We start from the raw sequence: 144,179 nt of genomic DNA on the forward strand, positions 1-144,179 counted from the left end.
CCATTTGAGCTATATGATTTTAAGCTTTTTCTGCCCCCATAACAGTTATTTCCTTTGATTAGGAACAAAATCAATTAGTCATTTTGGATGTCCTGATGTTAAAAAAAAATCCATATTTCTGATTTTTAGGAATCAAAAAAATCATAGCTTCTATATTTATTTAAACTGTTATCTAATAATTAGTTTCTGAAATAGCTCAGAAATATTTTTTAGTTACTGTTATAATTTGCTATCTCATTTAATTCGCTTAAAATATTTAAAAGTATATTAACCTTTTAAATTAGTTGTATTATTTTGTGGCACTTTCAAAACTAGCATTGTTTTTGGATATTAGCTTTTGAATTTCCTGATTTGTGGGTTTAATTTTAACTCTAATTGCTCATAATTATACATATTCCCATTGAATTCATGAAGGTATTTTATTAAATGCTTACTTAAATTGAAAAAATGAACCATACAAAATTGTCTTCTTTTAAGTAAGTACTTTCAAAAATCATTTCATTAGCATATTATAAATGGCACTAGCAAATACAGACTGCATATAGGAACAATAATTTGCTTCCCCATGGATATTTTATGTTGTGACAGAATAGCATAAGAGCTTTACCGAATTTTTTAATTATAGAGATCAAGTTAGATACTATTCTAAATGTTGTGAAATTATTTTGTTTTAATATTGTGAAATTTAGTATCATGTTCCAGGAACAAATAAAGAGAATAATAATTTGAAAGAAAATATTATTTGCTAATTTTAGAAGGGGGTGAATGGTTGATATCGGGGCAGCTCTGAACTGTCATTGGTGGCTATTAAGCATTTACAAAACGTTGGTGACTGCAAAGGTTTTTACATGGATAAACATACGACTCACAAAACCTTACAAAGCATGTATTAGAAATAACTTCAAGTAAAGAGAACTTAGCTAATTTGTCCAGGGTTGAATAGAAGGAAATAGGAATAGGACTTGAACCTCTCCTTGTTTGACTTGTCAAACTGAGCTCAAAACACTAAGCTGTACTCACTGGGGCTGTCAAATTGAAAATATGGTATATATACTACAAATACATATATTTTTAAACTCATCTAATAAACATTTGCTAAAGTCAACTATGTACCATGCATTTATGAAAGATAAATGCTGCATTTTTGTGCATGATGTTTGAAACTAGATTTATTGTTCTAGTGTGCTCTTGCAAATATTTGGATCTATTTGCAAGAAGTTTGTAGTTTTCTCTCACAGCCTTTTTTCCAGAAGCTAGTGGTGAGTGAGTACGGCTTTCCCTGCTTTTCACGTACCCAGGAAACTTGACCTCAGTCATCATTGAAAGCAGGGGTCCTCAACCAGTGAGCTGCAGACTAGTATTGGTCCGTGGCCAGTTAGGAACCAGGCTGCACAGTGGGAGGTGAGCAGCATCCAGTGGTGGAGGGATCATTACCACCTGAGCTCCGCCTCCTGTCACATCAGCAGCATCATTAGATTCTCACAGGAGCGCAAGCTATTGTGAACTGCGCATACAAGGGATCTAGGTTGCACGCTCCTCATTGGAATCTAACTAATGCTTGATGCTTGATGATCTGATGATCTGAGGTGGAACAGTTTCATGCCCAAACCACCTCCCTCACCCCAAACCCCACCCCTGCGGTGAAAATATTGTCTTCCACGAAACGGGTCCTTGGTGCCAAAAAGTTTGGGAACCACTGAGCTAAAGTACTTTCTCCATTGTCCTTAGTTTTAATGTTGTACTTACCCCTGTTTGCTGTTCTCTTACTTTTTAAAACAATTTCATTCTGTTCTTTCTCACAAATTATTACTTTGTTGATGGCGAGCCCCAAATCTCTTCTATCTTGGTACACCAAGTGCTTAGAAAAGCACCTGTGCATACTAAGTACTCAAAATGGTGATTAAATGGGCATTTGTTATATACAATATAGCAGTTGTTTAACAATATTTTTGTGAATGCAAAAGTAATACAACTTTATTGTCATAGAAAGCCATAATGATTTGGTTCATCAATATTTGAACTATCCTATTACACATTTAGAAAATTTGTTACAAACTGAATCTAACTTGTTACTTAACATTTTCCCTGGAATAAACACATGGCTATATTTTTGTGAAACACTGTGGGTTTTGTAAATGAAAAGAATGAGACATGTTGTTTTCTAAAGTTAGTGAATTTAGATATCTTTGATCTTTAAGGGTCTGAAACATGGAGTTCATACTTCAGGTCCACTCTCCCTAAGCTGCCACCTTAGCTCCTCTGAACCTGTTTTCCCATCTTTAATATGAGTATAATAAATGTATTTGCCTAATATGTGCATGCAAGCAAGAAGAGGATATGACACCCAAGAAAATGTAATTGTTTGTGACTATTTTAAGGTTGTCAGGAAGGACTGGAGCTATATGATCTACTTAAACACCTCTACGTCCCTTTGCCCCATTTTGACAATAAAAGGACACATGTAGCAACTCCAGCCAAATACAGACACAGTGGCCTAGGGAAAAGGTGATAATGGAAGGAAACAGATATTTTAATGGATAGTGGAAGTGGGCAGTGCTGAGAATCAGTTGTGGCCCTGCACAAGCTGTTAGTGGGGCTGTAGTTTGTCCCACAGCTCTTCCTTATTTATGTTTTCTCCAGGAAGATTTGTGGAAGAGTTGTTTTCAGAAAGTATATAGACAACTGAATCCAAGCGGTGGCATGGATGGACTGTGGTGGACTCCCAGATGTTCCTTTAATGAAAGTCTTCTTTCCACTGCTGCTGGGCATGCATCAGAGCTCACATTCTCTCTCTGTCCAGCCTTATTTCCATTCTTTCCCTTCCACAGGTGTTGACACCAGAGGTAATCCTTAGTACACATCCTATGCTCTAAGCTCCACCTGAATCTCTGCTTTCTGGGGAACCCAAACTGTGACACCTCCCCATTCTCTGTCATATGTCTGGCTGAAACTCTAGAGGTCTTGCTTCGTGAGTATTCTCTCACCTTTACCATCAACTCATCACTATTTGCTCACTCTTTCCATCAGCATCTGAACGTACATTTCCTGATCTAAAACAAACAAACAAACAAAACAAAACAAAAAAATCTTCACCTCAAACCCATAGAATCTTTAAGCTCAATCCCATTTTAGGAGTAAAATCTTTATAGAACTGTTATTGCTGGTTATAGACTGAACTCTGTCCCCTGCCAAACTTCCTACATTGAAGCCTAAACCTCTGCCCGATAAGACTATGTTTAGAGGTCATAATGGTGGGACTCTAATACAATAAAACTGACGTCCTTATGAGATGAGGAAAAGACAGAAGAATGTAAAGTAAGCCAGAAGCTTATACCTGAATAATACATATATATATAATAAATAACAAATATTTTATTGATGCTAAAAAGAGTACTTAATTCCTGAAAAAAATTGTTTAGAAAATATCGCATAGATACCAGAGGAAAGGCAACTTATCTCTGTTGGAAAATAAGGCTATTACATTTACTTTCCAGTATCCTAGTAAACAAAATTCAAGGTTACAACTTACAATGTATTTTTACAGTAACAATATTTCCCATTAAGCACAATACATCTTTTTAAGGATTTTTTGGATGGATTTTTCTCTGAGCTGTATTTAGCCTTGAACAGTGCATCCTGATGAAAAAATTTCCTAGAAACGGATGTTAAAAAACAAGAGCTTATGAAATTCCATTTTATCTACAAAGAGACGGCAGTGAAAAGGAAAAAAAAACTTACAACCAATGAAAAATTGTAAGTCTTTTGCTACTAAAAAGTTCTTTTATTGTATTAACACACTGTCAGAACATATAAGCCTATTTCACATAGCAATCAATTCTAAAACAATTACAAATCTTGCAACACAGCTCTAGAAGAGATCTTTGAGCTGTCCTGGGTGAAAACATTCTCTAAAAATAATAGAACTGTATTTTTGAAGGGAGGGGCATAAGAATTGTACTTCTCTATGGAAAAGTATTAAAAATAAGTATTTAGATTTTTGTTTTATATTTTAGAAAACTAGAAAATATATACATGCAAGACTAGAATTTAGATGTAATATTTGCTACCCAGTGGTAATTTCTTTTTATCTTTTTCTTTTTTTGTCTTTTTGAGACAGGGTCTCACTCTGTCACCTAAGCTGAAGTGCAGTGGTGTGATCATGGTTCACTGTAGTCTCGATCTTCTGGGCTCAAGCTATCCTCCTGCTCAGCCTCCTGAATAGCTGGGAGTACAGGAGTACCTCACCATGCCTAGCTAGTTTTTTATTTTTTGTAGAAACGGTGCCTCACTATGCTGCTCATATTAGTCTTGAACTTTTGGGTGTAAGTGATCTTCTTGCCTCGGCCTCCTAAAGTGCTGGAATTACAGGTGTGAGCCACTGCGCCCAACCTCCAGTGGTAATTTCTGTGTGCATTTGATCAGATAACTATCTGTTATTTCTTTCTCTTTATATATATATTTTTCATTCTAAACGGAATGCTGCTAATTATCATGGAATTGAATTTTGTTTTCCTCCACTTCCTCTCCGCTTCATGTAATCCTCACAGAGAAACTCCTTTGCCAATGCGATTCCTGAGCAGTAGAGCAACAATGGCTGAAAAATGGCTGGCAAGAGCCCCTTACGTTTCTCTGTTCTTTGTTGTTGTTGTTGTTGTTTTGTTTTGTTTTTGAGACGGAGTCTTGCTCTGTTGCCCAGGCTGGAGTGCAGTGGCGCCATCTTGGCTCACTGCAACCTCCACCTCCCAGGTTTAAGCAATTCTCCTGCCTCAGCCTCGTGAGTAGCTGGGATTGCAGGCGTCCACCACCATGCCCGGCTAATTTTTTTGTATTTTTAGTAGAGACAGATTTCACCATCTTGGTCAGGCTGATCATGAACTTCTGACCTTGTGATCCGCCTGCCTCAGCCTCCCAAAGTGCTGGGATTACAGGTGTGAGCCACCGCGCCCAGCCCACATGTCTCTTTTCTGTAATTAACTTGGAAGAATGTGTAAACAGTTACCCTGGACTTCTCTAGAGAAGCACAGGAGTTCCTGAGGTTGAGGGTGTATACCAAGGTAAGCTAGAAATTGGGAACAGAAATATGTTCCATAGAACTAGAAGCCCTGGTGTATTCAGCACAGAATAAGAACTAAAAAAACAGAAGGGAGCAGAAGAAATGAGTTACAACCAGAGAAGGCCACTAGCATGGAGAACAACACTCAGACCTGATGACCATCCCTAGGGTGACCAGATGCTTATGCACTTCCGGGATCACTTAGGGAGAGAATGGGAGGTGATGACTCTCAGGATAACTGAATACCTATCCCAAAGAAACTCAAGTTTCAGTCAGATGGAACTAAGTTTCTATAAATGAGAAAACGTATCTGTTTGCCAACAGTGGATAGGGGCATTGTGAGGTGTTTTAATGTACATTTGAATAAATAGATTTACCTCACTGCACATCCAAGATGGCAGAACTGTAACTACATATTTTAACCCGCTAGATATACATTCATTAATGTAATTTGTTTTTATTTCCAAATGTCAATATGTTATGAACATTCTTCTACACCAGTAAGTATATATCTACTAAATAATTTTTAGTATTACAGAATTTTTTATTGCATGAATTTACATGTTTGCCCAGTTTCTTTTGCTTCTTACTTTTTTGTTTTATGTAGACTTTTTTTGTTTTATAGAGGTATATAAGTATTTAGACTTCACCAGATTTCACATAAATGTTCTTTTTATGTTTCAGAGTCCAACTCAGAATATTATGTTTTATTTAGTTACTATATCTCTTTGGCCTCCTTCAGTTTGTCCTACTTTCTCTTTTAAAAGAATTTTCATGACTGAAACTTTTGAAGACAACTGGTCAGGTATTTTGTAGGATGCTTTTCAACTGGAGTTTGCATGATGTTTCCTCATGATTAGATTGGAGTTAATATAGGTGTGAAAGAAAAATACAAAAAGGTGGGGTGTACTTCTAGTCTCATGTGTCAAGTTGGATGACCTGTAAGACACTCCTCAACTTATGATGGGGTTTGTTGAAAATATTCTAAGTCGAAAATACATGTAATGCACCTAACCTATAAAGGAACATCACAGCTTAGCCTAGGCTGCCTTAAACATGCTCAGAACATTTACATTAGCTTACAGCTGGGCAAAGTTATCTGGCAATACAGTTCTCTAGAGTCTGATTTGTATACCCTTGTGATTTTGTGGCTGACTAGGAACTGCCACTTGCAGCCACTCACCAGCATTGCGATAGCATATTAATAGCCCAGGACAAAGATGAAAATTCAAAATTTAAAGTATAGTTGCTACTGGATGAATACTGCTTTTGCATCATTGTAAATCCAAAAAATCCTAAGTCAAACAATTTTAAGTTGGAGGCTGTCTGTATTACCCAGCGATTTAATCAAACACTAATTTATATGTTGTAGTGAAGGTATTTTTGTAGACATGATTAACATCCACAGTCAATTGACTTTAAGTGAAAGAGATTGTCCTACACAATGTGGCTGGGCCTCATCCCAGTCAGTTGAAAGCCTTAAGAGCAAAAACTGAGGTTTCTTTGGGAAAAAGAAATTCTGTTTAAGGCTGCATTGTCAAATCCTGCCTGAGTTTCCAACCTGCTGGCCTCCCCTATAAATTTCACACTTGCCAGCCCCAATAATCACATGAGCCAATTCCTTAAGATAAATGTATCTATCTATCTATCTATCTATCATCTATCTATCTATCTCTATCTATCATCTATGATCTATTATTTCTGTTGCTTTGGAAAATCCTAACTGAAACAATTTCTCATTGCGTGATATTAGTAGTTACATAATATCCACACGACTCGACTGGCGATATTAACATTGATCATTTGGTTTACTTGGTGTCTGTCAGGTTCCTTCTCTGTAAAGTTTCTATTTTTCTCTTATGTTACTCTACATTTTACAAATAAGTTGTGAATTCCAGTCCACACTCAATGGGAGGAGAATTAAGTTCTACTTCTTGGAAGAGGGAGTGTCTACACATATTACTTGGAATTCTTTCATAAAGATTAGTTCTGTCTCCCTTGTTTATTTATTGAATATTTATATTAATATTGATTCATCTATACTCATTTTGTATTTTGGGTTATAATTCAATAATATCTGTATTTATTTTTCTGTTTAATTTTTTCCATTTGTGGACATTGAGAATTCTTTTAGTTAGCTCCTGTATCTGATGAACCTCTACCTTTTCTTTCCTTTTACTTTCTGCTCCCCTCCCCTCCCCTCCCCTTCCCTTCCCTTCGTTTAACATTTGTTCCTAACACTACAGGGTCTCCCAGCTCATCTTGTATTTTTTCTACCCTAGGTTAGAGTCAGCCATTTTCTAAAATACCCTGGTTACACTTGTTGGAGAATGGTCTCTGGAAACCAAGAGCTGAGTGCTGAATGTGCACATTGCTTCTGCGGTGTCATTATTTCTAGGATCTCTCAGTGGACAGAGCTAGGGAGTGTATGTGTATGTGTAAGAAGCCATGGAAATGCACACCTCTAAAATTAGTCATTATCAATATACACACACATACACACACACATAGAACCATGAGTATGCATGTGTCTAAGTGTGTGTGTGTGTGTGTGCATATTGATAAAGTGCATACTGATGGCTCTGATGCTAATCTAGTATATCAGGGCTCATTCTAGGTCTCCTCCCTTGCTTATTTTAACATTTTTATCTGACAGTGAGAAACCTGGCTCTCATCTATAATTTATTACTTACATGTTTAAGCCCATAATACATATTAAATTGTTTCAGAGCTACTCAACCCATATAGTTGTGAGAAACCAATTTACTGACTAGAGTACAATGTTCATGTATAGTTCTTTTTGTCTGTAGTCTTACAGTATTCAGTAAAAACATTGTTTTCCAGTTACTTTGGTCAGTTCCCTTTTATCCTCCAGTCCCTTCACTGATGGCCTGTCATACATTTGTAATACATTAAGAGTTATGTGTCACTGTCTGTACTCCATCCTGGAATCCCTTTAAATTTTGGGTGATTTTCAAAAATTTTGCATGTAATGAAGTTCATTCTCTATAGATTTTGACAAATGAAGAGAGTCAGGTACCCACTACTTCAGTAGCATACAGAACAGTTCTATAACCTAAAAATACTTCTGTGTAGTTCCTTTCTAATCAATCAATTCCCTCCTCACCAACCCCTCTGATGGTTTAAGGAAAGATGTTAATTTGTAGTTTATTCTATTAAGGATGAGAATAATATTCTTTGTTATTCTGCACATTTTTAAAGTGAGTCCAGAAGTCTAGTCAATTGATTGTTGATAAAGGGTCAAGATTCTTCAATGAAAAAGGATATTATTTTCAATAAGTTGTGCTGGATCAACTGGATGTTAATTTTTTTAATGACCATTAATTCACACAATACATAAAATATCAACTCAAAGTGGATTATAGATCTAAATGTATTATTAACTCATAAAATTCTTAGAATAAAATCTTTAAAAATTTGGGGTAGGCAATGTTTTCTCATATAGAAAAGAAATAACACAAACCATTTAAGTGACATATAAAATTTTTATATGTGTATATGACATATTTCATTCTATACATAATTTGACTTCATCAAAATAAAATGTTTTGCTCTTTGAAAGACACTATTATGAAAATGAAAAGGCAACCCATAGACTGAGAGAAAATATTCATAAGACATTCATCATACCAAGAACATACATTCAGAATATATAAAGATCACTTACAGTTCAATAATAAGACCCCAAACCATGATTTTAAAAAAGGAAAAATGTGCTTCACAAAAAAGATATACAAATTACCAATAACTACATGAAAAATTGTAATATGATTGATTACTTATGAGAAAATTACAAATTAAAACTGAATGACATAGCACTACATACCTACATGGAGTGACTAAAGCACTACATAGAGTGACTAAAATTAATTTTAAAAATCCCTCCCATAACTTTCATGGTCAAGTATGTGCACCAACTTGAACTCCCATACAATGCTTGTGGGAATATAAGTGGTACAGGCATGTTGGCAAACACTTGCCATTTTCTTACAAAGTTAAACAAACATATATCAAGACTGTTTGGCATTTTACCCAAGAGAAATGAAAAGAAGCATACAAAGATGTGTACATCCAAATTCAGACATTTTTTGTTTCTAATAGCTTCAAACTGGAAACAGAAGTGTCTATCAGATGCATGGATAAACAAATTGTAGCATATCTATAGCAAAAAAGAAACATATTGTCTATAAACATGTATGTGCCTTAATATGGTTAGGCTGATTGAAATAACCCAGGAAAAACAATCTGACTACATAGCATGAGATTCTGCTTGCGCATAATTCCGGAAAGTGCAAATGAATCTGTAGTGACACAAAGTATATTAGTGATCATCTGGGGATATTAATGGAAGAAGTGATAAAAGGAAGCTTTGGATGGTGATAGAAACGCTGGCTCTCTTGATTTTGGTGATGGCTTTTTATAGGATACCATACATACTCAGAAAATTTTACCATTGATTGTATTTAAATTATACTTTATGAAAACTAAAAATTGTACCAGGTGCAAATTACTGAACTACAAAGTCTGCGTGATGTGATTAATAGCAACTTGTATATAACAGATTAAAGGAGTCAAGAACTTAAAGGAAAATTGATAATAAGTTTTTCAAATTGAGAAAAACAGTAGTCTTGGTGAGCTGTGGTGTAGTATCAAGCTAGCTAATGTATATGTACTTGGAGTTTCAAAAGGAGGGCAGAAAAAGCAGCTAACAATTCAGGGATCAGAGGAAAACAAAAAAAAAAAGCATATTTCAGTTATTAAGCATTGTAATCAAAGACCTTTTTAGTGTGGTTAATGTTACATGAACTAATATATTCCCTTCCTGGAGTGCTTACTTCTGCCTCCATGATCTAACTTGTCTCTCAATGTGCACCTCCAGGGTAATTACCCCTGATGATTTTCTGACCTCCACTCCTCCCACTGGCAGCAATGCCTAGGCATTCCTTTGCATCCTTTAATTTTACCACTTTTATCATAGCACCTTTAACAATATATGAAATGTTGTATTTACATGTTAATCTTTTTCTGCCACTGCTAAAACCAATTGCGGCAGGGACTGTCTTATTTTAGTTGATGTATCTAGTATTTAGTACTAGGATAGCACACTATTACTGTTTCATGATTATTCATTTAAAGAGTAAAAGAAAGAAGAGTCAAAAAGATAAAACATAAAGAAAATACCTAGAACCTGAAACTATAAAACTAAATAGATATGAAAACTAATCTTTGAAAGATAATCAGGGCAAATTATTATGCACTTTTATAAATAACTTCTATAGTTCCTTAAGATTGATTTAGAATATCATGGAAAACAACTTAGATTTCAATCTGGTAGAGAGCATTGCTTAAGGATCAAGATAAATAGGTTGCTTAGTGTTCGTGTCTACAATATGTCTTTCATTGGGGTGTTTATCTCTTTTTTCCTATCTGATGAGAAGTTAAGTTGGTGAGTATGGGTCTTTCATCTATTCTGTTAACTTTAATCTAGTTCAGGGATAAACTGTTTCTTCTCATTTTAAAATCATTTAAAAGCAATTGGCTTTAGCATGCAATGGTATAGCTGGCTCCTCACTAACCTGTAGAGGATGTAATAATCTCCTTCAGAGAGATGTCCACTGGGAGATGGAAGTTTCATGAATGTGAAATGATCTGAAGATTTCCTTTTTGGGAAAGGTGCCTGGGTTAAATACCTTTTTTTTTTTTTTTTTCATCTGTTAGGGAATTTCCCTATTGCATGCTCAAAAAAGTCCCATTACAAACATGAGACTGGAAATTTTAGGCAAGATCCAATCTCTTTATCTTGAACATTGCTTCTTATGTTAAGTAAGTCACTACTTACCACTTCTAATATCCATGACTCTCATGCATGACCTCACAATTAAAAAGGGGAGCATAAAATAGCCTGATCTCTTGGTAGGGATGCTAAGTAGCAGGTGGTGTGGACTACATGCCATCTAATATCCAATATTTAGGACTATTTGATTCTCGGGAATACACAGAATCTCAGTAAAACAAAGGACAATGTCATCAAATAATAAGGCTAAAGGAATCATCATTTTTAGAGAGCAGTATTAGGTAGCATATAGAAACTAGCATCTTTAAAATTCTTTTAAATTCTAGCAAGGCATATGCTGATAATATATTTTTTTCTCAGCATGATGTTTATGGCATACATGCTTACTCTCCTAGAGTTTCCATGGAGACTTGGCACTATGGTTTATTTTTATTTAGTTTATCCACTTACGTGTTTCCTTCTTGTAATTTTAGTTCTCTCAGTGAACACATTTATAATGTTCTTCAAAGCTATACTTGGCTTCGGGAGCTCATCTCATTTCTCACCATTATATATTTGCACAAGTTGTTCAAATACATCAATAACCTTATTTATTATATGGACATAAGATGAAGGGGTATCATTTCTCAGATATTAAAAATTCTGATATTTATTCATGTTATATTGCTTAGAATCATAAAATCTAAACTAAAATTATTTATCTCATGCTTTAATTTTATACAATAGGCAGCTGAGAGGCAGAAAATTGAAATGACTTGAGCGAAGTCTTACACCAGTTTGTAGTAGTCCAGGGATTAGCTAATCCCACAATCCTGGCTTCTCAGATTTTTATTTTTCCTGAAGCCCTTTGGATTGGAGAAGGTACTGTCTCTATGGTCCTAGTCATAGAATCATTCAAATTAAGTAGAATGCTTACTTGGCCACGGCTGAACTCAGACCTTTGGTAGCTGAGAAATTTGCTTTTGTAAACTGTGAGTACCTTTGCAGCAACTGCTTGCAAAAGAGAACACCTGGCTTCGTGTTTGTGATTGATACCTTCTCCTCACCTCCGCTTGCACTTCTAGCTAGACCCCAAGTGTTTGATTTTTAGAGGGCATAATGTTTCCATGCAGTAGCTTATTTTTCTCTTGGAGAAAAGTTTCTTCGTGGATTTCCCATAGGTGCTCACATGTTCACTGTGCTTTAAGAACACGTGAGCACCAATTTTTATGTTCTCTCTTTTCAAGTCTTGGCTGGAATCTAAACATTACTTACTCTTTCCTATCACTGTGGAAAAGACAGACACATTTTTAAAAAAAATTATCCCATTTTTAAAAAAAAAAAGTATACACTAGCAGAAAGACAGCTATTATAATCTCACTACTGTGAGTTTCCAAACAACCTCAGTATGAAATATGCCCTTTTGCATTTGGACACAGCATCATCTTCATAATCACTGGTTTTATAAAAAAAAATTAAGTATAATACAGCCCAAATAGAGGACAAAGATTCTACCTTCTGGGAGCTTGTATTTTAATAATTGTTTTTATTGAATTGAAAAAAAACTAGTATGCCACAAGGACTTCCAACTTGCTGTGAAATAGTTGATGAAAATGTTACTTTTCATAAAATGTTGAGGAAAATGAACATGAAGAAGGTCTGAGCAAATTTCATTAGAAGGTATACAGTGTCTCATTCAAGGTTTAGTTCATAGGTTCCTTTCATGTTTCCTTAAAGCAGAGATTAATATAATGTTACGATTACTCTAAATGAAGTTGAAAATATATATATTCCTTTGTTCATAATTGCTTATTCTAAACCTACTTATATTCATCATTAACTAACATAGTGGCAGATGCTCATTCAGCGCATCAATGCATATGTACATTTAGAGGTTTTTCTAAGCAAAGTTGGTGTTTGAATATGTTATGATATATTTGATGGAACTTGCTTACATAATGAATGGGTCCTGCCTGCTAGTCACCTCTCTTCTAGTGAGAACCTCAAGGGAGCTGTATAAAAGGAACAGCAGTGAGTGAAAATCAGCATGACATTCTATTGTCAGCTGGGTAGGTACCTGGTCCTTTTTTTCTTTTTTTTTTTTTTTTTTTTTTTTTTTGAGACGGAGTCTCGGTCGGTCGCCAGACTGGAGTGCAGTGGCACATCTCGGCTCACTGCAACCTCTGCCTCCTGGGTTCAAGTGATTCTCCTGCCTCAGCCTCCTGAGTTGCTGGGACTACAGGCATGCGCCACCATGCCCAGCTAATTTTTGTATTTTTAGTAGAGACAGGGTTTCACCATGTTGGCCAGGATGGTCTCCATCTCTTGACCTCGTGATCCCCCGACCTCGGCCTCCCAAGGTACCTGGTACATTTTAATGCCAAATTCTGGTGAACAGCTTGGACTACATGCTTTAGGCTGGAACCAGTATTTTTCTGAAAGTTTCAATTTCAGACTTGAGAAAGAATGATCCTCTGGTTATTTGTATGATCTTGGGACCTGAAGAGATTGGCATGAAATTTAAGTGTTTAAGTGGAGAAAACTATGGCCAGAAATATCTCTTAAGACGGTAGGCCTGGGTCAGTTTATCTTTCTATCCCCTGTCGAAGAGGAGAGGAAAGAAAACATGGATTCCTGTGTTCAGGTCTTCTTGTGTCTTTTCACCACATAAAGGTAGATTGTAGGTCATATCTTGGTGGAAGGCTGATAAATTCATACAGTTTTTACACCTAGTTATATGTGCCCTCAAGTAATATTTTATATTCCAAACATTAGGTTAATGCTTTTGACATTTGGAGAAAATTAGAAAAGGAGGCCACAGTCACAGAGGCAGTTGGAGATACCTTTCTGGAGTGGGGACACTCCCTTTTCTTTCTGCAGAAATAAACTCTGACAACTGGATGAAACTGGATGAAGGAAGTACTTTTTTCTTTGTTCTTTAGCACTGTGGATGTATAGTGATGTCCTCATTTTGTATAGTGTACTTTGCTCATTAATGGGAAATAGCCTCTGGAGATTTCTAAAGTTGTATAAATACTAAGGTTTTGTATTTCTAATGGATTTTCTAAAAACTTGGAAAATATTTTTCAGTTATTCTTTTGCCAATTATAGTAGTCCTCTACTTGTACCTATTTTCACTTTCCATGGTTTTTGTTACCCACAGTCAACCACAGTCTGAAACTAAGATATTTTGGGAGAGAGAGAGAGAGCACATTCAGCTAACTTTTATTACAGTGTAGTGTTATAATTGTTCTATTTTACTATTATTGTTGTTGATGTCTCCTGTGCCTTTTTATAAAATAAACTTTATCATACGTATGTATGTATAGGACAAACATAGTATATACAGGATTTGGTACTAGCCGTGACCTCATGTATTCACTGGGGGTCCTGAAAGTATTTCCCCATGGATAAAGGAGGAGCTACTATACTTTCCTTTCGTATCACCTTCCCACCTCACTAACCAACTCAAATAACCAGACAAGCAAAAATTGAAGTCTCCAAGTCAATAACTCTATCTCTCACTCATTTAACTAATAGAAGAGCCTCTCAGATCTTTATACATATATTGTTTTAGCTTACAACAAGGCTTTTATATATATATATGTGCCCTCAAATATTGTATAATATATAGTATTTTATATATAATATATTATAAAATATTTTATATATTTTATATATTATATATTTTATATATATTTATTTATATATAATATACAATATTTTATATATAATACAATATTTTATATATAATATACAATATTTTATATATAATATACAATATTTTATATATAATATACAATATTTTATATATAATATATTATACAATATTTTATATATAATATATTATACAATATTTTATATATAATATACAATATTTAATATATATTATACAATATTTTATATATTATACAGTATTTTATATATAATATACAATATTTTTTATATAATATACATTTTATATATTATACAATATTTTATATATATTATATAATTTTTATATATATTATACAATATTTTATATATATAAAATATATAAATTTATATTTATATATAAATATTATATATTATATATTTTATATATTTATATGTAATATATTATATATAATATATTATATAACATATAATATATATTATAAAATATATAAAATGATATTTTATATTATATTTTATATATAATATATGGTATTTTATATATAATATTTATAATATAATTAATTCCATTATGTATAATTATACAATATTAATATATCATATTATAGATATGATTATATATAAAATATTAATGTATGTTATAGAATTATATGTCTTATATAAAATATATAATAGAATTAATTATATAATATTAATATTGTATTACATATTATATATGTTATATTGTACATAAAATTGTATATATTATGTATATATGAAATTTTACAATAAGGATTACACAAGATCTCAGACTGTAGTCAATTAGAAAGAACAAAGTAGAAAGGGGAGATAGACAAGGTGCTCATTGAGAATTTCAATGAGTAGCTTAGCCAAAAGATAAAGCTTATAAAATGTAAACAAAATAATCTTACAAAGCATAGGAATCAGAGAAAATTTCTGTAGGAATAAACCAACCTGAGGAGCAATTGACACTTGATCATCAGGGAGAGTTAGATGAACTCAGGATTTTTTTTAGGAAAATCTATAAATCTATAAAAATCTATAAAATACGAAAATACTTAATTTCATCCTAGACTAATTAAACATAAAACATGCTATCAGTACATAACTTGCATATGCAAATATCAAAACTGAAAATTATTAACACATTAAAATATTTGTTTCAAGATGCAAGTTTTAGTTATTTGGAACATGTGTGAACATCTCTTTATTCATCATCATAGATATATGAAAGGTTGTACATGAGGATAGAAAAGGTGACTTCGAAAGAATGATAAATAACTTTATATTCATTTATGATTGTCTCAAATTATTTTGGCAATTTGTACAGCTCTTGGACTTGTTGGAAATTAGTGATATAGTGAAGTGTGGGCCCAACATTTAATAAATCTATGTTCAAATATAATAACAATAATAAACTATTTAAACATAATAAAATTTATGTTCAAATCTATGTTCCAATACTAGTTCAAATACTATGAATTTCAGTTTCTTCAGCTAATGTCACCATTGTAAAAATTTAAATTTAATTTCATTTGCAGTAGTTTTGATCATTGTCTATAGGAGTATCTATATGAGGTTTCCACTGAGTAATCTAGAGAGAGGAATAATAGATAATAGATTTAGCTTATTCAATTTATCTATAACTCAATAACATAGGCCACGAGAAGTAAGCACTCAAAACAAGTCTCCAAAATTAAGCTAATTTATTAAAGTATTGTGAATAAATGCAGGAAAAGCACTGATCTCTCATCCTCCTGTGCCCTCGACTCTTGAACCCATAGCAGGAAGCGTAATTTCATGGCCCCAGCACTGTTCTTCAAGACGCATATGACTGAGGACAAATGCAAATTAGGTGATGCTTCTTGGAAAAATGGCTTGGAAAAAAACTCCAATCTCTCAAATGTAGTTATTTATCTCAGGAAAGAAAGTTGTTGAACCACATCACCCAAGCAAGGAATATGTGTACTAGGGCAGCCTCATGTCATGACCAAGGTCCAGTTCTCTTAGTGCTTTTTCACTAATTGAATTAGGACAAGTAAGGGCAGCTTCACCTAAGGTTGTTATATCACAAGGAATGTATCTAATACTCGGTCACTAGTAACCAGAGCATCTTCCCTCCATTCAACTGCTTTACTTTGCTTAATGAAACAAATATAAGGAACATAGGAATTAAAACATGATTGTTATCAGTCAATTTGTACCAGTGTAAGATTGCCAATTTCTTTTGTTTTTTTTTAATTCTGACTTCTTGCCTTTCATAAATATGGGTTCTTATTCTTGTTCTATTATTTATGTATGTTAAGGGTTAAAATGACAGAAAGTATTTTCCAGTTTACCAAGGTTCATAGGTAAGTGTTGGATCTCTTTCATTTGAATATTACTCGTTTAATGTCCTCATTTCTTTCTACATCATTAAGATCAGCTACAAAGTTTACAACGTATATAATTAGACCCATTATGGAATGATGCTTTTCACTTTTAATATTCATTTTTTTAAATAGAATGAAGATTCAGAGAGATTTGGTCATGTATTAATGCATTGTCTTAAAATCCTGGGTATGTTTGCAGAAGAGTTAATATCCCCAAATTACTGTCAATGTGTGTTTTTAACATTCTGTTGAACACCATTACCAAAGAGACATACTTTTTCATCTACAAAGTTCTGATGTTACACTATGAAACAAACACCTGGTGGGATATCAAGAGCTGAGCTGGTAAGTTCAATTACGCAATATCCTGGATTCTGAATATTGAGGTCAAAAGTGATTTAAATTTACGAAGATGCATATGTGAAAGTATGGGGAAGCAGAGTTTGGGCTAAACACATTTCAAATTCCAGAAAACTTCCAGCTTCACAGAATTGTTATGCACATTACAGTAAGTTCTGTTGAAATATTAAGCAAAAATTTATACTGGTACTACTTATGGGATTTGAAAACTTAATGCTTCTTAAATCTTTAGGGGCACCGTGGTGAAGCAAGGGCATGTATGAACTTCAGTAACAAGAAATTGTATTACTTCTTTCACAGACAATTTTTACAATGCATGTCACTGTAGATTATTTAGAATTCTATAAAGAAAAGACTATATCCTTTACTTCTACAATCCAGGAATATCATTTGTTAATATTTTGGCAGAGTTCTCTTTCAGTGCTTTCTCTCATGTATCATTTGTATAATTTGATATAATCTTTAGGAATATGTAAATACATCATAAATTTTCACTATATAGTTTTTATAAAATCACTGAATTTTTAAAAATCTTGAAAATGATAATTCTATGTTCGGATATATTAAGTCATTCCCATTGGTTTTCTATTATAAACATTATACTGATGAGCATTCCTGGAAATATATTTATATATGTGATATTTCTGGAATTGGGATTAGTGGGCCAAGTAACATTAATATTGCCAGATTTCTTGGCATATGTTAAAATTTTTCCTCTAGATTTCTTATGTATATATTTATGTTCCTGATGGACAGAAATGCTTTACCACATACTTATTTTCATAAGGTATTATTAGCATTTTTCTTAGATTAAAAAATTTGGAGTTGCTTTCTAAATTAAGTAAGTTAGATAAAATCATTCTGTCTTAAAATATTGTGGAGTGATGTGGCAACTGGGCTTATAATTCCGGTATGGATTCTGATAAGATTCTACCACTAGCAGAGAATTGTTGACAAATCATAATCACTTCTACATCCATGCCTAGAGAGAGAAACAGCTGTAAGTTATCACCTACCTAAGAAAAGAGGAGAATAACAAGAAATTCTCCCTCCTCCTTATGCCTGGCTTAAGAAAAACTTTTCATGGAAAAACTTTCTTAAGTCATTAAATAGAAATAACTGAATAAGATAATAAATGACTCCTAAATTTCTTGCACCATTCATATCATAACCTTAGGTCGTTAAAAAGAATCAACCTTTGTTAGAAAATTCTCATTCCTTGTGGTGAAAAAAGCTTGGACTTTCTAAACATTAAAATATACGGATGAGTAAACAATAGGTAAACAGGCAATTTCAAATGTACAATAACATGTATTCACCATTGAAGATAGTATAATATAATACAGAATAGCTTCACTGTTGTAAAAATCTTCTGTGTTGCACCTATTTATCTCTTTATCTTCACTAGCTCCTGGCAGCCACTGATCTTTTTACTGTCTCTATAGCTTTGCCTTTTCAGAACATCATCTGGTTGGACTCATACATTATACAACTTATTCAGATTGACTTCTTTCAGTTAATAATGTGCATTTAAGCTTCCTCCAACCCCCTCCAACCGCTTTTTAAAATTTGTTTGGAGACAGTCTTGCTTTGTCACCCAGGCTGGAGTACAGTGGTGCAGTCTCTGCTCACTGCAACCTCTGCCTCCCAGACTCAAGTGATTCTTGTGCCTCAACCTCCCAATTAGCTGGCATTACAGGCATGCACCAACATGCCCTACTAATTTTTGTATTTTTATCACAGACAGTGTCTCACCATATTGTCCAGACTGGTCTCAAACTCCAGACCTCAAGTTATCCACCCACTTCAGTCACCCAAAGTACAGGGACTAAAGTTGTGAGTCACAATGAGTGGCTGTAGCTCCTTTCGTTTTAGTACTGAATAATAGTCCATTGCCTAGATGTATAATAGTTTTTTTATTCACTTACTAAAGGACAACTTTTTGTTAACACTGGATTTTAACAATTGTGAATAAAACTGTCATATGTGTGCAGATTTCAGGCCGGACATAAATTTTCAGATTCTTTGTGCAAACACCAAAGAGTGTGATTACCGGAGGGGATGTTCAGGCTACGTCCGTAAGAAACTGCAAAACTGGCTTCCAAACTGGCTGACCACTTACTATTCTCATCAGAAATAAATCAGAGTTACTGTTGTTATACATCTTCCTCAGCATTTGTTGTTGTCAGTGTTTTGGATCTTGGTCATTCTAATAGATGTGTAGTGGTGTTTCACTGTTGTTTTAAATTGCAATGCTCTAATGACATATAATACTGAACATCTTTTGGCATGCTTAATTTCTATGTGTATATCTTCTTTAGTGAAGTGTCTGTTCAGGTCTTTGGCCCATTTTTAAATGGAATTGTTTTCTTATTGAGTTGTGAGAGTTATTTTTTATATTTTGAATACCCATCCTTCATCAGATGTGTCCTTCGCAAATATATTTTTTTCCCAGTCTGTGGCTTATATGTGAATTCTCTTAACATTGTCTTTGGTAGAGCAGACATTTTTAATTTTACAAAGTCCAGCTTATTGATTCTTTTATTTATGGATTGTGCCTTAATTGCTGTATCTAAAAACTCATTACCAAACTGATCTAGATTTTCTCCTGTATTATCTTCTGGGAATTCTATAGTCTCTGCTTTTATATTTAAGTCTATGGTCTATTTTGAATTAATATTTGTTAAAGATATAAGATGTGTCTAGATTAATATTTTTGCATATGGATATCCGGTGTTTTTAGCAACAATTATTGACAAGACTCTTTTTCGTCAATTGCATTGCCTTTGCTTTTTTGTCAAAGATAAGTTGACTATATTTACACAAGTGTTTTTCTGGGCTCTCCCTTATGTACCAACCATCTATTTGTCTATTTCAACAATACCACACTGTGTTAATTACTGTTGTTTTATAGTAAATCTTGAAGTTGTGTAAAATTCATCTTTCAACTTTGTTCTCCTCCTTCAATAATGTGTTGACTATTATGGTCCTTTGCCTCTTTGTATAGACTTTAGAATCAGTTTGTCTGTATAGACAAAATAACTTCCCAGGATTTTAATTGAGATTCCATTGAATCTATAGATCAAGTTGAGAAGAACTGACATCTTGACAATAATGAGTATTTTCTATGAAGACCCATGATCATGGAAAAACTCTCCATTTATTTCTTGTTTGAATTCTTTTACCAGTTTTATAGTTTTTCTCATATAGCTCTTGTATATATTTTGTTAGATTTATGCTTAATTATCTCATTTTGGGGGGTGTCAATGTAATTTCTTTTGGTTTTTAATTTCAAGTTTTACTTGTTCTTCACTTGGGGCTAGGAAAGTGACTGACTGACTTTTATATAATCTTGTGTTCTGCTACCTTGCTGTAATCATTTATTAGTTTTAGAAATTTCTTTGTCCATTATTTGAATTTTTCTACATACACAATCCTGTCATCTGCAAAGAAAGATAACACAGTTCGATTATCTTTTGAAATTTTTATCTCTTTGGTTATGTTACCCATCTGTTCTCTCATGTGCTCCACTTTATCCATTAGAGTTTTTATCATATGAATTATAATTGTTTCAAAAGTCGACTCTGATAATTCCAGCATCCTGGCTTGTCTGAGTCTAGTTCTAAAGCCTTTCTGTTTCTTTAATTTTTTTTTTTTGTCTTTTACTATGCCTGGTAATTTTTTCTTGGTAGTTGGTCATCATGTACTGGGTAAAATGAACACTGTTAAATAGTGATGTTGTGGTAAGGTGCTGGGGGAGGGGAAGTGTTCTATAGTCCTACAATTAAGTCTTAGCCTTTTAGTAAGCCTATGCGTCTAGGCTGTGAAATGCACAAGTGCCTCTCATAACCCCCACTCCCCTTATTTGAGACAGGATGGCTAGAATCTACTGAAGTTGAATATTTCTTTTCTCTCACATGGAATTCTAGAAGGAGCTAGCTTGAGACAGGATGGCTAGAATCTACTGAAGTTGAATATTTCTTTTCTCTCACATGGAATTCTAGAAGGAGCTAGAGCTGAGTCTTCCTCTTCCCCCAGGTCATTTAGGCTCTGATAAAACCCTGGCAGGTTAAACTGTCTTTATTTCATTTCTCCTGAGGGCGTGCCTTATTAAGAACAAAGTACTCTGGTGTATTTCAAAAATGGTTATTTTTTTCCACCCCTTTCTGAAATCATGAGGGTGTTTTCTTCAATAGTCACTGTGAGGATATGATCAAGCTGTGGAAGGTAAAACTCACAAAGGGGTGGGGACTCCCCCATGACTGGGTTCCCCTAAAGATTTTGCCTCTCAGACTTGTCCACACTGAGCCTCCAGAAATTCATCAATTGCATTTCAGACTTTTCTACTCTAATACTGATTCCCAGAAGTTTTCACCTCCTGGGTTTCTGCTGTGTATCTGCCTGTCTATCATTCAATTTTTGGAATCAGTGTTTTGCTTTGTGACCTCACTTCCCTTAAGGATCTAAGAAAAAAGTTGTTCATTTTTCAGTTTGTTTAGCATTGTACTTACTTATTAAGATGGAATAATGATTTCCAAGCTCCTTATATGATGGACTGAAAACCAAAAGTTGACCCATGCTTGTCTTCATATTTCACCATATAAACATAATTATTCAGTTTTACCTGTTTTAAAATTTTATCTACTTTGAATTATAAAATTGTTATTCTAGGCCAGACACAGTGGTTCACGCCTGTAATCCCAGCACTTTGGGAGGCCGAGGCGGGTGGATCATGAGGTCAGGAGATCGAGACTATCCTGGCTAACACGGTGAAACCCTGTCTCTACTAAAAACAAAAAACTAGCTGGGTGCAGTGGCAGGTGCCTGTAGTCCCAGCTACTGGGGAGGCTGAGGCGGGATAATGGCATGAACCCGGGAGACAGAGCTTGCAGTGAGCAGAGACTGTGCCACTGCACTCTAGCCTGGGTGATAGAGTGAAACTCTGTCTCAAAAAAAAAAAAAATTGTTATTCTATTATGTCTGACATATTTTGTTGAACATGTCTATTAGAGTTATACATACATTTTTCATGTAACTATAGTGCATTTATATTCAGTCATATTTCAATGTATGGATATATCAAACTTTTTCATTACATGGTTGAGACATTTTTGGATTAGTTTACTGTGTTTTGTTATCATGAAAAACATCACTATGAACATTCCTCCACATGCCATTTAGAATATATGCCCAGAAATTTTGTTGGGAAAAAAAAATATGCTTATCTTTGTAATAGTTAATATTAAACTCTTTTATAAAATGCAAATATTAATGTGCATTCTCATCAGCATTGTATCAGACTTTTGTCTCATATTCTTACCGACTCTAGGTTTTAGCTGAACTCTTTGTGACACGTGCTTAGAGGAATATTACTATGGCCTTAATTTATATGTCTTGTCTTAGCTTCAGTTTCTTCATGAAAGCAGAGCCTAAGAAAAGGACTTATGTGCAGAAGGCATTCCAAGGATGCAGGAGTGAAGGACCTTGGGGAATGATAGAAAAAGGAAAACTTAACATAAATGTATGTTATAGAGGTCAGCACTGTGGGCAACTAGAGATTGCTCCTGTCCAGGACCTTCTGAAGTGTATACAGAATGCCATTTCCCAAAGATGGATCAACAAAGTGGTTGGTTATTTTTCATTGACTCTAGTTCTCTCTTGGTAGAGGATTATCCAAGATTTCTCCTGCTTCCAGGCATGCATACTTGCCCAGTTGGCTTTTACTGGCATTCTTGGTGCTGGAGAAGCGTTGGAGCAAATATAAATGCATGACACACTCTTAAAGCAGGATGCTGTCCAAGCAAGGCTAAAAAGAAAAAAGCTGAAATTAGAGATAAAACACAGGAAATACAAAAAGAGTACAATAGCCTACAATAAAATTCCACTGAGAACTAATAGAGCAAAGCACATATTTTATTTATTGCTGATTTGGATATTCTTTCTTTTTTTTGAAATAGTTATTTTAACTTCTTGCATATTATTTCCTAGGATCACTTTTGCATGTTTTAATTTGTAGAAATGCCTTATATGTTGCAGTTGCAAGCACTTTATCACTTACATAGATTGCAAATATCATTATTTCATGGTTTCACCTTTACTTTTCAGACTTTTCCCCATGCCATTTTTGAAAAAGTTCCTATTTTAAGACAGTCTGATTTATCAGATCCCCTTTTTATAATTAGTTATATTAGTTATTTTCATGTCCTGCTTAAGAAAACGTTTCCTATCATGAACTCATGAGATATTGTATATTATTAATAGAAGTCTGTTGCCTATCTTTCATAGTTAGCTCTTACAGTATACTTGTATTGATGTTTACATATATTATAGAAATCAAGTTTAACAATTTTTTCTTCTATATTTCTTCTAAAAAATAAAACCCCAAAATGGTATACATGTGCAGAACGTATAGGTTTGTTACATAGGTATGTGTGAGCCATGGTGGTTTGCTGCACCTATTGAACCCTCCTCTACGTTCCCTCCCCTCACCTCCCACAACCCAACAGGCCGTGGTGTGTCACTCTCCTGTCTGTGTCCATGTGTTCTCAATGTTCGGCTCCTACTTATGAGTGAGAACACGTGGTGTTTGATTTTCTGATCCTGTGTTAGTTTGCTGAGGATGATGACTTCCAACTTTATCCATGTCCCTACAAAGGACATGATCTCATTTCTTTTTATGGCTGCATAGTATTCCATGGTGTGTATGTACCACATTTTCTTAATCCAGTCTATCACTGATGGGCATTTGGGTTGGTTCCACATCTTTGCTATTGTAAATAGTGCTGCAATAAAAATATGTGTTCATGTGTCTTTATAGTAGAATGATTTATATTCCTTTGGGTATATACCCAGTAATGGGATTACTGGGTCAAATGGTATATTTGGTTCTAGATCCTTGGGTAATCGCCATACTGTCTTCCACAATTGTTGAACTGATTTACATTCCCACCAACCAGGTAAAAGTGTTCCTATTTCTCCACAGCCTTGCTAGCATCTTTTGTTTCCTGGCTTTTTAATAATCTCCATTCTGACTGGTGTGAGATGGTAGCTCATTGTAGTTTTGATTTGCATTTCTTTGATCATCAGTGATGGTGAGCTTTATTTCATATGTTTGTTGGCTGCATAAATGTCTTCTTTTGAGAAGGGTCTGTTCATATCCTCCGCCCACTTTTTTTTTTTTTTTTTTTTTGAGACAGTTTTGCTCTTTCACCCAGGCTGGAATGAAGTAGCAGAATGTCTGCTCACTGCAACCTCCACCCCCCCAGGTTCAAGCAATTCTCCTGCCCCAGCCTCCTGAGTAGCTGGGATTATAGGCACCTGCCACCACACCCAGCTAATTTTTGTATTTCTAGTAGAGATGGGGTTTTGTCATGTTGGCCAGGCTGGTCTTGAACTCCTGATCTCAGGTGATCCACCCATCTCGGCCTCCCAAAGTGCTAGGATTACAAGGCGTGAGCCACTGGGCCCGGCTCCTTCGCTCACTTTTTGATGGGGTTATTTGTTTTTTTTTTCTTGTAAATATGTTTACGTTCCTTCTAAATTCTGGATACTAGAACTTTGTCTGATGGGTAGATTGCAAAAATTTCTCCCATTCTGTAGGTTGCCTGTTCACTCTGATGATAGTTTCTTTTGCTGTGCAGAAGCTCTTTTGTTTAATTAGATCCCATTTGTCAATTTTGCCTTTTGTTGCAATTGCTTTTGGCATTTTTGTCGTGAAATCTTTCCCCATATCTATGTCCTAAATGGTATTGCCTAGGTTTTCTTCTAGGGTTTTTATGGTTTGGAGTTTTACATTTAAGTCTTTAATCCATCTTGAGTTAATTTTTATAAGGTGTGAGGCCGAGCCAAGATGGTGGAATAGGAACAGCTCCGGTCTACAGCTCCCAGCGTCAGTGACGCAGAAGACGGATGATTTCTGCATTTCCATCTGAGGTACCAGGTTCATCTCACTAGGGAGTGCCAGACATTGGGTGCAGGACAGTGGGTGCAGTACACCATGCATGAGCCAAAGCAGGGCGAGGCATTGCCTCACTCAGGAAGCACAAGGGGTAAGGGAGTTCCCTTTCCTAGTCAAAGAAAGGGGTGACAGAGGGCACCTGGAAAATTGGGTCACTCCCACCCTAATACAGCGCTTTTCCAACAGGCTTAAAAAACGGCACACCAGGAGATTATATCCCGCACATGGCTCGGAGGGTCCTACCCACAGAGTCTCGCTGATTGCTAGCACAGCAGTCTGAGATCAAAATGCAAGGTGGCAGCGAGGCTGGGGGAGGGGTGCCTGCCATTGCCCAGGCTTGATTAGGTAAACAAAACAGGCAGGAAGCTCGAACTGGATGGAGCCCACCACAGCTCAAGGAGGCCTGCCTGCTGCTGTAGGCTTCACCTCTGGGGGCAGGGCACAGACAAAAAAAAAAAAAAGACACCAGTAACCTCTGCAGACTTAAATGTCCCTGTCTGACAGCTTTGAAGAGAGTAGTGGTTCTCCCAGCATGCAGCTGGAGATCTGAGAACAGGCAGACTGCCTCCTCAAGTGGGTCCTTGACCCCAAGCAGCCTAACTGGGAGGCACCCCCCAGTAGGGGCAGACTGACACCTCACATGGCCGGGTACTCCTCTGAGACAAAACTTCCAGAGGAACAATTAGGCAGCAGCATTTGTGGTTCACCAATATCCGCTGTTCTACAGCCACTGCTGCTGATACCCAGGCAAACAGGGTCTGGAGTGGACCTCTAGCAAACTCCAATAGACCTGCAGCTGAGGGTCCTGTCTGTTTGAAGGAAAACTAACAAACAAACAAAAGGACATCCACACCAAAAACCCTTCTGTACATCACCATCATCAAAGACCAAAAGTAGATAAAACCACAAAGATGGGGAAAAAACAGAGCAGAAAAACTGGAAACTCTAAAAAGCAAAGCGCCTCTCCTCCACCAAAGGAACACAGCTCCTCACCAGCAAAGGAACAAAGCTGGATGGAGAATGACTTTGACGAGCTGAGAGAAGAAGGCTTCAGACCATCAAACTACTCCGAGCTACAGGAGGAAACTCAAACCAATGGCAAAGAAGTTAAAAATTTTGAAAAAAAATTAAATGAATGGATAACTAGAATAACCAATGCAGAGAAGTCCTTAAAGGAGCTGATGGAGCTGAAAGCCAAGCCTCGAGAATTACATGAAGAATGCAGAAGCCTCAGGAGCTGAAGTGATCAACTGGAAGAAAGTGTATCAGTGATGGAAGATGAAATGAAGCAAGAAGGGAAGTTTAGAGAAAAAAGAATAAAAAGAAATGAACAAAGCCTCCAAGAAATATGGGACTATGTGAAAAGACCAAATCTACATCTGATTGGTGTACCTGAAAGTGACGGGGAGAATGGAACCAAGTTGGAAAGCACTCTGCAGGATATTATCCAGGAGAACTCCCCCAATCTAGCAAGGCAGGCCAACATTCAGATTCAGGAAATACAGAGAACACCACAAACATACTCCTTGAAAAGAGCAACTCCAAGACACATAATTGTCAGATTCACCGAAGTTGAAATGAAGGAAAAAATGTTAAGGGCAGCCAGAGAGAAAGGTCAGGTTACCCACAAAGGGAAGCCCATCAGACTAACAGCAGATCTCGCGGCAGAAACTCTACAAGCCAGAAGAGAGTGGGGGCCAATATTCAACATTCTTAAAGAAAATAATTTTCAACCCAGAATTTCATATCCAGCCAAACTAAGCTTCATAAGTGAAGGAGAAATAAAATACTATACAGATGAGCAAATGCTGAGAGATTTTGTCACCACCAGGCCTGCCTTACAAGAGCTCCTGAAGGAAGCACTAAACACGGAAAGGAACAACCAGTACCAGCCACTGCAAAAACATGCCAAAATGTAAAGACAATCAAGGCTAGGAAGAAACTGCATCAACTAACGAGCAAAATAACCAGCTAACATCATAATGACAGGACCAAATACACACATAACAATATCAACTTTAAATGTAAATGGGCTAAATGTTCCAATTAAAAGACACAGACTGGCAAATTGGATAAAGAGTCAAGACCCATCAGTGTGCTGTGTTCAGGAAACCCATCTCATGTGCAGAGACACACATAGGCTCAAAATAAAGGGATGGAGAAAGATCTACCAAGCAAATGGAAAACAAAAAAAGGCAGGGGTTGCAATCCTAGTCTCTGATAAAACAGACTTTAAACCAACAAAGATCAAAAGAGACAAAGAAGGCCATTACATAATGGTAAAGGGATCAAATCAACAAGAGGAGCTAACTATCCTAAATATATATGCACCCAATACAGGAGCACCCAGATTTATAAAGCAAGTCCTTAGTGACCTACAAAGAGACTTAGAATCCCACACAATAATAATGGGAGACTTTAACACCCCACTGTCAACATTAGATCAACAAGACAGAAAGTTAACAAGGATATCCAGGAATTGAACTCAGCTCTGCACCAAGCAGACCTAATAGACATCTACAGATCTCTCCACCCCAAATCAACAGAATATACATTCTTCTAAGCACCACACCACACTTATCCAAAATTGGCCACATAGTTGGAAGTAAAGCACTCCTCAGCAAATGTAAAAGAACAGAAATTATAACAAACTGTCTCTCAGACCACAGTGCAATCAAACTAGAACTCAGGACAAAGAAACGCACTCAAAACCACTCAACTACATGGAAACTGAACAACCTGCTCCTGAATGACTACTGGGTACATAACGAAATGAAGGCAGAAATAAAGATGTTCTTTGAAACCAACAAGAACAAAGACACAACATACCAGAATCTCTGGGACACATTCAAAGCAGTGTGTAGAGGGAAATTTATATCACCAAATGCCCACAAGAGAAAGCAGGAAAGATCCAAAATTGACACCCTAACGTCACAATTAAAAGAACTAGAAAAGCAAGAGCAAACACATTCAAAAGCTAGCAGAAGGCAAGAAATAACTAAAATCAGAGCAGAACTGAAGGAAATAGAGACACAAAAAACCCTTCAAAAAACTAATGAATCCAAGAGCTGGTTTTTTGAAAACATCAACAAAATTGATAGACCGCTAGCAAGACTAATAAAGAAGAAAAGAGAGAAGAATCAAATAGGCACAATAAAAAATGATAAAGAGGATATCACCACTGATCCCACAGAAATACAAACTACCATCAGAGAATACTACAAACACCTCTATGCAAATAAACTAGAAAATCTAGAAGAAATGGATAAATTGCTGGATACATACACCCTCCCAAGACTAAACCAGGAAGAAGTTGAATCTCTGAATAGACCAATAACAGGCACTGAAATTGTGGCAATAATCAATAGCTTACCAACCAAAAAAAGTCCAGGACCAGACGGATTCACAGCCGAATTCTACCAGAGGTACAAGGAGGAGCTGGTACCATATCTTCTGAAACTATCCCAATCAATAGAAAAAGTGGAATCCTCCCTAACTCATTTTATGAGGCCAGCATCATCCTGATACCAAAGCCTGGCAGAGACACAACAAAAAAAAAAAGAGAATTTTAGACCAATATCCTTGATGAACATTGATGCAAAATCCTCAGTAAAATACTGGCAAACTGAATCCAGCAGCACATCACAAAGCTTGTCCACCATGATCAAGTGGGCTTCATCCCTGGGATGCAAGGCTGGTTCAACATATGCAAATCAATAAATGTAATCCAGCATATAAACAGAACCAAAGACAAAAACCACATGATTATCTCAATAGATGCAGAAAAGGCCTTTGACAAATTTCAACAACGCTTCATGCTAAAAACTCTCAATAAATTAGTTATTGATGGGATGTATCTCAAAATAATAAGAGCTACCTATGACAAACCCACACCCAATATCATACTGAGTGGGCAAAAACTGGAAGCATTCCCTTTGAAAACTGGCACAAGACAGGGATGCCCTCTCTCACCACTCCTATTCAACATAGTGTTGGAAGTGCTGGCCAGAGCAATTAGGCAGGAAAAGGAAATAAAGGGTATTCAATTAGGAAAAGAGGAAGTCAAATTGTCCCTGTTTACAGATGACATGATTGTATATCTAGAAAACCCCATCATCTCAGCCCAAAATCTCCTTAAGCTGATAAGCAACTTCAGCAAAGTCTCAGGATACAAAGTCAATGTACAAAAATCACAAGCATTCTTATACACCAATAACAGACAAACAGCCAAATTATGAGAGAACTCCCATTCACAATTGCTTCAAAGAGAATAAAATACCTAGGAATCAAACTTACAAGGGATGTAAAGGACCTCTTCAAGGAGAACTACAAACCACTGCTCAATGAAATAAAAGAGGATACAAACAAATGGAAGAACATGCCATGCTCATGGGAAGGAAGAATCAATATTGTGAAAATGGCCATACTGCCCAAGGTAATTGATAGATTCAATGCCATCCCCATCAAGCTACCAATGACTTTCTTCACAGAATTGGAAAAAACTACTTTAAAGTTCATATGGAACCAAAAAAGAGCCCGCATCACCAAGTCAATCCTAAGCCAAAAGAACAAAGCTGGAGGCATCATGCTACCTCACTTCAAACTATACTACAAGGCTACAGTAACCAAAACAGCATGGTACTGGTACCAAAACAGAGATATAGATCAATGGAACAGAACAGAGGCCTCAGAAATAATGCCACATATCTACAAGTATCTTATCTTTGACAAACCTGACAAAAACAAGAAATGGGGAAACGATTCCCTATTTAATAAATGGTTCTGGGAAAACTGGCTAGCCATATGTAGAAAGCTGAAACTGGATCCCTTCCTTACACCTTATACAAAAATTAATTCAAGATGGATTAAAGACTTACATGTTAGACCTAAAACCATAAAAACCCTAGAAGAAAACCTAGGCAATACCATTCAGGACATAGGCATGGACAAGGACTTCATGTCTAAAACACCAAAAGTAATGGCAACAAAAGCCAAAATGGATGAATGGGATCTCATTAAACTAAAGAGCTTCTGCACAGCAAAAGAAACTACCATCAGAGTGAACAGGCAACTTACAAAATGGGAGAAAATTTTTGCAACCTACTCATCTGACAAAGGGCTAATATCCAGAATCTACAATGAACTCAAACAAATTTACAAGAAAGAAGCAACCCCATCAAAAATGGGCAAAGGATATGAACAGACACTTCTCAAAAGAAGACATTTATGAAGCCAAAAAACACATGAAAAAATGTTCATCATCACTGGCCATCAGAGAAATGCAAATCAAAACCACAATGAGATACTATCTCACACCAGTTAGAATGGTAATCATTAAAAAGTCAGGAAACAACAGGTGCTGGAGAGGATGTGGAGAAACAGGAACACTTTTACACTGTTGGTGGAACTGTTAACTAGTTCAACCATTGTGGAAGTCAGTGTGGCAATTCCTCAGGGATCTAGAACTAGAAATACCATTTGACCCAGCCATTCCATTACTGGGTATATACCCAAAGGATTATAAATCATGCTGCTATAAAGACACATGCACATGTATGTTTATTGCAGCACTATTCACAATAGCAAAGACTTGGAACCAACCCAAATGTCCAACAACGATAGACAGGATTAAGATAATGTGGCATATATACACCACGGAATACTATGCAGCCATAAAAAATGAAGAGTTCATGTCCTTTGTAGGGACATGGATGAAACTGGAAACCATCATTCTCATCAAACTATCATAATGACAAAAAACCAAACACTGTGTGTTCTCACTCATAGGTGGGAATTGAACAATGAGAACACTTGGACACAGGAAGGGGAACATCACACTCTGGGGACTGTTGTGGGATGGGGGGAGGGATAGCATTAGGACATATACCTAATGCTAAATGACGAGTTAATGGGTGTAGCACACCAACATGGCACATGTATACATATGTAACAAACCTGCACATTGTGCACATGTACCCTAAAACTTAAGGTATAATAATAATAATAATAAAAGAAAGAGAAAAAAAATATATGGTGTAAGGGGTCCAGTTTCAGTTTTCTGCATATGGCTAGCCAGTTTTCTCAGCATCATTTACTGAAATGAAGATCCTTTTCCCATTGTTTGTTTTTGTCAAGGTCATCAAAGATTAGATGGTTGTAGATGCATGGTGTTATTTCTGAGGTCTCTGTTCTGCTCCATTGGTCTATATGTCTGTTTCGGTATGAGTACCATACTGTTTTGGTTACTGTAGCCTTGTAGTATAGTTTGAAGTCAGGTAGCATGCTGCCTTTAGTTTATTCTTTTTGCTTAGGATTGTCTTAGCTATTCAGGGTCTTCTTTTATTTCATATGAAATTTAAAACATTTTTGTAATTCTGTGAAGAATGTCAATGGTAGTTTGATGGGAATAGTATTGAATCTATAGTTTACTTTGGGCAGTATGGCCCAAAACCCCATCCAAGGGTCAGTAGCCTCAAAGACTGAAACTAGACAAACAAAGATGAGAAAGAATCAACCAAACAATGCTGAAAACCAACAGGCCAGAGTGTCTCTTCTCCTCCAAATGATTGCAACATTTCTCCATCAAGGGTGCAGAACTGGATGAAGGATCAGATGGATGAATTGACAGAAGTAGACTTCAGAAGATGGGTAATAAAAACTACCCTGAGCTAAAGGAGCATGTTCTAACCCAATGCAAAGAAGCTAAGAACCTTGATAAAATGTTAAAGGAATTGCTAACTAGAATAACCAGTTTACAGAGGAACATAAATGATCTGAAGGAGCTGAAAAACACATCACAAGAACTTCGTGTAGCATACACAAGTATCAACAGCTGAATCAACCAAGTGGAAGAAAGGATATCAGAGTTTGAAGATCACCTTACTGAAATAAGACATGCAGAAAAGAATAGAGAAAAAGGAATGAAAATGAATGAACATAGCCTCCAAGAAATATGGGACTCCATAAGAAGACTGAACCTACGGTTGATTGGAGTACCTGAAGGAGACAGGGAGAATGGAAACAAGCTGGAAAACACACTTCAGGATATTATCCAGGAGAACTTCCCCAACCTTGCAAGACAGGTCAACATGCAAATTCAGGAAATACAGAAAACACCATTAAGATATTCCACAAGAAGATCAACCCCAAGACACACGATCATCATATTCTCCAAAGTCAGAGTGAAGGAAAAATTGTTAAGGGCAGCCAGAGAGAAAGGCTAGGTCACCTACAAAGGGAAGCCCATCAGACTAACAGTGGACCTCTCAGAAGAAACCCTATAAGGCAGAAGAGATTGGGGGCCAACATTCGACATTCTTAAAGAAAAGAATTTTCAACCCAGAATTCCATATCCAGCCAAATTAAGCTTCATAAGCAAAGGAGAATAAAATCCTTTTTAAATAAGCAAATGCTGAGAGATTTTGTTACCACCAGGCCTGCCCTGCAAGAGCTCCTGAAAGAAGCACTAAATGTTGAAAGGAAAAACTGGTACCAGCCACTGCAAAAACATACCAAAATATAAAGACCAATGATACTATGAAGAAACTGCATCAACTAGTGTGCAAAATAACCAAATATCATCATGATGACAAGCTCAAATTCACACATAACAATACTAACACTAAATGTAAATGGGCTAAATGCCCCTATTGAAATACTAGGACTGGCAAATTGGATAAGGAGTCAAGACATATTGGTGTACTGTATTCAGAAGACCCATTTTATGTGCAAAGGCACACACAGGCTCAAAATAAAGGGATGGAGGAAAAATTACAAAGCAAATGGAAAGCGAACAAACAAATAAACAAAAAAAAACAGGGGTTGCAATACTAGTCTCTGACAAAACAGACTTTAAACCAACGAAGATCAAAAAAGACAAAGAAGGGCATTACATAATGGTAAAAGGATCAATTCATCAAAAAGAGCTAACTATCCTAAATATATATGCACCCTATACAGGAGCACCCAAGTTCATAAAACAAGTTCATAGAGACCCACAAAGAGACTTAGGCTCTCACAAATAATAGTGGGAGACGTTAACAACCCATTGTCAATATTAGACAGATCAACGAAACAGAAAATTTAGACAGATCTTTGAAACAGAAAATTAACAGGGATATTTAGGACTTGAACTCAGCTCTGGATCAAGTGGACCTAGCAGATGTCTACAGCATTCTCTACCCCAAATCAACAGAACATGACATTCTCCTCAGTGTCACATGGAACTTATTCTAAAATCAACCACATAATTGGAAGTAAAACACTCCTCAGCAAATGCAAAATAATTGGAATCATGACAGTTTCTGAGACCACAGTGGAATCAAATTAGAACTCAAGATTAAGAAACTCACTGAAAACCACACAATTACATGGAAATTGAACAACCTGCTCCTGAATGACCCCTGGGTAAATAAGGAAATTAAGGCAGAGATCAAGAAGATCTTTGCAACCAATGAGAAAAAAGAGACAACATACCAGAATCTCTGGGACACAGCTAAAGCAGTGTTAAGAGGGAAATTCATAGCACTAAATGCCCACATCAGAAACTACAAAGATCTCAATCAACACCCTAACATCAAAATTAAAAGAGGTAGGGGGGCAAGAGCAAACTAATTTTTTTCTTCATAAATGTCAAGCTGACCCAACACTATTTATTGATAAGATGCTTCTTCCTCCAAAGCTTTCCATAAGTGAATTGGGCATATATGAGTGAATTTGCTTATGGGCTCCTACTCTGATCATTGGGCTGTCAGTTTACCCTAAAGCCAATAGTATGTTGCCCAAATTACAACTTTGTAATAAGTCTTGATAAACAATAAAGTTTTTCTGTTAACTATTCAATATTCTCTATGATATTCCTGGACTCTTGAACATTCACATACAATTTAAAATGAACCTTTCAACTTTTAGATTCACATATTTTAACTATGAAATATATGTTTGGATTATATTAAATTTATAGTTTAACTTAGGGGAAGGGTTTAGTATGTTTGATATAAAGAATATTTCAATCAGTGAACATGATAAATTCTTTTTATTTATTGAGGTTTATAATTTCTTTCATTAGGGTTTAACAGTTTTTGTTTTGAGATATTTTATATGTTTAATACAATAAGTGGTACTATTCCTCAAGGTCTACATTTTCAGAGAATATAATTATGTAAAAATACAATTGATTGTCTTGTGTTGACTTGTGTCCAGGTATTTTAATAAACAAATTTAAACATTCTTATATATTTCCTTAAATTATTTTGAAGTTTTCATTTAGAGAATCCTCATACGGGTGAATAATGACATCAAATGAGATCCACAAGAAAGCTTTTATAATTTTACCATTAATTATGCTTTTTTAGATGTTTGTAGATACCATTTGACTAACAAGTTACATCCCATTTCCAGTTAGCTAAGTTTATTTTTTAGCTTTTAAGTGGATTTAATAAATTTAACAAAATTTATTATTTAAATGTTGAATAAAATTAGCAAGTATATTCATCAAATTGAGATAATTCTAAGATTTTTATTATTTTATTAATATGGCAACTTATATTTATTGTTTTTCAATTATTAATCCAATCTGGAATTACAGAAATTTATCATTTTTTCTTGTTATATTGACTTTCTAAAATGTTGCGATTATTTTTATATTTTACTTAGGTCTTTTGCTTCAATGTTCATTTGTAAAATTGGCGTGAAATTTTACTCGATTATGTCCTTGTCCAGTTAAATGTCAGTATTATTCTGGGCTCATTAAGGTAGGTACTCTCTTTCTTTTTATTTACTGTAGGCATTTTTCCATGATTGGGATTACTTTTCTTAAATATTTGATAGAATTTACTGGTGAACAAAATTCTGATCCTAGAGCAGTGTTTCGTTCGTTTGATTTTGCTTTGGAAAAATTTAAATATTTTAAATTATAAATTTACTAGCTTCACTTATTACTATATGGATCACCAATTTTGTCTCATGATAGCTGTAAAAATTGCATTCTTAAAAATATTTTACATACATTTTCATATTATTTCCACATGTATTATAATATCATTGTGTATCCATAAATATATACAAGTATTTATCAATTAAAAATAAAATCAAAATAAAATGAAATACTGTTCATATTATCATTATCTTTTAAAAATTCTTTAGTACTGCAGTGATGTATTTTCATGAGCTACCCTGCATTATTTGTGCTTTCTCTTTGTATTCTTTTATCAGTCTCATTAGTGGTTCAACCATCTTGTCTTTGAAAACATCAGCAATTTATTTTTGCATTATAATTTCAGATACTCTTAAGGATAAAAATGGGATTTTACTTACATACTATAAGTGTCAAGGAGATGCACACAAAGGCTTTGTAACTAAGATACAAGGAGTTAAAATGGAAACTGGTGGGTTAATGCAATGTCTTGTTTGTGGGAAAATGATTGCCAGAAAACAAAGCTAGATGTATTTATTTTAATAATGTCTGTAAAAATAGGTTCAGCAGTATACCCACTTATCTACAATAGCATGTCTCAATAAAATATTCTAATTCTTTAAATAAGATTATTCTAACAGAAGCATATATATTTTTTTCAATTTTGATATATTTGCATATATATATTTGTTGGATTATTTCATAATAGAGTTAGAACAAATATTTTATTAATTTGTCTTTGGTCACTATATAACAATATTACTAAATTGATAAAACATACTAATTTGCATTATTTTTGTATACCCCTCTTTGGGTCAAAGTAGCAAATATCCTTATCAACAAATAGCTATTCAAATATTTATTAATGTATTTATTCAATAAACAAACACTAAATAGCACCTTATTTGAGGGATTGGGTTAGGTTATTTTTACAGTAGCATTTTGCTTCAAATGCTCTTTGTGTGTTTGTTCACATATTTAAGCACTCATTTGCCTTTTATTATTTTCAATAGTTTGAAATATTCATTAGTATTAAACTGAGGCTAAAATGTGTATCACTTGCGTAGCCACCCATCCTCCTCATTTCTTCATCTACAAGGATCTCTTGTACATCCCCACTCCCATATAAATATAATTAGTAAGTTTTTTTCCCACAGGAACTGGATCTCCTCACCACAATACTTAAGACCTATTACAAGGACTTCTAAATTACCCATCTTTCTCTGGTAGTGGATGCTGCAAATAGAAAAGATTGGGATGTACCAATGACTGTATTTTCCTCTATGTTTAAAAGAGATAAGGAAAGAATGAGGAAGAAAGAATACTGAAAACTTTCTAGTCCTTAGTTTCTCATATGTCTGAGGCAACCATCACTTTTCCTTTCTTCAAATTTTATTTCTCTAGAGTTAGATTATTCTCACTTACGGAGCAAAAAACCCTCTGTTTTTGTTTCTGTATTTCTGCAGCCTAGATCACTAGAACTACTAAAAGTAAACACATTGCTCACAGCACATTCATACGTAAATTCTTCATTTTGCAGCCAGATGCCTTCCAGAATGGCTTTAATAGTCTAATTCTCACCAATTGTATATAAGTAACTTTTATCTTACACAATTTTCAACCACATACCTTATTCATTTTTTCACCTTTACTTCTTCAAAATCAATTAGTTCTCCCAGCTTTCATGTTTGTTGAAATACTAGCCACTGGGTCATAAAGATAAGAAGAAGCAAGTGAGTCTAAGAAAAAAACACAACAAATTCTGAGAATTTAAGAACTACAAGATTTGGGAAGATCTTTTTGTTCCACAGCAGTTTTAATTTCTCCCCTGACATAAACATGACTCCTGTGTGTTGACCACCATGAGCCTAAAAATGAATGGAGGAAAACGACTAGAACTGGGTGAAGATTATGAATTAGTAAACACAAACATGTTTGTATTTAGTGCCCCTGGTAGCTTAAATGGAGAAGAGCAAAAGTCATTATGCTCTGTTATAGTTACAAGACAGAGCTACTTTTTAAAAGGAATACTTAAGAGGCTTTGAAGTTGAACAATACTTATTATGTCATATAGATATTTAAAAATAAATAATTCTAGTTCCTGATATGGTATATCTCCCTTACATTCAAAACTGTAATTTTTGGAGAACCTGAAATATATTTTTACATGTTTAATTTTAACAAGTGAATGGAATTTAGAGGAATTGGCTGGCTTCATGTTAATTCCTAGTAACAAAACCATCTGTAATAAGAGCAAGCATGTATTGAGTGCTTACATGTTTAAATGGGTCTCAAAATGTAATATGGATAATTCCATTACTTTTCACAATAACACCTGCAAGTAAATACTATTAATTTAGTTCCTCTTTACAATGTTTTTTCAGAATTCTATACTAACTCCATAGAGATAGATATTTTCTTTTTCAGCAACTCCTCTGGCTGTTTCTATGAGTTAAACTGATATAAATATAGGGAGTCTGAATGAATTGTACAGTTGTTTGATGATAAAAGATTGAAGATGTAAGCTTCTGTAAGACATGTGAGAATGCTAGCTCTGCTCAGACCCCAAAAATGTAGCAAGGATGAAGCCTAAGTATAAAATATTTTAAAGTAGAAAAGGGTCTGGGCAAGTGTTTTAGTCAATGCTGAAGAGAGCTGTCCAATAAATGAAGTAGAAAAGAAAAATAATTTCTTGCTAATATGACATACAATAGGTAGTATAATCATGAGTTGAGAACCATAGGTCTCCTAATTAGTTAAGGGTTTTTGCACAAGTTAGTTTTCCTCTGCCTGTTCTTCTGTTGATTCATTGTTAAAATGAAGCTAGTTATATACGTTGATTTAATTGATAGGAGAAAACATAAAAATACACACATATAATTTAGTCATTCATAAATCCAAAACAATGTAGAACTAGCGAAATGATGCTCAATAGTTAATTAGAAAATGTTTCCTGATTTGGTATTCTGGGGCTATAGATAATTAACAACTTCTGACAAGCAGTTCATCTAAACAATACGATTCAATGGCTTTTAATTGAATTATGTCTATGTGTTTGTTACTTCCTTTTGTTTCCCTGCATCAATTTAAGTTCACAATAATAGATACATTAAAACTGCTTACAACCCTATGTCTGCCAGTTAAAGGATTAATTAAGGCAGGTTGAATGCAATTCAATTAATGCTTTTTATCTGGCGGCTGTTTCTTTGCTTGTATATACTTTGTGCTAGTGTTTGTAATAAAATCAGATACTGCCCATAGGTTGTAGCAGTAAGGAATGCCTGGGCCCAGCAGGTTCAGTTCTACAATTTAATGACGTCTCACGGAGGCACACACTTGGGGGTCTGGCAAAAAAGTTATTGATTTTTTAAAAAATGAATGGACCTGTCAGCTTCCAACACAAATTGTTCCACATATAGGCTACTTTTGTCTTGGAAATTTGAGAGGGAATACAAAAGTCGGAGAGTTTGTCTTTGTGGTCTGAAGATCGAGGGTGCTTTGTTACTCTACAAAATGGGAGGTACTCTACACAATTTTTATAGACTTCTAAAATTCTGAGATCAGGGTGAAAAGGGAGAGTAGTTTCATAGCATTTTAAATCATTTGTCAAGAATGAAACAATCACTATATACATTTTTACTCCACTTAAAAATATTGAGTTGGTATCGGTAAAGAAAACCTAGTAATGACTTAGTCTTTTAATTTTTTTTAAGAATGAATTTTTGGATAGGCCCAGTGAATTGTTTCACAGAATAATTCATTGGGGACACTTGGGTTTCAGTTTATATTACATATTCATAGCTTTTTGTGGCAGCCATAGGCCATGAGTCTTAGTGCTGACATGATAAGTCTACTGGGAGGATACAGTTTGTTTTACACATGCCCTTAAGAGAGTTCCCAGCTGTGTACTCTGTTTTTAAAATGGATGCAAAATTAAACTTAACATAATGACTTCTGCTGGAATCAGGGAGAATTAGTCTTCAGCTATACAGGTGCTATAGGATAGAATGACTTATTTAAATACTCAAAGTATTTCTCCAAACTTGGATAATTCAGAAAATGAACAGGAAAGTTTATCTCTACTTCATGTTTTTTTAATCCTTAAGTATAAAAACTTCCGAAAAGAAAAAGAAATCCTTCCTTGTAGCTAGAATGAATGAGGGGAATGAAAGGTTTTCCAAAACCCTAAAAAGAAATTTTGGAGTCTTCCACTAGACAACATGTAGAGATGTCTAACTTAAGGAGAACGCTTACTCAGAAGGTATGTTGTTAGGTTCAGAGAAAGAGAGCTACTCCATTGTTCTACTCAAGGGTGGTATTGACAGAGGTTTCTGCATGGGCAGCATCCACAGGAACTGCTACAGAGGGCTTTCTCTATTGGAGGGCATGTAACTCTAGCAGAGCTGAAAATGGCATTACAATTCTAAACTTGGTTGAGGATACAGTAGGCACCCTTCAAATTATGACCTTCAAGAGTAGAGACAGTGACAGCCTTATGGAGTATTCCTCTGAAGCATTTTATTGGAACAAGGAATAGAAAAGCAAAGGCACCACCTTTAGCTAATTTGATTTTTTACTTTAGAATTTTGGAAGCTACTCCAATAATTTTGAAAACATCATCTTCTGAAAGGTAAAGAACCCTATTTATTGCAAGCACTTTCACAATTCCAAACCTAGGGTGTCACAGTGCTCATAATTCACCTCAGATTATGAAATCACTGTGATGCCCTACCTTGTAACCATATAGTTAGGTTTTTTTTTTGTTTTGTTTTATAGGGTTTTTTTTGTTGTTTAGTTTTGCTTTTTTGTAAGCCCACACGGTTTTTCTCAGGGGCTGCAGAAATTGTTGGGCTCCAGTACTGACACCAAATCCAGCAAGAACAGGTATTTATCTAGTATTACCCAGTGCTAGCACTCAGAGCAGCATTCCTAAATGCTGATTCTCCAAGGCTCTGCAAAACTGTGAGAGAAAAACTAAGACATGTTCTGTTCACTTAGAATTCATATAAACAACATAGTTTCTGCTCTTATTTCAGGGAATTTTCTGGGCAGGAAGTACTAACTTTAGCTTTAGCAGTGTAGTGGTGTCTATTTCCTGGAACAGATATCTGGACTAATAGGAGGAACTGGTGATATTTCAGGCCCACCAGAAGCTAGTTTTTGTGAGATGCTACTTAGTGTGAACTTGCACCAGTCTGAATTTATTTATCCTCCTAGATATCCTCGGCCCTAGCTGCCACTTTGGGCCTGACTACTTGGTATGTCTTCCTGACGAGAGGCCCAGACATGTGTTGGGCTTTCACATGGTCATGAAGTTCTACCCATCACTGTAAGCTCATCACTTAGCATGATCTGCTGACTCACTCTTCCTGGTGGCAATGTTGGTTTTTGTGGGAACCCAGCAGTTTTGGAGTCCAGATTCTCCAAACACCACAGGGAAGTCCTAGAGGGTCTGAAAAATACATTCTGGAAGTATAGCTTCTTTCTGTAGGGCAAATTTTGACCAAATTAAGACAATTGATATAAAAGAATTGGAAGATAAGGTTTTTCTTTTTTCTTCCTATTGATGGATTGTTCTAAGATGCAGCAGTTCCACAGAGTTTCCTTAAAGATATCCGGAAATATTGAGAACGGTTATATTTTTCTGAGATATCGTGGCCAGCTTAATAATGTGTAACTTTATTTTTATGCATTCGCTCTCTTCATGCACAACTTATTTTTTCCACCTCATGCTTGTTACATCCAATTGTACCCTACCCTCAATAAAAGTATTACCATATGAGCATATCATCAGGCTGTTTTCTAGGAAATCAGATCCAAACAGAACATTTACAAAGAAAGAGAAAGACAGATGGACAAGATCAACCTAGTAAACAGAACTTAGTTTTAGCTGGGTGTTGTGGCGTACACATATAATCCCAGCTACTTTACTTGAGAGGATGAAGTGGGAGAATTGCTTGAGCCCAGGACTTTGAGACTAGCCTGGAAACATAACAAACAAACAAAAGAACTTAGTTTGGAAGAAAACATATATGTCTAATTATAGAATGGTATCAGTTGCTTGCCAATTCTGATTCCATTGTACATGTTTGGATTACATGAGAGAAATAACAGTGGGACAAGGGTATGAATATAAAAAACGAAAAAAACCCTACAATTCCTCTATAAATGTGTCAGATACTGAAGCACAAGCAACAATGTTTTTGAACCCATGTGAATAGTGCAACAATAGAGTTACAGAAAAATATTTGAATTTGTAGTTGAGAATCTTTCCATTAAGCAAAGTTCAGGTCTAGTTGGCTTCATTGAATTCTACTAAATATTTTTTGGAAGAAATAATAACATTTCTACAAAAAATCTGAAAAATTGAAAAGGATGGGATTTTTAAATCTTCCTTGTGAACAATATGTTGTGAATAGAAGCAAGGGAGCAGGAGTTTGTACCCCTACATCAACCAAGCGATGGATGAAGGATACCCTCCACAAGGAGTATAGTCTCAAACAAAGCTGGTTCCTTTGACTGAAGGCAATTTATGGAGAGGAATGTGGCTTTGCGCATAGACACTCAACTTTCCTAGCAGCTCAGCAAATGAGAGTTTCAGCCCTGCAGCTGGTTATCTGTGTGGTGCACCACTGTACCCATGGCGGATGCATTTTCCCCTATTAGCACTTGACTTATTATGATTTAGGTTGAAGAGTGTAAAGGAAAAATGTTACTTCAGCAATTTCTGATGTGTCACAGAACTGGCAATGGCCAGTAAGAGTTGGCAGTACCTGTGACCAGGGGGTAATGCCATGTAGGAAGAAGTGTTATCCGGCGAAATTGGCAGGGGAGATTTGTCTCATTGGAAGTAGCAGACCCTGGTGATATACAGATATCAGGAAGTGCATAGTGGAATCCAACACAAGATCAGTGTTGCTTACCTTAAGACAACAGAAACAGATTTCACTGCAGGAAGCTCAGAGAAAGAGGAAGTAAATGGGAAATGTAACGTAGTAGTTAGTTAACAAGTTTTATTTATAAGAATTTGTTTTGCAGCCTTAGGACACCTCCAGATTTGTGTGTGTGTGTGTGTGTGTGTGTGTGTGTTTCAAAGCTTTAACAATGGGATGGGGAATAGAGTATTCCTAATACTTCTTCCAAATACATATATTATAAGCATATTTAGGAATTATGCAGAAAAAGGACAAAAGTTCCCTATGTTGAGTAACTATGCTTTGGGTCAAAAAAAGGAAAAAAAACAAAAACGAAACAACCTAAAAATTAAATTAGATAGAACATTGTAACATCACAAAATATCAGAGCATAACCTGTATAATAGAATTTTTACAATTCAAATTCCTTTCCTAATGTCTAAACTCATGTTTCTCTGATTTGAATGGAATGCTTAGTTAGATTGGCTCACTCATGTGACAAATTCCAATTATGTTCAACTTCCCAAAAATATACTTATTAAACACACCAGTAATGTGTGCTTATTAAACACACCAGTAATGTGTGCTTATTAAACACACTGGTAATGCTGATCTTCTGTATAGGTTTTCTGAAACTTATATACCTAGGGATAGATCCCAGACTCTTAATACTTTGCTCTTCCACCTGTTATGAAAGAGTCTTAGCAAAAACAATACCCTCTTTAGCTTTCTTATCCTCTGGTGAGAATTCCCCGGTATTCCTTTGGGATTCAGTGTCATAGATCTCTTTAGTATCTGTAGTTCCACCCAGTTCCATGCTCAATATCCATGATACACATATCAGCATAGAATTGCCATGTGTCATGAAACTCAGTTAACTTGTTACTCAAGTAGTGCACAACCATTTATTTAGCACTATGATGGAAAATGAGCAGCGGTCACATGGCATGGAGACTGAGTTGCTAGCAGCTGAGCACTGGGCACCTTGGTTCTTGAGAATTTGTTGGAGAACAGCCCTATTTATGAAAGAGGCACCACTGCAGGATGGATCCTGAACCAGATCCTGTTCACTCCTTTCTTATTTCCATCTTCTCGTTACCAAAACTGATAAATCTCTTCCTGGGCACTGGTATTGTTTCACATCAACCCACACAGTGTCTCTATTCCAGAAGGTTCTGCTTCCATTTTTCCTTTTGTTTTGGACCTTTGCAATGACCCACATTGACTTCTCTCCCGTATACTGCTACTAACCTGTTTTCCATAGTCCATAGGCCTTAAATAAGTCAGACTTCCTTTTAAAGGAAAAACTGTCCAACCCGAAGATTTATAGCATCACTTTTTACAAAACTGCACCTAAGACAACACATAGCAGTTGTGTTATTACGCCAACAACTTTTTCTTGCTTATTACAAGAAAAATTTCAATTGTATTTTATTAATAGATGTTACACTTAGAAATATATTCTAATAGTGGCACTCCAAATTGAGGGACTAGGAGTTTTTGTTATACAAGAATATAGGCTTTCCTGAAAACAAAATCACTCATACTGTAATAACTAATCCCATGAAAAAAAGAGAGTTGGGCCAGACCATTCAAAACCTATGCAAGTTTATATCCGAATATTATGGAAAGCAACTACTGGTTCATCAACAGATAATGTGAAGAGTCTAGCCAGGCATCTCAGTAGGACTGAATGCTGCTTCAGGGGTTTTAAAAAATATTGTCAAAGTGTTGTGAGCTCTGAGAGGCTGCATCTGCCATCTGGATGTATTGCTGTGAGCACAGGAGGAAGTGGCAGCTGCCAGAGGTGAGAGCAAGGTGTGCTTCTGTGTGAATGGAGGCTTTGTGAAGCCGAAAGCTATCCTGCCTGTACAGCAGTCACATTACGGACCTTTTCTTAAACGTTAGGATTCTACGCCCACTACTCGTGATTCAAATTACATCTGAAGCAACCCAATGCTCAAAATAAACAAACAAAGTTTTCCTATTCAACAATCATGTAAGAGCTGATTCGTGTATTAGAAACATGTTTTAATCAGAACAAACTGCTACTCCAAATGTAACATATTCAATTTATGTTTCCTTATGGACTCATTAATAAGTGTGGGCCTGAATGACATTGGCCATGGGCTTCCAAGTTTTATGAGGCAGATCCTGCGTGTGCCATGTTCACTTACAGGCATGACGCAGAGTATACTGAACTCAGACACATGCTTTAAAATGTTTTGTTGGATAATTGCTTTGATAGAACATGTTTTATAGTTCCAACAAAAACCTGGGTCTCATATTTGCATGCTCGTTAATGTTTTTATTTACAGTGATCCAGTGTATTAGGGCAGGTTTATTATTAGATTTTTACAAATGCATATATTGAACCTCGGAATTTAATGACTAAAACTAGCATTAAGCAATAAAGTGGGGAGTAAAAACTACCACATTATATCCTTCTTCTGTACCATGTTGTGTTTCATGAAGTAAATTCTGGGCCATTTGAAGCTTGGATGTCATTAAGTGAAAGGGGATGGGGTAGTATTAGGGAAATAAATGGCACTCTACATGACACATTAAAAGTGAATGAAGTGGCTGAAGTACATAAAGCTGAAAAAAATGTGGGGAAATCATTAGAGTTGAATGGTTTCTCATGTAACTTAAATTGTTTTTCAAATACCTGTCCACCCAGCATTTTTTTTAATCAATTGTCTTCTCAATCACTGATTATGTCAAATGTCTGATAAAGATTTTGAAAAATAGTTCATTTATAAAAGCATTTATGTACCATGAAAATATCAACCACACCCTCATTCATACATACATATATACACAAACAACATATGTAACACTAAAACATCATAACACATAGTGTCTAAAAATAATACCATCCTATCAAAAATACAGGATGGTATTATTATGAGTTTAATTAAATGATTCACGCATGACTGCACAGCTAGCCTGTCTGCAGATCTCAGGATTTGGAGGCAATTACTTTAAATCTGATCTCATCTTATTCATTATCATTAGTGGTATCACAGGTTTTTACTGCATTTATATGATTTAGGCCTTAACACAATTTGTAAGAGTGAATGGAGCTTAAATACCCATCTTTTTATTAAATAATGTGATTTTAGATAAAGAATTTAGAGTTGAATAGCTATCTTTTCAATATGTAGCTGGCTTAATCCATTTGTGCTGCTATTAAAAACAGAAAGAAAGAAAAAAGAAAGAAAGAAAGGAACAAACAAACAAACAAACTACCACTACCTGAATGGCTTATGCATACAAGAAATTTGCTTCTTGGCCGGGCGCGGTGACTCACGCCTGTAATCCCAGCACTTTGGGAGGCCGAGGCAGGAGGATCAAAAGGTCAGAAGATTGAGACCATCCTGGCCAGCATGGTGAAACCCCGTCTCTACTAAAAATGCAAAAACTCAGCCGGGCGTGGTGGTGGGTGCCTGTAGTCCCAGGTACTAGGGAGGCCGAGGCAGGAGAATGGCATGAACCCCGGGAGGCGGAGCTTGCAGTGAGCTGAGATCACGCCACTGCACTGTAGCCTGGGCGACAGAGCGAGATTCCGTCTCAAAAAAAAAAAGAAAGAAACTTGCTTCTCACAGTTTTGGAGGCTAGGAAGTCTGAGATTAAGGCACCAGCAGATTTGATGTCTGGTGAGGGCCTGCTTCCTGGTTCATAAATAGTGCCTTCTCCTTGTGTCCTCACATAGCCGAAGAGCAAGGGGGCTCTCTGGATTTCTTTAACAAGATCACTAATCTCATTCAAGAGGGCAGAGCCTCCCCAAGACCTCACTTCCAAGTACCATGGATTAAAGGAAGAAATTTTGACATGCACATTTTGAGGGGATGCAAATATTCATTCTATAGCAGTAGGGATATTTATAATTCTAGTTCATTTTTATTGACATGGTTCAAACAGTCATAAAACATTTGGTTGTGTATGTAAATGGAAGCATTCGTGTACAATTCACGTCAGCTTGCTCATATCTGACAATACAGTTATAATTGATATGTCCCCTTAAATATTCAGTATTTAAGGATGAGATGCTTGGGTAAGACAGTAAATAAAAAGTCGGACATGAAACATTTTTCTGTGTGACAAAATAAAAGAAAATGTATTCATTAGAATCAAATATTTATAGGAAGTATAACCACAATTGCCTCTACGATTGATGTTATTCTTCATTACAAAAAAACTTATTTGTCCTGAAAAATAATAAGTATTATGAAACTACAAATTTCTAGTAACTACCCGTAACCCTAATAGATATGAAGTGAATTTTTGTAGACTGGGGTGAATATACTTATATTGATTTCATTGTTAATTTTTTAGATGGGATTTTCAGGAAAAAAGTGTGCCTTTGATTAGAACTTCATTTATTCTGTGTAATTGCTGTTCCTTTCAAAACTATTTATAATAGTGTATATGTATTCAGTTGCATTAATATCAGTTTACATTTATGGTATTTTTTATTGATTCTATTAGTTAATATTTATTGCTTAGAAGAATAAATAACAAATTTGTAATGTATAGACAAAATGTAAAATTGGTTAGGCTCTCAAAATGATCAAAACTGTAGCCTTCTTGTAACTCTCCAAATCAATGTAAAAACTATTTTCAGGAGCACTTTAAAACATATAAAATATTAATTTGGTAAAAACTGTTTCCCTTAATATCAAAAATATAATTTCAAATTAATAAAACAAAAAACATTTCTGTAAGAATCAGAATTTTTAAGCTTTCAAAAATTCTATCTCATTAATTCTCTCTGATAAATTTCCAAACTTCTTCTGAGAGCCATTTTGAAATACATGGAAATTATTTTCTCAATTTAGATTCCCTTTTAAGGAATGGTCTAATATATAAGAGAAGTTTGAACTCTATGATAAATATGACAGACCTAAGCCTGGAAATAAGGCACATTTTGAATAAATTATCTTTACAGGATAATTCAGGGTATAGAAAAATCTTGTTACTTTGGTTCAAAGTCCACAGACTATAGCCTAATTTAATTTAAAACTGTCTGAATCTGTTTTCTTTTTTGGCAAATAGGAAAATGCAGAAATGGTTAAAAGAAGAAAATCCAAGTTTTGAGAATTTTGAAAAAAATATGGTTTTGTCAAAATAACAATAGTTTCAGTGTTTTATTATTAGGTGAAAGGACTGCCTTCTCAGGATTATTCTCACTTCAACATGTCCAGGGTATATTAAACATTGGAATGGAAAATAATTATACACACATTTCAGCACCTCTGTAAATTTTGTTCACTTTCTAAAATCAGGTGGAAATAGAAAATGATTCTAAGTTTAGCTTTTCTACCTACACTGTTATAATGTTAATATGTTGACATTTCAAATCTCATAGCATCATTTAATGCCTGAAAGACAACATTATAGAAAATGCCTGAAAACTCCAGAATTATTAAGTGATATAGAGAAGTGCTTTAGTAAATAATTTTGCTGTTACGGTTGTTCATGTTTTTCAAATAGACTAGATATCAATATAATGTATAAAACTTAAATTTCATGATGATTGACTTTTATCTTTAAAAAATTTAACAAATAATTCTGCTCAGATATAGCTAACACACAATATCTATAGTTGGAAGAATAGAAACATAATATTAAATTTTGAACACAGCTAACGGCCACACTTAATAACTCTAAAATAATCACGAGAATGGCATTAACAATCGTTGCTTGTTGTGTCAGTGATTTGGCTGTGTATATTTGCTTCTAAAGTATACCTACACTCAGAAATTAACATTAATATCTACAACTTTACACACATCTGTGGCAGACTGCCACGGTTACTACTTGAGATGGTCACTATGACAGTTACTACTGTTTCTACTTGAGACAGTCATTATGAGAGTTACTACTGTTACTGCTTGAGACTGTCATTACCAGACTGAACTAAGGAGGACAAATGTAGAAATGAAAACTTAAGACAAAAGAAACTGCTTTAAAGGAAGGGATCGGAGAAGAAGAAAAGGGCTCCCAGCTTCGAGTGAGTAAAAGCAGCAGCCTGAGCTTCCACAGTCCTTCGTATTTATTGAGTAGAATGAGCAGGGAGGAGGAGGCAACGACTGGTCAGCTGCTTAATTGATCACAGGTTCAAATTATTACTAACAGGCTTCAAATGTGCCCTGTAGATAATCACAAGAAACACTTGTGCCTGGCTTATGACTGCCCTCAGCGTTTCTTCTGGGTGGCAGACGCAGTTTGTCAGTTTGCCAACATTCTGCTTTTATGAGAACAATTTGCTGTTTACTCATAGAGCTCCCAGTGGTATACAGAGTTGATCACGACCCTCACTCTTTCAGCCTTCAACACACATCCATGATGATGAATATCTCCTGATAATTTAATTATGTCTATTCATTTATTTATAAAGTCAAAATTGAATGGATTAGATCCACTGTTCATTTCTTTTTAAAATTTCTTAAGAAATGTTAAAAGAGTAAATTCAAATCTTTGTAATCCCACTAAATTAAAACAATAACAGTAGATATTGTGAGAGTACTAAATATCAATAGTACTTGATACTTGAATATTAGTACTTAATTAAATATTTGATATTTAGGACTATTGATACTTCAAGGTCAAACTAGACAGAAAGTTTGAGCTAAATTTTGTAGTATTTGAAATGAAATAACGATACTAGATCTATAAATTTGCAGACACCAGCATCTGTCTGAATCCATACATACTTCTGGCCATTGTATACCCCAGAGAAGTGGCTGCATAAGAAAATTTTACTGTTGGACAACAGTAAGTTTTGATCTGAGGCTTCTTTAGTGATTATGTGATGAATGATTGGTCCTACCAACCCTGTAGCTCTAAACACTACTACAGTATGGAAAGAAATCTGCACTAGTGTTTGTCGCAGAGACTAAGCCAAAGCTTCATCCTAGCCAAATCACATCTGACCTGCCAGATGACATCAATAACTACATTGCTGTTTGGATGGTGTGATTTTAATAGCTTCTGTCTTGACAATTCAGGCTGCAATAACAAAATACCGTTGACTGGGTGGCTTAAGCAACAGATTTCTTACAGTCTAGGGACAAGGACATCCAAGACCAAAGTGCCAGTAGATTCAATTCCTGGTGAGAAACGTCTTCCTGGCTTAGAGGCAGCAGCCTTCTCCTTGTGTCCTTACAAGTGAGAGGGCAAGGGAGAGAGAGAAAGCAGCTAGCTGGGGAAGAGAGAAAGAGAATGAGCTCTGCTCTTTCTTCCTCTTCTTGTAATGACACTGATGTTATTATGGGGCCCCACCCAGATTACCTCATTTAAACCAAATTATTTTCCAAAGCCCCACCTCCAATTACCATCACATTGAAGGTTGGGGCATTAACATTTTTAAATTTGATTCAAATTTAATTCAAATTCATGGGGTACACGTGCAGGTTTGTTACAAGAGTATATTTTGTGATGCTGATATTAGAGCTTCTATTGATCGCATTACTCATATGGTGAACATAGTACCCAATAGGAAGTTTTTCAGGCCTTGCCCCTTTCTCCCCTCCCTCTCTTTGGATTCTCTAGTGTCTGTTGTTCCTGTCTTTATGTCTGTGTGCACCCAAGATTTAGTTCCCACTTATCAGGGAGAATATGCAATATTTGTCTTTCAGTTTCTGCATGCATTCACTAAGGACAGTGATTTCCAGCTGCATGTGTGTTGCTGCAAAGGGCATGATTTTGTTCTTTTTAATGGTTGCATAGTATTCCATGGTGTATGTGTACCACATTTTCTTTATCCAATCCACCATTAGTGGTCACCTAGGTTGATTTCATATCTTTGCTATTGTGAATAGTACTGCAATGAACATACAAGTGCTTGTGTCTTTCGTTAGAAGGATTTATTTTCATTTTGGTATATACCAAATATATTAGGTATATATTGCTGGTTGGATGGTAGTTCTATTTTTAGTTCTTTGAGAAATCTCCAAACTGGTTTCCACAATGGCTGAATTAATTTCAATTTCCACCAACAGTGTATAAATGTTTCCTTTTCTCTGCAGTCTGGACAGCATCTATTATTTGACTTTTTATTAATAGTCATCCTGAGTGGTATGAGATGGTATCTTATTATGGTTTTGAATGCATTTCTCTGATGATTAATGAGTGAGCATTTTTTTCATGTATTTACTGGTCACTTGTATGTCTTCTTTTGAGAAGTGTATGTTCATATCTTTTGACTACTCTTTAATGCAATTATTTGTTTTTTGCTTGTTGATTTAAGTTCCTTATAGATTCTAGATATTATTTGTGAAATGCATAGTTTGCAAAATTTTTCTCCCATTCTGTAAGTTGTCTGTCTACTCTGTTGATAGTTTATCTTCCTGTGCAGAAGCTCTTTAGTTTAATTAGGTCCTACTTGTCAATTTTAGCTTTTGTCACAACTGCTTTTAATGACTTAATCATAAATTCATTGCTATAGCTGATGTCCAGAAGGGTAATTCTTAGGTTTTCTTTGAGTAGTTTTTGTAGTTTGAGATCTTACATTCAAGTCTTTAATACATCTTAGTTGATTTTTGTATATGCTGATTTGTAGGGGCCCAGTTTCATTCTCCCCCACATATCCAAAGCATTCAGGCAAGTGAAAGAAATACAAGGCATCCAAATAGGAGAAGAGGAAGTAAAATTATCCCTTGTTGCTTACTATATGAATCTATACCTAGAAAACCCTAAAGATTGCCAAAAGTCTTCTAGATCTGATAAACAACTTCAATAAAATTTCAGGATGCAGAATCAATGTACAAAAATCAGTAGCATTTCTATACACCAATATCATTCAAGCTGAGAGCCAAATCAAGAATGCAATCACATTTATAACAGCCACAAAAAATAAAATACCTAGGAATATGTTACCATGGAGGTGAAAGATGTCTGCAAAAACAACTACAAAACACTGTTGAAAGAAATTATAGATGACACAAACAAACGAAAAAAAAAAAGTATTCCATGCTCATGGATTGGAAGAATCACTATCACTAAAATGTCCATACTGCTCAAAGCAATCTACAGATTCAACATTATTCTTATCAAATTACCAACATCAGTTTTCATAGATGTAGAAAAAATAAAACTGTTTTCAAATTCATATGGAACCAAGAAAAAAAAAAAAAAAAAAGAGCCCAAAAAGCCAAAGCAGTCCTAAGTAAAAAGAACAGATCCTGAGGCATCACATTACTGGACTTCAAATTATACTCTAATGCAACAGTGAGAAAAACTGCATGGTACTGGTACAAAAAACAGATGTATACATCCATGGAACATAATAGAAAACCCAGGTATAAAGCTGCATATCTACAATCAATTGATTATTGACAAAGTCCACAAAAATAAGCAATGAGGAAAAGACTCCCTATTCCACATAAATTTTTGAGGTACACAAACATTCAGTATAGAACAGCGTACATCAGATGGTCATTTTAGCTGCGGGACAAATTTCATAATGCTTATTCTGGATGTGGGCAGGAATTGACTACAAAGTTTCGTATGGAAACTATTTGGAGTGACAGACACGCTCTACAACTTGATTCCAGTGGTAGATGCAAGACTGTATATGTTACCAAAACTCATTAGACTACACATATAAAATGGGAAACCCTAATGATATTTAAATCATTCTTCAGTAAAGCTGTTTTTTATTTTAAAAAAAGAGAAGAAAACTATGGACGTATAGTATTTTGAATTCAGGAAAATGTGTCTTTTATAAAATATCACATAAGCCTATAAAAATGATGAATGACTATGAATATAATGATAGCTAAGTTGTTTTGATTTAGCCTTATAAAACACCTTTTTAAAATTATTTTAGTTCAGTATAGTCATTTTAGAAAAAACCCTATATACTACACTATTTGCTTTTTGTGGCATTTTAATATGTTACGCTTGTGAACTACAGTAAATATTAATGTATTATAGCTTAAGGATTTCATCTATTTTGTGATATTGGAACTGCTTTCTATGCAAGCTCTATTGTCAAAGATAATAAAGACATATTCAGGATTCCTACATGTAATTGATTAAGAATTCTTCTAAGAACTAGAATTGTTCAATGCCCAGAGAATTGCTGATGTTCCCTCATAGAAGGCTACAGTTAAGAACTCAAACTATTGTGTAAAAAATGCATTAAAAATAGCCATTCCTTGAAAAATATTGTCAATTAGTTGACTTTATTTTATAAAACACTCCACCCAACAAATGCAGAATATACACTCTTTTTACGGGCATGTAGACTAAGATAGATCATATTATGGATAAATCACAGTAATTTTAAAAGAAAACAAAGAGGAGAGCCTACAAGATTCAAGATGGGGAAACTAACTATTACAATAAATCTGAGTGGTGATTTACTACTCAATAGCATAGTTTCCATCCTGGAATCCCATACTCACTCCAAATATCGATCAATCATGAGAATAAACTAAATACATTTTTAAATAAATGACATCTAAAAGACTACCTTGTTATGCTGTTTCTAAGAATGACAGTGAGGAAGTGATACACATAAAGAAGAGAGTAATTGAGAAAAAAATGAAACAAGAGAGAAGAAAAAACAAAAAAAATTCAATGCTCAAGATGAAATAAATGTATAAGATGATGGATTAGTGCAATTCTGGGATAACGGCTATGTTGCTGACTTGACAGAGCCAGGAGGTCAGATAGGAGCATGAAGATGGTGAGCTCTTCAAAGAATATCACTGAAAATAGACAAAATTAATAATTATGAGGGATTTTTAATGTTCTGACTGTATTTTCGTCAATGCATTGGGAACCATTTAGTGGTAAGTACATAGAAATATGGACAAACCAAGAAAAGAGTCAACTGTTAACACCAGGTAGAAAAAAAAAGTTATATGAAGAGAGATAAAAATGCAGATTACTATATGTCACAAATTTAAAATATGTTTACATAGTCAAAATAGTATAAAATTATAACACAACCATTATGGAAAACCTGAAGAATATTGTATTAGTCCATTTTCATGCTGCCAATAAACATATATCCGAGACCGGGCAATTTACAAATAAAAGAGGTTTAATGGATAACTCACAATTCCACATGGCTGAGGAAGCACCACAATCATGGTGGAAGGCAAGGAGAAGCAAGTCACATCTTATGTGGATGGTGGCAGGCAAAGAGAGAGAGAGTTTGTTCTGGGAAACTCCACCTTATAAAGCCATCAGATTTTGTGAGACTTACACACTATCATGAGAACAGCATGGGAAAGACCTGTCCCCATGATTCAGTTACCTCTCACTGGGTCCCTACCACAACAGGTGAGAATTCAAGATGAGATTTGGGTGGGGACAGAGCCATACCATATCATTCAGCCCCTGGTCCTTCCCAAATCTCATGTCCTCATCTTTCAAAACCAATCATGCCTTCCCAACAGTCCCCCAAAGTGTTAACTCATTTCAGCATTAACTCAAAAGTCCACAGTCCAAGATAAAGCAAGTCTCTTTCACTTATGAGCTTGTAAAATCAAAAGCAAGTTAGTTACTTCCTAGATACAATGGCGGTACAGGCATTGGGTACATACACCCATTCCAAATGGGAGACATTGGCCAAAACAAAGGGACTACAGGCCAAATGCAAGTCCGAAATCCAGCAGGGCAATCAAATCTCAAAGTTCCAAAATGATGGCTTTTGACTCCGTGTCTCACATCCAGGTCATGCTGATGCAAGAGCTGGGTCCCCACGGTCTTGGGCAGCTCCACCCCTGTGGCTTTGCAGAGCATAGCCCCCCTCCTGGCTGGAGGATGGTGGCCCTATTCTCACACATCTGCTAGGCAGTGCACTAGTAGGGACTCTGTGTGGGGGGCTCCAATCCCACATTTCCCTTTTGCACTGCCGTAGCCAAAGTTCTCCATGAGGGCCCCACCCCTGCAGCACACCTCTGTCTGGGCATCCAGATGTTTCCATACATCCTCTGAAATCTAGGCAGAGGTTCCCAAAACTCAATTATTGACTACTATGAACTTGCAGGCTTACCACCACATGGAAGCTGCCAAGGCTTGGGGCTTGCACCCTCTGAAACCATGGCCCACGCTCTATGTTTTCCCCTTTCAGCCATGGTGGAGCAGCTGAGACACAGGGTACAAAATCCCTAGGCTGCACACAGCATGGGGACTCTGGACCCAACCCATGAAATCATGTTTTCCTCCTAGGCCTATGGGCCTGTGATGGAGGGGCTGCCATGAAGACCTCTGACATGCCCTGGAGACATTTTCTCCATTGTCTGGGGGATTAACTTTTGATTCCTCATTATTTATGCTAATTTCCATAACCCAGTTGAATTTCTCTTCAGAAAATGGGATTTTCTTTTCTATCACATTGTCAGGCTTCAAATTTTCCAAACTTTACTGCACTGCTTCCTTTGTAAAACTGAATGCCTTTAACAGCACCCAAGTCACCTCTTGAATCCTTTGCTGCTTAGAAATTTCTTCTGCCAGATACCTTAAATCATCTCCCACAAGTTCAAAGTTTTACAAATCTCTAGGGCAGGGGTGAAATGCCACCAGTCTCTTTGCTAAAAACATAACAAGGGTCACCTTTGCTCTAGTTCCCATCAGGTTCCTCATCTCCATCTGAGACCACCTCAGCCTGAACCTTATTGTTCATATCACTATTAGCATTTTTGTCAAAGTCTTTCAGTAAGTCTCGAGGAAGTTCCAAACTCTGCCACATTTTCCTGTCTTCTTCTGAACCCTCCAAACTGTTCCAACCTCTGCCTGTTACCAAGTTCCAAAGTCACTTCCACATTTTCAAGTATCTTTTCATCAGTTCCCCACTCTACTGATAACAATTTACTGTATTAGTCCATTTTCACAACCCTGATAAAGACATACCTGAGACTGGGTAATTTACAAAAGTAAGAGGTTTAATGGAGAATTCACAATTCCATGTGGCTGGGGAAGCCTCACAATCATGGGTAGGAGGCAAGGAGGAGCAAGTCACATCTTATGTGACTGGCGGCAGCAAAGAGAGAGAGAGTTTGTGCAGGGAAACTTTGTCCTATAAAGCCATCAAATTTTGTGAGACTTATTAACTATTATAAGAACAGCACGGGAAAGACCTGCCCCCATGATTCAACTACCTCCCACTGGGTACCTCCCACAGCACATGGGACTTCGAGATGAGATTTGGGTGGGGACACAGCCAAACAATATCAGATATTTTTTGCACATATTTGTATGTGCATGTGGGTGTGTGTATATGTGTTTGTTTTTGTATTGTAGGTAAGCTAAGTCATCATGTTCCATAGTAGAAATTCAATAAATGGTATTTTAATAACATACAGCTAACTAGGCATAGTGTTTATAATGGCAAATATCAGAAGAAATTAACAACAAAAAATAGTTATTTCCACGAAGTAGTAATTGAGGACAGAAAGAGGTAGGGCAAGGTTTATTTTAAGGCTGAAGGATTATTTGATGTTTTTATCTTGTACCTGTATTACCACGATCAAAACAAATTTTAAAAACTAAAGTTTATTAAAGATATACAATGCCAAATAATCTTTAAAATATGGATAAATGCTCTAAATTGAGATGGCTGATGAGGTCAATGACAATATCCTATGAATATTTTGCTTAGAAATTTTTTTAAAATAATCTAAAAAAATGTGGTTTTGTCTTAGAATATTTTACATTTTTTAAATCTCCATACTTTCTGATTTTTAATGCCCTGTTTTCTTTAGCCTTCTAAGGGAAATATATATATTTTTTGTTGGATCAATCTTGAATTCTCCCTTTAAATCCATAATTTGGTGATAAGCAAGTAAGAACAATATTGAAGACAGCGAAGTAAACAAACTTTTTATTCATAAAATATATTAACACTGGAGAGAAAGTAGGAGGAAAGAGAACAATCTTTCTGAATGAATTTTTGAAAATATGAAGGAAAGGTTTGGAACGATTTTTCGGAGTGAAAGAATACACACATACACACATACAGATGGTGTGAAGACAGAGTGGGGGCAAAAGGGGAGATCTACCCATTTGATTATTATGAAATTCTATTCTGTTGTCATTCTTTAAAAGACTTCATGAAAGATTTAAGTCTCTCTCTTTAATTATATGAGTAGTAAGACTAATGAATCTTTGATTATAACTTTGTACCTAGATTAGCCCTCACTGTTTCTAAGCGTTTCATTTAACATTTATTTTGTGAGTTCTTACCTCCAAGTTTGGACCTATAGTCAAAACTTCAAATGCAACTAAAATTAAATTTAGCAGATAAATCCTGAGTCAAGAACATAATGTTACTGTGACCATCTAGCTATAAGCTATGTTATCAAGAATTTTATGTTGTTCAAGTATAATATATGAGTGTTTTTAGACTAATTCAGCGAAATAGAGGAAAATAGAAGATAAAAATTATATTTTTTCAAACAATCTTGTTTTGATTAAAAAACACTATAGATAATTAAAATATGCTTTATGTGAGTTTATGAAATGGAAGATACTGAAAAAACACATAAAATTGTAATCTAGACATTAGTCTTTAACTGAAATGTGCAAAAAATACCAATTTCTTAATGCATTAGAACCCTTTTGGGACAGATGGAGAAAATAAACACTTAAACTAGTTCAAAGTTATTTTCTTACTATATTGAAACATATCAGATTCCTTAGGGACTTAGTTGATGCTAAGGGACTTGCCATCAAACTCACTTTGAAATTATTGTTTTAGCTCACCACAACAAATATCTATAAGTTCTGCTACAGGCTTAATATATTAAAACCCTATATCTTATTTGAATCACAATCCACAAACTAGTCCACAAAACTACGCTTCTGTATCTCAGAACTATACCATCTTAGAAAATGTGGTCTCCAACTCTGCAACAACAGACAAAGAAAGGGCAGTAGGATCTTGTAAAATATTTTTTTTTAAGTAGACCTGGAAATGTTTTAAATCACATTTGCTCTAATCCATTGGTTTGGCAAAGTCATACAGCCTCAACTTAGCTAAAAGGTAGATGTGTCTTTGAAGAGTGGAGTAAGATGGAAAACACAGCCTGGGTAAGTATATGAAGAGGGAAAATAAGGTTGTCATAAAAGGGATGACTAATGACCAGTGATGATGAGCTTTTTTTCATGTTTGTTGGCCACATAAATGTCTTCTTTTGAGAAGTGTCTGTTCATGTCCTTCACCCACTTTTTGATGGGGTTGTCTGTTTTTTTCTTGTAAATTTAAGTTCCTTGTAAATTCTGCATATTAGACCTTTGTCAGATGGATAGATTGCAAACATTTTCTCACATTCTGTAGATTACCTGATCACTCTGATGATAGTTTCTTTTGCTGTGCAGAAGCTCTTTAATTTAAATAGATCCTATTTGTCAATTTTGGCTTTTTGTTGCAATTGCTTTTGGTGTTTTAGTCACAGAGTCTTTCCCCATGCTATGTCCTGAGTGGTATTGCCTAGGTTTTCTTCTAGGGTTTTTATGGTCTTAGGTTTTATGTTTAAGTCTTTAATCCATCTTGAGTTAATTTTTTTATAAGGTGTAAGGAAGAGGTCCAGTTTCTGTTTTCTGCATATAGCTAGCCAGTTTTCCCAGCACCATTTATTAAATAGGGAATCCTTTCTCCATTGCTTGTTTTTGTCAGGTTTGTCAAAGATCAGATGATTGTAGATATTTGGTGTTATTTCTGAGGCCTCTGTTCTGTGACATTTGTTTCTATATCTGTTTTGGTACCTGTACCATGCTGTTTTGGTTACTGTAGGCTGGTAGTACAGTTTGAAGTCAGGTAGCATGATCCCTCCAGGTTTGTTCTTTTTGCTTAGGATTATCTTCACTATATTGGTGCTTTTTTCATTCCATATGAAATTTAAAGTAGTTTTTTGATACCATCTCACACCAGTTAGAATGGCGATCATTACAAAGTCAAGAAACAACATGCTGGTTAGGATGCAGAGAAATAGGAATGCTTTTACACTGTTGGTGGGAGTGTAAATTAGTTCAACTATTCTGGAAGACAGTGTGGTGGTTCCTCAAGGATCTAGAACCAGAAATACCTTTTGACCAAGCAAGCCCATTACTGATTATATACCCAAAGGATTATAAATCATTCTACTATAAAGACACATGCACACATATGTTTATTGCAGCACTATTTACAATAGCAAAGACTTAGAACCAACCCAAATGCCCATCAGTGATAGACTGGATAAAGAAAATGTGGTGCATATACACCATGGAATACTATGCAGCCATAAAAAAGAATGAGTTTCTGTCCTTTGCAGGGACATGGATGAATCTGGAAACCATCATTCTCAGCAAACTAACACAGAAACAGACAACCAAACACCACGTTCTCACTCATAAGTGGGAGTTGAACAATGAGAACGCATGGACACAGGGAGGGGAACATCACACACCAGGGCCTGTCAGGGGGTGGGGGGAAAGAGGAGGGAGAGCATTAGGACAAATAGCTATTGCATGCGAGGCTTGAAACCTAGATGATGGGTTGATAGGTGCAGCAAACCGCCATGGCACATGTATACCAATGTAACAAACCTGCAGGTTCTACACATGTATCCCAGAACATAAAGTAAAATAAAATACAAAGGGGTGACTAATGATAGAGAAGAGGAACACCAGTGGCTAAGCCTTAGTGTATTTCATTAAGGATTTATATAGCAAAAGTGTAACCTAAAAGAGAGATTGAGAAATTGTAGCTCAGGGAAGTAGGAGAAAGCAAAGTTTTTTGTTCAGAAAGTCAAGCAAATGCAGTGTTTTCGGAAGGAGGGTATGATCAATTGTGTCAAATTTTACTTACATGTCAAATAAGAACTGAAATTGACCATTAAATTAACAAATATAAAGCATAGTGGTGATGTGTCAATAACAATATTAGTAGAGAAATGGGAGAAAACTATGAAAAGAAAGAAAAGTGAAAGAATAAGCAGAGGCCGAGTGCAGTGGCTCATGCTTGTAATCCCAGCAGTTTGGGAGGCTGAGTTGAGTGGATCTCTTGAAGTCAGGAGTTCAAGACCAGCCTGGCCAGCATGGTGAAACCCCATCTCTACTAAAAATACAAAAATTAGCTGGATGTGGTGCCAGGCACCTGTAATCCCAGCAACTTGGTAGGCTGAGTCAGAAGGATCGCTTCAACCCAGGGGGCTGAGGTTGCAGTGAGCTGAGATCGCGCCATTGCACTCCAGCCTGGGCGACAGAGCGAGACTGTGTCTCAAAAACAAAACAAAACGAAAAACAAACAAACAGAAAGAATAAGCAGAGAAGCTCTGGATATGGTTCACATAGTTCTTCAAAGGAGTTTTACTAACAAGCAATAGAGAAAAATTAGAAAATGGCTGGAAAGAGAGGAAGAGCTGAAAGAGAGTTGTTTTTTATGAAAGAGATGACAAATTTTATACATGCATATGAGAATGATAAATAGAGAACATAAATGTCAGGGTGCAGGACAGAGTGTGGTAATTACTGGGTGATTACTGAGTTAGCAAGAAAAAGCATCTAGTTCATGAATAGAAATTTGACCTTAGGAAGATGGGCACTTCATTCATAATAACAGGAGTGAAGGTGAAGCAGAGCATATGTGTACGGCTGCTAGTGGGCATGTGGCAGGAGGTTATAGAAGTTCTCTTCTGATTATTTCATTTCTAAAAAAAAGTAGCAAATACTGCATCATATAAATAAATATAAGACTAATAGAGTTGGTAGGTATTGAAGGAGTGAAAAAAGCATAACAGGCTTATCTAGGAGAGTGGGAGAATGAATAGACTAGGACACATGGTCTAATTCTTGGTCATCATTAAGATTCAGGCTCACATACTATGCAGACATAAAAAATGATGAGTTCATGTCCTTTGTAGAGACATGGATGACGCTGGAAACCATCATTCTCAACAAACTATTGCAAGGACAAAAAACCAAACACCGCATGTTCTCACTCATAGGTGGGAATTGAACAATGAGAACACATGGACACAGGAAGGGGAACATCACACACCGGGGACTGTTGTGGGGTGGGGGGAGGGATAGCATTAGGAGATATACCTAATGCTGAATGACGAGTTAATGGGTGCAGCACACCAACATGGCACATGTATACATATGTAACAAACCTGCACGTTGTGCACATGTACCCTAAAACTTAAAGTATAATAATAATAAAAAGAAGATTCAGGCTCATGATTTTAAATGAGAATAGTCAAAATGGATTTGCTTTTTTCTCTAGCCGTGTGCAGCTGCACAGGTGCTAGTGTATAAAAACAGGAAAGGTAAAAAATGCTGCAGTTGGGCCGGGCGCGGTGGCTCACGCCTGTAATCCCAGCACTTTGGGAGGCCGAGGCGGGCGGATCACGAGGTCAGGAGATCGAGACCATCCTGGCTAACACGGTGAAACCCCGTCTCTACTAAAAATACAAAAAATTAGCCGGGCGTGGTAGCGGGCGCCTGTAGTCCCAGCTACTCGGGAGGCTGAGGCAGGAGAATGGCGTGAACCCGGGAGGCGGAGCTTGCAGTGAGCCGAGATCGCGCCACTGCACTCCAGCCTGGGCGACAGAGCGAGACTCCGTCTCAAAAAAAAAAGAAAAAAAAAATGCTGCAGTTATGGAATTGCCTTTTACAGCTGTTTAATAAAGCCAATGAGGAACAAGTGAGGGAGACAGGCATCTATGAGGGGACTTCAAAAAGGTCATGGGAAAATAGAATTAAAAGAGTGAAAGGTATACACTTTATTTCTCAACATAAGCTCTATCAAGCTCAAGATGCTTTTGTAAGCAATGATACCAGCCATTTGGTCCATCCCTAAAGAACTGAGGGTTCTGGAAATTTAATCATGTCATTGCAGTCTTTTTTACATGATTAACTGAAGAAAACCGGATGTCTTTTAAAGGGAATTTTTAAAGATTAGGAAACAAAAAGAAGTCAGGCGGAGACAAATCTGGACTGTATAATAGATGCCTAATGATTTCTCATTGAAAATCTCAGAAAATTGACCTAGTTTGATGAATGGGCAGAAGCATTGTCGTGTTGGAGAAGAACTCTCTGATGAAACTCTCCTGGGTGTTTTTCTGCTAAAGCTTCAGCAAACTTTCTCAAGACACTCTCATAATAAGCAAATGTTATTTTTCTTTGACCCCCAAGAAAGTGTTGCCATGACCTTTGCTCTTCATGGTCCATTTTGCTTTGACTGGGCGACTTCCCCCTCTTGGTAGCTATTGGATTGACTGTGTGCTATCTTCAGGATTATACTGGTAAAACCATGTTCCAACTCCTGTTACGATTCTTCAAATAAATTCTTGAGGATCTTGATCCCACTTGCTTAAAATTTCCATTGAAAGCCCTGCTGTTGTTTGTAGCTCATCTGGGAACAACTGCTTTGGCATCCGTCACATGGAAAGTTTGCTCAACTTTAATCTTTCAGTCAGAATTGTGTAAGCTGAACTAGTTGAGATGTCTACAGTGTTCCCTAGTGTTTCTGCTGTTGATCTTTGGTCCTCTTCAATTAGGGCATAAACAAGATGAATTTTTTTCCTCGCAAATAGATGTGGATGGTCTGCCACTGTGGACTTCATCTTCAGCATGGTCTCATCCCTTCTTAAAACGAGTTATCAATTTGTAAACTGCTGCTTTCTTAGGGACATTGTCCACATAAAGTTTTTGTAAAGCATCTAATATTTCACTGTTCTAGCCACCCAGCTTAACCATCAATTTTTGTTTGTTCTTGCTTCAGTGTTTGCAAAATTTGTGTTGCTCTGATAGGGCTCTTTTCTAGCTGATGTCTAATTCTTTTTAGTGCCTCAATCTAGATGTTGTTCAGATATGTTAAAATAAGTCACTACAAGTTTATTTTGGTGTAAACATTTCTGAAATACATGTATATTTTTCAGAATACACATTTTTCATAAATTTTTTGAAGACCCTTCATATTCAAGGGACTGAATTTAATGTTTGTGCATGAAATTGATTCTGTGTAAAGTGGAAAATAGACATGCATGTAAAATACAAAGGCAAAACAAATTGGCTCTATAAATTATAGGTCTAGGTGAAAAGAAAATTATTAAATTTGGAGTAGATGAGGAAATAAGCAGGAAAGTGAGCAGATATGGCCAGAGTTTAATATGCTTAAAATTGACATTATAGAGAGCTTATGCTTACTGGTAATGATAAGTTCAAGAGCAGCGTTTCTCAACCCTAGAACTATGTACATTGTGGAATGCATAATTCTTTGTGTGTGTCTATGAGTGTGTTTGTGTGGGGCTATCTTGTGCAATGAATGATATATCCCAGCATCTGGGTCTTCTCACTAGATGTCAGTAACAATCCTCCTCCCTCCCCAGCTGTGACAACAAAAATGTCTCCAGATGTGGGCACATATTTCCTGCAGAGGCAACATTTCTTTACATTAAGAATCATTTGGTCTAGAATATGCCCATGGGAGTGAGTGCAGAGGTAAAGGGCAAAGTCACAAAGGATATGGGGTTAAGAGATTTGGAACAATCACCTACAGGTATTCGAAATTACTAAGATTTAATAAATCAATGGTTTGGGAGAAAGTTACAATGAAAAGGAGCCAAATTCACATATAAATGATAGGGAAGTAATTTGGATTTTATAGATATGGCATTAAAAATGGATAGTGAGTGATACAGTGTGAACAGTGAGATGATATGAAAATTTTCAAATGGGAGTTTTAGGGACAAGGAAGAGAAAATAGTCAGGAAGTGGAAGTGAGGACTAAGGAAGATAATTATCCAAAGGCCTTACCAGTGAAGGAAAAGTAGCTACAGCCTGAGACTGCAAGGGAAGTGGGGTTCTCAAGAGAGATCCTAGTCTGAATTAGAACAATAAGGTTAAGTAAATGCCCAAAGTTGATAATATAGGAAATTTAGTTGTTCATGGACAATGAATATGTTATCAGAAGGTAAGGCAGATGGGTTTCATGAGTTATGATGAGACAAAGGAGGGAGTAGAATATGAGCCATATTTATTTAAGGAGTTCAAGTCTTCTTTTGGTCAGCCATATTAACAGAGGATGGGGAAGAAAGAAGTCCTGGTAAACTCAAGACAGTCAGTGGTTTCAAGGCTCTCAATGTCAGGAATATAGGAGGATGGGTCCAATACAGAGGGTCTAGGAAATGCTGTAGACCCTGAAAATGGACTCTTCGAGGCCTGAAAAATAAAGGTGGGGAGTTTTATCTGCAGTGCTTGGAACTCTATCTTGCCTTATCTCTGGGAAAAGTAAGACCCTGTGGAAGTATGGTCATATATCAAGTGAACAAGAATCACTCCTCCCTCTTGAGCCTTCTCCATGGGCAGTAGCAAAAATAGAGAAGCTAGATCTTACTATGAGTGCTATTTATCCTGATTCCTATAACAGAAGCAAGAGGGTCTAGGAAGACTGAATCTTATCCTAAAGTTAATCACTCATCAGGATTAGTAGTCTTGAGCTGGCCACTATCAATGTAGGAAACAAGAGGAAATCAATGTAGTGTGGTAGAAAAGAAGTAGAGCATTTGCTTGGACTGTGATTGATAAGATAATGGAATATATACATATGTTGGAGAGAGTTACAAATATTCAATTAAGGGATAGCATATAATGGATAAAAGATTACAAATTAAGTTTTGTCTTCATATAACTCTCAATCTGAAAATGAGAAAAGGTTGCTGTTAATGAGTGAATTAGGAAAACAACTAAAGAAACATGATAGTTTAAATTAATCTACTGAATATATGCCTGTTCAGGGATGAAAGAGGAGAGAGAAATGGTACTGATCAGGTTAGATGAGCATGTCTGGCCTAAGATAGCTGTTGAGTACATGAGGGAGGTGTGTGTGTGCACATTTGTGCACATCTGTGTGTGTGTGTATGCATGTGTGAGTGTATTTATATGCAGATATGTGTATAATATAGGTACATTTATATAGAGACATAGATCATAGACATATGTTCAAAGAACATATATATGCATATATTATATACAGAATAGAAAATGCAAATTTCAAGAAGTATCGAAGTTCTTTCTACATGGGTGAAAATGTTTCATTTCTGCAGTGAACTTAAGAATAAATAAATTAGTTGCTTTTTAAATTATTCATAGGATTGGACTGGCATTTCTAGTGTTTCTTTGTGACTCCATGCCAGACTTGTACCATGAGGTCGCAATTGTTTGCATACTCGACAGTTTCTCAGAACTCCAACATAATATGGGATTAGAAGAACATGAGAAAAAATGACAGCCTTACTATTAACAGTTTATTTTGTTTGTTTATTTGCTTTAGTCCCAAATTTCTTGTGTCACAAATTTTGCAATGTATCTGAGGAGTCATTCCCACGTTAATTCATATCACATCCAATATAAACCAAAGTTAGCTTATCTGGCTAACTTTTTCCATAACCAATGTCTTTATTATCAGTTGACTCGTTTTAAAATAACTATTGGGGACATTTTTATTAAGAAGCATGTTGTGGGATTTAGGTAAATGCGACTGAGTTTACATTGTGTTTGAAGAGGCACCTTGACATTTAATGACACTACATAGACTGGAATTGTCCAAGATTTTACTCTTAAACTTACATATTTTTACAGAATACACAAGAGTGTATTACTATCAATAATTAAATAATATGTCAAGACAAACAAAAAGACTAAATTTAGCATACTATTGTCTTTCAAACTAGGTTACATTCTAGAGCATATGGATATCCATGTCCAAGTCATTATTTACAACACATCTCCATAACCATTACCTTTCTTTCCTGTCTACAGCTCATCATTTAAAAGATCCTAAGAATATGCACCACCCCCTTAGGTCTATAGATATATTTTCCTTGGCACATTATGTATAGTAAAATAATATTACTGACGATTGCTTCTTCTAATACCAGGGTAAATTCCAGTGTTTTTTTTATTTTTCTCTCTCTAGTTACCTGATTTTTGAATTATTCAATTAATTTATGATGGGTTATTGAATTGCTGGTTCTGATACTTTTTAATGTGATTTTTTTAAATGACAGGGCAGGGGCCTCAATAATTAGTTTTATACTGCTGTTTTTCTTCAATAATCAGAGTTGAAGGGGAAGTACACACTTACATATTATGTGTATTATATTTGCCATCTGAGATTCAGACACTATTTTCTCCCAGTCGAGGGAGGGAATTTTTTTTTAATACAAAACCATTCCTTTTATTTTGGGCTGCCTAATTATGAGAAGCCTGGGGTGCTTGGGAATATTTTGCTGAATAGCTGGTCCCAAACTATCATAAAACTACTAAATCCTAAGCTTTTAAGTTTTGAGATTTAGAAAGATCCCACCTGTATTAGAAGGTAAATTAAACACACAAAAAAAGCCTCTTGATAGAAAAGATTTTTAATGGAATCATCTTGCTACTTCTTGAAAAACACAAAGATCTTTAAGAAAAATCGTTCTTTTCCAGGGCTTCTCTATTATCACCCTGGAGAGTTCCGTATTTTTCACTGCTTGGGGTTAAAGTAGTACAGCTACATGTGGAAATGGAGGAGGTAATTAAATTAAAATTTCTGGAGGAAGTAATCACTAAAAGCTTAATTCAAATTTTGTCAATTAATTGCTTTATTCATGGCCTTATAAAATGAAATGTAATGTGAAAATAGGCAAATCTAAGAAAAGCCTTGGGAATAGAGTTCTTGCAGCCTGCAGAGTTCAACACTCACAGTGTTACTTGAAGCAAGGTCAGTTTAACTGAAATGGGAAAATTGTGGGTGAACGGAGGAACATACACTGAAGAAAAAAAAGAGAATTACAAGGGAATGAGCAAGAGCGAAGTCAACATACTTAACAAATTTAGATTTTCACCAATAAAGAATCCAGAATGCATGCACCGGTGTGGGTGGGGTGGGGTTCTTTGACTGACAATGTTTGAGGGAGTCTTAGAGCCCCTGGGGACATAGAGATACTCAGCTATCAGTTTGGTGAAACAGAATATTTCATTTTCTGCTTACTTGGCCATGCCAGAACTCAGAGCCATCCTGAGCTTTTCTGTTGTGTCCCCTTAGGGAGAACAACACAGGAAAACTATTCTTTTTTCTCTCTCTCTCTCTCTCCTTAAAAGAAAATAAAATGAATAGAGAAATAGATGCACATGAACATCTCTAGATACTTAAGGTTCTACTGGTTTCCTTCTGAATGAATTCTTTCTGTGTATCATTTCTGCTGTCCTTTACTCCCAAAACATAATGTCATACTTCACACATCAGGCTTTTCCTTCAGCATGACAAGCTGTCTTCTTCCCCAAATCTGAGTGTCAATGCAGAGCATGTTACCAGATGCATACCAGTCAGCCTTGCACCATTTATAGGGGCTTGTTTGTCAAAGTTCACAGCTTAGCAACATTTACTGCTACTCTAACTTTCTCTGCAACGTTATGGTTGTAATTATTTGGTGTTATTCTGGGAGTTAATTGCCAGGAAACAAAATTAAGGGAGCATGTCTGATCCTTTTCCTCCTCTGAGACTACTGAAAAAAGAATTGAAAAGAGGTGAGCCTTAATATCAATCCAGCATGGACCATTTCTCTTGTCATTGGTCTCATTGAAGGAGCTCACTTCAGGAAAGTCACAAAGAGGTCAGAAGATTTTAAACTGCCAGCTTCTATCTGCATTACAACTTCCGAAGACTTTCAACAATTTGGTGTGGATATTCTGAAAATCTAGCTCTCTTCTCTATCATGAGATTGCAGAGTGAAGTCCTGGTTTTCATTGCACTAATAGAGCAGATCTTAGAGAAATATTTGAATGAGGCATTTTAGTAGCCATTATATTTAAAAGCCACTATATCTTACATTTTTAGAAAAAAAAAAGTTTTAAATCATTTGAGATAATTGAATGACATCATTGACAAAATGTAATCAAAAGGTGATTCTGACTGCAGAAAGTGTGAAATACATTTTTGGATCATTAATTCTGAAAGAGGATCACCTTAAACAGGATGTTAAGTTCAGAAGGGTTTATGTCATCACTAGTATATCCATCAACCTGGGGTTACTCAGGGTTTACTGAGAAATAGGAGAAAGTGCCATATCAGCTCATTTTCCCTTTTTAAGAGAGAGAATTGTTGTCTTTATTGTCTAACATAGGAATCCCATACAACTGCTTGGATCTGTTTTGTCTTGACCTCTACCGCAATTTCAATGACAGAGTGCCTCATAGAAGGCAGCTCACAGCAGAACTGTGCACTTGTCCAAGCACAGCTTCTTCTTCTTCTTTCTGCTGTGTGTCAGTCATGGCCTGGGCTTCTCTGAATAACCCAGTGTTCATTTCACATACAAACAATTAGAGAGGAAACTATTTGTCTTTATTGCTGAGGCTCCAACAGATGTTTTGTTAATAGTGGCAAAGCATCCTCATCCAAAGTATTGCTTTAAGATGGGAAAACACTGCCTGGTGCTAATTTGAATTGTTATAACTTTGAAAATGTTCACATTCTACTTTGAAGGGCAAACACACTTAAAATTAAAGACATCATTGTTTTATATGTTAATATCCTTTACTCACAATTGATTTTTAAATGTTCCGCACATTCATAGAATTTGTACACATTAAAATATTACTGCTGGCCAAAATTCTGCTAAGGTATGGTTAAAAAATATTGAATGCTTTTTGGGAAACAACTATGTCTTTATGAAATAAATAGGACTTCAGGGCAGCCTTAAATTTCTTCAACTGGTAAATGCTTTTCTTCAGGCTATCACGTGAATTTTAGAAGGCATGCTGTTTTCATGGAATTCACTACTTTGTTCAAGTTAATAAAAAAACTCAAATATTACAATTTCTATGTACGGTTCTTCTCTTAAATTTTTAAGTTCTTTTTTTAACTATTTAATAATTAAGATCATCGTGTGGAAGGTACACATTCACCATATTCCTGATCAAGAAGGTAATTTTTCATTTTCAAATACCTGAAGCTGTCCTTTCTCTATCGGGTAAGAATGTAAGATGCAATATGAAGCTTTATGACTTTAGTCCAAAACATTTTTATTCATTCATCAATAATCCTCAATCAACTTTTATTTTACCTTGTTAAATACATATTTAGTACTAATAAGAATGATAAGCCAACTTACATTAGCTCACCACACCCATGAATCTAGTGGCAACTTTTGACCACCTTCACGAGGCAGAAACTTGGCCAGGGAGAGAGAGGTAGGCCAAAGACAGAAATTTCTCTCTGAGATTTCTCTCTTCTCTCTCATGCATCAGCATAGACTTGGCGTTTAGTAGATCCACATTCTAGGTTGTGGCTCAGGTTATGATCTAATGTCATATATCAGATCACTCAATTTCTCTAAGATGAACTTTCCTAATATATAAAATGTTAATAATCTCAGATTTTTGAGAAAGATTTAAAAAGTTAATCTCTAAAAGCGATTTCCAAGCTCTAAATGGTTATATAAATATTAGTTATTATTATTTCTCCTGGGTCTACGATTACTTGTTACTACTATGGAAAAGAGTGTCCTAACTTCGGTTTTCCTTACTATAGCCTGTGTGACTTCTATTCCAGTTGTTCAGTTTCTAAGAATAGACTGCTCTTTTGTGTGCTCCTGAGTTATCATACTAAAATATCTAGTATCCCCCATGTAATAACCCCTATTTCTCAGCATGGCTTGCCTAGAATAATTCCTATGTAGGAATACGACTCTTTAGCTAGATTATATGATAGTATGTGTCAACGATGCAGGGATGATGCTGAGAAGATAAAGATTCTTTAATCACTTGAGTTTTACATATACATACACTTATTTCCTTAATTCCTGGGGAATCTTGCCAAGTAATTAGTAGCCATGCATTATACAAGAAAATATTTCATGTATTTGTATTAATATCGACTAGGTTGTGATTTACTTTGGATAAAAGTATATTAAAGTGTATGAGATTGAAAGTATACAGTAGAGACAGAAGCATTCACAAGGTAAGTTTAAGGGGGATGGCAATCAAATTGTGGTCAAAGTTTACTTTATAGCAAATTACTAGAGACAAGGATAGACATAAAATAATCATAACTGATTATTCCACTGGGAATATGTAATAATGTTAAATGAGCATGTAAAACAAAAATCACAGAGAACCTGGAAATAGACCCACGCAAGTATGGCCAAATGAATTTTGACAAAAGTTTAAAAGCTATTCAATGTATGAATAAATCAATAAACAGTGCTTAACTAATTGGATATCCACAGGCAAAACATGAAACTCAACCTAAATGTTAACATGAAATGGATCATGACATATCTGCAGAACATATGACTATAAAATTTAGTTAAAATATATGTGAAAATGTTCAAGATCTAGGGCTAAACAAAGAGTTCTAGACCTGACACCAAAACTACAACCCCCAAAAGGAAAAAAAAAAAAAAACAACATAAATTAAACCTCATGAAAATTAAAAACTTCCCTCTCAAAAAGATCCCATGAAGAGGATAAATACACAAACTACAATGACAACACATATCAAGCAAAGTGTTTGTTTCTAGGATATATAAAGATCTCAAAACTGGAAAAAAAACCAATTTATTTAGAAAATGGTTAAACATGATGAACAGACATTTCACTTATAAGAATATACAAATGGCAAATAAGTACACGAAAAGATGCTCAACATTATTAGCCATTAAGGAAATGCAAATTAAACCACAATGAGATACCCTTACATTCATATTGGAATGGCTTAAATGAAAAATAGCAACAACACCAAATGCTGGTAAGGATGCAGAGATGCCTGTAGATGGTTGGGAGCATGGAAAGTCCACTGCTGAGTAGATTTTGTAATGAAATGCTCACCATTACCACAGGGTTAATCCAAACACGTGACAGACTGGTTTCAAGGACCACAACGGTATGAATGGTGTGGTTGGAGTCAGGTGATCAGATTGACTGGCAACACCATAACACGCAGTCATTGTTAACTCTGTTGAGACACTGCTGATCATATTGAGAGGAGTCTAAAGTGTGAAGCAATCAGTACTTTAGGATCAAGCAAGGGCACTACCCCAGGTAATGGCCTCCCTCTGTATGAGACTACAGGTCAACTCTAGCCAAAGTCTTGAGTCTGGCATGCAGTGGTGATCTGTGCATCAGAAACAGAGTCTATGTAGAAGATGTTCTCCTACGCTGAGGCAAAAAGGATGGTGCTTTGTATGATACAGGCTCAAACAGCAGCTTGACTTCACTTAGTTTCATCAGATAACAGACACTTAACTTGGGCATTTGCATGAAGAATCCAGATGGTTTGATCAGTAGCTGTGATTGGTTTCTGCAGTTCATGGCCTCAAAGAGGGGAGTATTAATCTGCCAGTCTGTAGTTTTCCAAGTTGGCAGGCTAAACACTAGGCTATTGGCAACAACCCAAGCTTCAGTTGAATTTTAACCAGTTTCCTCAAGGTGCTCACAGGCCAGAACTGTGAAGATAGCTGTGAGTTCTGTCCACAGAGCAAGTGATCTCAACATTTTCTGTTCCACACAGCTGTGCTAAGGTTGAGCAGATGTGGAGGCCCAGTGGATTTCATCAGTTTCCAGCTTAGCCAAACCATCATTGAACCAGGCCCAGTCATTTAGAGGAACATCAGTGAATCAAGGACTTCAGGGACCCAGCATCTTTTTTATAAGGTATTGGTGTAGGATATGAAGTTTCTTCCAAAGTTATTATTACTACTCTTCAAGTAAAATGAAGATATAGGGGCCAAGGCAAGCCAGCTGCATTCTTGACTATAACATTGCCATTTGAAAAATAAGTCTTTTTGGGTCCTTCCCATCTTGTTAGTCTGTAAGTCCAAGTTAACCCACATCAAAGTGAGGCATTCCATTTCAACAATAACCCAGTGGCAAACTAATAACTGTATTTCTGGCACTGCTGTCATGGAGGCCATGATGCCAAAATCCCAAGGGTGGCTTCTACATTAAGGCTGCCTCCCTTTGACAAAGGCCCAACTGGCAAAGTCATCGGTCATAGAAACTCAAAACCTAAAAATATCATTCATACATAAGGGGCGCAAAAATAGGGACTATGTCAGTTTGCTGGATAGCTTCCATGCAGACTGTCAGTTTGTGTCCCACACAAAGGAAACTGATTTAACGATTGTCCAACATAAAAGACCAATGCCAGTGTCAAACTTAAGCACATATTTCTAATATCTCGAGTTCAAAATGGTGCAAGGCCTCCTTTTTGGTGGTGGGTGCTGAGAAGACAGCAGTTTTTTCTTGATTGCCAGGGCAGTTAAGTAGTTTGAATCCATTCACATCATCCCAAGACAATGAGGTTGTCAGGAAGAAATCTGAACTTTCTCGGGGTTTATTAGCAGCCCTTGCAGGTGATAGTGAGGAATAACATTGCAGTAAGGGCTATTGAGACTGAAAAAATTCTGATTTGCCAACCAGCAAGAAGTCATGTATGAAGTGAGAGCTTTAAACCTTGGAGGGTAGAGGCACTCATGCTAAATCATGACCAAATATTGATTGCAAACCGAAGTGGGATTTACAGAAATGATTTATGTATCACTTTTTTTCTGTGCTTTCCAGGTCTGGAGAATCCTTCTGGTATTGATGTGCTGGGGAAGTATATGCACATGACATCAATTCCAGTTATCCTTTTAGAGGCGGAAACAACATTATATTTACTTCCTCCAAAGGATTCTGCCCACAAAGTCATTGATGTGGTTTGGATTTGTGTACCCACCCAAATCTCATGTTGAATTGTAATCTGCAGTGTTGAAGGAGGGGCCTGATGGGAGGTAAATGGATCTAGTGGGTAGATTTTCCCCTCGCTGTTCTCGTGATAGTGAGTGAGCTTTCATGAGAGCTGGTTGTTTAAAGGAGTGTGGCACCTCCCCCTTTGCTCTATTCCTCCTTCTCCAGCCAGGTGGGGCATGCCTGATTCCCCTTCAACTTTCACCATGATTTTAAGTTTCCTGAAGTGACTCCTCAGCCATTCTTGCCGTGCAGACTGCAGAGCAGTGAGTTAATTAAACCACTTAACTTCATAAATTACCCAGCCTCAGGTAGTTCTTTGTAGCAATGCAAGAAAGAATTAATACAGTCATATTACCTTCTCTTCTCCACTGGGCTCAAAGAGTATTAACTGAATCTGGGTGCATATTTTCCCCTGGTCTGGAGAAAAATGTGCTTTAGGCACACATATCCCTTAGAGCCAAAAAAAATTTAATTTTCTTCCCCCATTCATATTCTCCATCTCACTTTGAACAGTGTGTCTGGTCTTCATTCCCTCCCCATGTTAATAGAGAGTTAGGTTCCTTCTTTAATCAATCATCTTTACTTTCCTTACAACAGCTGATTTTGGGGTAGAGCATTTAGGAAAGACTGGTGTCTGATATTGCTTGGCTCTGTGTCCCCACCCAAATCTCTTCTTGTATCTCCCATAATTCCCACGTGGGAGGGACCCGGTGGGAGGTGATTGAATCATGGGGGTGGGTCTTTCTCGTGATGTTCTTGCTGGTCTCATGAAATCTGATGGCTAAAAATGGGAATTTCTCTGCACAAGCCCTCTTTTTGCTGGCTGTTATCCACGGAAGATGTGACTTTCCCTTCCTTGCCTTCCACCATGATTGTGAGGCTTCCCAGTCACATGGAACTGTAAGTTCAATTAAACCTCTTTCTTTTGTAAATTTCCCAGTCTCGGGTACGTCTTTATCCACAGCATGGAAATGGACTAATACAGTGTCCCAGAGGAGGAATGTGGTATCATGCCACCAACCAAGGCTTTGCATTTACTTTTTTTTTTTGAGAAGCATGATGGCAGCTCATGGCTCAAGCAAACTTTTAGTATTTGGACCTGTCCAGTGCTCTGTATCAGACAGTAAGAGCCCTTAACTTAGCAATGAGAGCCTCATCGCTTTTTGATGGGGTTATGGCATTTGCACCTTCTGGCTTACTCAAGCTTGGATCATACAAGTTGATGTTCTTTGAGAAGTCCACCTTAATCCAAAGCATCTGCTCCCCATCACCAAGATAACAGTGCTTATGTTCTCTCCTTAGCCTGGTGAAGTTTTCCATGGTGGTAAGCCTGACTACAAGATTTTATCTAGATTTCTTTGGATCAGCTTCTCAGTCTACAAAATAAGTCACTTTTATTATTATAAAAAACTCAGTCTGGAGCAGTAAGAGCCTATGAATAATATTCAATGCCTCATGTATGGTTTCCCACAGGAGTTTGCCTGTCTTGGGGAAATCTCCCAGATAGAGACAAAGCTCCCTTATAGCAGGACTCACTGCAGAAATCTCTGAGGTTATTTATGGACCTTTCTGAATGGATCTAAGATAGCAATGATAGATACAGGCGCTTTAAGACTACCCAGCTGTTGCCATTTTTCCTTAACGAGTATGGGCCCTGCCTCCTAATCTCACAAGTGAATCAGACAAGAACCGGGTGATTCACTTGGCTTCTGCCCATAGTTTTCGAGCAGTTTCCCTGTTTTATGCCCAGTGTAGAAGCACATTTTTGTAACTGTTGTCTGAAATGGAGAAGATCTTTCTGAGTATCTAGGACGCATCTTAGGATCACTTGTTATTGCTGAGGACACAGAAGTTTTTCCTAGACTGGTAGAGGAATTAAGCAATTGAATCCATCCACATAGTCCCAGGAAATTTAAATGGGCTGGCAGATCCCTGAATTTTATCTGGGTTTATTAGCCAACAGGGAAGACTGGCAAGGAAGTTTCCCTCCCAGAGAAGAGTTAGCAACAACCGGGACATAGTCTGGGCAACTCTTGGTGCTCTGCCTGCCACATCCCAAATTTTTCCTCATCTAATTATTAACAAACTAGAGAACCATTTTTTGTCCACTAGACTATGGAATTTTTCCACATAGTAGCTACTAATTCCTAAAGTCCTCTCTCAAATCTCCTTAATTCATTCACAAGGCCTTTATACTTCTGTTTTCAGAAAGCCAAGTCTCTGTCATAATCCCATGTTCATCACCTAACCTGTCAAGAACTTGGGAAGTTCTACAATTTTATTGTACTTTCAAGTGCACAGTTAGTGCATTCTAGTTTCATGTATGGTAATAGAAGACACAAGACCCAAGTCAGAGAAGACTGCTTATTACTCCAAGTGATAATAGTAGTAAGAGCATCAACATGTTCAGGCCAGTTTCTGGAGCCTATGCTTCTACAGGAAAATGAGACAAGGAACCGAGGATGCCTGCACTGAATTGTGTTACAGGGGATGAACTCTGAGGTTAGGGATTTCTAATCTCTTATAAATAGAATAAGCATGGCTACCCTTAGCTCTGAAGGGAGACATTACCTTTCCTATGTTAGAAAGTAAGAATATCTGCCCTTTGCTACAGAACGGTATAATCTCTCTATATTCTAAGGCTGTTCACTATAAACACAACCTTAAAAAAGACAGTCTGGAACAAACAGCTGTCAATGTCTTGCTTATAAGACTTGCAGATATTCTCAAGAAACCTATGGATAATTGATTTCCAACACTAAATAATTCAATTAAAAACAATTCAAGTGAGTCAGAAATATTAACTAATATTTCTGGTAGAAGTAACAGAATCAACAAAGAAAATTTTAAGCTGCTGTTTGAAAACAAACTGCATTCATTTTATTACCTTACATTGTCTCATACGAGCTTCTAGGCTTCACCAGTAGTTAAGGCCCATTGGTTTTAAGGAAGAATTTTGGCTTCAAAGGATGAATTTTGTTTAACAGGGTAAACTTCATTAGGACTTTTACTTAGGGACCTTAGTCCTGGCAGAATGGCAATGGGGAGCCTGGGGTTTTGACCCTTTGAATTCAAACAGCCCCATAATACTTGGGAGAGCTTTTAAAGGTAAAAATAAAGCTTGGCATGTTGGGGCATGCCTATGGTCTCAGATACGCAGGAGGATTGCTTGAGCCCAGGAGTTGGAGGCTGTACTGCACCAATGATCACACTTGAGAATAACCTTTGCATTTCAGCCTAGGCAACATTAGCAAGTTCCTATCTCTTAAAAAAAAAAATTACAAATGTTAGAAATTTACATAATATAAGCATGCTATATCTGTTCATTAATAAAAATTCAAAAGTTAAAGAAATAGAATGCTTGATTTATATGCCAATGATTTTCTTTTTTAAAAGCACTCTCTTCTTTTGAAAGTGTTTTTAAAACACAGCATAGGCAATATCATGGCATATACATGAAGAAACTCTGTCCTAACATGCTGATCAGATTGTATTCCCTGTAAAAACCCGTTCCACTAAAATGATGATGGAGGATGGGAAATGTCTCTTTAAGATGCTGGAGGCTTAATAGGACTCAAAGCCTTAAATTCTCCATTTGAAAGAGAACAGTGTCGTTGGGCCTCATGCCCCATTTCCTCCTACATTAATTTTTGCTATAGGGGGTTTTTGACATGAAGGAGAGAAGTCCTAGGGCTGTGCACAATGTTCTGCCCATATTGTAATAGAAACCTGCCAGATGCTTCCCTTCCAAAGGAGAGGGATGAAGGTCAATGGGTAAGAGTGCTTGTTGTGAAGCGTTTTATATTTGCTGAATTATACCTGCCTTGTCAGCAGTACCCAGACTCACCTCTGAGGAAGAGCAGAGGGAGGATAAAGCAAAGGAGAATTTCAGGTGGTAATTTAGTGCAGAAGAACAGCACTTAGGGAATATTGGTGGTGAAGAGAACTCTACGCCCTTATCAAAGGTCATATATAGGAGTCTCTCTCTCTCTCTCCCTCTCTCACTTGCTCTTCCTGTCTTTCAATATCCCTTCAGAAGGAACAAGACATGTGCTTTTGATACAAGATACATTTTTCTTCTGTTTATTATTCTCCTTGTCACCTCTGATTATCTTGTTTTCTCTCTAGCTAGTTCTGGAAACTTGTTTCATTGATCTTAAAGACGTACGGAGAAGGTGTTTATTATGTGTGCTTGTCTAGTGTTCACGTGTACCTGTGTGTTTATGTGAATGTATTTGTGTGCGTATCTGTGATTAGAAAGCTTAGGGGTACTTAAGGAGCTTCCGTTTGTCTTTATTTTTGGTTTACAGTGGTCGGGATTCTGATAATTGTCTTATATTCCTTCTTTATTGTTTCTTGGGCCTTGGAGTCTCCTCTGACCTTCACTTCCCTTGTTTTCTATGGTTTTAGGATCTGGATTTAGCTGTGATTGGGAGCTCAGACATCATTTATGAAGCAGAGGATGTGCTTTGAAACTAGAGAACCGGTGAGTCTGTTTGGTGAGATTCAATAATGTTCCAAGTAGAAGAACATTTGCTTAATTAACATAGAGTTTTTCTACATATACTATGTAGAATCTTCATCAACTAAGCTTTTCAAATGTTCTTTCTGTATATCAGTGTGACTGAAAATGGCAGTGTGAGACTATAATTTTTATTACTATAAATGCTCACTGCCACTTCAGGTGCATGACGTAACCACCAGATTATGGACGGCTGTGGGATGAGGCAGGCAACAGGAGCCTGAACCAGGATTGGTCCCAGGAGCTGAGCCTGGGGATTAAACAGGAAAGGAAAAAACAATATTCCGAGATAGGAGTTAGGCAGGAGGAGCATCCTTGAAGATGGGGTCTAAGCATAGGAACTGGGCAGGGTTGAAGCTTGAGCTATGTCAAAATATATATCAAAGAACAGCAACCGTTTTTATTTTTTAATTAAAGCCTCAATTTACTCACTTGCTAGGTTAATGAACAGGCAGTAGCAATGAAATTCTCTGAGTAGTACTCAAAAGAGAAAAACGATCAGAGTTTTCAAACTGTTTCAAAGGGTTACCGCTGTTTTGAAAACTGGAATCTTAAGCAAAGTTCATAATGGCTAAATATATTTTATTACTTATGAATAAAGGACATATTTTCAGTTCTGGCATACCAAGGTTACCTAAAGCTCTTGGTGGTTTATGTTTTTCCACTGTTAGAACCAGTTGCAAAGAAATACAACACGTAATTTTGTTATTTGTCACCCATGCAGTCATAAATGAAAGTTTTTATGTTTTAAAGAAATACAAGCAAATTGAATAAAAAGAAGAACATTTAGGCCATGGTGAAGGTTGGCTTCTCTAGAAGCGGATGCTAAGATGAGGTTCAGGATGTAAGATGTTAATCAGGGATCAATTCTTTTGAAAGGAGGGGGAAAAAGCATGATGTGTAAAGAAAGAGAAGGCAAATTTCAACACAGGGCTAGCAAAACTTCAGCTAGCCTGGGTCAGCTGAAGGAGGCGCATCCTTGAAGATAAGGTCTGAGCATAGGTACCAGGCAGAGTTGAAGCTCGAGCTATGTCAAAAGCTAAACCAAAGAACAACAAACCGCTAATAGCGCCAGGCCCTTACACCCTTACCGTATTTGGGCATTGCATATGAACTTCCTAAGAAATGGTGTGTCCTTAGGTGGGTGGCTCTCTGCAGCTAAGGCAGACCCTGAAGTTCTTGGTATTTGCAGACTGTCTGCTGCTTACATGTTTACATACCTCATGGCCGAGCAGCAATTCCTAACCGAATACAAAGAAGGCCTGATCCAAAAATAAACAAAACCATGGAAGGTTTGAAAAAACACTTCACAAAAAAATACATGAATGTCCAGGGATGATAATTTGTACATGTGATATGATAGAGTATATTTGCATATATCATTAGACATCAGTAAAATTAAAGCCAAAAAGAAATATTATTACACAGCTACCTGTCTAATATTACAAATAGGGACAAATTTCAAGAGTTATAAAAAATGTGGAGCCGCAAGAATACTCATATACTGCTGAGATTTAACATTATACAACTACTTTGGAAAATAGTTTGATAGTTTCTTAAAAAGTTTTTAAAAACTACCATATGGTCTACCAATTCCACTCTTTATTATGTATCCAAGAGAAATAAAAATAGGTGGCCATACAAGTGTGCATAAATGTTTATAGTAGCTTTCTTCATAATAGCCAAATCTTAGAAATTATTGAATCTCACCAAACAGACTCACTGGTTCTCTAGTTTCAAAGCACATCCTGTGCTTCATAACTGATGTCCCCAAAATGTATCAAAAGATGGAAGGAATATCAATCATCAACATAAAGAAACAAACAACGGATACACGCAATTCCAAAAACATAATGCGGAGCCAGACAAGAGTGCATCATGTGTGATTCCAATAATGTAAAACTGTAGAAAATGATTTAATCTACACAGTGACAAAAATCTCATCAATGCTGTCCTGAAGCTGAGGGCGAAAGAAGAGACTGACTAGAAAAACGTGTAAGGCAATATATTGAACTAGAAGAAATGTTCTATCTTGTTAGATTTTGTTGGTGTAAACATTTGTTTAAATGTATCAACTATATACATAAAATAGTCATTTTATGTAAATTATACTTTAATAACTATATAAAATATTTGTATCTGACATTTTGGATATCTTTATTGCCATATAATTCACATATTGTAGTATTCACATGTTTAAATTGTACAATTCAGTAGTTTTTGGTATGTTGGATTTGCACAATAACTAAAATCTAAGCATAGACAATTTTCATCATTGTTAAATAAATGTCCTAAAAGAAACGACTTTATGAGTAGTTTTTTCTCTCATCTTTCTCCCTATTTCTTGCTCATCCTCTCTTTTTCTCCATATGTAGAATAAACATATCTACAATGCTTCTAGCATCTGCTTCTAGGTTTTTTATTTCTCCATATGTAGAATAAACATATGAATGACACAATGTAGTTTATATATACATTATTTTGTAAACATTTACCTAAGTAATTACAATTATTTGTAAAGCTAAACATAAATCCAAATATTCAAGTTTATGAATATTTAATTTATGTAAGCATTTCCCCACTATTGGAAATATAGTTTATTTTATTGAAGGCTTTTGAAAAAAGTAAACTATGAGATATAGAATATATTAACAGCTTTTTTGTTTGTTTGTTTAAATGAAAACAATTGCCTTATTTCTTACCTTCTTTCTAATGAAAAATAATGATTCCAAAAGATTAATAATGAAGAATGTTTAGGGATCATTTTTATCAATTTTTAACTATCAATTGAATTTTTCATTGTTAATTTAATCACCACACTGCTAATTAAAATTATTGATTAATGGTTAATGAATAATTTTGATTAATCTTTTGGAATCAGTTAATAGGAATATAGAATTTTGATAATTACTTGGATTTAAAATCGTTGCTTCTTTTAGCATTACATTTGTGATTTTGTGATTTAGGTGTTACTAGATTTTAGGGAGATATTTTAAATTATGAAACCCGGAAAACTAAAGATATGTTGAGTAACTAGTGCATATATTATTTTGGGAAAAAAAAAGATTACAGTAAAGCCATTAGTAGAGGTTACCTTTTTTTGCCCTTGGAGTAATCAATGCACTCGCTCAACACACCTTCCTAGGAGAAGATGCGAGAGTTGTAGAAGTTCAAAACACAAAACAAGATTTCTTTTCATCTTTACATATCTGACCCATAATGTTTCAAGAGATAAATTTTGGAGGGGAGTCATCTACAGGAACCTCTTCTCAGTCACAAAGAAGTGAAGTTCTAAGATGCTGGGTTTTTGGTCTTACATGTCATTGAAATTGGCTTCAATAACATAGTGGAAAACTACCTGAGTGGTATCAGGTTCACTAGTTTTCACATAAACCTTTGTTTGTTTGTTTGTTTGTTTGGATGGTCAAGAAGCTCTATGCCTGCTGTTACTGGCATTGTTTTATTGAGAGTGTGAACCATAATGAGCAATTGGTATTCTCCCAGGATGTGTGCATAAAAGACTTCTGTAATCAAAATGTTGAAGGCCTGGGAAACTCTTTTGACTTGGAGGGCCAGAGAGTCAGTCTTTAAGGAAACAAATCAATTATTTTCAAATAAGTACGAGATAAAGCTTGACATTGCTATCCCATTTGCGGAGACAAGTAGGATTTATTTGTCTGTTAATGTACACAGGTCAGCCATTGCTCCTAGAAGTGTCCCACCAGAGGAATAAACATTCTTTGATTTGCAGTATTATTTGAGATGTCAGTTGGATCAACTTTTCACTTCATGTAGCTAGCCTTCTTGAACTCTTAATATGCTTTTTTTTTTTCTGTTAGAGATAGGGCAATAGATCATTTACTCTAGATAAATAATTATTGTTTGGTGATTAGTATCAGTCACCTTAAAAAAATAATACTTTCCTTTATAGGACCAAAGCAATCTTGTTCAATTCTGCACTACTGGCTATGAATATAAAAAGAAACATATTTTGAGAACATATTTGTAGTCTCAATCCCCAGAAGATACTGTTTGTGAATTACGGGACTCAATACAGCCTTTCACTGTGTAGGTAAGTTTTATTACTAGTCTAGGTTTCAGGCACATCTGTAGATATCGAGCATAAAGCATCTAAATAAGTATTTCCCAAAATATTCCTCTATTCCCTTAATATGTTCTGATAATAATTTACAGTGTTTAATAATTTGAGATGATATATACAACCTTCTCCCCAAGTTGTAACACAAAGAGGGTCGCTGGAACCTGTAGAATTACACACTGTGGGAAGATTTTCACTGGTCATCTTTTGTTTCTCTTTTTTATCCTTTGATAAAATTGAATGGTGAGTCCATCAAATAAGCAACATTTTATCAGCTTGAGTTCAGGTAGGCCTAGTGATAATGTTTTACTTTAAATCTTTTCTTAATTTGAAATTTTACTATTATCAAATCTAGTTATTGCAATTCCAATTCATGACTCCTCCATGTAACTCCTGCAGATTTAGAAACTTTGGGGATTTTATGTTGGGGTCATTTGTTTTCTTTGATCTCTGAAGCATTTTTTCCTGTGCTTTTCTTATGCACAATATGTTCCTCCTCAGGATTTCTCAGATTATGATGCCAGTCATCTGCAATAACTAGAGATTTTAAAACTAGAGATAGTAAAATGCATATTTACAGTGGGTCTGGAGTGGGCACTGGGGACCTGGTTTGCATTTGAGACAAGGAACCCTTTTTATTCTGATGTAGGTGGTTCACTGACTACCATTGAGAAGCACAGTTTTGCCTGATGTTATGTCTATACCATATCTCCCTAGTTATACTATCAGATTCTTTAGCTTTTTGTGTGAGGAATTCATAGCATTGACCATGGTTGGCATCTAGAATATATTTCTTAAATCAATTACCACTTAATCCAGTTTCATCAATAGCTTCACTTGGTGCTTATTCATGGCCTATGGCTTGTTAGTTGGATGTCTGTCTCCCTCATGCCTGCTTGCCTGCCTGCCTGCCTGCCTGCCTTCCTTCCTTCCTTCCTACCTTCCTTCCTTCCCTCCCTCCCTCCTTGTTTTTTCCCCATAGTGTCTATCAAGAGAGATTTTCCCGAGGCCTAGAAATGCTTGAGAATCACCACAAAATGAATCTAATTGTACCTGGGCTAATCTTTTAATTAATATAATGTTTCATACAATTTAAATAAAAATGTATTGAAATGACTTATTTTTAATTGGTTATCAATTGTGGTCTGGATTTGTTTTTTTCAGTTGGAAGACATGACACATACTTCTGCCTAGCACTTGTTAAAAATTACATTACTGTTTTGATAGACAAAGTGGTAAAAATAAATCCCTTGCTAACATTGTCTGGGATATCATTTGTTATTATTAGCGGAGATGGGTCGCCAAGTCCCTGGAATGCTAAAATAAGGAAGATGAAGTAACAGAACATTATAAAAACAGATGTGATGGGGAAATGGATTGGAAATTAACAAAGAGATACAAGAACTTAGAATCAGTAATGCCGGCTCTATTTTTGTTTCATTTATTTATTTTAGAACTATGTTTTGGAAATTGGTGTCTGTGCTTCACCTGAGAAGTTGAAGGGTTTTTTGTTTTTTAATGTCTTCTGTGAACAAGCTTTTTTTTTTTTTTCCAGAAATTTCAAGTTGAAATTAGCTGAAATAATTCTTAAAGAGACAATGCTATGCCACTATGGAGATAGCAGGAGTAACAATTGAAAGCTATGAAACTGTAGGGAAACAGTAACTCATTTTGAAGCCAATTTTTATATTGCTATTGCAGATTTACCACTCAGTGGTCACTCTATCTACTCTGTCATCTTCAAGTTCACAGCAATTATTTAGAGAGATGGTTTCTGTCTTGATAGACAAGATGCAAAATACCAGAACATCTACTGAAAATTAAACAGGGAAGACAGAGGTAAATTGAATAACCTAGAGATGTGATTAGTTTGTTGGATTAGATGTTCACAAATTAGCTCTGCAGTCTCGAGTGTTGAATAAAGGTTTTAAAGAATGAGTTGCAATACACTCGATGCAACTTAAAACATATATGAACAAAGGCATGTCAGGAAAGTTTTTAAAAATACTACATACTGGTTATATTCTGAAACCATAGCAATACAATGAATTCAATAGATTGAATTTTTCCCATATCCTAAGAAAAGGCAAAATTCAATAGAATATTACTTTTTCTTATCCCACAAAGAAAAAAAAACAGTGAAATTTAATTCAAATTCAACCAAGCCCATATGAAATGGCTGTGTATAAGAAACTGGAGTTCCATTCAAAAATGTTTTTAAGAATATAGATAGATGTTTATTTGTATTATAAACTCATAGCTATTATTCATGAATTCATGAAGAACTCCATATAAATTTTTTTGAATCTATAAATATCAATGTTATTTGTAGTTAAAATTAGATAAGTTGAGAAGTGATAAGTATTGGATGTTTCATCATTTAGAACTAGAACTTTGAAAGGTAGAAAATTTTGTGAATTTCAAAATAACCAAATAATATAATAAATAAATAGTGTTTAATGCAGTTATTGTGCAGATGTAGGTGAACATGTAAAATGTAAAAATGTGAACACTTGCTGACAACTTTGAATGATTTCCTCTCATTTTTAAGTTGATGTCCAAAACTCTTGACAAGAAATTTCTTGACCTGTCCAGAGCCTCTCTGTTCAACTCTCAAGCTTTTCTGACATGTTACCATCTGAAACCATTCTAATTCTCCCTCATCTCACTCAAATAGCCATTCTCTGCCTCAGAACCTTTGCCCATTTAATTTCCTCTGCCTGGAATAACAATTCACTCTCTTTTGATTCACAATTCAGCTTCCACCTCTCCTTCCCTCCCCAGCTTCTGGACTTTCCCACTTTCCTGCCTGCCCTGGCCTGACTCCTGTGTTGTGACCTCATATTTCCTTACAATAATGAGCTTTATGACACACTATTCTAATTATCCACCAAATAGTCTGTCTTTTTGGCTAGTGATAGGGTTTGGATCTATATACCCACTCAAATCTCATGTTCAATTGTAATTCCCAATGTTGGATGTGGGGTCGGGTGGGAGGTGACTGGATCATGGGGGCAGTTCCTCATAATGCTTTAGCACCATCCCCTTGGCGTGGTTCTCATGATTGTGAGTTCTCAGGAGATCTGGTTAATTAAAAGTGTGTAGCACCTCCCCCCACCCATTCTCTCTTGTTCCTGCACTGGCTGCTTAAGATGCACCTGCTCCCACTTTTCCTTCCACCATGATTTTAAGTTTCCTGAGGCCTCCCCAGAAGTCAAGCAGTCAAGCAGATGCCCAGCACCATGCTTCCTGTAAAGCCTGCAGAACTGTGAGCCAGTTAAACCTCTTTTTTTATAAATTACCCAGTCTCTGATATTTCTTTATAGCAATGACAGAATGGCCTAATACAGCGAGGAAAGAGTGGATTTTCTACCACTCTTCTTCATTGCCATCCATATGACACAGAGTGTAATATATAGGAGGTGCTCCAAGGTATTATTAAATGAGTAAAAGAATTGAGCACTTAAGTCATCAAAGAATGTACATTTGAAAAGGTGTATGCAGCCTTCTTTAACTCAGAAGTCTGATACCATCACTCACAGGTGGCCATGCTACTTCTACTCAAATAATTCCATTCATAATTAATATTTTCAGGCAGTGATTTCCCTTCTTTCCCTCAAATAAATTTCTTTTTTTTTTTTTTTTTTTTTTTTTAGAGAAAGTCTAACTTTGTCGCCCAGGCTGGAGTGCAGTGGCACAATCTTGGCTCACTGGAACCTCCACCTCTCATGTTCAAGGGATTCTCCTGCCTTAGCCTCCTGAGTAGCTGGGAGATCATGAGAATGCCCGGCTAATTTTTGTATTTTAGTAGAGATGGGGTTTCACCATGTTGGCCAGGCTGGTCTCAAACTCCTGACCTCAGGTGATCCACCCACCTCGGCCTCCCAAAGTGCTTGGGATTACAGGCGTGAGCCACTGTGCCCAGCCGCTTTCTCTTTTTTATACCCTCTGAGGAATGATGCATTATCTTTTCTACCTCCTAAATTACATTAAGGGTGTGCATTTTCAGGTTTCTTTCACAAATTGTAGTATATCTCTTTGCCTCTGTTTCCCACTCCTCTTGTTCACTGATACTTCACTCCATGTTCAAGGTAATTTCTCTAAAACGACAGTTAATCATATTCATGATTAATTTTTAAGGTATTTTAAATTATCTAGATGGTACTTTTCAAAAACCTGTTTTTACATCAGGTTGAGCTCTTGCCATAGCTTTATATCCTATCATCTCTATGACCGTTTTACTGAATGTTTTACTTTAGAGCCACTCTTCTCTTTAACTTAAATTTATTTAAAATAAAAATTTCTCCAATTTATAGGTAGGAAAACATCTTCCCTTACATGAACAATAAGCAATGATTAAACGAAAATCACTGAAAACTTGACAATATTATTATAAATTATAGCTGAAAATGCCTTTTTGGATGACACAGAATGTGGAGATTGCTCCTTTTTTTAAAAAAAATAGCAAATGCCAGGGAAGTGTTAAAATGCATGTTATCCACAAACTAAAACATGCACTCTAAGATAATTACAAAAATTAAAATACAATTGAAGAGGAAATATCTTGAGATAGGGATTTAATAGTATTTGATGTTCTGACCCAATACTCCATCTCCAGTGTTAGTTTTCTCACCATGTAGGACTCAGCCTTTTCCACCTCTTCCCTGAACAATTCCTTTGCAGAGCATGCCAGATCCTTGGTCATTTAAATTTTACCCAGCTTTTCAACTCTGTGTCCCTACCATCTTCCACATGTGCCTAGTGTCCTGCCATGCTGAACTGCTGGTAATCTCCTAACCCAGTGTTTCTCAGTCTCAGCACTGCTGATACTTTGCTTCAGATAATTCTTGGTTTGAGGGGATTGTTGTGTGAACTGTCCCTTGTTAGCACCTCTGCTGGCCTCCACCCACTAGATAACAATAGCGCCTACCAGTTGTCAGAAACAACATCACTCCTAGACATTTACTGAGGCAAAAGGCAATGGCAACTCCATTTAAGAACCACAATTCTAAACTGAATACAAAGTTTTTTGCATCCTTGATGTTGTGACATGACATTATTTTGCCTGCAGTGTCTTAGAGAAACCCTCTTACTCTTTACTGTGCTCTTCCACCCCAACTAGTAAAGCTCACTCAAGAAGAAATAGATAACGTTAATATCTCTATATCTATTTTAAAAATTATACTTGCAGTTTAAAAAAACCCGCCAACAAAAAGAAAAGAAAAGAAAACCAAAAAATCTGGTCTTTACTACTTCAGTCTACAGTGCCAATTCTGGTACCACAATTCGGATACTACAACACAACAAACACATTTTAACAGAAAGAAAACTACAAACTGACATCAATCATGAATATAAATGCAAACATTCTTAACAAAATTTTATCAAATGGAATCCAACCATACATTATTTAAAATCATAACATGAATTTTATCTCAAGTATGTAAGGCTGCATCAACAATTGAAAAATATAAAATGTAATATACAATATTAACTACAAGAATAAAAACTTCATGACTTTATCAATAGATACAGAAAAAGGAATTGACAACATTGAAATCACTTCCCAATAAAATTTCATCAAGATAGAACTAGAGGAGAACTAAGTCCTTATAAAACCAGGACTAGAAGATCACTTCCTCAATCTGATAAAGCAAATCTATGTAAAACTTACAATTTTATTATATTTGATAGTGAAAAACTGTCTTTATGATCAGGAATATGACAAGGATCTTCACTCTCGTCACTTGTATTCAAACTGTAGCTTCTACCCAGTACAAGAAACCAATAAAAGAAATAAAAGATACCCATATTGGAAGAGAAGTAGTAAAACTGTCTTATTTACAGATGACTTGAACTTCTATGCAGAAAATCTGAAGAAATCTGCAAAAAAAAAAGCTACCAGAAATAATAGATAATTTTAGCACTGTTTCAGAATAAAATATAAATGTTCAAATGTTTACAAGCCAATTTTTTATATGCTAGCGAAGAACAGTAAGACATTAAAATTCAAGGAGATGATACCATTAACAATAGAGTCACCATAATGAAAATGCTTAGAGATATTTCATTTTCCCAAGATGTGCAGCAGATCTAAGCTGAAAAGTACAAAGCATTGCTTAATGAAATAATAGAAGACCTAAATAAATGGAGACGTGAATGGATAGAAGGGAAGATGCGGTGTAGTCAAAAAGTCCATTTCCTGGGGAGAGGAAATGATGAATAAGCAGAGCCCAGAGGACTTTAAGGTTGGTAAAACTACTCTGCATGATACTATGATGGAGAATGCATGTCATAAATCTGTCCAAAGGCGTAGAATGTACAACACCAAGAGTGAGCCCTAATATGAACTATGGACTTTGGGAGATAACGATGTGCCAATGCAGGTTCATGAATTGTAAAAGACGCACCACTATGATGGGGGAAGTTGAGAATGAGGTAAGCTAATGCGTGAGTTGAAGCAGCAGGTGTATGGGAAACTCAGTAGCTTCTTAACCTTGCTGTTAACCTAAAACTGCTCCGAAAACAGTAAGCAAACACAAAGAAAAAGAACAAAAATAAGAACAAATGAGATTTACTCCACATTCATTACAATTTTAGTAAAAATTTCAGCAGATTTTTTTTTTCTTTACTGTTTAGGAAAAATATACACTTGAATTGTAAAAATAGATACAAAAATGCCAAAGATTTATACGTTCTAAAAAAAAACTTAGAAAAAGAACAAAATTTGTGAATGAAAACTACTTGATTAAGAATTATTATAAAGCTGTGGTTAAAAAACAAAATGTTATAAGCATGCAGATAGATAAGTATCTTAATGGAAAATAGTGTTCAGAAAATATGCTGACATATATATGAGCAATTAATTTTTAACTAGGACAAAAAGGCAATTCTGAAACAAATTCTATTCAAGAAGTTGTGTTTGTGTATTTGTGTCTAAAAGCAAAACTATAATTGATCCATACTTCAAATAATACACAACATACAATACTATATGGATAATAGACCTAAATATAAAAGCCGAAACGATACAACTTCTGGAATAAAATGCAGGAAGAAATATTTTGACCTTGAGTGAAGCAAAATTTCCTAGAACACAATACCCATCATGATTCATAAAAAGAATAAATTGGACTTCATCAAATATGCAAATCCTTGATCTCAGAAATATATTACTAAGAGAATGAAACAAACAAACAAGCCACAAATTGGGAGAAAATATTTGCAAAGCATATATCTGAAAAGGAACTTATATCCAGAGTATATAAAGAACTTTGAAAATTCCATAAGAATCAAACACAATGATTGAAAACAAGGGCAATATATTAAGAAAAAAACACTTTTCTAAAGAATTTATATGGACGCAAATAAGCTAATAAAAAATACTCAATGTCATTAACATGAGGGAAATGTAAATTCAAACGATATTCTAAATCAGCTGGCAATCTACCAGAATTACTGAAATTAAAGACCTATCATGCTGAGTGTTAGTGAGGTTGTGGAGGAACTGGGATTCTCACGCATGGCTTCTGGGAGTGGAAATGCAGTTTTCAGTTTCTTAAAATTTAAACATAGTTCATGATTCTGTCATTCCACTTCTAGGTATTTACCAAAGATAAGTGAAATCTTACATTTATACAAAAACTAGTACAAAAATGTTTATAATTTATTATAGTCCCACCCAGCACCCAGACTAGAAACCACCAAGATGTCTATCAACAACTGAAAGGATAAACAAATCATGATTAAGAAACTACACACATGTGTCTAAAAACAATTATCTTGTAGCAAAAGAAACCAGGAAAACAGTACATGCTGAGTGATTCCAAATATATTGAACTCCATAGTGGCAGTACACAGGTCAGTGACTGCCTTGGGTTGGTTGGGTGGGACAACTGAGGAGGGGCAGGAGAAAGGAAGTACAGAGGGAATCCTTGGGTGTGATTGACATATTCTCTAATATAGTTGAGATCATGGCTTATTGCATATATACATTGGTAAAACCTATCAAAGTATATACTTCAAATATGTGCCGTTTCTTTTATGTCAATTATACCCCAATAAAGCTGTTAGAGAAAACAATCTACTCTTTACCAGACACCGTATTAGAGAATTTTGTTCACAGTTTTAAATTCTTATGGATGTCACTGAAAGTTAAGTGTTAGCACAGTCTTTTTATAGTGATGAAATGAAGCTGAGACACTTTGTGAACTGCAGAAGGTTACACAAGAAAATGAATTGTGAATTTGAGATCAAACTCTGGCTTTCTGACTTCAAAAGATCAGATTCTACCAAGCAAGCCTTTTTTTTCCCCCCAGTTTGAGATATTCCCTGTCCCCTAAAGTTTCCTGGAGACTCCCCCAACCTTTAGAGTATTCCTAGCTAGAGCCTCAGATACCACTGAATAGAGACAAACTATTGACATTTTACTTGGTCCCAGCTCCTGGTCCACAAAACCTGACAGCCTAACCAAGTGTTTGTTTATTTATTTATTTAATTTTTGACGGAGTTTTGCTCTGTTGCCAGGCTTCAGTGCAGTGGCACGATCTTGGCTCACTGCAACCTCTGCCTCCTGGGTTCAAGTGACTCTCCTGCCTCAGCCCCAGAGTAGCTGGGACTACAGGTGCACACCACCATACCCAGCTAATTTTTGTATTTTTAATAGAGATGAGGTTTCACCATGTTGGCCAGGATGGTCTCTATCTCTTGACCTCGTGATCCGCCTGCCTGGGCCTCTCAAAGTGCTGGGATTACAGGCATGAGCCACCTCACCCAGACAGGTTTGTTTCTTTCCAAGGGTTGTGAGGAAAGATTTGTTCTAACTCTTTCCTCGGCTTATAAATGGCTGCTGTCTCCCTATATCTTCACGTCATCTTTTCTGTGTTCATTTCTATGTCCAAATTTCCTCTTCTCTTAACGGATACTATGTACATTATGTAGGTGATGGTTTCACACAGAGCTTCACTACAGAGCAGTATATCCATATAACAAAACTTCACCTGTACACCTTAAATGTACACAAATTTAAAAATAAAGAAAGAAAGAAAAACTGCAATTGAGAAAACATTTTAAAATAATAACAAAACGTCACTAAATATTAAAATAGAAAAAAATTCTCTTCTTACGTGGATGCCAGTCATATTGGATTAGGCCTTACTCTAATGACCTCAGTTTAACTTAATTACCTCTGCAAAGAACCTGTCTCCAGATATAATCACTTTTGAGGTTCTGGGGGTTAAGACTTCTACCAGTGAATTTGTGGCAGAGGAAGGAGATGCAATTCAGCCCATAACATAAAGGGTTTTTTTTTTTTTTTTTTGGTTTTGTTTTGTTTCAATGGAACAAACCCTGTACAGTAAGTTCATTGCACTACAGTCTACATTTGAGGACCAGCTGTTTACAGGAGTTGCAGGGAATGTCAGATACTAAGCAACTGGGGACACTGGATGGTATAATCCCATCTTTTGAAGGGTAAAAGCCACTTTCCATGGGAAGTGCCTCACTGGGAAATATTGACTGTGCTCACCCCAAACTTAAAAGCAGTCATCATCAAGAAGCCAAAGGAAAGCTTCCCAGGATATAGTACTAAACGAGAATAGGAATGTTTAGAGCTTGTACCATCAGCAGTACCACCCCCATTCAATGCAGAAGTGGAGGACAAGGCCCAGTTTTGTGTTCCCTCCGGCCCTCACAAAATTCAAACAGCTGTACCACCCTTGGACTCAAGCAAAGACCATGCCCCATAAGCCGATGACAGCAAAGGGAAATTTGCCATGAAATATAGAGACACCCCTCTCACCAAACTCAACTGAACCCTCCACTCTCATTACTGACACTGTTCAAGTTCCAGCTTGCCCTGTTCTTGTAAACGGTGACTGAGGAGGAATGCCATGAGGTTTGAGGATAGATGCTGCTGCCAGTTTTTCACAGAGATGCTGATTCAGAGCAAGGGAAGGACTCTTGTGGCTGATATATTTAAGTACAAGGAAAGAAACATTATTTAACTTCACAAAGTATTCTCTTTAATAGCAGGAAAGCAGCTGAATTTTTAGTAATTGGAAATCATTCTGGGCTGCATTTACTTGCATCTCTTTGTGCTGTAGTTCATTTTGGAGGTTCGAATGATTAGATCTAATTAAACAAATTGAACATGGATGCTGAGGACTGTTGGGAACATAAAATATTTTATGTTACTTTCATATAAAAGTTCAGATTTGATGTGACTGAAAACATGGTACTGAGTATCTCGACACCCATATGGATATTAAATACTAGAATTGTGCATTTAGTGAAGACAGTTTCATTTTAATGGAAGTATTTATCATAATGATTAAATTTAAGAGAAACAACTTTTCAGACAGATTAGAATTTCTGATATAGAGTTTGATATACATTAAGATAATTTTTATGTTTGCCATTTAATTTTAATAATTTTAATATTTAAGAAAATACTCTTGAAAACAAAATTCATATTCAAATTTTAAATACTTTTGTTTATAGTTTTTTAAAATAAATATTTTCATATAGTTGCATTTTATAGTTTTGGAACAGCCCAGGGGCTAAGAATTTTTAAAACACATTTAACTGATTGAAAATAATTAAAAGAAGAGTAATATTTTATGACATATGAAAATCACATGACATTAAAATTTCAGTGTCCATAAATTAAGTTCGATTGGAACACAACCACGGACATTTATTTATGTATTATAGCTGTTTTCAGACTACAGCAGCAGAGCTGAATAGTTGCAAGAGAAAACCGTACCAATGGCCAGGAGCGTTGGTTCACAGGCCCGGCTAATTTTATTTTTGTATTTTTAGTAGAGAAGGGGTTTCACCGTGTTAGCCAGGATGGTCTCGATCTCCTGACCTCGTGATCCGCCCGCCTCAGCCTCCCAAACTGCTGGGATTACTGGTGTGAGCCACCGCACCTGGCCGTTTTATAACTTTTAAAACTAACACGCTATTGAATGAAATATGTTCTAAATGTTTTCTCTCCTCAAGTAAACTTGTAGCTTGTTCCCTGTCTGCCCTGTTCTAGTGAGTCTCTGGCATTTATTTCTGGGAATTCTGCTATTTTTATATCCACCCATGTAATTTCTTGTACCTCTGCAGTGTCTCTGACAAATTTCTTAGGAATGTGTCCCAGAACCAGATCTCTTCATTTCCTTGGTAACAGTCTACTGAGAAGGGTGGAGGATGAGTGATGGGCAGAAGGGGATTGGTTCTCCCAAATCCTCGGCTCATGACTAGAACGGACAGCTTCCCTACTTCTTCAGTTCCATATTCTACTCTGAATAGATAGCCCTATGTCTAGGCCCCCTCCCAAAACTGCTGGTTAGCTATTCAGGCATACTTAGCTATGCTAATGTTTAGCATATATATTTATTTTGCCTGTGTGTTTATATAGATATATGTGTGTGTGTGTGTGTGCATGTGTGTGTGTGTGTGTATCTTATCCTCTCATATGGCCACTGCTAATGAGCAGATGGTAGAGTTGCTCCATGCAGACATTCAGGGATCCAGGCTCAAGGAGCAGCCTTCACAAAAGTCACATTTCCAAAGGGAAATCTCTATAGGCTTTTGCATTGACAATTGCACATACTGGCCTTAAAACACATTCCCATTTGGCTAACAACTCACTGGGCTAAATAAGCCACAGGATTCACCTATCCACAGGAGTCCAGGAACATAGAGAGACAAGAGTATTTAAAAAACACCAGTATTGACTACCACAGATGTAATCAAATTTTATGCGTCTAACAGTTTTTCTTAATAGGACAGCTTAGTCCCCAGGAAGCCTTATCCCCTAACTGAGTGAGACACATCCATATCGTTACTACTTATCTTCTTCCAAATCCTGAGTTGTCTCCAAAGTTAGGTGATTCTTTGGAAATTTGTGCTGGAATATGGATTAACCAGGACTTTCTGAAATTTAAGAGGTGCAAAATGTTTGAGGCATGCTGTGTTCATTTTATGTCTTTTTTTTGAGGGAAGGGGATGAAAGGGATTATTTATAGACATGAGGTTTTTTTGTTTTTAATGTAGTTTAAAAAGTTATATTGGGCCCTTAGTTTAATTATGATTGCTTATAAATATTTCAATTTCATGTTGCATAATTGAAAATTATAGTAATATATATTCTGACTCTTCTGAGGGCAATGAAATTCCATCTGAGAATGTGAAATGTGTCTTCTGATGTCTTAATTTAAACATGATTTGAAAATATATTTAGTTTTATCTCACTCCAGCTTATATGGTGGAGACTTAAAGGGGCCAATATGGAACTGAGAATGCTTAACATAATTTGTTTTCTATTCATTTACATTTAGGTATTCATTTATTTCCACTGGTGAAATACAAATATAAACAAAATAGAATTAAACCTATATTTTCTTAATGGGCACTGATTTTCTTGACAGCATATGATAGCATTGCCATCACTAAGCAGGGTATTCAAATGGCAGTTTTGATAAAATAAAAAGTAGACAGTCAAATAATGCTCATAACTTCACTTTTAGTAGGAAGAGGAAAAATCCAGAGGTGACAATAAACGAATGAGGAATTTTAATAAAAGATGCTGCCATTCATCACTAACATTTATTCAGCACCCATCATAGGTTTAGGCACTAACAAGGCACTGTATGACCCTTATTCATTTAACCTTCACAGAAGCTTAGTAAAGTCACCATCCATTATCTGCACTTCACCATCAAGGAAACTGAGGTCCAGTGAGGTCCATAATTGTCCAAGTTTATACATTAGAAAACCTGAAAGTCAAACCCAGATGGAACACACCCCTGAGCTTTGGTTTTGCTGTCTTATCAATCCTAATCTCAGTATTTCCAGTGTCATTTAGCTGGAAAATCTATTTCCTCCCTACATGAAACCACAGAGTCAATAAAGAGCACCATCAAATGCTCCAAGAGTGGATTTTAATGAGATAATTGCATGACTAGCATCATCCAGAATGATGGGGCCTGAATTGCTGCAACTGGCCACTAGTTAGCTCATGTCGTCAAAGTGGCTGGCACATGACAAAGGAAGGATGGAGCCACTGAGATATTGATGTTGTGGTCATGGCACGAAATGGGCTGCTCACAAGACCAAGAGTCGTATCAAAGAGACTGGTAATTTTTATTGCCGTAGAATGCAATTAAGGTAAAACAGAAGCGCTTTGGGAGGCTGAGGTGGGCTGATCACCTGAGGTCAGGAGTTTGAAACCAGCCTGGCCAACATGGTAAAACCCCATCTCTACTAAAAATACAAAAATCAGCCAGTCGTGGCAGAGCGCGACTGCAGTCCCAGCTATTCAGGAGGCTGAGGCAGGAGAATCACTTGAACTTGGGAGGCGGAGGTTGCAGTGAGCTGAGATCACGCCACTGTACTCCAGCCTGGGCGACAGAGTGAGACTTCATCCTCCCTACCCCCAAAAACAGGTAAAACAGAGGCCTAGAAAAAGTGAAATTTGTCCTCAGACAGCTGGGCGGCCAGAGAAAACATACAGCCTGGCACATTTCTGAGACAACAACATAGGGAACCAGCAAGAGCTAAAATAACAGCATAACATTGTCAAAGAGACAAGAAGTGAATGCACCCACAGGAGCAGCAGCAGGGGTCTCTGCATGCTCTTTGGCACTTCAGGCCAGCAAGCCCAAGCAGCACAGGCATGGCACTACTGGAAAGACTGAGGGAACCCCTGTCACCTGCCTGGCAGGACTGACCTGGATGGAGGTCAAGAGAACCCGAAGCAGAACCAAGACCTTGACGTTGACCACACATAGCTAAAAAGAAATCAATTCCAGAGAGGGAACTTGTGCAGTTGCACAAGAGAAAACCATTAAACAATTAAAAATATTTAGTCTTATGTAAATGTTAGTTTTCTGCTTAATGGATACATAAAAAGGAATTGTTGTTTATTAGGCAATGCTACACCAATTGCGGCCAGGCTATTTGTTCCTTGTGTATTAGTCACATCCCTGTCTTACTGTTTAAGCATCTCAGAGAATCTGTTCACACAGTGAGGAGGGGAGGGAGTGTTATCTTAGCAAATTCAGCAAATTACAGACCCTAAACGGACATTTAATTTTAGATTGGGGCTCCTACCCCCGAAAAAAAAAAATATTCCAAATGAGGACGTGCTTCTTCCGAAAATTGAAGGGTAGGAGATGGGGAGTGGTTAGAGAATAAAGAACAGAAATGGATTTGCTACAAAGTGATGTTTAATGGACTGAAGAAGATACCACTTTTTCATCTCTCACAAAATATGATGCATAAGAATTCTGACTTTTCCTAGAGATCATCTTGGAAAATGCCTAAGCAATATTTTTCTTATTCTATGATTATTTACTTTCTGCGCAAAAATAGACATGAAAAATTCCCGTCACAGACTATTTTCAGAGGTGCTCAAATGGGGAAGGTCACGCCAACCAAGTCAGGTTATTCAAGGATGAAAATCCAATGTGCCCCTTTCTCCTGTGCCTTATTATTATTTTTGCCCTTTTGTCGATTTCAATACTCATTAACATCTACATTAAAGGATAGGAAAGCAAAAGGAGATAAAAGGAAATTCTTCCCTTTCAGATGTTATTAATCTTTCAGGTAATTGTTCTTTCATTAATGATACCTCTGATCAAAACCATGTTGAACCTTCCTCTTTGCTGAGGAGCAGATGGTTTTGTCAGATATATTTCTATTCTACAATAGTTTGCAGTTTGTTACTGTATTGTAAAATTAAAGATATTTTACAGGATCATATATAACACAATTTATTTCTCAATATGCACATCACAATTTTTTTTTTTTTTTGAGATGGAGTCTCACTGTGTTGCCCAGGCTGGAGTGCAATGGTGCCTTCTCAGCTCACTGCAACCTCCACCTCCTGGATTCAAGTGACTCTTGTGCCTCAGTCCCCTGAGTAGCTGGGATAACAGATGCCCGGCACCACCCTCAGCTAATTTTTGTATTTTTAGTAGAGACGGAGTTTCACCATGTTGGCCAGGCTGGCCTCGAACTCCTGACCTCAAGTGATCTGCCTGCCTCAGCCTCCCGAAGTGCTGGGATTACAAGCGTGAGGCACTGCGCCTAGCCCACACTGATGATTTTTGATCTCTGCTTATTTCTGCTAATGTTTTGTCAGTATCACGTTATTTTTATATACGCTCCACTTGGTGACTATTTGAGAGACCTCTATTTTCAAAAATAAGTGTTCTGCTCCTTGGGATTACATGCTTTAAAATTCTTTTAATAGTTTCTAGGCATATAACACCCCAGTTATTTGACTCTACAAAAAAAGAGAGCTATATCATTTAATAGGAAAGACACAGTAAACTATAAATAAATATGTTTTAATCTTAATTGGAAGAGAATCTGGCCCACACGGAAAAAGCCCTTTTGGGTGAATTTTCTAGTTCTGTGGGTTAAGAGATGCTTTTCACAGGCACTTCCGTCCTTTACCCACTGTCCCTCCTAAAATACGCTACTGTCACTCTTCTACTTAAGGAACAGGTGGTGGGAATGGAAAAAAAAAATATGTTGCTGCTGCTGATTTAGTAAAATAATTGATAATCATAATGAATAGTTCCATTAACAGTGTCAAACACACTACTTCCATCAAATGCATTATTGAGTCCTTACAGGTGATATATGAGATAGCTATTACTGTTTACATTTTGTAGATGAGAAAACTGAAGATTAGAGAATTAATTAGCCAAGCTGGGGAATGGTGGGATTAAAATGTAAACCTAGGCAACTAGATTTCAGAGCATATGCTTTCAGCCAGTATGTCAAAGTGCCTGAAACATAAAGTAAAAATGGTCAGGCATCCTGTGTGGACTCACAGCCAGAGTAGAGGGAGGTGAGAGTTTGGAGCTTCAACGAGATTCTCTGAACTTTTTTTTTTCTTTTTCTGAGATGGAATCTTGCTCTGTTACCCAGGCTGGAGCGCAGTGGCACGATCTCAGCTCACTGCAACCTGCACCTCCCCAGTTCAAGGGATTTCTGGCTTTTTCTTTTTTGTATTTTTAGTAGAGATGGGGTTTTATCATATTGGCCAGGCTGGTCTCAAACTCCTGACCTCAAGTGATCTACCCACCTTGGGCTTCCAAAGTGCTGGTATTACAGGCTTGAGCCACTGCACCCAGCCAAGATTGTCTGAACTCTTTTGTAGCCAACCCTGCAATAGTCAGCAGAGTCTAGGAATAGGTAAACACAGAGCATGGATGTAGTAGCATTTAAATTACACTTTTAAGAGCTGATTCTCAGATTCTTTATGACTAGAGGAAGCAAACATTTATTTAGACTAAAATGTCCTTACAGTGGAAAGAGGCCTTCCTCCACGTTACCAGATAATCACAGCCCTACTACAGAAAATATGCACTTTCTAATTTCCTTCTTTCCAAGCCAATTTTCATCTGCAATATGGTCTCCAGACTACATATGTCTCAACACAGAGAGTGACCTATGTGGAGGAAAGTAAATTGACAGACCTGTTGTAATTTTTTCTGGGCGGACCACCCCAATGGGACTTACAAAATCAAGTTTCTGGACCTGGAACGCCCTTTGTCAATTGTTTTGAACAAGCTCCATTATTTTCACAAATGTAGCCGGATGCCAGAAGATACAGTGTCCTAGACGAGTGGTTCTCCAAGTAGGCTACACATTAAAATTACTCCAGAGAACTTTTCACAATACCGATGCCCAGGTACATCCCATACTAATTCAAATAGTATCCTTCAGGATATAACACAGTATTTTTAAAACTCCCCAAGCAATTCCAATACACAGCCAAGTGTGAAAAATACTGATCTTAACAATATTTGAAATGTATCTTAAGTCAAATCGTAACAGTAACAGTTTTCTCTTTTTATATAGTGAAAATGTGAAACCATTTAAACTTGCTTTTTTTCTTTTAAAAAGCCTAAATGTGAAATAAAAATAATAAAAATAGAGCTTTAGTTAGATTATAACCCTAAATGTTGGTGTTTGCATTTTGCTGTTTACTATATTAATTTGCAAATTTGGTTTTGAAAAATAAATCTGAATGGATTTACAATAAGAGTACTACATTCCTGTTGCACCTCTGGCATAGCCTTCCTTTATAATTCTCAACAAGTGATCACAGTAACACTTAGTACTCTAATGCTAATTTGTGTCTACATTTTCATAACTATTTAGGGAAATAAAATGGTTTATACATGTATATTTATGTCTTGGGATCCTTGGGGTGTCGCTTTGCCAGCTGGAAAGCTCTGTGGCCAGTGGCGCCTTCTGCCTGAGTATGGCTCGCACCCAATGGGCTCATTCTGCCCACTCAGCCTGGCAGGCTGCACTCAGCTTGTGCTACCAGCCCGAGTCCCACACCTGCCAAGGTTGAGTCAGGTGAGGAGCAGTAAGGGGTGTGTGGGTGAGTGAGTGCAGGGTTCAGCCATTGTGCCCAGCCAGGCACACCAGCTGCTGTGGCAGGGCAGGCAGCTCCAGGCTGTGGCACAGGTGCTGGCTCTGGGTGAGGCTGCGGCTGGACCAGATGTACCTCATGTGGCTTCTATTGTGGGCACCTGCATTTGGATGAGGGAAACATGATGGCACCTGGAAGCTTGGAGATGTCAAGAACTACAGAGCCCCAAGGAGGGTGTCACAGCCCTGGCTTGGGGAGCCCCTAGTCTGGACTTCCCAGAAGGCCACAGCTGTTCTCTCCTTCTCATTATCCACAACTGTGGCAAGCAGAGGGGCATGTTTAAACCCTGTTGGTGTTACAGCTGTTTCAGTCCTGCCATCTGGCAGGTCCTGAGTTCTTGTCCTGCATCCAGGAAGAATGAAGTGCATGGACAACAGAGGGTGAAGAAGGCATAGAGAAGCTTCATTAAGTGATAGAACAGCTCTCAGGGGACCCAAAGTAGGTAGGTTCTTTCTGCAGGCAGGTCATCTGAGAAGTGTCCAGCTCCCAGTGGAGAGGAGACCCATAGTGGACAGCTCTGTTCTGTAGGCAGGTCATCTGGACAAGCTGAGGAGACCTGAAGTGGGTAGCTCCTTCCTGCAGCTGGTACTCCCAATGTCTGTGTGAGTCTGGCTGAGTCTGGGGTTTTTATGGGCTTAGAAGGGAGGAAGTGTGTACTGATTGGTTTATGGGTGGTCATGGGCAGGCGTGGGCAAAAGCACCATAAGTTCTCACTCTGGGTCACAGACTCCACCCAGAACTGGAAGTCTGATCCCGAGGCTTCTGTCCATCCCTGGCTTGAAGGTGGGGTTTCACCAGGGACCTGCCCCTTTCCACCCAGGAGACTGTCTGCCTCCTGCCATCAATATACCATCCATGGCACCCAGGCTGTTTGTGCTGAGGGGCACCTCCAGTCCTGTGCCAAGCAGCCCTCAGCACCCCCTCCATCTCCCTCTTGTGCTTAGCAGTGTCCAAAGTCTGGAGGGGCCTAAAGCATCAGGAGGCTTGTGTGTTAGTGTTACTCCCAAGTGTGTGCACACCCAGCCGGGTTGCAGTAGCACCCAGGCTAGGCCACAACTTTGCATTGCCCCAGAGTGAGTGCCTGGAGTAGGAAGAGGCCAGGGAGTGGGAGCATGAAGGCCATGGTTCTATGTAAAGATTGAGTGGAAAAAGGCATGAACTGGAAAATGACAAACCTAACCCCATCTCAGCCACCTGTAGGTATGACTTGGTGCACATATGTGGCCTAAGTTCCTTTTTTTCTCATGGGAAAACTGGCCAATTGGCAAAAGGATCTCTGAATGTATGACTCTTATCTCAAACTTATTAATATTATTTTGGACAATTAAAGATTTTTTTTCTACTGTGAATTTATTATTGTATTTTCTCTTCTGTACTATGGAGACTCCACTCATTCAGTATTAATAAACTAATAGGCATCTGACAGTCTAGCCTCTCCTCAAACTTCCTTTTCAAGTGGTAGAGTTGTTCGGACCTTGAACAAGAAAATAACAAACATGCTCCTAGAGTTCATAGAAGCATCTTGTTTATTTCCTGATTTGAGAAGGGCTGATAGAATTGCCCTCTTTCCTAAATTTCCCAGTAAATTGCCCTCATTGTGTGTAGACTGAGTTGGACTTCTGAGTTTTCAGTTAGTGGGCATGGCAGTGCTCCTGCCTTTATGTCAGAACTCCCATTGCACTGCTCACCCCTCTTTAATTTGTTGAAGTGTTAGCAATTACCAACTGATTTGCTCACAAATGTGGCAAGCTGGCCACATCAGCCTTTATAAAATCAGAAACCCAAATGTTGGAAACTTGTTGTTTTTCAACTTTTTTGCCTTCTTTTGCCAAACTTTGCCACTGAGATTTCTGACCACCATCTTAAATTCCACATGAAATTATGTAAGTAATCAGACAACCAGATAACAAATGGGAATTACGTGTCCATTAGGGAGGAAAAATTATTCAGAAAACTTTAAAAGTTATGCAATAATAGTTTTCCTCAAGTGTTTAAGAGAACAAAAATAATAATTATATTACTCTGAAACAAATGCATTATACCATGTTTTTTTTCTCCTCAGATAATTAAATAACTTCTGTCAATCCCCTTACTCAGGTGGTTACTGACTCCCTAATTGTGAATACATTTCTCTCTGGCTAATAACCAACCTACTGTGTCTGGAATTTATTCCTTCCAGTGGGTTCCTGGTCTTGCTGACTTCAAGAATGAAGCTGTGGACCCTTGCGGTGAGTGTTACAGTTCATAAAGATGTTGTGTCCGGAGTTTGTTCCTTCAGATGTTCAGATGTGTCTGGAGTTTCTTCCTTCTCATGGGTTCGTGATCTTGCTGACTTCAGGAGTAGAACTGCAGACGTTTTCAGTGAGTGTTACAGCTCTTAAAGGTGGCGTGTCCAGAGTTGTTTGTTCCTCCTGGGGGGTTCGTGGTCTCACTGACTTCAGGAGTGAAGTCACAGACCTCCTCAGTGTTACAGCTCATAAAGGTAGTGTGGACCCAAAGAGTGAGCAGCAGCAAGATTTATTGTGAAGAGAGAAAGAACAAAGCTTCCACTGCATGGAAGGGGACCCGAGCAGGTTGCTTCTGCTGGCTTGGGTGGCCAGCTTTTATTCTGTTATTTGGCCCTGCCTACATCCTGCTGATTGGTCCATTTTACAGAGTGCTGATTGGTGCCTTTACAAAGCTTTAGCTAGACAGAAAAGTTCTCCAAGTCCCTACTGGACCCAGGAAGTCCAGCTGGCTTCACCTCTCACTACCACATGTTATTCTTCTCCTTTACTTTATATTACTTGATGATCCTCAGTTATGTGCAAGGCATTATATTCTCAGGAAATTCCTTTATTCTTGACCTATTCCTTTTGCTCCCTTTTATGATATGCCAAGATACATTGCCTTTATAACATCCATATAGGGGCTTTGAGAATCTCTATCTGGAAGACGGACTACATTATGTTTACCAATGAATATTTTGGAGAGAAGGAAGAAACCATCTTATTTCAGGAGTGAGTGGGCTCCCCTCTGTGAATAAGCACTGCTTCCAATGTGCACATACACAGCTAATGATCCAGCAGGCAAAAATAATTTTAATAATTTCATTAACAGTGGGAATAAAAAAATTGCTGAATAAAACACCTATTTACTAAATAAAAGAAATATGTCTCTGCTTTTCAGTAGACTGAACTTTTGGTGTTTACTATAGATAGAAAGTCACTGGACAAAGGGCTTATTGCTAATTCAAAACTCAGCACAAAGGCATACCTTTTCTAGTTTGTTAATTGTTTTACCGAAATCATTAGATTAACTCCAGAAGATTAAGTATTGAGAAATGCAGTAATTAAAAATAATGTAATTATATTCATAAAGAATACAGAAGCTATGAGATTAATAAAATGAGAAAAATTCATAAACAGACAGTATGGGATTTATTGTTAATAATTTATGATGAATCTCTATAGAATAAACCTGGAAATCTTTCCTGACAGGACTCCAATGTTGTTGCTATATTTACGCTCTGCTTCTTGGATTACTAGAATTTGAAGTAGCTGAAAGTCCTATATTTTCCTGCTTCTCTCTAAGACGTCATTGGCAACACTCTTTACTGTCCTCTAACCACTATATTGGAGATCTGAACATTTTGAAGAGATAGCAAGTAGCTTCTTCTGACAAACAAAGAAAAAAAAGATATATTACTTCCTAACCTCTACTGACAGTTCATGTTCTAGATAATTTATCTATATAGGAAAGAGCTAGCTGCAGAGTAAAGATTATTAATTTGAAGATAATTTCTCCTTACTCACAGACAATGATTGTAGAATAATTATAGGCTCTTCTCTATCATAAAGCATCCTCAGGCTTCTCTTCAGCTGCTACTTGCACTCAGATTACTGGTCATGAAATCAACTGGCATTCTTACATGATAGAAACGTCCATGTGTTTTAATGAATTTGCATACACACAAAGAAACACACACACAGAATTATACAGACTTTAGCACTTCTTTGCTTGTATTTTATCAATCCTACTGAAATATTATATTGTATCTTGGGTTGATGTTCGAAGTACATTTTGGATTTGGATTGCAGAAGTTAAATACCATATCCTACATGTGAGGCCGACACATAAAAGGCTTAAACGCTGCATCCAGATCAGTGTGATAAATTAAGAGTGATTAAATAGCATGCTAGAGCTGGTTTGACCTAAAAAGGCACTTAGGAGCTATCTTATGCAGACAGTAGAATTCAGAAATTTAACATAATTAGATGCCTGCCTTGTGATTTTGCAGCCCTAATAGAATGCTATGGACATGTTGAATTTTAATAACTCACAGAAGAATACATCACAGCATAAAATTGTAGACTTACAAATGTCTTTAGTTCTCATTTAACAAATCTCCCCTTTTCTTATACTGTCAAGAAACTGAGGTTTGCAAAGATTAAAGCAATTTATCCAAGGTCACACAGCTCCTAAATACTAGGGCTGAAACTAGAATCTCTAGCCCTTTTCCTGAAATCTTTACCATATTAACTGCCTACTAGAATTGAACATTTACTTTCTATTTCATCATTGGAACTTATTCTCTTATCCTATGCTAAGGAGAGAAAAATATCTCATACATAAAAGTGTCTAATAAATATGGTTAACTTTTTAAAAAATTGGATCACTAATTTCATCCTCCTATAACCCTGAAAATTGCTAGCATTCATTTTTAAAGAATTCTAGAAAACAAGTATGGACATCTATCTATTTCTGGATACAAATTAGGCCATAAAACAGCTTAAGAATATGTATGAACCCTCAAGCTCAGTGTCAGACTCCAACTAGGCATTTTGGTTGCCATTATTTATATCTTCTATGGTCATAATTTGAACATGATTTCAATCAAGTATTTCAGTATTTTTTATTTTTCCAATGTTTTCGAATAGTGATTTTTAAGGTTTGTGTCTTGTGAACGGATTTAAAAGTAGAATGAATTATACAACTCCCTTCGTCTGTGAATATTTTATGTTTAATATGAATTATTTTCTCAGAGCTTCAATGTTGAGATAAACGTCAGGCACAAAAAGTCCATTACAGGATGCAGGAAGCCACTGAAGTTCGATTAGTCTATTGATTGTCTAAGGAGTAATCAACAATGATTCTTGAATATTTTATTCCAATATTTTGTTTCCATTGCAACTTCTATTTGATACTTTCCTTCTAAGCATGCCATTCATACTCACAGGTAAATCCAGAAGAGGGAGCTCCCAGTATAAGGAGGGGTTTGGATCAACAAGGCCTCCTAGGTCCTGTGCAATAGCCAGTGACCCACAGTGCCTGCAAAAGGATGCTAATTCCACAGCCTGCCACCCACAGCTTTCCTTGCTATGGCCTCATCCTACTCACCGAATTTCATCTCAACAACTCTTACTCCCTCACTTTCCTTTTTCTTTTTTTTTTTTTGAGATGGAGTCTCACTGTGTTGCCCAGGCTGGAGTGCAGTGGCGCGATCTCGGCTCACTGCAACCTCCGCCTCCTGGGTTCATGCCATTCTCCTGCCTCAGCCTACTGGGACTACAGGCGCCCGCCACCACGCCCCGTTAATTTTGTTTTCGTATTTTTAGTGGAGACAGGGTTTCACCATGTTAGCCAGGCTGGTCTCGATCTCCTGACCTCGCGATCCGCCCGCCTCGGCTTCCCAAAGTGCTGGGATTACAGGCGTGAGCCACCGCGCCCGGCCAACTCCATTTCTCAACAGAAAATCCCTCAGCTTTTCTCTGTTTAAGTATTTATTTCTGCTTAGTGATGTTTGCCTCAGGAACACATACCACACACACAAACACGCATGCACACACACACCTCTTCCACACTGGGTGTGGAGTGATACTTCATAGAAATGCTGTACTTTCCTCACTAAATCTTTCCTATTCTGGTAGATGTTTGTACTGTGTTTCTTATCTTACTGTATCCTATATAAAAGATACTGGATCGAATTACCAGATGAAAGACTTGAGGGTTCAAAGGCAAGATTTCTAAGAGGTTTTGAAGGCAACGAGGATAGCAATGAGCTCAATGAAAGATAAAGCACTAGGAACCACCATATTTTTTCAGTTGGCATGCTTTCTTTATAATAGGCAATGTAATAGGCTTTTATCATATGTTATTCCATCATTATAAGTATATATTTATGGTACAACCAATAGGATTTTTCCATTTTTGTATTAAAAAGACAGAATAAACAGTTTTACCTATTATCAACATATATTGATTCTTAAAGTAGAATGACAATGTATACTAATATGCTTTCAATTAGTATATTTTCAAACACAGACTTATGATCTACCTATTTACTGATGCTAAGTGGGAGTTATAATCACTTCATGGATCCTATTCAGATCTACATTCAACATACCAAATTCATCTAGACCACTTCCTGAGGGAAAATAATGTGTTTTCACTGGTAACGCAAAGCAGCATTTTTTGAGTCTTGGTTCCAGCAACCACATTGCACCACTTTTAAATTCATGACACTCCATACTGAGGCATTATTTTTTTCTTTGAAAAATGAGTAATTTTATTATCCTAATTCATATATATTTGTTCTTACACTTAGAAATATTTTTGTCCAGGAAACTGGTTTCTTACTTCTATATACACCTATAGATATTTTTTAAGTAACATTTTTGCCAGATTTGGATTGCCTAGAATATATTTCATTTATTTATATTATCTGCAAAATATTTAAATTGAGATCACACAATACAGTTTTATTCTAAGTATAGCATTTGGTGCGTGTAATGTGATGACCTCTCTGTTGCAAGTTTTAAAGACTGAGTGTTAAAATGAAGGAAATTATGTGATATATTTTCTTACACTTTAAGAATATTTTAAAATCTCTCAAATTTATTATCTAACTTTTTATGATCATTCTGAGTCAGAAGAAGCAATGCTAGAGCTAAGAAAAATGAAGCTTACTTAAGATTATGCCAAAATTAAGTCTTGGGTATGGGATTAGAACATATGTATCGACTGTTTCAGCAAAATGACCTTTTCCACATACCACATCATTAAATGCTACTCTACTTAAATTCCACGGTTTCTTAATTATTTTTTTTTGTCAGATGGCATCAAGGTATGGGAAAGTATAAGTTTCATGCCAGAAGTCTTGTTAGACACATCCTTAATCCCTCTGAGATTCAGTGTCAAATAATTCATTCATTAAAGTAGTATCTGTCAAAATGTCAGTCCTTTAAAGATGAAAATGCAAGTTAACAGGTTGTCTATAAACGCTACCAGAAGTTAAGGGTGGTGGAGATGATTGGGATAATAATGTTAATATTGGCTTCCAGTGAATCTCTCATGAAAATTGAGTCTTCATGATTTTAAGGCTTATCTTATCAAAATAAGAAAATAGCAACATCGGATATAAGAAATAGCCAAAATGAGGTATTAATAGCATAGAAAATATTTGAATTGTATCTTACTATGTATCAAAATTTCTATCATAGTGAATGTATATTGAAGTGCTTTTTACTAGAGTGTATTTGGCTGCAGAACTCTAGCTGGCAGAGAACAAAAATGAATGCAGAAGAGAGATAGTGTTTTGGATATAAGGAAAGGAAAACAGGACAACATAAATAATTAGTCAAAGAACCGAAATCTTCTAAATGTTAAACCCTATCCTTTCTTAAACACTGGCCTTTCCAAAGGCTATATGGCTGAGTGTTTAGTGAAGCTCACACCGTCCTTGCCAAAGACTGACTTTGACTTCACAGCCATAGGTTTAGTTTGCTCTCACAACTGAAGCTGAAAAACACTAAATTTCCTAGTAAGAGAAGTGAAGAGAAATTATTAATAGGTTCTTTTGCTCAGCTATAAGTTAAAAAACTTGGGGGTCCCTGATATAAATATTCAGGATCATGTAATCCTAATCTCTGAGACATTAACATATTTTATAAAGCATTTTATTGGTGCAAGTTTATTTAAGAATATTTTGTATCACAAAATTACCATATGAGCCAGGAATGTCAGTTTTGGTATATAATTGAAAGAATTGAAAGCAGAGTAATAATTAGAATAATAGTTTATTCTAAGAATAAACTCTTAGAATAATAATTCTAAGATTTTTGTCTGAGTTGCTTAGACAATGACTTGGCTGCTATAGTGATAGAGCAAGAGCCCTTACCTCCTACCAGCTGATAGGGCTGCATGTGACCTCAGCTGACCACTGCAGGAATGACCACTCCCCCAGTTCCTGGCAAGGAGACTGCAAATTCCTTTGCCTGTGAAATTTTCAGGTAGTAGGCAGCTGTAGAAAGCGGTACCCCAAATCCAAACTGACTGTCATTCAAACAGTCTATGTGCCCTACTATTGATAACTTTGTTCTCACCTTGTCCTATACAAAACAAGAGCAACGAGAGAGAAGTGGGTATCCTACACTGGGCTGTGGGAGTAGTTTTCTTGTCCAGCAGTGTTTACTGGCCCTGGCACACAGCTGTATGAGATGATAGGAAGCTAGGGGGGTCTTGATTTATCTTCTCTGTCTGACCCCGGACGTGTAAGTTTTCCCCTTCCACAATATAACCTCTTTCTCACATCTGTGTCGTGTTATCTTATGTATCCCATCACAAGTCTGGTGCAAGGCAATTGGTGAACTATCGGGACTCCCCTTTCACAACAGTGATGAGCATGGAAGGAGATGCTGGGCATGGCCTTCCCATTACTGCTTGCCAGCTCTGGGCTTGTTCTTTTAAACGTTATAATTTGAAATATTTTAAACGAATCATATAAATAATTATCTACTTTGGTTTTTAACCTTAGATCTCCACAACGTTTAAAAATGTCAATTTCCAATAGTTTTTCTCCCCTCCCCTTCATTCCTTCAGCACAACTCCAGAAGGCTGTTTGCTATAACAGGCTGAGTGCAACTGAAGTTAACTCGAGGTTCAATAGAAATGGAGGGGAATAACAGCACACCGTAGACAAAGCCCAGACAACACAAACCACTGTTAAATATACATGTAGATGTTCTTAACACTTTGTAGACTTTCTACCTAAGAACGTGTTTCTCACTGAAAATCTTTCTTCAATCCCTAAGCTATTTATATTTTCTGGAACCATCTTCATTTACCAGCTCATTGTCTCATAGTTCTAGAGCTCAGAAATCTCTGTCAAGAAAACAAAGAAAAGCTCAGAAATGTCTATAATTTTATTTGCAGAGAAAGTTATTTCCCTTTCTCTTAACTGTTTTAAATGGATATAGAGTGAAAGTTTCTAATTTTCTGTTTGTTCGTTTGTTTTTTGAGATGGAGTCTCACTCTGTCACCCAGGCTAGAGTGCAGTGGCACAATCTCAGCTCACTGCAACCTCCACCTCCTGGGTTCAAGCGATCCTCCTGCCTCAGCCTCCCAGGTAGCTGGGATTACAGGCATCTGCCACTGCACCTGGCTAATTTTTGTATTTTTGGTAGAGACAGGGTTTCGCCATCTTGGCTAGGCTGGTCTCAAACTCCTGACCTCATGATCCACTCGCCTTGGCCTCCCAAAGTGCTGGGATTAGAGGTGTGAGCCACCGCGCCCAGCCAAATTTCTCCTTCTTAATAAAAAGCTTCTAAAAAATAACTTATAAATTAGAACTTCTAAAAAAGTTCTAATAAATTATATTAAAGAGGTTTGCTAAATTGACAAAGTTTGTGGTTACAAACTGTGCTTTGTTAGCATAGAATTTGAGTTTGTTGGAAAGTGCCCAATCTATTACCAAGACCATGATTAATAGACAAGGACCCACTTTACTGCAAAGTATGAGAGAGTTGATCTGACCTAGCAGATTAAGACAATGGTTTCTGGAGTCAAAACTTAGGTATAAATTCAAGCTCCTTGACTTCCTGATTGTGAAATCTGAGCAAGTTTTTTAACCTGTCTGTGCCATAATTTCTTCATTTATGAAATTTCTTCATTTATATAATTCCTTCATTTATGAAATTGAGGTAACAATGTAACTACCTTTTATGATTGTTAAGAGAGATTGATAAATTTTTAAATGTTTTTTAAAAAAAACAGTGATTGGGGCATAATATTCAAGGAATATTTGCTTTTATTCTTATGGAGAAACTCAAGATCAAATTTTTGGTGTTTTCACAATACCACTTTTTATATGACACTGTTAGAAGGGTCTTCTATGGCCATAAATTGAGTTGGAACCAATTTCTAGGTTTCTAACTTATACACTATATTTTCTCAGCTATAGACACACTTTCTGATGTGTGTACACAGGGGACAATCACTGACTCTATCTGCCTAGTTTGTATTGGGAGTGGTAGTGAGACAAGAAGCAAAGGAAGTCCACGAAAAGCTCAGAAACTGAGCAGACTTTTCAATGTAGCCACAGAGCTGGGCACAAAAATAAGAGAGAATTAAATCACAAGAGAGAGATCTTGATGTACACACCAGTTTTTTGGAGGAGCTGCAGACAATTACATTTCTGGTGTACATGCAACATAAAATGACCCTTGCACAGACTAAAGCACACCTGCAAATCAGCCAGTCACTAATTAGGGTGAGGAGCTCTGCCCCTAGTCTACCTGTTTTATATGAGCATAAGTTAGTGTCTTTGGATGAATATAATAGCATTTAATCCTCAGATTATCTATATGACTTTTCATATGTAATATATAGTGAACTAAACATATGCAGATATATAATAAGGCAAGCTTTAAGCAAAAGCTAAGATAAATAATAAATGCAAAGGAGTTCTAGACAGAGTTTTTTGCACACACATATAATTACAATTACTCTATCAAAAGAAATATTAACATAGATATTTTTATGGTGAACTAAGAACTAGAAAGGAATTAAATGGAAATATTGATTAAAAATGTAATGAACTCAATTTAGACATATCTGAGAAGATAATTAGTAAATTGAAAGGAAGCTTAGAGAAAAATATCTAGGATGAAATTGAAAGATGTAAATTCAGGATAAAATTCAAAAATTTAAAAGATAAAAATATAGGGGAAAATTGAAAGAACTGTATGGCACAGAGTAGAAAGTTCTACATGTTTGTAATTTGAATCCTTGAACAGGAGGAAAGAGAAAATAGGACAAAAACAAGCATAAAAAGGTACTAAATTAGAAATTTTTAAAATTGGCAATGAATTTCTAGCCACATATTAAAAAATGGCTAAAAACCACAAGAGAAAGAATACAAAATAACAACAATGTAACAACAATAACAAAATTTTAAAAAAGCAAATCTATAACTAGGGCATATAAAAAAAAGTACAGAAAATTGGCCAGGCGCGGTGGCTCACGCCTGTAATCCCAGCACTTTGGGAGGCCGAGGGAGGCGGATCACGAGGTCAAGAGATTGAGACCAGCCTGGCTAACATGGTGAAACCCCTTCTCTACTAAAAATACAAAAAATTAGCTGGGCGTGGTGGCAGGCACCTGTAGTCCCAGCTACTCAGGAGGCTGAGGCAAGAGAATGGCGTGAACCCGGGAGGCGAAGCTTGCAGTGAGCTGAGATGGCGCCACTGCACTCCAGCCTGGGTGACAGAGTGAGACTCCGTCTCAAAAATAAATAAATAAATAAATAAATAAAGTGCGGAAAATTAAAAACAGGAAAAGTTTGAAAAGCCACACAGAGGAAAAAAAAAAAAAGATGGCAGTAAAACTCAGGTCTGATTAGTCAACAGAAAATACGGAAATTAGAATACAATGGAATTAATTATATTTTCAAAAAGCATTTAAGTGTCACCATAAGGCAATAAAGGCCTTTCTGGAAAAAAAAAACTGAGAATATTTTTCACTAGTAGACTCACACTTAAAAATAACTAAAAGTGCTATTTTAAAACAAAAAGAAAATTTTCCCACATGTTTGATATCTATGTGTGTGTTACACAGATTGAGTAAGAGCATGCGAAAGTGTAATTATGTTGACAAAGTAACCATCAATATTGACTGAAGCATCCAAAGACTGAACAACCCCAAAATATCCACCAACAAAATAATGAATAAATATATTGCAATATATTGAGACAGCAGAATACCATACAGTAATAAAAATGGACAAGTTACTTCTACCATCAAAAATAGGGACAGATTTTACAAAAGTATTGTTGAGCCAAGGAAAACAGATCCAAAGTAACAAACCCCTTGAAAGAATCCATTTATATAATGTTCTAAAATGTATTTATGGTGTGAGAAGTCAGGAAAACAATTGAGGATATTTGGGAGGGGACACAGGAGGCCATCTAAGATGCTAGCAATGTTTTATGTATTGATTAATTACATGGTTGTGTTCACTTGACATTAACTTATCAATTTGTGCAACTTTTCATAGCTTTAGTGATTTCTAAACTTTAATTTGGACATTGTTCTTTATATATATATGTCTGCATCTCTCTCCACATATAAAAATACATAAATAGAATTTTATAGATATATAACTCTATGTCTAGAAATCCTTTGCATTATTTTATATATATAGACATATATATATATATGTACACACATACACATGTATCTGAGTTTAATCCTTAAGAAAATATGTCCCTCCTCTAGCATTTTGCAGCACAATCAATTTTAAGATTGGCTGATACACATTTTAGGAAAAGTGTAAAAATATAAAATTTATGGACTGAACAGCTTAAATCAGTCATATGTTCAAATGAACATTTCCACACTTTTTTAGCTGCTTTATTAATTACATTGGGTGAAAAATAGGTATGTATAATAATCTTAGGGACAACAATTAGAAATATGCTAATCATCTTGGAAAACTAATGTTAATTTATAATTCAAATATTATGTTACTCAATTCAATCTCTTCAACCTTTTATACATTGTGTAACTTCCCCACAATGAAAATTACACACTGATGCAGAATGGAACTTTTCTTTGTATGGACAAAAGTGCTACATGAACATAATCTGTACCACTCTGGGGGGTCTATTCTCAGATATCTTTGTTATCAGTCTCTAATACATTTGCTACTAAATTACAACAGAGAGAATTATAGTTGTCATTTGGTAAAATATTAAAGAAATTTAAGGTAAGAGGCAATGCTGCTGGCAATTCTTTTTATAGTTAGGAGAGGAGTAAACAAAACAAAACAAAAACCTCCCTACATTGTCCCCAAATGTATCACAGCACTTCCTTTTATCTGAAATTACCCACCAGGCAAGCAAACAAGAGATCATGAGAGATGTAGCTGTCTGTGTTTAAGAGATGGGCAGAGCAAGGCTGAACAGAGCAAATAGACAAACGACTGGCATGTTGAAGGAGATCCAGCATTCCTGTGTGTAATGTCTCCTGTTGTCACCAGTGTATAGCATAAAGACGTTTGCCACCTGCCAGCTGCATGCCTGGATGACCCCTGAGGACGGAGCTCATTACTTTGTCTGTCTTAGTTTATTTAGGGCCTGATTATCTTACCTAGATGAAACCTGGCTTCCTCTCAGCCCATCTCATTCCGTATTATATTCTAAATCCTCTGGTAAGGAAATAAATCTTGCCAAACTGGTATCTAAAGTATATTCATGAGCCCTTCAATCAACATGTACACCCCAGAGGTTTGAGGAAGCTCTGTCTCAAAACCTCTCTTTAGCTAATAAAGCTCAGACCCTAGAGTATATGATGTTGCTTTCTCCTGGGTTGGTTGAAAACAACACTTTCATTGGTTTTATCTTCTCTGACCTAATGCAATTTCCCATTTCTAGCCAAACCTAATAGTTTTATTTTCTTCACACTCTTCTCGTTTTTCCTTTAACGCTTCTCATTGGGAGAGAAAAGCAGCAAGATTTTTCTTCACTTTACTTTCGTCACCTCTTTACTCTCCCTGAGCATCAAGTGTCAGAAATTCCACAATCATGAAAGCCTAAAATACTATATTATGTTCCTACAGGTCTGGGCCTTATAAATTTCATCAATGAAATGTTACAGTAATGGGGGGTGCTAAAATGATTTATCAAATCATCTCTCAACTTAATAGTCTGGATTGTTGGTGGGAATCTTTGTTTCTTTTTCTCACTACCATTCTTACTACGAACCTAACTCCCTTGCTCAGCTCAGGCAGGTAGACAACACGCACTAATTACGGAAAAGGCCTTGGACTTCAGATGGCAAAGGCTTGTCTACTAGGGTAAAAAACAGAAAAAAAAAAAAGCAGTCCTTTTCATTGTCCTGTTATGCAGTTTATCTATATAGTAAGTGTTCATCCCCAAATATAATCTCAAAATAATAGATATCAGGCTCTTATAGAAAGCCAAAGAGAAGGAAGTAACACTAAAAGATCTCAAAGGTTATACAGTGAAACCACCAATCTTGATACACAAAATCATAGCCTTTCATCAAGCTGAACTTCACTTCATACCTTAGTTGACCACAGAGTTGCCTTCACTAGATTAATTTTAAATGTATTCCCTGAAATTTTATTGGCAAGCACTAGATCAAAATGATTGTATCAAAATCACTAATGTACTTGCCATTTAGCTGTGTGGACACTGTCCTCCCTGTCCTTTATGTCTTCTTTGTAACGTCAGGACGTCTCTTGTAGAAACAGGCTAACAGAGCTCATGCCTCCCTTGAGGAACTGGCTTTCTGTCTCCTGTCAGTTAAATAATTATGCAAATAATCATCTGTCTTCTTACTTTGGCTGCTAAAAAAGATCAGAGAAAAAATTTGTAACTGCAATATAACAGTTTGGTTTGAATCTGAATTTATGATGTCTTCTATTACTTGGATCTAATTTTTCTTTCCTATTTTGTATTTTCTTGAAAGTGTTTATATCATACAATTGATGAAGTCCACAGTGTAGATATCTGCATTTTCCTGAGGAAAAGTTTAGAGATTTGTTGGTGTGATGGTTAAAACTGAATGTCAACTTTATTGGATTGAAGGATGCAAAATATTGTTCCTGGATATGTCTGTAAGAGTGTTGCCAGAAAAGACTGACATTTGAGTCAGTGGACTGGCAAAGGCAGACCCACCCTCAATCTGGGTGGGCACCATCTAATCAGCTGCCAGTGCCACTAGAATAAAAGTAGGCATAAGAACACAAAAAGACCAGACTGGCTTAGTCTCCCGGCATACATCTTTCTCTCACGCTGGATGCTTTCTGCCCTCAAACATCTGATTCCAAGTTCTTCACCTTTGGGAATCTTGGACCTTCAACCACAGACTGAAGGCTGCACTGTCGGCTTCCCTACTTTTGTGATTTTGGGACTCAGACTGGCTTCCTTGCTCCTCAGCTTGCATATGATCTATTGTGGGGCCTCACCTTGTGATCCTGTGAGTCAATACTCCTTAATAAACTCCTCTTTATATATACATCTATCCTATTATTTCTGTCCCTCTAGAGAACCCTAATACAGTTGATTAAACAACTATTTTAATTTTTCACTGTTACTAAGACTTAAAAATGGATCTTTTCATGCAAAATTCTGTTCCCTTTACATGAATCCAGTGGTTTTCAATGGGAAGAGTAAGGTAGCTGTCCTTGAGATATTTGCAATATTTGGAGACAATTTTGTTTGTCACAACCTAGGGGAGGATTGATATTGATATCTAATGAGTAAAGCCGAGGGATGCTGCTAGATGTCCTAGAATACACAAGGCAATCCTACTGTCCTCTGCCACTTCAAGTACAGATAACTTTTCAACTCAAAATGTTAACAGTTCTGAGGTAGAGAAAGCCTGCATTAAGATTAGCTCTTTTTAATACTATTGGCAAACAAAAAACTTCTGGGTAATTTGCCATACCTCCATTTCCTTTTGTAATTTTACTTAATCACCTTGTCAGTGTCCTTATATTTTATTAATTTTTCCACTGTACCAACACTTTTATTACTTAATTTGACTTTTCATTTTCATTAATTCCACCTTTATTATTTCTTTTCTATGTAAATTTTATTCCTTTTCTTAACTCTCAAGGTATATATTTACTTCATGATTTGCTTTATATATTATTTAACAAGAAAATGAATTGATAACAAATAAATATAAAGTGCTTTGGCTCTTAAAGTTGAGAATAATAGCGTTGGTGATGAGAATTACACAAGGCCATTCCTGTTCTGAAATGGACTAGACTCGGATGAAATTTCTCTAGTGCAGGGCTCCCACTAGATTAAGCTCACCTCTTTCAGTGGTTATTGTCGAAAAGAATTGCTTCTGCCTTGTTCTCTTGTGAATAATATAAACTATTGGAAACGTCTTCCAATTCTGATTTTTTTTCCTCACAGGAGGTTATCTTCTACAATGAGGGAGTATACATCTTTAGGGAACAAAGGTCTTTGCCTCTCTGCTCTGCTAGAAGGAGAGAAGGAGATTGTGTGTTGAAGTTATAATGAGGCAAAGGATAGATAGTTTTAGGCAGAAAGGTAATAGATACAAAGATAGATGAGGAAATTCATTTTTAAAAGAACAAGAAGACCCATCTTAAGTGTATGTTATCTTGAGAGTGCTTTTGGCAATGTGATTTTTAAAGCGAGAACTGAGAGTTGAGTAGGAGTTTTAGTTCTTTGGCTGACAGTTGCCAGGAATTGCATTTCAGGAATTCATGCATGGGAATAAGGAATTAAAGCCTTTGTGGTAAGAAAGTACGTGCTGAAATTGAGGAATGGAAAGATGATTGGTGTAACCAGAGTATGGTGTAGAAGCAACAGAAGACTGTAAGGAGAGGCAGGGAGGTTAGCAAGGGCCAGATCAAACAGGAGTATTATAGCGTTCTTTTCCTAAGAGTAATGGTCAAGTCTTTATACAAGTAATGGCATGATGCTTTTTAAAAGATCGTTCAGGGGATAGTGAACTGAGAGTAAGGAAGAGGAGAAGTAGGGACACAAAAAGGTAATGCTGCAGCCCAGTGAGAGACAATGGTCGTTCACTTCAGGGTACTGGAGGTAGAAACATTGATATGAGTGCATTTGTAGAGTTGGTTTGCCAGAACTTGGTGGCAGATTATTGAGATGGTAAAGAAAAGAGAAAAATTAGGAATAACTTTCAAATGCTACATTAACTAATTAGATACTGTTACCATTTATTGAGATGACAAAAACTATGGAGAGATTTATCCAAGAAGGTCAATTAGTCAGCTTGGGATGTTTCGTTTTGTTTATTTGTCTATTTGCTTTATTTTTTCTGCTTTCCCCCCTCTTTTTTTTTAACTCTCTTGTTAACTACTGAAGAGAATAATTCCCATAGGAAGCTGAACATGTGACTCTGAAACTCAAAGAAGGCAACTGGACTACACATTCGTTTTTGTGTCCTTGACATACAGATTCCATTATGGTCAGGCGAATGAATGAGTTAATTTAGGAGAAAGTTTTGCCCATAAAAGTGATATCTTAGAGTGTAGCCTCAAGGAATCCTGACATTTAGAGGTCAAGCAGAGAATAAGGAGGGGAAAGAGAATTAAGAATTAAGAGAATAACTACAATATTATGTTATCACTGAAGCCAAAAACAAGGAGCAAGAAATTGAATATACCATGTTTGAATAAAACAAAACTTTTTTGCATAAGCCTAGCTTTGCAAACAAAGCATAAAGCTTAATTGATCAATTTACTTTTCTAATTGTCTTAATACTATAGTAATTATTTATCTTACTAGTAATAAATTGGTCAGTGGTATAGAGATGCAAGTATAAAGATGGGCTAGAAAAAAGGGAAAATTGAAGGCTATTGAAATTGCATTCTCATAAAACCGTATCAGTGAAAAGCTGAAAACTAAAAGAAAAGCATATGAAGATGTTAATTTTAGGTTTAAAAACACTATTTATTCACATATATTAGTGTTTGAAAATATTATATAGAGAAAATATATATCTATGTTCTTTATATGTATTCATATTACTTAAAATACAAATGTAATTACACACACATTTTCTGTTATCTGTAATTTTTAATTCATAGTAACTTTCCAATATCAAACTATCAGTTCCATATCAATCCTGGCTGATGCTTTGATGTGTTTTTGAAATATACATGGTTTGACTGGAGCTGTACTTCAAAGAAAAATTGGCCTTTTAATGGAAAAGAACTTTTCCTCTTGTTTAGAGGTAAGTATATGAAAGTCCCAGACTAGTATAGATAAAAAAGGACCTCTCAAAGTGTCAGAAGATCAGACAGCGGGGCAAACTCTATGATTCAGAAGTCTAAATCCTAGTCGCATCTAAGAGAATGACATTTCTTTACCACATCATTAGAAAATTTTCTTAGGGAATAAAATAGGAAGGCAGGGTTTTTCTGAGTTTGTTATTTCATTTTAATGTCTGTTTATCCTGAAAAGATTTGAGAACACAAGTTCAAGTATTTGGAAGTCCTCCTTGCAATTCACAGTAGACAAGGTTCATGACCCAGGTGAAATGTGGATGGATGATGAGTAGAATCTAAGATTTTAGGAAATATTTATCAGTGTTCAGCACATTTTTCTAAACTTATATAATGATCAATTCTGAACTGTTAATACTTTTGTCTGACTTTAACTTACAAGAGTCATTATTTCAATCACCCAGTGAAAACCAAAGGTACTTTAATGATATTATTTTCTGAATATCAGAGCACAGCAAAACATCTTACTATTTAGGCAAAGAATGCTTAGGCATCTTAGAGTATAAGAAAGCAATTTTGTTTTTTAAGCAAAAACTATGTGTTAAAAAAACTAACATTTTGGGGGTGAATCAAATGATGTAATTATTCTGTCAGACAGGTACAATAATTAAATAAGCTATTGCATAAATTGAATCATCTTAATATACTCTGTCATATCAAGAATTCCACTATTAAAGAAAACTATGCTATTTGAATAGTTGAAACAGTTTAATACATGGTCATATAACTTCTTCCAACTTAGTTACATGTTGGTTTAATAAGTATATTTTGATTTTGACTTCATGGCATATGTATATCATCAAAAAATCTCTACACCCTAGAAACTAAAGTTCTTCTTAAAGAACATGAGATGGGCACACATTTCTACATTATTTTAAGTTTATTTCAGCAACAATATTTGATATACAAGACAAAACTTAGACTAAAACTGCCCATAAAGGCCTAAATTGTCCCTGACAATTTTATTATTTAAACCAGGAAAACAATTAAAAAGGGCAATTTTGGTGTAAATTATATGGAAATATAGGGATGAATATTATTCTATAATATAATGGGAAGTTTTACGTTGGTTGCCTAATTTGTATTTCCAGACACTGTTTTCTCTGTGTCAAGAAACCCAAACTAGAGTAGACATAATTTGCTTTCTACTGCTTACGACAAAAACTAGTAAAGTTCACCTTGTTGGCTACACCAAGGGCATCAAATCACTGAAGCACTGTGACAATATTCGTCAAGGTTCCAAATTCATTATCTAAATCACACATGCCTCAGATTTTTCATCTAATGCAAGTGTGGCTCTTGCCTCTGAACCCTTGAGATTACCAGATAAGAGCAAAAGGCTCCTATCTCTGTACACACATATGTGCACTTTCAAATGCGGACATCAGAGTGAAGCAGCCACACCCAACCGCAGCAACATCTTTTCTTCTAGTGCATTTATATCCCTAAAGAAGTTTAAATAATATTTAAAAAATATTTATTCTCAGGACATCTTAGGTAGCTTGGAAAAATCCTCTCAGTATTTTTGAAATAAAATACTTTCTTTTAATATATACACATTTGATGTATATTTTTATCGTAATAAATATATACAAAAATGTAATATATATTGTAAAATATATATATACAAAAATATATATTTTTTATTGTAATATCCTGACATTCAACAAAGGATTACATTTTAGAATGAAGCCTAAAGTAAAATATAAAAAGACAATAAAAAATTAAATAACATTTTTAGTGAAAGTCATCTTCACCCATTCTATGATCAAAACTCTAATTATTGTATGAGAACAATTATGAACTGATCACAAGGAAATAACAGCATCGAATGAAAGGCATAGCAGTACATTGCTTATGAAGAATCAAATGCAAATATACTTGGGAACATTCCAACCTTCCACTTGAAGATAAAATTAGTTATGCCAAACAAATGTCTAACTTTCTCCTGTGATTTCTTTATAGGAAAATGGCCTGACAGCATGGATACTTAAGTGGGCTCTCCCACCTGACTGTTTTATTTATCATGCAATAGAGTATGCATCTTTAAATTTAATACCTTCTGAGTTGAAACAACAGAAAGAGATCTATAAAAAGTAAGTCTGCAGAAGCCAGACTCTAACTTAATGAGATATTATTTTACCACTTCTTAAGAAACGTGAACTATATTGACACTGTGGAGAAGAGTGAAAAGTAAAAGAACATTGAAACAAAAATGAACCAAACTGAATTTACCTGTTTCCCAGCCCCAGAGATAATAACTAGAAAATCACATTACTTACAAACATCTGGCCCTGAAATACTTTGGGGGCACCTGGAGTAGTAAAGATTTGGTGTCAGGTTTTTGTCTTTAGTCAATTCATTAAGCTGCAAGGGGCCTAGAATATTAGATCACATTAGTCTCCTAAAATTGCCAAAACAAGTCTGTTTGGATAGGAAAGTACACTTCTTTTTTTTCTGCTAGAAAATAAAGCATTTGCTTTTGATAGTTGGTCTTGGTTCTTTGGTAGAGCCAAGAAATGTGTACTATTTATCAAACTATATTTTAAGTACGATTTAAAAAACATAATAAAATGAAATGCTTTATTTTTCAGCGTTAAATTTGCTGATGTAAATTCTAAAAATGTGAAGATAATTTAAACTTATATTTAGCCTAAGCAGAGATAATAGTTTGGTGAGAGAATATAGATTACAAATTCCTGCATAATAAAATGGACTGATAGGCTATTCCCGGCTACAGAGACGCTGCCTCATTACATTTAGAAAGCATGTAAAGAAGGGGAAAAAAGCTTTTTTTTTTCCAATTAATAGTACCATAGTATTTTTATGAAGACAGTATTTTTAGAATCTTTCTAACATGTGATGAGAAAGCCTGATGTTGTCAATATAATACTAGGTTTGATATCAACAATTTGAATATGAACACTTAATCTCCAATTCAATGAATGTGAGGATGTAATTTCACTGTCACAAAGTAAACAATTAAGCAACAGGTCTGTATTCTATTTTTTCCTATCTGCCCAGTACCTGAGAGGCAGTTCCTAGAAGTTAGCAGTACACACTTCATAATTATGCTACATGGTGTCACTGATTACTACAGCTGTCCCTGATATGAGAAAGAGTATACAGGAAGAATAATAGGCCAAACAGGTGTTGTATACTATTATAGAATTAGCCACCAAATGAGTTCTTTTCAGTCCCAATTTTGAAATCAAATTAGGATAATGTGCATTCTCACATAATGGGATCTAGTATACATTGGCTGTTTTGCCACATTATTTGCCACCAGTTTATTGAGATGAGACTTGCACTTAATAATCATTATGAGCAACATAATGAACTATATTGATGATATCATGAAAACTGCATTCTCAAAGGAAGAAGGGCAAAGGAGTTAAGAACATAGTCACTCACATGACAAAGAAAGTCTGATAGATAAATCCAGCTAAAATCCAAAGCTGAGTTCAACCTTGGAAATTTCTGAGACTTATGTGGGCTCCTACAACCAAGAGCATTTCTCGAAAGGTGAAAAATATATTGTTATATATACAGACCCTGTCCAAAAGCAAGATGCTCACAGACTGGAAGGTAATATTTCTCACAGAAACCCTAACTGTTCACCATTGCCGTGCATTGTCAGGCAAATGGGCCCTAAATACGTGGACAAAAAAGATCACCCTTGAATGAGGTCCTTATTTATGGAAACACCTGTGAATTTAGAGGAAGAATGAAAATGGGCCATGTAGATGTACACAAAATATGCATACCAGATGGCTCAAGGAACAAGAATGCTAGGGAAGATACCTCAGTCAGATCACTGGAGCCAGTTAATTGATTTTATTAAATAAACTGGCTTTGTGTGTGCTTGGCCATGCACTAAATAAGCAGAATCATAGCACATTTTTGTCGTACCTGACAAAATGGCTAGAGTGATAAGAAACTGCATCCAATGGCAATAGAAAGGAAATCACTTGGAAATGGCTGTGAGTAAAATTCCCCAAAGACAAGAGCCTGCACAAAGCTCGCAAGTGGATATATTAGGCCTCTACCAGGGACCCCAGGAAGCTACAGATGAGTGTTAACTAGGATTGACACCTATTATGCTCTTGGATTCACTTATCCTGTAACACAGGCAACTGTGGAGGACACAATGAGTGGTTTGGAACAGTGAATTATCATTCAAAAAATCTGGACATACTACTTGCGGGCAAATTAGGCATTTTACTGCAGCTAGTATGCAGAAATGAGCACGGAGACATAGTTCCACATAACCTTGTCTCATTCCTCATTCCCCTCCAAGTACAGTGGACCATCTAAACAACTGACAGTCAAAGCATCTGGTAAAAATAAATTTTTAAAGAATTAAATGTGTGCCTTCAGATTGCTTAAGGGAGGACTCTACTGGAAGGGTGGAGTTGGAGCTAAGAAGAAACATTAGCAAGACTGTAGTGATTACTGGCACTTTGGTTAAGCAGTAGATCTGAGCTGGTAATCCCAACTACTGGGGAAAGGGTGTGGGTCAAAACAGTTAATACATAACAATGCGATTGGAAGTTAGCAAATGGAAGAGACCACTAAGTGGACTTCCATCCCAGGAGAGGGTGCAATCATACTATTTACATGAGAACACCTTAGGGAAAGAAAAGACTCCTCTTGCCTATTAGATCTGGTGCTGACTCATTGGTAATATTGGGAGAAACCTTCAGAGCTGATGTCTATGGAGAGTGGAAATTGGACTCCTGAATCTTTGTAATCTTGCAAATAAATAGTCTATCTGGATAATTCAGAGAAAAGAAGTGCACAGCACATAGGCCCAATGTGCCAGGAGCTGACCATATAAGTGAATGTACTACCTAGTAAGTAATAATTAGAATTCCAGGTGATTTCTAAGAAAAAGAGAAGCCAGAAAACAGGGAAATATCTTCCAACGTTTAAAATCAAAAGGTCAACTTTAATTGTAAACGCAGAAAACATGTTATAAAAGAACAAAAGTGATTATATGCATTTTTAGATAAAAGAGGAAAAGGTTCACTACTAACTGATCTTTACTAAATAAAATTTAAAAGTACACTTGACCCTTGAACAACAGATTTGAACTGCAGGTCCACGTATACACAGATTTTCTTCTTCCTCTGAAAATTGTTGCCACACCTGAGACAACAAGACCAACCTCTCCTCTCTCCCCTCCTCAGCCTACTCAGAGTGAAGATGATGAGGACAAATACCTTTATGATGATCCATTTCCACTGAATGAATAGTAAATATATTTTTTCTTTCTTATGACTTTTTTTTTTTTTTTGAGACAGAGTCTCGGTCTGTCGCCCAGGCTGGAGTGCAGTGGCGCCATCTCAGTTCACTGCTCAGCTCACTTAAACCTCCTGGGTTTAAGTGATTCTCCTGCCTCAGCCTCCCGAGTAGCTGGAACTACAGATGCCCGCCACCATGCCCAGCTAATTTTTGTATTTTTAGTAGAGAAGGGGTTTCACCATGTTGGCCAGGCTGGTCTCGAATTCCTGACCTAATAACATTTTTCCCACAACTTATTTTGTTGTAAGAATGTAGTATATAATACATATAGCATACCAAATATGTGTTAATCAACTTCTTATGTTATTGGTAAGGATTCTGCTCAACAGTAGGCTATTAGTAGTTAAGCTTTTGGGGAGTCAAAATTTATAGGATAATTTTCTACTGTTTGAAGAGTCAGCACTCCTAACCCCCACATTGTTCAAGAGTCAATGCTTATAGATTCCATGAACACTCACTCAAATTTTCAACAGATTTTTTTCTACTTTTCCTTTATGGAACTTGAAAACATGACTGAAATTTATATGGACTTACAAATGACTGAAAGATAGCTAAGATACTCTGAAAAAAAAAACAGACAAATTTTTCAACAGCCAGACATTAAAATTGTTAAAAAGCTATAGTAATTAAATAAGTGACTTAAATGAAAGATAAAATACGCTAGAGTCTAGACACAGGCCCATATATACACAGTCATTTATAACAAGTGTGCTACAGTAGTTTCAAATAGAATAGTGGGAAAGATTGTCTTTACTGTGGTTTCCAACAAATTAAAATCCATAAAACATAGAAAAAAAAATGATGCTTAAAAGTTACACAAAAGTCAACTTCAAGCAGATGCTAAATCTAATGTAAAAACAGGAATGACAGAGGAAGGAATAAAATAAGGAAGGAAAAAAGGGAGGAAGAAAGGAAGCAAAGTAGGAAGGGAAGGAGGGAGGGAGGGAGGGATGGAAGGACAACAGTTATAAATAGGACCAATGTGGTATAAGAGAATGTACCAGGAAGAATGTGATATAAAAAAAAAAGGTTAGTTAGGAAAGTTAGTAATGAGTCTGACTACAGTTTTATTTTCAGGATTTGTATGTGATTTGGTTCTAAATGTTGAGGCTGGTGAAAGGAAGAATATCTGGAAGAGGGAAGAATGGATACTGGAGGGCTGCTTTGTACAAGTGGAAGACATTGTTGTTGATGGCAAGGGTCATTGATTGGCTGTCACCCAAGGGGCTTCACTGGCTCTTGGTGAATTTGATAGTTTTATTAGCACCTCAAAAGAAGACCAAAGCATCTAGAAATAGATGGTTTCACACGCAGTAGATGAAGGGAGAATGACAACACCGGTTTTGAATTTAGAATGACACCCATAACTATCACATGGAATGGAATACTCATTCCCCCGCTCACCATTTTGTAGGGATGACTAAATATATGTATGTCTGGTTAGCCTAGGAGAAGAACAAAGGCAGATGATGTAAGTGTTCATAGCACCAGAATAAGCACACTGTGTCCATCCCACAGAGGAATAAAGGACCACACCAAAGACTCTAGAATGACAAAGTATGTGGATATGTGGATAAGTTTTTCTCCTCTGGCAGCATTCACACGGTCTAGCCCAGATTTACCTTTTAACTAACATTTCCAGTAACTTCACAGCTGACCATTCCCATTCTGATTGAAACATCCTTTACATGTGTGGTACATTTAAACAAGGCACAGTCAACTCTGTGGATGTTGAAGTCTTTCTCTTGCTTTATCATGAAATTGCAAACCTATACTTTTAATTCATTGTGCATTAATTTTACTGTTTATATATCTCATAATGAGAGGTGAAGCCAGCTGGACTTCCTGGGTCGAGTGGGGACTTGGAGAACTTTTCTGTCTAGCTAAAGGATTGTAAATGCACCAATCAGTGCTCTGTGTCTAGCTAAAGGATTATAAACCCACCAATCAGCACTCCGTAAAAACCCACCAATCAGCACTCTGTGTCTAGCTAAAGGATTGTAAACACACCAATCAGAACTCTGTAAAAATGCACCAATCAGCACTTTGTGTCTAGCTAAAGGACTGTAAATGCACCAACCAGCACTCTGTAAAACGCACCAATCAGCACTCCGTAAATTGGACCAATCAGCGCTCTGTGAAATGGACCAATCAGCATGATGTGGGCAGGGCCAAATAAGGGAATAAAAGCTGGCCACCTGAGCCAGCAGTGGCAACCCACTTGGGTCCCTTTCCACGCTGTGGAAGCTTTGTTCTTTTGCTCTTCACAATAAATGTAGCTGCTGCTCACTCTTTGGGTGTGCACCACCTTTAAGAGCTGTAACACTTGCCTTCGTGGCTTCCCTCCTGAAGTCAGCGAGACCGCAAAACCACTGGAAGGAAGAAACTCCAGACACATCTGAAAATCTGAAGGAACAGATTCCAGACGCACCTGCAACACTCAATGCAAATGCCTGCGGCTTCATTCCTGAAGTCAGCGAGACCAAGAACCCACCAGAAAGAATAAATTCCGGACACAATAAGACAAACTTCTTCTTATAATTCAATGTACTTTAATAATTCCTTGCTCTTGGCCATAGGCTAACAACATGGTACAAGCCTAGATATAATTTAGTTTCGTACCCATGGCATAAACAAGAATCTGAAAAAATGTTCAGGGAATGACTTTGAAGTGTTTGTTAAAGTGAGTATCATAGGGGCTTTAATGCTATTTATCTCACTGAGCTTTGGAGCATAATATTAATATACGTCACATTGCCTTTTGTCACTCAGTGCGGGATTTACAAACTCCTCAAACAACCGGAATTTGAAACTTAAAGGACTATTTAAAAAAAATTTTTTTAGTATATTCTGTATGTAGTTACATCTTATTCAATTTTTTTGTTGTTATTGTGGCAGGGTCTCACTCTGTTGCCCAGCCTGGAATGTAGTGACACAATCTTGGCTCCCTGCAACCTCTACCTCCCGGGTTCAAGCGATTCTCATGCCTTAGCCTCCCGAGTAGCTGGCACTACTACAGGTGTGTGCCACCATGCCTGGCTAATTTTTTTGTATTTTTGGGAGAGACGGGATTTCACCATGTTGGCCAGGCTGGTCTCGAACTCCTGACCTCAAGTGATCCACCCACTTCGGCCTCCCAAAGTTCTGGGATTACAGGTGTGAGCTGCTGCACCTGGCCTAGATTTATTTCAGATTTTTCGGTTCCATCATCATGTCAAGCTTTATATCTGTACTCAGGTCTACATTTAGGTAACTGAAATTTATTTTTCATCCTGAGGAATTGGAAGATTCTTCAGGATTTTCAAACAAGGAGAGGATATATTCCTACTCAATCAGAATGTTCCTTTTTCTTTCTTCTCCAGGTCGAAGCTTAGAATGTTTAGTGGCAAGTCTTTTCCCCCCAAGATTTGACCTTGTACTCAGCTATTGCATCAATTTTCTGTAAAGTTTACGCCATGACATATTTTTAAGTTTTAATTTTAAATTTTATTATGTAATGACAAATTATAGTTGCATATATTTATGAGGTAAAGGGGGATGCTATGATTTTTTGAATATAATTTAGAAATAATAAATTAAGCTAACTAAAGTTTTCTATACCTCAAATATTTAACACTTTTTTGTAATGAGGGCATTAGATATTTATATGTTTAGTGATATTGAAATGTACAGAATTCAGTTGTTATATTCTCCATGCTGTGCAAATGATCTGAAAAAAAAAAAAAACAAGAAAAACATTTTTCTCCTGTCTAAATAAGCGTCCATCAGGGATGAATGGATATAGAAAACATGGTTACACGTACACAATGGAATGCCATTCGGCCTTAAAACAGGAAGAAATTCTGTCCTTTGTGCAACATGGATGAGATTGGAGAACGTTATGCTAAGTGAAATAACACAAACACAGAAAGATATGTACCAAGTGTTCTTACTTATACGTGGAATCTAAAACAATTAAACTAAGAAAAGCAGCAAGTAGAATGGTGTGGTTACCAGAGGCTGGGGAGTGAGAGGGACAAGGAGATGACGTTCAAAGGGTACAAATCCTCAGCTAGACAATAATATATTTAATTGAAGCATCTTTCTGTACTGACCCATCTTCTCTGCTTTTCAATATAATTAGTTATTACCCATATTAAGAGGAGTTTCATTTTAAATCAGGTTTACCGGAAGCAGATCCAGGGATAAGGCCTTGGTGTGCTAGTGATTTATCAAGAAGGTACTTAGAGGACAAACTGATAAGAAACTGCGGAAGAAAGAGAGGCCAAGCATGGATGTGAATTCAAAAGTCCCCAAGAAGATTGTTTGGGTCTTGTCCCTCAAGGCAACTCTGGAGTGTAACTCATGCCACAGGGCGATTTCTTCCAGAGGCCAGGGCTTAGGGTTTTCTTGCTCTCGCACCTAGGTATAATATGTTATGGACCGCCTGAGAGGGATGGATGAAACCCAGAACACTCCTGCCATCCAAGCACGTGCAAAGTGGATCCATTAACCCTAAAACAGCAATCCAAAGTGGTGTCAGGTACAGGCAGTTGGAAGCAAAAGCACACAGGAAATGGGAAAAGTCCTCAGAGAAACAGGAAATAAGATCTGAGCACTTTGGGAGGCCGAGAAGTGGACAGATCACTTGAGGTCAGGAGTTCAAGACCAGCCTGACAAACATGCTGAAACCCCATCTCTACTAAAAATACAAAAAATTAGCCAGGCATGGTGGTGGGTGCCTGTAATTCCAGCTACTCAGGAGGCTGAGGCAGGAGAATTGCTTGAACCCGGAGGCAGAGGTTGCAGTGAGCCAGGATGGCGCCACTGCACTTGAGAACTGGGCGGAGCACTTCCCTTGAACTTCTTGCATTAGAGATCATTCCATTTCTGATTCAGCAAACATTTATCAACCATCTTCTATTCTTCCGACATTAGGCTGAATGCTGAAGACAGGTGGTTAAGAACAAGTTTCTGTCATCAAAATTGTATAATCCGGTGGGGACAGGGGAGGACCTGCAAATCATGATAAGGAATGCTCCAGCAGGGCATTGCACAGGTGTTCCAGAATCACGAATCAGAGACGCTGGTTGCTTTTGGAAAAGTGTCTGGGGTAGTTTACTTGAAGTGCCCCTCCCTCTGGACCTCTAGGTTCAAACAGGATTACTCTAGTAGTTGTATCATTTTTTTCATTCCTTTTACTGTCAGTTTTCTAGACTCAACAATTTAAGTTTCTGAAATATGACTACCTTGAGCCCAATTCTCCTAAAACCCATTAGATAATTAATAAATGACCCAATGGCCTTTGTTCAGCGTTTTTATAGCAGTTTCTCTGTAGCATTTTATATTTGTATTGCTGTAATCATCATAAAACCCTCTTTTTCTTTAACTGTGCTGGCCCTGGCCTGTGCCCACTTTCTTTGTGTCTGTCTCATCTATCTCTTGTCTGGATTGTTTATTCTTTACTTTGTAAGTCTCGTGTGTCATTTGCTGAGGTGTAATCTTCAGTCCTTGGCTCTGCTTTCTGCTGTGTTTGTTTTTCCCTTGAACACTCTTCCCTGGGTCACACCTTCAGAAATCTTCATAATAATGTCTTAATTTTTTTTTTTTTAAATTTAGCTCTATTCTTTCTCTGAAATCTCAGTTTAGATCTAGGCACTACACTTTAAAGAAAGACACATTGAAAGCATTGAAAGCACATCAAATGATGTTTAACCTAAAGAAGAGAAGACTCAATGGGACATGAAAAGTGCCTTCAATTATTTGAAGGGCCATTATGTGAAAGAAGGATTAAGTTTATTTGGGGTTTCCACAGGGAACAGCTACCACCAAAGCTTAGAATTTTAAGGAGGCATACTTTTGGATCAGTATAAGAGGAACATTTATAAAAAATTGAACTGGCAAAAAACACATTAAATTCGTGGAAAAACAGGGAATTTTCCTGTCATTAAAAAAAATGTCAAACACAGGTGGAATGATGATTTGCTAGGGATGATGTTTAAGGGGATCGATAGATCAAATGAAGACACAGCCTTATAGTTTTTAAAGTCCTTTTCAACTCAGAAATAATATTGTGCTATCATCCCCTTGGATTTTCCATTCTTTGCTCAGTTCAGGCATATCTTCAACATAATTCATCATGTTCCTTTTTAAGTTCACTTTCCAGATGACTTCTCAGCTGCCAGTACAACTCTCTCTCCATAGATCACCACGCACATTTGAAACTTCAGCACCATCTCTGCCTCTTTTTCCTCCTTTGTTTCTCAGATGTAACCAGTCTTCCAGTCCACTCCATTGTCTCTTGGTAAAGCTTCTTTCATTATTCCTTTATCCTTCCCATGATAAACCTGGCGATTAAGAACTTTATCCAAAACCCAGGCATGAATAAAGTAAATGTTGCTCCATAGCATTCTCTGGTTCGAGATTCCATTCCCATCATTTACCATGTAGAATATCTCAGACTACCTTTAAAAACTTCACTTTCACTTCATAGAAAGCATATAAGTAACAGCTATACAAATACAATTAAATTTCCTTAAATTGATTTTACATTATACTAAAGAATCATATCATTAATTTCCCCTTTAACCAATATTTCATTATGTTAACAGCATAAGCCTTTTATTAACCAATGTTTAACTGTTTCCTAAGATGAGCTGGCCTTTCTCTCAAAAGTTGCGAGCACACTTTGTCTTGAATACAACTTTCTAATTCCTTAATCTATGAGTTGGTTTTAACCACTTCCCATACTTGGTCTCTTTGTAAAAAAACAAAAACAAACAAACACGTTCTTTTCTATTCTACCTAGGAAAAGAATTTTCACTTCTGAATTCCCTCCATGTAGAATTCATTTGGAATTTAACAATATGCTTTTGGTTTTTTTGTTGTTTTCTTTTTTGAGACAGAGTCTTGCTCTGTCTCCCAGGCTGGAGTGCAATGGTGTCATCTCGGCTCACTGCAACCTCTGCCTCTGGGGTTCAAGCGATTGTCCTGCCTCAGCCTCCCGAGTAGCTGGGATTACAGGTGTCCACCTCCACATCGAGCTAAATTTTGTATTTTCCGTAGAGAAGGAGTTTCACCATGTTGGCCAGGCTGGTCTTGAGCTCCTGACCTCAAGTGATCCGCCCGCCTCCGCCTCCCAAAGTGCTGAGATTACAGGCGTGAGCCGCCATGCCCGGCCACAATATGCTATTGACTTAATACATTCTAAGTAAAACAACCTCTTGAGAGATAACTCTTGTGCTAAGCAGAGTGCCCACCTTCTAAAACTGTTTGTTTGAATATACATATATATACATATAATTTTTTCTTTGTTATAACTACATATTTAGCACAATGTGCATCTAGTGAGCTCTCAATTAATATTATGAAAGGCAGGACGAGATTCCCCATCCCCATGTGTGGATGTACCGTGAAATAAATCTGGGAACCAGAGAACTGGGAGAGCCAGATTAGGTGAGGATACTGATGATGTGTAAAAATTGTATATTGTGTATGGTCCTAGCAGGAAATTTGTATGGAAGAAATGTTTTCTTACTTAGTTCAACATATTTTAGTGACAAACTTCATGGAAGAACACAGAAGACAGACAACTTCAGAAACATGTACATTTGTCTAGGACAATTCAGTTAGAAACAGAGTGTATGAATGGAATCTATTATATGATAAAATACCACAAATATCATTTAATTTCTAGCAAGAAGATACTTAGCCTCTTTAAAAGATCCCAATGCTGGCATGTTAAAAAAAATTAACAGGTTTATTTATAATGTCATGAAGTTGAAATGCTCAATCTTGTCCACTGAAATATTTTGACTTGCATTAGAGCCTCATGCTCTCATATTTATATTAAAATTTTACACAGAAATTAAAAGCAAAAATCCTAATGTTTGGTTCTATCTCCTATTCTCCTATATTTAGTTATCTTTTGACCTAATGAACAACATCAAAAATGTCTTCCTGATCCAGGAGAAAGATACATTGTTTTAGTTTCTGGTTTGCTGTTTATTCGTGTTTTTTTTTGTTTGTTTTTTTTTGTTTTTTTGAGACGGAGTCTTGCTCTGTCCCCCAGGCTGGAGTGCAATGGCGCAATCTTGGCTCACTGCAACCTCTGCCTCCTGGGTTCAAGCAATTCTCTGCCTCGGCCTCCCAAGTAGCTGGGCTTACAGGTACCCGCCACCAGGCCTGACTAATTTTTTGTATTTTAATAGAGATGGGGTTTCACCATCTTGGCCAGGCTGGTCTTGAACTCCTGACCTCGTGATCCACCTGCCTCGTCCTCCCAAAGTGCTGGGATTACAGGTGTGAGCCACCACGCCTGGCCTTATTTGTTTTAATAATAGAATGTTTCCTATCATGGTGAAACTTAAGCACATTCTTTAGCTGAAGTTCTTTAGGGTAATTGTTATATGATTGACATGCATAGCACCCACCCACGCTGGTGTCTTCAAACAGGCTTGCCAAGTAGGACTCACTTGGTTCTGGCAAAGCCCCAGTAGTTGCATCCTAGAAATGCAGATCTCTTTTGAAATACTGGGCAATTTCCCCCACCAGATGCTGGAAAAGATGCTTCTATCTGATGTTAAGGAGCATTATGGCACTAAGCATTAAGGTGAGATGTCTGCACCACTCAATAGAAGGTCACCTTTGCAAGCAGCTTTTATATCTAGTCGCTTCCTGGTTGCTTTAACCTGTTGCCAGTGATATGTTTCTTCACAATTCATTACTTAGCTACTTCTCTTTGGGCTGCAGCTCAGCTAGTAAGGCAGCTCTTTTGCTCTAGGGAGCAAAAGCAACAGGAAGAGTCAGGTGAAAGCAAGGAAGTATTGAGCGCTGCATGCAAATAGACCACCTGCAGGCAGAAGGCATCCTAGGCTTAGCCTGCTTGAAATAAACTAACCAAACATAACCATCCATCAACAGCAAAGTCAATGTTCAGAATACTTACACAGCTGCTCATGCTACCTAATTTTAAACATTTTAAATTGAGCAAATATTGCTTAAAAGATGAAAACATGGAATATTAAACATTTCAAGAGATATTGCTTTGTGCAGACATGATGGATTGCTCTAAGCTTCTAATTCTCCACCTATAGATTTGATAAGAGGCGATATTTGTTGCCTCCTATAGTAAACATCATAAAGCTGAAGAGAAAGTTCAATACGTACTTGAAGTAGATTGGCGATTTCTTTTCATTGTCTAGAGAAGTCATAAGCCTAATCCTCCATTTTTTTTGAAATAGTTTTGAATAAGAGGAAATTCTTTTGTGAAAGAAAAGATATTGGCCACATATTTAGAAAAAGCATACTTGTTTACTGCATTGGATTTTAATATTAAAGCTGAATTAATAGTGTGTGGTTCAGCTCTCTAGAACTTCCTGTGAATAATTCATAGTATCTAATATACCTCCTCTTAATTTGGTATCACCAGGACATTTACTTTATGGACTGAATATGAAAGAGGTTTCTTCTTATCAGATGCATGAATTAGCTATGAATGGGAAATAATCTTTTAACTTAGCTTTATGCTTTTATTTTTTTTTCATTTATCATCCAAAAAGAAGGTGCAGAAATGACCAAACAAACAAACAAACAAACAAACTTTATTTTTCCTTTTGGTGATCATTTTCTTTTATCAGGAAAATAATGATAGTATACATTCTATGGGAGATTGTTATTTTTTGAAATGTAAGGACTCCTTATTCTAACTCATCTTAACCTATGTTTAGTTTTATTTTCCTTGAGAAAAACCTGGCAATCCAGAGTATTTTAATTTCTTCATTTTTGCTTTGTTTTGTAAATGCCCATGGTGTCCAAAAGGTTCCCTAAGGGTGGATAGTTAAAAAGCTCCTTTTCTTTTCTTCACGGAAGTTCTTTTTGCAAGTGTGAAGAAAAAGAGCCTTAGGGGTTTTTCTTCTCCCTGTAAAAAATATTCCAAGTTCTTCATCTGATTGTATAATTGTGAAGATGATTAACTTCACAGTAACGGCAGAACTTTAATCCCAGCACATGAATAGTACACTTTGATGTTATTTATGCCTATAATACACCACCCATTCATTTAAATATCATAGGAAAAATCAATCTACTCAAGGGAACGTGTGAGTTTCCTTCTTGGCCTGATTATAATAGGTATGATATGAATTTAATGAGTTTTAAACATTAAACATACTTTATGTAAAGATTTATTCTTTTGTTGTATTAATGGAAGTTGAATGTATAGTTTCCTTATGAAATATTTTTACCTATTAACTTTTCCTAGAGAAAAACTAAACTTTATTTTCTCTTAGTTTCTTTACAAATGTATGAAAATCCTAAGTTAAACCTTATTCATCAAATACATATATTACTCCCATGAATGTTTTCTGAAAACTGCTTTTTTGTCCAACAGCTTAAACTGTAATACTTTCTATGGGTAAGCCAAAAGGATCATTATAAGGTAAATATCTTTAATATAAAATAAAAGAGAATGTTACACTAGATAGTACTTATTGGAGATTTGGGAACCAGGAAATCCTAGAAGAAGCATACTTGAGGAAAATTTTCCATGAAAATGAAAACATAGGGATATTCTGTCTTATTTAAAAAAAAGAAATATTGAAAATATTTTCCTGAATGTTATTCTATTTATAGTAGAAGCAAGAGGCAATGATGATATCTTGGTTCAGTCTAGGAGGCATACACAGAATTAAGTACAATCACCAAAAGTAAAATACAAGTATAAATGACATTGAGACAAGGAGAACAAGCGTAGGTACTAATTGGAATTTGGAATCTGACTTCTTTTTGTTCTATAAGAATTTATGTGTCTTTGCTGAGACTCAATCAAACCTAATGAAAATTAGAAATAAGCATGTGTCTTCAGACCCTGAGAGGATACAAAAAAATAACTAATGGGTACTGGGTTTAATAGCTGGTGATGAAATATTCTGTACAACAAACCCCCATGACACAAGTTTACTTATGCAACTAACCTGCAATTGTACCCCTGAACTTAAAAAAAAAAAAAACAAACAAAAAAAAAGGAAAGAAGCATAGCTCTATCTCTATATTTATCTTTTTGTTGACAGTCAATACTTTACAACTTATCGATTTAAAAACATACTAGAATAAAATGCCAACTCTGCTTGCCACAAATGGTACGTGTATACGCATTTTGTGTATATGCAAGAGTGGTTTTTTCCAAGATATTATAACATTTCTTCAAATCAGAACACATTGGCAAGATTTTATTAATAGATTCTAGTTTTTAGAATAGTTTCAGGTTCACAGCAATATTGAGTAAATGTACAGTGTTCCCATATCCACGCTGATTCCCATACATACAAAACCTCCCCACTGTGGACATTCTGCACTACAGTGATACGTTTGTTCCAATCAGTAAACCAATATTAGTACATCATTATCACCCAAAGTTCATAGTTTACATTAAGGTTCACTTCTGGTGGTGTGGACCTAAGTTTTGGCAAATGTATAATGGCATGTATCTACCATTGCAGTACCACAAAGAATAGTTCTGCTGTCCTAAAAATAATCTGTGCTCTACCTACTCATCCCCCCTCCCCCTAACCTCTGGTCTCACTGATATATTTTATGTCTCCATATTTTTGCCCTTTTGATAATGTCTTAGAGTTGGAATTACACAGTATGTAGCCTTTTCAATGGAAATTCTTTCATTTAGTAAATGTGCATTTTAAGTTCCTCACTGTTTTTTTGTTGCTTGATAGCTTTTTTTTTTTGTTTTTTTAAGAACTATATTATATTCCACTGCCTGGATGTACTAGTTTATTTATCCATTCACCTACTGAGAGACATTTGATTGCTTCCAAGTGTTCACAATTATGAATAAAGCTGTTATAAACATCCATTTGCAGGTTTTTGTGTGGACATGTTTTTAGTTCATTTGGGTAAATATCAAGGAGTGCAATATCTGGATCATATGGTAAGAGCAGGTTTAGTTGTAAGAAACTGAGAAATTTTCTTCCTAAGTAGCTACAGCATTTTGCATTCCCAGCAGGAATAAATGAGTTCCTGTTGCTCCATATCCTTCCCAGCATTTAGTGTCTGCACTGTTTCAGATTTGGGTCTCACTAATAGATGTATAGTGGTAAGTCATATTGTTTGAATCTTTCTCTTTTAAATTATATACATTTTATTACTAACAGATCATGGAAATCTTCACAATAATATTGAGAGAGAAACAAAGAAAGAGAAAAATGAACCTGACTTTTAAGGATTATGGTTTAGTAAGGATTCTAAGTTCTACTCTAAATTATTCTGTTTTTGTCCTTTCATGGAAATGCTAAGTGTCAGGCCTCTGAGCCCAAGCTAAGCCATTATGTCCCCTGTGACCTGCACGTACACATCCAGATGGCCGGTTCCTGCCTTAACTGATGACATTCCACCACAAAAGAAGTAAAAATGGCCTGTTCCTGCCTTAACTGATGACATTGTCTTGTGAAATTCCTTCTCCTGGCTCATCCTGGCTCAAAAGCTCCTCCACTGAGTACCTTGTGACCCCGACTCCTGCCCGCCAGAGAACAACCCCCCTTTTTCCTTTACCTACCCAAATCCTGTAAAAGGGCCCCACCCCATCTCCCTTCACTGACTCTCTTTTCAGACTCAGCTCGCCTGCACCCAGGTGAAATAAACAGCCATGTTGCTCACACAAAGCCTGTTTGGTGGTCTCTTCACACGGACGCACATGAAATTTGGTGCCGTGACTCGGATCAGGGGACCTCCCTTGGGAGATCAATCCCCTGTCCTCCTGTTCTTTGCTCCGTGAAAAAGATCCACCTACGACCTCAGGTCCTCAGACCCAGGAGCCCAAGGGACATCTCACCAATTTCAAATCCGTTAAGCGGCCTCTTTTTACTCTCTTCTCCAACCTCTCTCACTATCCCTCAACCTCTTTCTCCTCTCAATCTTGGCGCCACACTTCAGTCTCTCCCTTCTCTTAATTTCAATTCCTTTCATTTTCTGGTAGAGACAAAGGAGACATGTTTTATCAGTGGACCCAAAACTCCGGCGCCGGTCATGGACTAGGGAAGGCAGCCTTCCCTTGGTGTTTAATCACTGCAGGGACGCCACGCCTCTCTGATTATTCACCCAGGTTTCAGAGGTGTCAGACCACGCAGGGACGCCTGCCTTGGTCCTTCACCCTTAGCAGCAAGTCCCACTTTTCTGGGGAAGGGGCAAATATCCCAACCCCTTCTCTCCATGTCTGTACCCCTTCTCTGCTTTTCTGGGGGAGAGGCAAGAACCCCTCAACCCCTTCTCCTTCACCCTTAGCGGCAAGTCCCACTTTTCTGGGGGAAGGGCAAGTACCCCAACCTCATATCTCTGTGCCCCAATCCCTTATTTCTGTGCCCCGACCCCTTTCCCACTTTTCTGGAGGGTAAGAACCCCCGAACCACTTCCCTCCATGTCTCTACTTTCCCTTTTCTTTAAACTTGCCTCCACTATAGGCAAGCTTCCACCCTCCATTCTTCCTTCTTCTCCCTTAGCCTGTGTTCTCAAGAACTTAAAACCTCTTCAACTCACACCTGACCTAAAACCTAAATGCCTTATTTTCTTCTGCAATGCTGCTTGACCCCAATACAAACTCGACAGTGTTTCCAAATAGCCAGAAAACGGCACTTTCAATTTTTCCATCCTGCAATATCTAAATAATTCTTGTTGTAAAATGGGCAAACAGTCTGAGGTGCCTGACGTCCAGGCATTCTTTTACACATCAGTCCCTCCCTAGTCTGTGCCCAGTGCAACTCGTCCCAAATCTTCCTTCCCTCCCTCCCACCTGTCCCCTCAGTCCCAACCCCAAGCATCGCTGAGTCTTTCTAATCTTCCTTTTCTACAGACCCATCTGACCTCTCCCCTCCTCCCCAGGCTGCTCCTTCCAGGCTGAGCTAAGTCCCAATTCTTCCTCAGCCTCCACTCCTCCACCCTATAATCTTTTTATCACCTCCCCTCCTCACACCTGGTCGGGTTTACAGTTTCATTCCATGAGTAGCCCTCCCCCACCTGCCCAGCAATTTCTTCTTAAAAAGGTGGCTGAAGCTAAAGGCGTAGTCAAGGTTAATGCTCCTTTTTCTTTATCCGACCTCTCTCAAATCAGTTAGCGTTTAGGCTCTTTTTCATCAAATATAAAAATCCAGCCCAGTTCGTGACTCCTTTGGCAGCAGCCCTGAGACACTTTACAGCCCTAGACCCTAAAAGGTCAAAAGGCCGTCTTATTCTCAAAATACATTTTATTACCCAATCTGCTCCTGACATTAAATAAAACTCCAATAATTAAATTCCGGCCCTCAAACCCCACAACAGGATTTAATTAACCTTGCCATCAAGGTGTACAATAATAGAAAAAAGTTGCAATTCCTTATTTCTGCAATAAGGAATTGTGAGACAAACCCCAGCCACATCTCCAGCACACAAGAACTTCCAAAGGCCTGAACCGCAGCGGCCAGGCGTTCCTCCAGAACCTCCTCCCCCAGGAACTTGCTACAAGAGCCAGAAATCTGACCACCAGGCCAAGGAATGCCCGCAGCCCAGGATTCCTCCTAAGCCGTGTCCCATCTGTGCAGGACCCCACTGGAAATCGGACTGTTCAACTCACCTGGCAGCCACTCCCAGAGCCCCTGGAACTCTGGCCCAAGGCTCTCTGACTCCTTCTCGGCTTAGCGGCTGAAGACTGGTGCTGCCCGATTGCCTCAGAAGCCCCGTAGACCATCACGGACGCTGAGCTTCGGGTAACTCTCACAGTGGAAGGTAAATCCGTCCCCTTAGTCAATACGGAGGCTACCCATTCCACATTATCTTCTTTTCAAGGGCCTGTTTCCCTTGCCTCCATAGCTGTTGTGGGTATTGATGGCCAGGCTTCTAAACCCCTGAAAACTCCCCCACTCTGGTGCCAACTTGGACAACACTCTTTTATGAACTCTTTTTTAGTTATCCCCACCTGCCCAGTTCCCTTATTAGGCCGAGATATTTTAACCAAATTATCTGCTTCCCTGACTATTCCTGGACTACAGCCACATCTCATTGCCGCCCTTCTCCCCAACCCAAAGCCTCCTTCGCCTCTTCCTCTCGTATCCCCCCACCTTAACCCACAAGTATGGGACATCTCTACTCCTTCCCTGGCAATGGATCACATGCCAATTACCATCCCATTAAAACCTAATCACCCTTACCCCACTCAACGCCAATATCCCATCCCACAGCTCGCTTTAAAAGGATTAAAGCCTGTTATCACTCACCTGCTACAGCATGGGCTTCTAAAACCTATAAACTCTCCTTACAATTTCCCCCATTTTACCTGTCCAAAAACCGGACAAGTCTTACAGATTAGTTCAGGATCTGCACCTTATCAACCAAATTGTTTTGCCTATCCCCTCTGTGATGCCCAACCCGTACCCTCTTTTGTCCTCAATACCTTCCTCCACAACTCACTATTCCATTCTTGATCTTAAAGATGCTTTTTTCACTATTCCCCTGCACCCCTCGTCCCAGCCTCTCTCTGCTTTCACTTAGACTGACCCTGACACCCATTAGGCTCAGCAAATTACCTGAGCTGTACTGCCGCAAGGCTTCGCAGACAGCCCCCATTACTTCGGTCAAGCCCAAATTTCATCCTCATCTGTTACCTATCTCAGCATAATTCTCATAAAAACACACGTGCTTTCCCTGCTGATCGTGTCCGATTAATCTCCCAAACCTCAATCCCTTACAAAACAACAACTCCTTTCCTTCCTAGGCATGGTTAGTGTGGTTAGAAATCTTACACAATAGCCAGGACCGCACCCTGTAGCCTTTCTGTCCAAACAACTTGACCTTACTGTTTTAGCCTAGCCCTCATGTCTCCGTGCAGCGGCTGCTGCCGCCCTAATACTTTTAGAGGCCCTAAAAATCACAAACTGTGCTCAACTCACTCCCTACATTTCTCATAACTTCCAGAATCTCTTTTCTTCCTCACACCTGACGCATATACTTTCTGCTCCCCCGGCTCCTTCAGCTGTACTCACTCTTCATTAAGTCCCACAATTACCATTGTTCCTGGCCTGGACTTCAATCCAGCCTCCCACATTATTCCTGATACCACACCTGACCCCCATGACTGTATCTCTCTGATCCACCTGACATTCACCCCATTTCCCCATATTTCCTTCTTTCCTCTTCCTCACCCTGATCACGCTTGATTTATTGATGGCAGTTCCACCAGGCCTAATCGCCACACACCAGCAAAGGCAGGCTATGCTATAGTACAAGCCACTAGCCCGCCTCTTAGTACCTCTCATTTCCTTTCCATCGTGGAAATCTATCCTCAAGGAAATAACTTCTCAGTGTTCCGTCTGCTATTCTACTACTCAGGGATTATTCCGGCCCCCTCCCTTCCCTACACATCAAGCTCGAGGATTTGCCCCCACCCAGAACTGGCAAATTAGCTTTACTCAACATGCCCCGAGTCAGATAACTAAAATACCTCTTGGTCTAGGTAGACACTTTCACTGGATAGGTAGAGGCCTTTCCTACAGGGTCTGAGAAGGCCACCGCAGTCATTTCTTCCCTTCTGTCAGACATAATTCCTCAGTTTAGCCTTCCCACCTCTATATAGTCTGATAACAGATCAGCCTTTATTAGTCAACTCAGCTAAGCAGTTTTTCAGGCTCTTAGTATTCAGTGAAACCTTTATATCCCTTACGGGCCTCCGTCTTCAGGAAAAGTAGAACGGACTAAAGGTCTTTTAAAAACACACCTCACCAAGCTCAGCTACCAACTTAAAAAGGACTGGACAATACTTTTACCACTTTTACTTCTCAGAATTCAGGCCTGTCCTCGGAATGCTACAAGGTGCAGCCCATTTGAGCTCCTGTATAGACGCTCCTTTTTATTAGGCCCCAGTCTCATTCCAGACACCAGACCAACTTGGACTGTGCTGCAAAAAACTTGTCATCTCTACTATCTTCTGTCTAGTCATACTCCTATTCACTGTTCTCAACTACTCACACATGCCCTGCTCTTGTTTACACTGCCAGTTTATACTGTTTCTCCAAGCCAGCACAGCTGATATCTCCTGGTGCTATCCCCAAACCACCACTCTTAACTCTTAAATAAATAATCTTTACTGGCAAGGCTATGCTGAACCTCCTTAGGCACTCTCTAATTAGATGTCCTAGGTCCTCCCAATTCTTAGTCCTTTAATACCTGTTTTTCTCCTTCTCTTATTCCGTTTAGTTTTTCAATTCATACAAAACTGTATCCAGGCCATCACCAATAATTCTAAATGGCAAATGTTTCTTCTAACAACCCCACAATATCACCCCTTACCACAAAATCTTCCTTCAGCTTCATCGCTCCCACTCTAGGTTCCCACGCCGCCCCTAATCCCGCTGGAAGCAGCCCTGAGAAACATCGCCCATTATCTCTCCATACCACCCCCAAAAAATTTTCACTGTCCCAACACTTTACCACTATTTCATTTTATTTTTCTTATTAATATAAGAAGACAGGAATGTCAGGCCTCTGAGCCCAAGCTAAGCCATTATATCCCCTGTGACCTGCACGTACACATCCAGATGGCCGGTTCCTGCCTTAACTGATGACATTCCACCACAAAAGAAGTAAAAACGGCCTGTTCCTGCCTTAACTGATGACACTATCTTGTGAAATTCCTTCTCCTGGCTCATCCTGGCTCAAAAGCTCCCGCACTGAGTACCTTGTGACACCCACTCCTGCCTGCCAGAGAACAACCCCCCTTTTTCCTTTACCTACCCAAATCCTGTAAAAGGGCCCCACCCCATCTCCCTTTGCTGACTCTCTTTTCAGACTCAGCTCGCCTGCACCCAGGTGAAATAAACAGCCTTGTTGCTCACACAAAGCCTGTTTGGTGGTCTCTTCACGTGGACGCGCATGAAACTAAGACCTTTACCTCTGGATTCACTTGAATGGTTCTCACGAAAATCCACATAATCTCCAGATTCATACTACTGTTTTAAAAATCAAATAATCCTTACCTTACTTACTTCAGAGAGGCATTTAGCTTTAAGTCAATATAAGTGATATACTTGTATAAAAGGGACATTTATGCATTGTAAATTATCTGGAAATATAGGATATTGAAACCACCTTTGCAAAAAATTATAACTGAGGCAATTATGACAGTGAAAGAGATAAGACCTCACTGACTCTATCTTGCCTGGGGACCGGTCTGCTTTTGTAGGATTAACAAATTAGCTACAAGATTAAAAATTACTATTTAGGGGCCATGCGGCCTCTGGCTGCAAGAGGCCAAATCTCCGCAGGTTGCACCTAAGAATAACATCACTGTTGTAAAGCCTAAGATTGGTGTTTGAGATGTTTTGCAGACCCTGCATTCCGATGCACCAGCTGACACCACTCAGATCCATAATCTGGCTCAATCAGTTCTGCGATTCCACCCAGGAACAGAAGATAGCAAGAAGAACTCACTTTGACCCGTCATGATTTAATCTTCAACTCCATCAGTCAGCATTCCCCCACTTCCTGAGCCCCTTCCCACCAAATTATCTTTAAAAACTCTGATCCAATCCTTGAGTTTTCTCAGGGAGACTGATTTGAGTAATAATAAAAGTCTGGTTTTCCACACAGCCCGGTCTGCGTGAATTACTCTTTCTCCATTCCAATTCCCCTGTCTTGATAAATCAGCTCTGTCTAGGCAGTGGGAAAGGTGAATGTGTTAAGCAATAACACTATTGATAATTAAAGCTATTCTGATGACAAATAAACACATGTCAAGATGCCCAACTTCATTAGTTATTAGAGAAATATGAACTAAACCCATAATGATATGCCACTTCACACCTATTAAAATGGCTGAAATTGTTTTTTAAATGTCAATACCGAGTATTGGTGAGCAGTGAACTCATATATTGCTGGTGAGAATGCAAACTGATACAACTACTTTGAAAAATTGCCAATTTCTTATAAAGTTAAATATATACTTATCATAAGACTTGGTAACCCCAGCAATTTACTCAAGAGATACGAAAATATAAGTTTCCACAAAAACCAGTATATGACTGTTTATAGCAGCTTTATCCATAATTACTCACAACCAGAGATCCCAAATGTCTATCCACTAGTGGATGGATGAAAAAATTTTATTACATCCCATACCAATGAAATACTACTCAGCCATGAAAAATAATGAATTATGGATATAATCAACAATATGGCTAAATCTCAAAAGCATTATGTTAAGTGAAAGAAGCCAGAGGCAAATGGCTACATCATATATGGTTACCTGTATACATAATTTTAGGAAAGAAAAAAATCATAGTATCATAAATCGTATCAGTGGTTTCAAGAGCTGGAAGTAGTAAGGGTCTAATTACAAGAAGGCACAAAGGAACTTTCTGAGATGATGAAATATTCCGTATCTTGATTGTTTACACGATTTTACACACTTATAGTTATCGAACTGTAAACATAAAAGGGGTAGGTCTTTCTGTATGTAAATTACACCTCAATAAACCTGACTTATAAAAATAATATTGATAGGCACCATGTTCATTCAAAACACACCATAGGTGTTAAACGTGTTATTTTACTCATCATTTTTTATTTCATTCTGATTTAGGAGTGGCAAAACTTTATGAGTGTTAATAGTGATTCTAAATATAATTGCCTATATGCACTTTCAATGAACTATATATATACAGTTTTATAATTATTTTCTTTTACTTTATTATTTTTGTTTGCTTGCTTGTTTAAAGCTGGGGTCTCTGTATGTTGCCTAGGCTGGCCTCAAACTCCTGGGCTCAAGTGATCCTCCCACCTCAGCCTCCTGAGTAGCTGAGACTACAAGTATGGGCCACTGCACTTGGCTCCTGTTTTATTATATCAGTTGAAATGTAATTTTATATCTGTTGATCTACTAAGCATTCAAATTTGTGTTAAACAAAATAATATGATAATTAAATATTTAGGATCTCCACACTGGATTTGTGACAGAGAGGTATTAATTTTAAAGTAGATTTGTTACCCTTGAAGTATGAATGACTGTATTCTCACATGCATTCACAAACTTACCAACTTTTATCTGTGCGTACTGTATTAGTAGATCCTCTGATTAAAATAAAAAATAAGATATTAACCTTTTATTGCCATGGTGTTTCTGTCTTGCGGAATTTATCATGACTTCTATATTAAAGAACCTGTTTGGTAATATTTAAACCAAACCTAAAACCAGTTCTCTCTGTTGGAATCAATTTTCCATATAAGGCTTGTTTTCAGACAAGAAAATGTATTTTGTTGTTTCCGGCAGGGGTGAAAATACAAAACTCTGCTGGTGTAGCTACGTTTTATTCCTGATTTATTGCGGCCATATTTAGATGTCTCGTCACCTGGCTGTGGACTAGCTTATCTCCTCTTGCCACCAGTGGAGACTTCATGCATGCTTCCAGGCATAAACAACACATGCAGAGCAACAAAGATGTTCCACGAACTAAAAATACCAAAAGTAGAAAACTATGGGCATTAAATCAAATGGATATTAAATCAAATACCTAAAGCTTGTGATTTATAAACAGAATTCAAGATGTGATTTTAGCGTTGTATTGTGAAAACTAATAAACGTTATAACACTTGATTACTTAAACTTTTTTTTTCAGGGGAGAGTGTTGAAGAGCATGAACTTATCTGTGTTTTTAAGCAGCAGTAAAAATGTTTGTCAGATGAGTAGATTGCAAAAATTTTCTCCTTTCTGTAGGTTGCCTGTTCACTCTGATGGTAGTTTCTTTTGCTGAGCAGAAGCTCTTTAGTTGGTGGGACTGTAAACTAGTTCAACCATTGTGGAAGACAGTGTGGCGATTCCTCAGGGATCTAGAACTAGAAATACCATTTGACCCAGTCATCCCATTATTGGGTATATACCCAAAGGAATATAAATCATGCTGCTATAAAGACACATGCACACGTATGTTTATTGCGACACTACTCAGAATAGCAAAGACTTGGAACCAACCCAAATGTCCAACAATGATAGACTGGATTAAGAAAATGTGGCACATATACACCATGGAATACTATGCAGCCATAAAAAAGGATGAGTTCATGTCCTTTGTAGGGACATGGATGAAGCTGGAAATCATCATTCTCAGCAAACTATCGCAAGGACAAAAAACCAAACACCGCATGTTCTCACTCATGGGTGGGAATTGAGCAAATGAGAACATCTGGACACAGGAAGGGGAACATCACACAATGGGGCCTGTTGTGGGGTTGGGGGAAGGGGGAGGGATAGCATTAGGCGATATACCTAATGTAAATGACGAGTTAATGGGTGCAGCACACCAACATGGTACATGTATACATATGTAACAAACCTGCACGTTGTGCATATGTACCCTAGAACTTAAAGTATAATAAAAATATATATATATAAAAGTGTTTGAAAAGATGTTCATCCTTAGCCTAAGTGATAATTAAGTCATAAGTTAATGAATTTATTCAAACCAGATATGTGAACTCTGAAATTAAGTAAAGGGCTTATGTGTGGCACTACCCTTGGTACTAATAGTAAGGTATCTTATTGATTCATCATTTATTTGACCAATATGTTTTTATTAATTAATATATATGCCAGGCACTCTGATAGGCTCATGGTCTTCATAGTGGATGAGAAAGTTTCTGCTCTAGTGAAACTTACATTGTAGGGTCTGAAGGGAAACAGCAAGTAAGCACATGCATAAAACAGATAATTTCACAGACTGATAAATGAGTTAAGGAACAGCCATGATGTGATTTACAGGGACTGGGAATGAGTGGGAGATTATTTATGTGAAATGTGGTTCTCAGGGAAGAACTGGGAGAAGGGGGCTCAGGCAGACAGAGCAACAACAGCAAAGACCCTCAGGAAAGAACAAAACTGCATGATTTGAGGAACAGCAGGGTGCTCAGTGGAGCTAGAATAACAGCAGGGAAGGAGATTGTGGTAGCATGCAAACTATGAGATATTGTCAGGGTCCATATTAATGACAGTGGACTTTACTCCAAATGAAATAAGAAGACAGTGTAAAATTTCAATTGGTGGTGAAAATGAAAATGATCTGATTTACATTTCTAAATTGTCCCACTCCCTCCCCATTCTCCCACCCCTACCCACTGTCCCTCTTCTGCCTCATCAGTGCATTCTAAGGAGGGATTTTAAAGAATAGAAGTCGAAAAACCAATTACAACACTAACACAATAGTCCTGAGATAGACGATAGTGGCTTGAACTGGGGTCTTGGTGGTAAAAAATGGGGAAAAATATAAACTATGCACTTGAAACTATGAAATAGAAACTATGAAATAGAAACTATGCACTTGAAACTACGAAATAGACTTGATAAAACATAGTGAAGGTGTAGATTAGAGAAAAGGTAGAGAAAAAAGAGAAACGAAGAACAGCTCTTAGGATTTATTTATTTATTTGAGATGGAGTCTCACCCTGTCGCCCAGGCTGGAGTGCAGTGGTGCAGTCTCAGCTCTTTGCAACCTCCACCCGCCAGGTTCAAGCGATTCTCCTGCCTGAATTCATTTTGCAATGGAAACTAGTTCCATCGGCTGAGCTGGAAATGGCCGGTAAAAGAGCAGGTTTGAATTTGGAAGTCTGGAGTTCTGCTGTAAACAAAATAACTTTCATCCATGTGGATATTTCAAGTTGGAAGTTGAAAAAATGAGTTTGGACTTCAGCGGATAAGATACATTATTGTAGTTTAGATCAGGACTAAGAAGACTTTTTTTTTGTGAATATATGTTGATAATTTTTCTCCAAAGTTGTAGTACTGTTTTCCCAGTCTACTATCAAAAATATGGCTTTTGAAAAGAAACGAATTCAGTTAAAGTCTTCAACAACAAAGAAGTTGTTAGAGTTTGTCCATATATTATAAATTCATTGTTAGTGTGCTGTTCAAGAAAGCCAGACAAGAATATATTCACTGAAGAAAGCTAAGACATTTTCTTAAGAAAAATAAATAGTTGAAAGGAAAG

At 36.8% G+C, this 144,179-nt stretch overlaps 1 long non-coding RNA gene across 1 annotated transcript; it reads right to left on the reverse strand.

Moving 5' to 3' along the window:
• Positions 1 to 20,897: 20,897 nt before the first annotated feature.
• LOC129137823 (uncharacterized) lies at positions 20,898 to 100,247 on the reverse strand. Its single transcript, XR_008540615.2, has 3 exons — positions 99,965 to 100,247; positions 36,733 to 36,809; positions 20,898 to 23,039 (listed from the first exon to the last, which is right to left on the reverse strand). It is a non-coding gene; the product is annotated as an uncharacterized LOC129137823 (long non-coding RNA).
• Between the last annotated feature and the right edge of the window lie 43,932 nt (positions 100,248 to 144,179).

The sequence above is a fragment of the Pan troglodytes genome, chromosome 17, assembly GCF_028858775.2.
Source record: "Pan troglodytes isolate AG18354 chromosome 17, NHGRI_mPanTro3-v2.0_pri, whole genome shotgun sequence".
Classification (NCBI taxonomy): Eukaryota; Metazoa; Chordata; class Mammalia; order Primates; family Hominidae; genus Pan; species Pan troglodytes.